Source organism: Chiloscyllium punctatum, chromosome 36 (assembly GCF_047496795.1).
Source record: "Chiloscyllium punctatum isolate Juve2018m chromosome 36, sChiPun1.3, whole genome shotgun sequence".
Lineage (NCBI taxonomy): Eukaryota > Metazoa > Chordata > Chondrichthyes > Orectolobiformes > Hemiscylliidae > Chiloscyllium > Chiloscyllium punctatum.
The window spans coordinates 32,612,650-32,755,705 of NC_092774.1; the positions used below are offsets into that span (position 1 = coordinate 32,612,650).

Consider the following 143,056-nt stretch of genomic DNA (forward strand, 5'->3'; position numbering starts at 1 on the left):
CCTGGGAGGTTTAGATGGCATCTATAATTGAAGTGAATGCAGACTTGGCAGTGGGAGTGGACAGTACTTCTACCTGAGGACTCCCATCTTTGAGATTGCTGTGCTGATCAAGACAATCTCAGACACCTTCATGCACTTTTCCAACCAACCACAGGGTGGTTAAGGATGGGTATAAATGCTGGCATTGCCAGCGATGCCCACGCCCCATGCATGAATAAATACTTTCTGTTTAAAAGTTACATTCACGTTCCAAACCCTCTAATGTATGATTACTTACATGGAAAATTCCTGTCTGCTGGAATTTCATTTTAAAACATAGGAATGTGTCAACCATGTAGAAATATAACAAGAACAACAAATGGAGAATTTAACAGGTAATGAGCAGGACCAGAATGCTGAGTCAGCCTGACCCCCATGGCTGAGAGAGTTCTCCCAGATGTTGAAGTTACACCAGTGCCTTTTACTCTTGCAGCTTCCCCAAAAGTTTGTCCCTGATGTAAGATCATTCAATGACCCGAAGTACGAACTGTTTTTAATCTCCATAACTGGTGCCAGACTTGCTGAGTAATTCCAGCGCTTCTGCTCTACCCTTTTATGGGATATGAGCTTCCCTAAGTCAGTGTAATGAAGAACTGCAGATGATGGAGATCTGAAACACAAAAATGCGTCAAATACTGGAGAAACTCAATAGGACTGGCAGCACATGTGGAGAGAGAAGCAGAGTTAGCATTTCAAGTGCTGTGACCCTTCTTCACAACTGTTCTGGACTCAAGCCAGGATATTGTCTTTGTTTCTTTCTCTCTCTCTCCACCAGTGTTGCCAGACTGGCTGAGTTTCTCCAGCAATTTCTGTTATGACACTTTCACAAGGTTGATGTTTGTTATCCATCCCTAAGTGCAAGGTGTCTTGCTTGTGCTAATTCAGAGGGCAGTTTAAGAGTCAACCACATTGCTGTGGGTCTGGAGTCACATGTAAGTCAGACCATGCAAGGATGGCAGTTTCCCTCATGAAAGGACATTGGTGAACATGGGTTTTTAGGACAATTGACGTCAGTGCCATCGATACCATACTGAGACTTACTTTGTGTTCCCCATTTATGATTTGAATTATTCACATCTTACCTCTTGCTGTGGTGGGATTTGAACTCATGTTCCCTGGATTACTCATCCTGTGACGTTATGACGACACTGTTGTTCCCCATTCTTTGCTATTTTGTGTTTGCTGTGCAAGTCTTTGTCCTCTGATGTTTGGGAAATTGAACCTGTTCAAAAGATTGCCCTAGACTCGTCCCTTTGACCAAGAATTTGGTCACCTGTCTCATCTCTGCTCCGGTCTTGTGATTTTTAAAGGAATTCTCACAATGTTCATGTGAAGCACTTTGAGATAGTTAACTGTACCACAGGTATTATTTGAATGCAGCATGTGTCCCTATCTTAATATCTGAAAGTACAGGGTCATATTTTAAATGTAGAAGACAAAACTGAGGATGATTTCTTTTCTTTCTGAGGGTTGTGTGTCTTCTTCAAAAGGCAGTGGATTCAAAATCTTAAAGGCAGAGGTAGATAGGTTCTTGATAACCAAGTGGATGAAAGATTGTCGGGGATGTGTTGGAATGTAGAGTTGAGGTTGAATTCAGTTCAGCCATGATCTTATTGAATGTTGCAGCAGGCTCGAAGTGCCCAGTGGCCTACTCCCGCACATTATATGTTTGTATCAATCAGTATGTGTCTCCCCTTTTATAGCTATGAACTGGGTAATTCCTTTCCAATATTGCCCCTTGTAGACAGTTAATTTCACACCGATGGCCCCCTATTGGGAGCAGGTACAATGTAGCAATTGCAGTACTTCTTGTGTTAATTTTGTTGCTTCTTACTCAGTGTTGCTGAGAATCTTCGAAATAAAATCTAAAACACTTCTATTATTATCGCACGAATGGAAGTGTATGTTTGGATGTAACATTGTTGAATTAGCCATTCCCATCTTTTCCAGAATTCTGTGTTAAAAGCCTTCAAGTCTGGTTTCTACCCCTGAAACAGTTCTTATCAAGGTCATATTTGACATCCTTTGTAACGGTGACAGGGATGAACATTCCTTCGTCGACCTGCAGACAGCCTTGATCAGGGTTAATGACAGAACTGACCCTCTCCAGCATCACTCTATCCTCTGGGAGGGTCTGCTTTTCGCGTCTTCCGTTCTTATTTGGTTTACCGTAGCTGCTGGTGTTAGCATCTATACTGATGATATCCAACTGTGCCTGAACACCACTTCTCTCCCGACTCCTCTATCATTCATAATTTACCAATAATTTTATCTGAATGCCTGCCCAATTTCCAGCATTGGATAACCATAAACATTCCCTTAGTTAAATATTGTGAAGTGTGAAGCCATTGTTTTAGTCCCCACCCCCCACCACCACGCAAGTAACTCTGTTGACAGCCTTCATGTCACTTTAAAACTAGGATCGATAGATTCGTGAAGAGTCGGGGGATGAACAGTTACAGGAAAAGGGCAGGATAGTGAATGTGGAGAACGCCAGATCACCCAGAATCCTACTGAATGGAGAAGCAGGCTCAAGGGGCTGAATGGCATATTCCTGTTCCTATTTCTTATGGTTCCCGAGCCCTTCCCTCTGATACAGGACACTGACTTCAGTATGTGCCATTACTGAGAGTGCTGATGTTCCCTTGTGTAATATCAACAACTTAGCAGCTGCTAAAACCTCTTGCTCCTTTGTTACCTCTGAACACAATCAGCCAATGTGTTCAGGGGAGGCGATGGCCGACTTTATTGTCACCAGACTATTCACCCAGGTAATGTTCTAGGGACTTGTGTTCAAAACCTGCCACGGCAGATGGTGGAATCTGAATTCAATATAAATCCGGAATTAAGAGTCTAATGATGACCTCGTTGTGGTTTGTTGTAAAAACCTATCTGGTTTCCTGCTGTCCGAACCTGGTCTGATCTACATGTGATTGAGATCCACTGTCAGCTGGTTGAATCTTCACTGCCCTTTCAATCAAAACCTCCACTATAACTTCCCTACTTTTATACTCCATTTAAAGGTCAATCTCCCTTTTGCCTTCCCTATTAGTCACTGTGCTCCCAGAAGCAGGATTGTGGATCAGTTTAAAGTAGGTCCTATATCTCTGATTACATCGATACACAAGGCAGTGAAGAAAGGTTTAGGCACACTAACCTTCATCAGTTCGGGAATTGAGTTTAGATATAGTTATGTTGTCGTTATACAGGACGTTGATTAGGCTGCACCTGGAATATTATGATCAGTTTTGGTCCCCTTGGTGTTCTGACTTCTGACTTCTTCAACTCTGGGTTTGTGTCGAACTTGATGAGATACTTTGTCCAAGTCAGCATGTTTAAACAGTATCGCTCAGAGGGATTCATTTGAAACTTTTCAGGAGGTGAGCTCAACAAGATTGAACAATTCAAAGTGACTTGGACTCGATTTTAAACTTACATCAGGACCAGTAGTCAGAGACACATACAACATGGAAACAGACCCTTTCGTCCAACTTGTCCATGCTGACCTGATATCCTAAACTAATCTAGTCCCATTTGACAGCACCTGACCCAAATCCTGTGGCAGCTCATTTCATATAAGTACCACCCTCTGCATGAAGAAGTTGTCCCTTTAATATATTTCGCCTCTCACCCTAAACCTATGCCCTCTAGTTCTGGACTCCCCCATCCCAGGGAAAATACCTTGTCTATTAACCTGTCCATGCCACTCATGATTTTGTAACCTCTATTAGGTCACTCCTCTGCCTCTGATGGTCCAGTGAAAACAGTCCCAGCCTATTCAGCCTCTCCCTGTAGCTCAAGTCCTCCAACCCCCAGCAACATTCCCGTAAATCATTTCTCACAGAGAAGTCAACGTTTCAATCATGAAGAAGGGTTAATACCCAAACCGCTGACTACTCCACGTCCTGGTGCTGCCTGGCTTGCTGCATTCTCCCAACCTCCTGCTTGCCTACTTCGGGTTGCAATATGTAGTGGCTCAGTGTTTTCCACTGCAGGCTTACCGTGCTAGGGACCCAGGTTTTATTCCAGCCTTGGGTGGCTGTCTGTGAGGAGTTTTCATATTCTCCCGGTGTCTGCGTGGGTTTTCTCTGGGTGGTCCTGTTTTCTTCCATCGTCCAAAGATGTTCAGGTCATGTGGATTGGCCATGCTTAACTGCCCATAGAGTTAGGTATATTCGTTAGAGAGAAATGGGTCTGGATGGGTTACTCTTCGGAGGGTCGCTGTGGACTTGTTGGGACAAATGGCCTGTTTCCACACTGTAGCTAATCTCATCTGCACTACTTTTGTCACTAACGTATTGCTGAGTAGACTCGATGGGCCGAATGGCCTAACTTCTGCTCCGATGGCCTTGCGGTCTTACGTTTCTCTGGATCATTTCATTTGGCAATGTGCAGTCCCTGGCTCAATGAGCAGCAGTTTCCAATGAAAGCAAAGCTCATATGATGGTTGAACTCCTACAGTGTGGAAACAGGTCCTTCAGCCCAACACATCTGCATAGATTCTCCGAAGAGTAACCCACTCAGATCCATTTTCCGACCCTCCATAAATTGCACACAGAGCCCCAAGGGTGGAAGTATTCCTGGGTTCCTGGTGCCATGAGGCAGCAGTGCTAACCCTGAGCCACCATGGGGTTGTAGTTGTGGGGGGTGGGGCAGGCAATTGCAGTCCAGCAGAAAACAAAAACAGCCCACCTACTCTCCCACTGCACCCACTGTCAGAACTGGCAGGAGGTTCAGTCCTGGGGGGTGACTAAAGGCAGCGTTAACGGTGGGATCTGATTGCTGGGAGCACTGGTGCCCCCGCTGGTGCTTCCGCAAGTTGCAGGAAAACATGAACCTCTTCCCACACTCGGGCCAGCTGAAGGGCCTCTCCCGGTGTGGACACACTGGTGCTTCAGCAGGGTGGAGGAATTGCTGAAGGACCTCCCGCACTCAGGGCAGCAAAAAGGCCTCCCCTCTCCACCCCCCCATCCCCCCGTGTGGATCAGCTGGTGCTTCAGCAGTGTGGAAGAGCGGGTAAAGCCCTTCTCACACTCGGGCATGAGAATGGCATCTCCCCGGTGTGGACGGACTGGTGCCTCAGTAAGACAGAGGAATTGATGAAGGCTTTCCTTCACTTAGGCAACTGAACGGCCTCTCCCCCATGTGGACCCACCAATGGGCCAGCAGGTCGGAGGAAAGTGCAAAGCCCTTCCTGCAATCGGGGCAGAAGAATGACCTCTCCTCAGTGTGGACCCACTGGTGTCTCAGCAGGTGGGAAGAACTGCTGAAGGCCATCTCGCACTTGGGGCTGGAGAACAGCCTTCCCCGGTGTGGACCAACTGGTGCGTCAGCAGGGCAGAGGAATCACTGAAGGCCTTCCCACACTCAGGGCAGCAGAAGGGCCTCTTCATCTCTGTGGACCCATTGGTGCTTCAGAACCCTTTCAAATTTCACAATATCCGTCTGATACGAGGGAGACTAGAATTGTACACAATATTCCAAAAGTGGCCTAAAAAGTGTCCTGTACAACCACAACACAACCTTCCAACTCCAATACTCAGTCAGAGGATTGGGAAATCTTTCAAAACCCACAAAAAACAAACAGGAAAGAATGGAGGGTCAAACCGAATTGTTGAGAGTCACCTTGAAAGTATCAATGAGAAATCGGCGGAGGGGGTTTATTGGGGACCCGTTCTCCTTTAATACACTATATACGTATTTCTCTTGTGCTCTTCGCAGTTTCTCTGTGCTGCAGTGTGTAGTGGCTCGTTGAAATAATCTCCTGATGCAGCTTCGTTTGTGGGTGTTGGGATGATTGCTTCTGCAGTTAAGTACTTGGTTTGCGTCTGTTGTTTTTCTGTAGATGCCAGTTTGAAGTTCCGCATTGACTGTTCGCTCCACTGTGACATCAAGGAATGGCACTTTGTTGTTGTTCTCCTCCCCGTCAAACCAGGAGCCCCCCTTAGACCATAGTCTCACTACTTGGAACACCAATATACAGACTAGTCAAAGGCCTCCACTGAAGGCTAAAACACCTCCACCGAGGACTAAAACCCCAAGTCGAAGATTCACTCCACTCCATTTACTCCATCCAAGAATTCCTGAACACCAAAGACACTGAGATAGAAGAGGATGGATTAATGTTGTCCTTTGACATAACAGCCCTGTTCACATCCATTAACATCAACGTGGCCAAAGAAAACTGAAGACACTACTCGAAGAACCAAAGACACAAACACAGCATCAACTTCATCAGCAAAGATAGCACTGTCAAGCTCGTGGAACTGTGCCTTACCATCCACTTCATATTCAATAACAAGCCCTACAAACAAATCAACGAAATACGCACGAAACCTCCAGCATCAGGATTCCTAGCAGAAGCAATAATGCAGAGACTCGAACAGACAGCCCTTCCAACGAACCAACCCAAACTTTGGGTCCGCTACAGCGATGACACTTTTCTCATCAAAAAATGAAACAAATTAGAGGAAACCTACAACACCATCAACAATCTCCTTACTGGCATAAGATTCACAAAAGAGGAGAACAACAACAAAGTGCCATTTCTTGATGTCACAGTGGAGCGAACAGTCAATGGTAAATTCAAAACAGCGTCTACAGGAAAACAATGCACGCGAACCAAGAACTTAACTACAGAAGCAATCACCCCTACACAATCAAACACATCTGAATCAGGACACTATTTCAGCGAGCCACGACACACTGCTGCACCCAGGAACGACGAAGATCAATAAATAACTGTACAGAGCATTTCCGAAGAACGGGGAGCCCCTAAACCCCCTGAAAACAGTTCCCCTGACCGGGAATCGAACCCGGGCCGCGGCGGTGAGAGCGCCGAATCCTAACCACTAGACCACCAGGGAGATACAAGCACAGCCTGTTAGCTCTACCAAACATTACTTCCCTGCCCGGAAATCGAATCCGGGCCATGGTCGGTCGAAGGCTTTCACCTGTGCATCCAACAATGTCATTTCTTGTATCCATTGCTCCTGATGCAGTCTCCTCTACATTGGGGAGACTGGAGACTCCTCGCAGAGTCAAGTCACAGCGCTTTAGGGAACATCTCCAGGACACCCGCACCAATCAACCCCATCGTCCTCTGGCCCAACATTTCAAACCCCCTCCCACTCTGCCGAGGACATGCAGGTCCTGGGCCTCCTCCATCACCGCTCCCTCCCCACCCGATGCCTGGAGGATGAACGTCTCATCTTCCGCTTGGGGTAAATTCAACCCCAGGCCATCAATGTGGATTCATCAGTTTCCTCATTTCCCCTCCCCCACCTTACCTCAATTCTAGCCTTCCAGCTCAGCGCTGTCCTCATGATCTCTCCTACCTGCCAATCTCCCTCCCCACCTATCCACTCCACCCTCCTCTCTGATCTGTCACCTCCATCCCCACCCCCATTCGCCTATTGTACTTTTTGCTACCTTCGGCCCAGCACACCTCAGCCCCAATTTATCTCTCCACCCTGGAGGGGTCCTGCCTCTATTCCTGATGAAGGGCTTTTGCCCGAAACGTCGATTTTCCTGCTCCTCGGAAGCTGTCTGACCTGCTGTGCTTTTCTAGCACCACTCTGATCTAAGCTCTGGTTTCCAGCATCTGCAGTCCTCATTTTTGCCTCCCAATAAGCCCAGTGTGCCAATTTCACATCAACAAACTGACACAAGTAGACACAACGTCTGCAGAAACCCGAGCCACATTACTTTACATTAAAGACATCTGGGAAATGATGTCCAGACAACTCAAACCCCTCAGCAGCATGGTCGCCCACAAATTTACCAACACATTTAAACAGCGGCTAATGAACCTGAAATACCCGATACAAACAACCAGAAAAGTTTGTTATTTATAAAATACCTTACAAGGAAATATATACATGAACTCTGCCACACAGGTCTCTGTGGAAAGAAATGCTGGGATGAGATAAGGAAGATTTTTTTCAGCCAAAACGAATCGGTACTGACTGCACAGCCATTTAAAATCAACGCTCTGTGTTGGGAAAGTGAAATGTGCCCGTGAGCAGTGTGTAGGGTCTTTCAGCTTCCCCTCCTCTGACAGCGCTGTGACTTGACTCTGATGTTCTCAGGGACATTTACTGATACGAGACAGTGAAAAGATTCTCATTCCTGCAGATTAGGAATTGTACCCATACGCCGGTTTCAGGACAATGAGAAAGATTAATTGGGATGTGTGAAGAAGCTGTGAGCTGCATTTGAAACAAGTAGGTGGAGTCAGATACGTCATCCATTGCCCCATGGTCCTGAGAGTACCTAACGCCACCATGCTCTGACGTTAACACGGACATGCGCAGCAATGGGTTCATTCAGAAAGTGAACAACCAAAGATAATCACCGTCACTGATTCCCTTCCACAGGCCCAACTTTGTGAAGCAGTACCTTTCACTGGCAAAGGAAACACCCATGTCTTCAGGTGCCTGCTTTATTTCGAACTCTATTTCAAGCCCCTCACTCTTCCAGTCTCATTTCCAAACACTTTGCTCATAGTCTCCAAAGAAGCTCTGAGGGTATCTGCTTGTTCCACCCGAACAGGCAGTGGGTTGCAGATTCCCACCAGTCCCAATTTGAGTGAAATATTTTTGCCCCTCCACTGATTTGAATCTTAAAGAAGAAGCGGGGGAGCAAACTCCCTTTCTTTTCGACGACATTTCTCATTTTGTACTCGGCAGGGTTCACACCTGCGTGGGGAAACCGCAATGGATTTCAAGTCCATCGCATTTACCACTCGGCACACGATTCAGAACCACACTGACAGCTTGACTTCCCAGGTCTGTCTGCCTGTGGAGCTGAGAAAGAGTGAATCATCGCAGAGTTTGTTTGATTCCAATCACTTGACAGTGATTCGAAAGGGTTAAATATCGGCACATGGTGTTTGCAGATATTTAGGTGTTTCTCCCGAAAAGATGAAATGAACTTTCAGTGAGAAATTGCAGGAGGAACTCAGCAGGGCAGGCAACATCTGTGGAAAGAGAATCAGAGGCAACATTTCAAAATTTGGTTTTCTCCGACAGGTACTGTCAAACCTGTTGATTTTCTGTTTGGGTCTCGTCTTCTCAGCATACGCAGTCCCTTAGGTTAGACATGAAGTCAATTCGAAACCCCTTTTGGAGAAGATTTCCGTTTGGGGAACATTTTCCTGACCCCATTAAAAGCGCACAGCATCGAAGCCAAAGGAAAACAGAGAACACCCCGCCCCTGGTTGGGCTCAAACCACGAACCTTTTGGTCAACAGCCGAACGCGCTGACCAATTGTGCCACAGAGACAGGCGCAGATGCGGGCGGCACCATCGCTTAGTGATTTTATAATTCAGCCTCCCCGCCTAGAATTACAATTGTCGTCTATCAGTTTAACCTTTCCATAATCAAGCCTGGGAGATGCATTCTGGAGATACCGGGGGCTGTCTGCAGACACATCCATGTCACGAGGAACGAGCTTTCTTACTCCGGGGCCGTCGCCCTTCGAGCCTTTCAGTGTTTTGCCTGTTCCCGAGTTCTCTCATTGGCTCGGAGGCGAGGTGGGGTTTGAATTCCTGATGTGCAGGAACGACAATTCTTTCAATGTCTCAGATCAGTTCGTGTGCCGAGAACATCAGAATCAACCTCCCGGCCTCTTCAACAAGGGGACGGTGTCTGGACTGTCGGACAGGTCATCTTTCATTCTCCTCCAAATCCGCTTCCCAAAGTGTTTCTAAAGGTTCACAAAGCTGGAGACTGGGATTTCTGTTTTGCTTCATGAACATTTGAACATTTTTCCATTTCCTAACTGACAATATTTTGCCAAAATCTCTTCCCAATTGTACGCCTTGTCTCATGTCCAGGGATGAGGAATTTCCATTTTGGGGAGACATTCCCAATGTTGAGAATGTTCGCTTTGGAGCAAACAAGGATAACTGGAGATTTCCTGGGGCTGTTGGTAATGATGGGAGAAGAAGCGTTGGGAATGGGCAGATTATTGATCAGAAGAACCAATTGCCACTGACCAGAGTCAGTTACCAGAGGACAGGGATTGAAGTTCTTGAATGAAAAGCAGCACTTGTGCCTAATAAACACAGAGAATACTGCAGAAAGCCAACAGGTCGAGCAGCATCTGTGGAAAGGTAAACAGAGCTGACGTTGTGAGTCTGATACGTTGTTTGTTCAGAACCCGAGTTTCCTGCATGGCAATCAATTCCCAGACATGAGAAAACGGGTCTTTATTGAGACGGGTTTTCTGAAGATTGAGCGATAATGCAACCAACAGGAAGTTATTTAAAATCGCCAGCGAAGAAAGCATAGCCAGCAGGTTAACACCCTGGGCGGGGAGCCCCAAGTGATCTCTACGCCAACACCTTAAGTGTTCGGCCACAACTACACGCCCAAAGTTGAGGTCTAAACTTTCTCATGGAATAGTTCTAACAGGAAAGGTGAGTATTGGGCTTGTCCTGTCCGCTTAATAGTCCCAACGTTTCCTGTTCCCCTGGATTTGATCAGGACAGAGGAGGCTGATGGGAGATCGAATTGAACTACACACCTTGATAAGAGATAGAGCGGCTGGGAAGGATCCATTCCCATGCGTAGAGAGATTAATAATCAGGACCGAAAATAAGGAGCCACTTCAAGAAATTTGGGGTTCATTCAGCAAAGCTAATGTAGAACTGTTCACAGAAAATTGTGATGAAAGTCTCTCGAGTTATTTTGATGAGAAGTGTTGATGATGCTAATACAATCGATAGGATGAACGTAGATTGGTCAATGTATTTGGTGACAGTTCTGTTCTAGCCCTGTGAGCGAAACGTGGATCTGAAGGAGTATAAGGGACATTGACAAGATCGATCTGAAATTGGACACGTGACAAGAAACAGAGCCATCATTAACAGTTGGCTTTTGAACTGGAGAGGGTTTCTCGTGAAATTAGCTTGAGGCTTGAGGTATGCAAGGTCAAGATAATTTAGGTAAAACATGGAAACACTATCCTCATTAGCAGACAGTGAAAGGATTACAAGACACAAATTAAACATTTTCGACAAGTGATACAGGGAACTGGGAAGATAAGTATTAGAAACTGGCAACAACAAAGTTCTGCAGCACAACACTGACATTCAAAGACCGAAAACATCCAGGTCCTGATTAATCAGATGGCATTGTGGTGCTTTTCTGCAAAACATCTACTTGCAATGTCCTACAAAAGAGTGACAAAACCCATCGCTGTCAGCCTAGGATAGAAAATCCGAAGGGATGAACGTTTGCTGATTTTCTGAAGATTCACAGAGCTTAGACGGGGTTTTGGTGATTGTTTCTTTTCCACTCCCAGGAGCCGCAGTGGTTGAGGCGTTGAGTTGGGGAGAATAAAATGTGCCCGGGAACAGCGTGTGGGGCTATTTCAGCTTCCCCTCATTTGACTGCGCTGTGAGTTGACTCAGATGTTCTCAGGGACATTTACTGACGCGAGACAGTGTAAGGATTCTCATTCCCGCAGATCGGGAATTCAAACCGTACGCCGGCTTCAGGACAATGAGAAAGATTAATTGGGGTGTGTGAAGAAGCTGTGAGCTGCATTTCAAACAGGTAGGTGGAGTTTGGTGCGCCAGTCCCTGTGCGCATCCAACACCACCATGCTGCAGAGTTCTGACGCCAACACGGACATGCGCAGCAATGGGAACATTCACAAGGTGAACAACCAAATATAATCACCGTCACTGATTCCCTTCCACAGGCCCAACTTTGTGAAGCAGTATCTTTCACTGCCAAAGGAAACGCCTTTGTCCACAGGTACCTGCTTCATTTCGATCACGATTTCAAGCCCCTCACTCTTCTAGTCTCATTTCCAAACACTTTGCTCATAGCCTCCAAAGAAGCTCATTTTGTATCTGCTTGTTCCACCCGAATAGGCAGTGGGTTGCAGATTTCCACCAGTCCCAATTTGAGTGAAATGTTTTTCCCCCTCCACTGATTTGAATCTTAAAGAAGAAGCGGGGGAGCAAACTCCCTTTCTTTTCGACGACACTTCTCATTTTGTACTCGGCAGGGTTCACACCTGCGTGGGGAAGCCGCAATGGATTTCAAGTCCATCGCATCAACCACTCGGCCCACGATTCAGTACCACACTGACAGTTTGACTTCCCAGGTCTGTCTGCCTGTGGAGCTGAGAAAGAGTGAATCATCGCAGAGTTTGTTTGACTCCAATCACTTCGCAGTGATTCGAAAGGGTTAAATATCTGCACATGGTGTTTGCAGATATTTCGGTGTTTCTCCCGAAAAGATGAAATGAACTTTCAGTGAGAAATTGCAGGAGGAACTCAGCAGGGCAGGCAACATCTGTGGAAAGAGAATCAGAGGCAACATTTCAGAATTTTGTTTGCTCCGACGGGTACTGTCAAACCTGTTGATTTTCTGTTTGGGTCTCGTCTTCTCAGCAGATGCAGTCCCTTAGGTAAGACATGAAGTCAACTCGCAACCCCCCTGTGTGGAGAAGATTTCCGTTTGGGGAACATTCTCCTGACCCCATTAAAAGCGCACAGCTTCGAAGCCAAAGGAGAGCAGCGAACACACCGCCCCTGGGTGGGCTCGAACCACCAACCTTTCGGTTAACAGCCGAACGCGCTGACCAATTGCGCCACAGAGACAGGTGCAGATGGGGGCAGCACCATCGCTTAGTGATTTTATCATTCAGCCTCCCCGCCAAGAATTACAATTGTCGTCTATCAGTTTAACTTTTCCATAATCAAGCCTGGGAGATGCATTCTGGAGATACCGGGGGCTGTCTGCAGACACATCCATGTCACGAGGAACTAGCTTTCTTACTCCGGGGCCGTCGCCCTTCGAGCCTTTCAGTGTTTTGCCTGTTCCCGAGTTCTCTCATTGGCTCGGAGGCGAGAAGGGGTTTGAATTCCTGATGTACACGAACGACAATTCTTTCAATGTCTCAGATCAGTTCGTGTGCCGAGAACATCAGAATCAACCTCCCGGCCTCTTCAACAAGGGGACGGTGTCTGGACTGTCGGACAGGTCATCTTTCATTCTCCTCCAAATCCGCTTCCCAAAGTGTTTCTAAAGGTTCACAAAGCTGGAGACTGGGATTTCTGTTTTGCTTCATGAACATTTGAACATTTTTCCATTTCCTAACTGACAATATTTTGCCAAAATCTCTTCCCAATTGTACGCCTTGTCTCATGTCCAGGGATGAGGAATTTCCATTTTGGGGAGACATTCCCAATGTTGAGAATGTTCGCTTTGGAGCAAACAAGGATAACTGGAGATTTCCTGGGGCTGTTGGTAATGATGGGAGAAGAAGCGTTGGGAATGGGCAGATTAATGATCAGAAGAACCAATTGCCACTGACCAGAGTCAGTTACCAGAGGACAGGGATTGAAGTTCTTGAATGAAAAGCAGCACTTGTGCCTAATAAACACAGAGAATACTGCAGAAAGCCAACAGGTCGAGCAGCATCTGTGGAAAGGTAAACAGAGCTGACGTTGTGAGTCTGATACGTTGTTTGTTCAGAACCCGAGTTTCCTGCATGGCAATCAATTCCCAGATATGAGAAAACGGGTCTTTATTGAGACGGGTTTTGTGAAGATTGAGCGATAATGCAACCAACAGGAAGTTATTTAAAATCGCCAGCGAAGAAAGCATAACCAGCAGGTTAACACCCTGGGCGGGGGAGCCCCAAATGATCTCTACGCCAACACCTTATGTGTTCGGCCACAACTACACGCCCAAAGTTGAGGTCTAAACTTTCTCATGGAATAGTTCTAACAGGAAAGGTGAGTATTGGGCTTGTCCTGTCCGCGCCATAGTCCCAACGTTTCCTGTTCCCCTGGATTTGATCAGGACAGAGGAGGCTGATGGGAGATCGAATTGAACTACACACATTGATGAGAGATAGAGCGGCTGGGAAGGATCCATTCCCATGCGTAGAGAGATTAATAATCAGGGCCGAAAATAAGGAGCCACTTCAAGAAATTTGGGGTTCATTCAGCAAAGCTAATGTAGAACTGTTCACAGAAAATTGTGATGAAAGTCTCTCGAGTTATTTTGATGAGAAGTGTTGATGATGCTAATACAATCGATAGGATGAACGTAGATTGGTCAATGTATTTGGTGACAGTTCTGTTCTAGCCCTGTGAGCGAAACCTGGATCTGAAGGAGTAGAAGGGACATTAACAACATCGATCTGAAATTGGACACGTGACAAGGAACAGAGCCATCATTAACAGTTGGCTTTTGAACTGGAGAGGGTTTCTCGTGAAATTAGCTTGAGGCTTGAGGTATGCAAGGTCAAGATAATTTAGGTAAAACATGGAAACACTATCCTCATTAGCAGACAGTGAAAGGATTACAAGACACAAATTAAACATTTTCGACAAGTGATACAGGGGACTGGGAAGATAAGTATTAGAAACTGGCAACAACAAAGTTCTGCAGCACAACACTGACATTCAAAGACCGAAAACATCCAGGTCCTGATTAATCAGATGGCATTGTGGTGCTATTCTGCAAAACATCTACTTGCAATGTCCTACAAAAGAGTGACAAAACCCATCGCTGTCAGCCTAGGATAGAAAATCCGAAGGGATGAACGTTTGCTGATTTTCTGAAGATTCACAGAGCTTAGAAGGGGTTTTGGTGATTGTTTCTTTTCCACTTCCAGGAGCCGCAGTGGTTGAGGCGTTGAGTTGGGGAGAATAAGATGTGCCCGTAAACAGCGTGTGGGGCTATTTCAGCTTCCCCTCATCTGACTGCGCTGTGAGTTGACTCAGATGTTCTCAGGGACATTTACTGACGCGAGACAGTGTAAGGATTCTCATTCCCGCAGATCGGGAATTCAAACCGTATGCCGGCTTCAGGACAATGAGAAAGATTAATTGGGGTGTGTGAAGAAGCTGTGAGCTGCATTTCAAACAGGTAGGTGGAGTTTGGTGCGCCAGTCCCTGTGCGCATCCAACGCCACCATGCTGCAGAGTTCTGACGCCAACACGGACATGCGCAGCAATGGGAACATTCACAAGGTGAACAACCAAATATAATCACCGTCACTGATTCCCTTCCACAGGCCCAACTTTGTGAAGCAGTATCTTTCACTGCCAAAGGAAACGCCTTTGTCCACAGGTACCTGCTTCATTTCGATCACGATTTCAAGCCCCTCACTCTTCTAGTCTCATTTCCAAACACTTTGCTCATAGCCTCCAAAGAAGCTCTGAGGGTATCTGCTTGTTCCACCCGAACAGGCAGTGGGTTGCAGATTCCCACCAGTCCCAATTTGAGTGAAATGTTTTTCCCCCTCCACTGATTTGAATCTTAAAGAAGAAGCGGGGGAGCAAACTCCCTTTGTTTTCGACGACACTTCTCATTTTGTACTCGGCAGGGTTCACACCTGCGTGGGGAAGCCGCAATGGATTTCAAGTCCATTGCATCAACCACTCGGCCCACGATTCAGTACCACACTGACAGTTTGACTTCCCAGGTCTGACTGCCTGTGGAGCTGAGAAAGAGTGAATCATCGCAGAGTTTGTTTGACTCCAATCACTTCGCAGTGATTCGAAAGGGTTAAATATCTGCACATGGTGTTTGCAGATATTTCGGTGTTTCTCCCGAAAAGATGAAATGAACTTTCAGTGAGAAATTGCAGGAGGAACTCAGCAGGGCAGGCAACATCTGTGGAAAGAGAATCAGAGGCAACATTTCAGAATTTTGTTTGCTCCGACGGGTACTGTCAAACCTGTTGATTTTCTGTTTGGGTCTCGTCTTCTCAGCAGATGCAGTCCCTTAGGTAAGACATGAAGTCAACTCGCAACCCCCCTGTGTGGAGAAGATTTCCGTTTGGGGAACATTCTCCTGACCCCATTAAAAGCGCACAGCTTCGAAGCCAAAGGAGAGCAGCGAACACACCGCCCCTGGGTGGGCTCGAACCACCAACCTTTCGGTTAACAGCCGAACGCGCTGACCAATTGCGCCACAGAGACAGGTGCAGACGTGGGCAGCACCATCGCTTAGTGATTTTATCATTCAGCCTCCCCGCCAAGAATTACAATTGTCGTCTATCAGTTTAACTTTTCCATAATCAAGCCTGGGAGATGCATTCTGGAGATACCGGGGGCTGTCTGCAGACACATCCATGTCACGAGGAACTAGCTTTCTTACTCCGGGGCCGTCGCCCTTCGAGCCTTTCAGTGTTTTGCCTGTTCCCGAGTTCTCTCATTGGCTCGGAGGCGAGAAGGGGTTTGAATTCCTGATGTACACGAACGACAATTCTTTCAATGTCTCAGATCAGTTCGTGTGCCGAGAACATCAGAATCAACCTCCCGGCCTCTTCAACAAGGGGACGGTGTCTGGACTGTCGGACAGGTCATCTTTCATTCTCCTCCAAATCCGCTTCCCAAAGTGTTTCTAAAGGTTCACAAAGCTGGAGACTGGGATTTCTGTTTTGCTTCATGAACATTTGAACATTTTTCCATTTCCTAACTGACAATATTTTGCCAAAATCTCTTCCCAATTGTACGCCTTGTCTCATGTCCAGGGATGAGGAATTTCCATTTTGGGGAGACATTCCCAATGTTGAGAATGTTCGCTTTGGAGCAAACAAGGATAACTGGAGATTTCCTGGGGCTGTTGGTAATGATGGGAGAAGAAGCGTTGGGAATGGGCAGATTAATGATCAGAAGAACCAATTGCCACTGACCAGAGTCAGTTACCAGAGGACAGGGATTGAAGTTCTTGAATGAAAAGCAGCACTTGTGCCTAATAAACACAGAGAATACTGCAGAAAGCCAACAGGTCGAGCAGCATCTGTGGAAAGGTAAACAGAGCTGACGTTGTGAGTCTGATACGTTGTTTGTTCAGAACCCGAGTTTCCTGCATGGCAATCAATTCCCAGACATGAGAAAACGGGTCTTTATTGAGACGGGTTTTGTGAAGATTGAGCGATAATGCAACCAACAGGAAGTTATTTAAAATCGCCAGCGAAGAAAGCATAGCCAGCAGGTTAACACCCTGGGCGGGGAGCCCCAAATGATCTCTACGCCAACACCTTAAGTGTTCGGCCACAACTACACGCCCAAAGTTGAGGTCTAAACTTTCTCATGGAATAGTTCTAACAGGAAAGGTGAGTATTGGGCTTGTCCTGTCCGCGCCATAGCCCCAACGTTTCCTGTTCCCCTGGATTTGATCAGGACAGAGGAGGCTGATGGGAGATCGAATTGAACTACACACATTGATGAGAGATAGAGCGGGTGGGAAGGATCCATTCCCATGCGTAGAGAGATTAATAATCAGGGCCGAAAATAAGGAGCCACTTCAAGAAATTTGGGGTTCATTCAGCAAAGCTAATGTAGAACTGTTCACAGAAAATTATGATGAAAGTCTCTCGAGTTATTTTGATGAGAAGTGTTGATGATGCTAATACAATCGATAGGATGAACGTAGATTGGTAAATGTATTTGGTGACAGTTCTGTTCTAGCCCTGTGAGCGACACCTGGATCTGAAGGAGTATAAGGGACATTAACAACATCGATCTGAAATTGGACACGTGACAAGGAACAGAGCCATCATTAACAGTTGGCTTTTGAACTGGAGAGGGTTTCTCGTGAAATTAGCTTGAGGCTTGAGGTATGCAAGGTCAAGATAATTTAGGTAAAACATGGAAACACTATCCTCATTAGCAGACAGTGAAAGGATTACAAGACACAAATTAAACATTTTCGACAAGTGATACAGGGAACTGGGAAGATAAGTATTAGAAACTGGCAACAACAAAGTTCTGCAGCACAACACTGACATTCAAAGACCGAAAACATCCAGGTCCTGATTAATCAGATGGCATTGTGGTGCTTTTCTGCAAAACATCTACTTGCAATGTCCTACAAAAGAGTGACAAAACCCATCGCTGTCAGCCTAGGATAGAAAATCCGAAGGGATGAACGTTTGCTGATTTTCTGACGATTCACAGAGCTTAGACTGGGTTTTGGTGATTGTTTCTTTTCCACTCCCAGGAGCCGCAGTGGTTGAGGCGTTGAGTTGGGGAGAATAAAATGTGCCCGTGAACAGCGTGTGGGACTATTTCAGCTTCCCCTCATCTGACTGCGCTGTGAGTTGACTCAGATGTTCTCAGGGACATTTACTGACGCGAGACAGTGTAAGGATTCTCATTCCCGCAGATCGGGAATTCAAACCGTATGCCGGCTTCAGGACAATGAGAAAGATTAATTGGGGTGTGTGAACAAGCTGTGAGCTGCATTTCAAACAGGTAGGTGGAGTTTGGTGCGCCAGTCCCTGTGCGCATCGAACGCCACCATGCTGCAGAGTTCTGACGCCAACACGGACATGCGCAGCAATGGGAACATTCACAAGGTGAACAACCAAAGATAATCACCGTCACTGATTCCCTTCCACAGGCCCAACTTTGTGAAGCAGTATCTTTCACTGGCAAAGGAAACGCCTTTGTCCACAGGTACCTGCTTCATTTCGATCACGATTTCAAGCCCCTCACTCTTCTTGTCTCATTTCCAAACACTTTGCTCATAGCCTCCAAAGAAGCTCTGAGGGTATCTGCTTGTTCCACCCGAACAGGCAGTGGGTTGCAGTTTCCCACCAGTCCCAATTTGAGTGAAATGTTTTTCCCCCTCCACTGATTTGAATCTTAAAGAAGAAGCGGGGGAGCAAACTCCCTTTCTTTTCGACGACACTTCTCATTTTGTACTCGGCAGGGTTCACACCTGCGTGGGGAAGCCGCAATGGATTTCAAGTCCATTGCATCAACCACTCGGCCCACGATTCAGTACCACACTGACAGTTTGACTTCCCAGGTCTGTCTGCCTGTGGAGCTGAGAAAGAGTGAATCATCGCAGAGTTTGTTTGACTCCAATCACTTCGCAGTGATTCGAAAGGGTTAAATATCTGCACATGGTGTTTGCAGATATTTCGGTGTTTCTCCCGAAAAGATGAAATGAACTTTCAGTGAGAAATTGCAGGAGGAACTCAGCAGGGCAGGCAACATCTGTGGAAAGAGAATCAGAGGCAACATTTCAGAATTTTGTTTGCTCCGACAGATACTGTCAATTTTCTGTTTGGGTCTCGTCTTCTCAGCATACGCAGTCCCTTAGGTAAGACATGAAGTCAACTCGCAACCCCCCTGTGTGGAGAAGATTTCTGTTTGGGGAACATTCTCCTGACCCCATTAAAAGCGCACAGCTTCGAAGCCAAAGGAGAGCAGCGAACACACCGCCCCTGGGTGGGCTCGAACCACCAACCTTTCGGTTAACAGCCGAACGTGCTGACCAATTGCGCCACAGAGACAGGCGCAGGTGTGGGCGGCACCATCGCTTAGTGATTTTATAATTCAGCCTCCCCGCCAAGAATGACAATTGTCGTCTATCAGTTTAACTTTTCCATAATCAAGCCTGGGAGATGCATTCTGGAGATACCGGGGGCTGTCTGCAGACACATCCATGTCACGAGGAACTAGCTTTCTTACTCCGGGGCCGTCGCCCTTCGAGCCTTTCAGTGTTTTGCCTGTTCCCGAGTTCTCTCATTGGCTCGGAGGCGAGAAGGGGTTTGAATTCCTGATGTGCACGAACGACAATTCTTTCAATGTCTCAGATCAGTTCGTGTGCCGAGAACATCAGAATCAACCTCCCGGCCTCTTCAACAAGGGGACGGTGTCTGGACTGTCGGACAGGTCATCTTTCATTCTCCTCCAAATCCGCTTCCCAAAGTGTTTCTAAAGGTTCACAAAGCTGGAGACTGGGATTTCTGTTTTGCTTCATGAACATTTGAACATTTTTCCATTTCCTAACTGACAATATTTTGCCAAAATCTCTTCCCAATTGTACGCCTTGTCTCATGTCCAGGGATGAGGAATTTCCATTTTGGGGAGACATTCCCAAGGTTGAGAATGTTCGCTTTGGAGCAAACAAGGATAACTGGAGATTTCCTGGGGCTGTTGGTCATGATGGGAGAAGAAGCGGTGGGAATGGGCAGATTAATGATCAGAAGAACCAATTGCCACTGACCAGAGTCAGTTACCAGAGGACAGGGATTGAAGTTCTTGAATGAAAAGCAGCACTTGTGCCTAATAAACACAGAGAATACTGCAGAAAGCCAACAGGTCGAGCAGCATCTGTGGAAAGGTAAACAGAGCTGACGTTGTGAGTCTGATACGTTGTTTGTTCAGAACCCGAGTTTCCTGCATGACAATCAATTCCCAGACATGAGAAAACGGGTCTTTATTGAGACGGGTTTTGTGAAGTTTGAGCGATAATGCATCCAACAGGAAGTTATTTAAAATCGCCAGCGAAGAAAGCGTAGCCAGCAGGTTACCACCCTGGGCGGGGAGCCCCAAATGATCTCTACGCCAACACCTTAAGTGTTCGGCCACAACTACACGCCCAAAGTTGAGGTCTAAACTTTCTCATGGAATAGTTCTAACAGGAAAGGTGAGTATTGGGCTTGTCCTGTCCGCGCCATAGCCCCAACGTTTCCTGTTCCCCTGGATTTGATCAGGACAGAGGAGGCTGATGGGAGATCGAATTGAACTACACACATTGATGAGAGATAGAGCGGGTGGGAAGGATCCATTCCCATGCGTAGAGAGATTAATAATCAGGGCCGAAAATAAGGAGCCACTTCAAGAAATTTGGGGTTCATTCAGCAAAGCTAATGTAGAACTGTTCACAGAAAATTATGATGAAAGTCTCTCGAGTTATTTTGATGAGAAGTGTTGATGATGCTAATACAATCGATAGGATGAACGTAGATTGGTAAATGTATTTGGTGACAGTTCTGTTCTAGCCCTGTGAGCGACACCTGGATCTGAAGGAGTATAAGGGACATTAACAACATCGATCTGAAATTGGACACGTGACAAGGAACAGAGCCATCATTAACAGTTGGCTTTTGAACTGGAGAGGGTTTCTCGTGAAATTAGCTTGAGGCTTGAGGTATGCAAGGTCAAGATAATTTAGGTAAAACATGGAAACACTATCCTCATTAGCAGACAGTGAAAGGATTACAAGACACAAATTAAACATTTTCGACAAGTGATACAGGGAACTGGGAAGATAAGTATTAGAAACTGGCAACAACAAAGTTCTGCAGCACAACACTGACATTCAAAGACCGAAAACATCCAGGTCCTGATTAATCAGATGGCATTGTGGTGCTTTTCTGCAAAACATCTACTTGCAATGTCCTACAAAAGAGTGACAAAACCCATCGCTGTCAGCCTAGGATAGAAAATCCGAAGGGATGAACGTTTGCTGATTTTCTGACGATTCACAGAGCTTAGACTGGGTTTTGGTGATTGTTTCTTTTCCACTCCCAGGAGCCGCAGTGGTTGAGGCGTTGAGTTGGGGAGAATAAAATGTGCCCGTGAACAGCGTGTGGGACTATTTCAGCTTCCCCTCATCTGACTGCGCTGTGAGTTGACTCAGATGTTCTCAGGGACATTTACTGACGCGAGACAGTGTAAGGATTCTCATTCCCGCAGATCGGGAATTCAAACCGTATGCCGGCTTCAGGACAATGAGAAAGATTAATTGGGGTGTGTGAACAAGCTGTGAGCTGCATTTCAAACAGGTAGGTGGAGTTTGGTGCGCCAGTCCCTGTGCGCATCGAACGCCACCATGCTGCAGAGTTCTGACGCCAACACGGACATGCGCAGCAATGGGAACATTCACAAGGTGAACAACCAAAGATAATCACCGTCACTGATTCCCTTCCACAGGCCCAACTTTGTGAAGCAGTATCTTTCACTGGCAAAGGAAACGCCTTTGTCCACAGGTACCTGCTTCATTTCGATCACGATTTCAAGCCCCTCACTCTTCTTGTCTCATTTCCAAACACTTTGCTCATAGCCTCCAAAGAAGCTCTGAGGGTATCTGCTTGTTCCACCCGAACAGGCAGTGGGTTGCAGTTTCCCACCAGTCCCAATTTGAGTGAAATGTTTTTCCCCCTCCACTGATTTGAATCTTAAAGAAGAAGCGGGGGAGCAAACTCCCTTTCTTTTCGACGACACTTCTCATTTTGTACTCGGCAGGGTTCACACCTGCGTGGGGAAGCCGCAATGGATTTCAAGTCCATTGCATCAACCACTCGGCCCACGATTCAGTACCACACTGACAGTTTGACTTCCCAGGTCTGTCTGCCTGTGGAGCTGAGAAAGAGTGAATCATCGCAGAGTTTGTTTGACTCCAATCACTTCGCAGTGATTCGAAAGGGTTAAATATCTGCACATGGTGTTTGCAGATATTTCGGTGTTTCTCCCGAAAAGATGAAATGAACTTTCAGTGAGAAATTGCAGGAGGAACTCAGCAGGGCAGGCAACATCTGTGGAAAGAGAATCAGAGGCAACATTTCAGAATTTTGTTTGCTCCGACAGATACTGTCAATTTTCTGTTTGGGTCTCGTCTTCTCAGCATACGCAGTCCCTTAGGTAAGACATGAAGTCAACTCGCAACCCCCCTGTGTGGAGAAGATTTCTGTTTGGGGAACATTCTCCTGACCCCATTAAAAGCGCACAGCTTCGAAGCCAAAGGAGAGCAGCGAACACACCGCCCCTGGGTGGGCTCGAACCACCAACCTTTCGGTTAACAGCCGAACGTGCTGACCAATTGCGCCACAGAGACAGGCGCAGGTGTGGGCGGCACCATCGCTTAGTGATTTTATAATTCAGCCTCCCCGCCAAGAATGACAATTGTCGTCTATCAGTTTAACTTTTCCATAATCAAGCCTGGGAGATGCATTCTGGAGATACCGGGGGCTGTCTGCAGACACATCCATGTCACGAGGAACTAGCTTTCTTACTCCGGGGCCGTCGCCCTTCGAGCCTTTCAGTGTTTTGCCTGTTCCCGAGTTCTCTCATTGGCTCGGAGGCGAGAAGGGGTTTGAATTCCTGATGTGCACGAACGACAATTCTTTCAATGTCTCAGATCAGTTCGTGTGCCGAGAACATCAGAATCAACCTCCCGGCCTCTTCAACAAGGGGACGGTGTCTGGACTGTCGGACAGGTCATCTTTCATTCTCCTCCAAATCCGCTTCCCAAAGTGTTTCTAAAGGTTCACAAAGCTGGAGACTGGGATTTCTGTTTTGCTTCATGAACATTTGAACATTTTTCCATTTCCTAACTGACAATATTTTGCCAAAATCTCTTCCCAATTGTACGCCTTGTCTCATGTCCAGGGATGAGGAATTTCCATTTTGGGGAGACATTCCCAAGGTTGAGAATGTTCGCTTTGGAGCAAACAAGGATAACTGGAGATTTCCTGGGGCTGTTGGTCATGATGGGAGAAGAAGCGGTGGGAATGGGCAGATTAATGATCAGAAGAACCAATTGCCACTGACCAGAGTCAGTTACCAGAGGACAGGGATTGAAGTTCTTGAATGAAAAGCAGCACTTGTGCCTAATAAACACAGAGAATACTGCAGAAAGCCAACAGGTCGAGCAGCATCTGTGGAAAGGTAAACAGAGCTGACGTTGTGAGTCTGATACGTTGTTTGTTCAGAACCCGAGTTTCCTGCATGACAATCAATTCCCAGACATGAGAAAACGGGTCTTTATTGAGACGGGTTTTGTGAAGTTTGAGCGATAATGCATCCAACAGGAAGTTATTTAAAATCGCCAGCGAAGAAAGCGTAGCCAGCAGGTTACCACCCTGGGCGGGGAGCCCCAAATGATCTCTACGCCAACACCTTAAGTGTTCGGCCACAACTACACGCCCAAAGTCGAGGTCTAAACTTTCTCATGGAATAGTTCTAACAGGAAAGGTGAGTATTGGGCTTGTCCTGTCCGCGCCATAGCCCCAACGTTTCCTGTTCCCCTGGATTTGATCAGGACAGAGGAGGCTGATGGGAGATCGAATTGAACTACACACATTGATGAGAGATAGAGCGGCTGGGAAGGATCCATTCCCATGCGGAGAGAGATTAATAATCAGGACCGAAAATAAGGAGCCACTTCAAGAAATTTGGGGTTCATTCAGTAAAGCTAATGTAGAACTGTTCACAGAAAATTGTGATGAAAGTCTCTCGAGTTATTTTGATGAGAAGTGTTGATGATGCTAATACAATCGATAGGATGAACGTAGATTGGTAAATGTATTTGGTGACAGTTCTGTTCTAGCCCTGTGAGCGACACCTGGATCTGAAGGAGTATAAGGGACATTAACAACATCGATCTGAAATTGGACACGTGACAAGGAACAGAGCCATCATTAACAGTTGGCTTTTGAACTGGAGAGGGTTTCTCGTGAAATTAGCTTGAGGCTTGAGGTATGCAAGGTCAAGATAATTTAGGTAAAACATGGAAACACTATCCTCATTAGCAGACAGTGAAAGGATTACAAGACACAAATTAAACATTTTCGACAAGTGATACAGGGAACTGGGAAGATAAGTATTAGAAACTGGCAACAACAAAGTTCTGCAGCACAACACTGACATTCAAAGACCGAAAACATCCAGGTCCTGATTAATCAGATGGCATTGTGGTGCTTTTCTGCAAAACATCTACTTGCAATGTCCTACAAAAGAGTGACAAAACCCATCGCTGTCAGCCTAGGATAGAAAATCCGAAGGGATGAACGTTTGCTGATTTTCTGACGATTCACAGAGCTTAGACTGGGTTTTGGTGATTGTTTCTTTTCCACTCCCAGGAGCCGCAGTGGTTGAGGCGTTGAGTTGGGGAGAATAAAATGTGCCCGTGAACAGCGTGTGGGACTATTTCAGCTTCCCCTCATCTGACTGCGCTGTGAGTTGACTCAGATGTTCTCAGGGACATTTACTGACGCGAGACAGTGTAAGGATTCTCATTCCCGCAGATCGGGAATTCAAACCGTATGCCGGCTTCAGGACAATGAGAAAGATTAATTGGGGTGTGTGAACAAGCTGTGAGCTGCATTTCAAACAGGTAGGTGGAGTTTGGTGCGCCAGTCCCTGTGCGCATCGAACGCCACCATGCTGCAGAGTTCTGACGCCAACACGGACATGCGCAGCAATGGGAACATTCACAAGGTGAACAACCAAAGATAATCACCGTCACTGATTCCCTTCCACAGGCCCAACTTTGTGAAGCAGTATCTTTCACTGGCAAAGGAAACGCCTTTGTCCACAGGTACCTGCTTCATTTCGATCACGATTTCAAGCCCCTCACTCTTCTTGTCTCATTTCCAAACACTTTGCTCATAGCCTCCAAAGAAGCTCTGAGGGTATCTGCTTGTTCCACCCGAACAGGCAGTGGGTTGCAGATTCCCACCAGTCCCAATTTGAGTGAAATGTTTTTCCCCCTCCACTGATTTGAATCTTAAAGAAGAAGCGGGGGAGCAAACTCCCTTTCTTTTCGACGACACTTCTCATTTTGTACTCGGCAGGGTTCACACCTGCGTGGGGAAGCCGCAATGGATTTCAAGTCCATTGCATCAACCACTCGGCCCACGATTCAGTACCACACTGACAGTTTGACTTCCCAGGTCTGTCTGCCTGTGGAGCTGAGAAAGAGTGAATCATCGCAGAGTTTGTTTGACTCCAATCACTTCGCAGTGATTCGAAAGGGTTAAATATCTGCACATGGTTTTGCAGATATTTCGGTGTTTCTCCCGAAAAGATGAAATGAACTTTCAGTGAGAAATTGCAGGAGGAACTCAGCAGGGCAGGCAACATCTGTGGAAAGAGAATCAGAGGCAACATTTCAGAATTTTGTTTGCTCCGACAGGTACTGTCAAACCTGTTGATTTTCTGTTTGGGTCTCGTCTTCTCAGCATACGCAGTCCCTTAGGTAAGACATGAAGTCAACTCGCAACCCCCCTGTGTGGAGAAGATTTCTGTTTGGGGAACATTCTCCTGACCCCATTAAAAGCGCACAGCTTCGAAGCCAAAGGAGAGCAGCGAACACACCGCCCCTGGGTGGGCTCGAACCACCAACCTTTCGGTTAACAGCCGAACGTGCTGACCAATTGCGCCACAGAGACAGGCGCAGATGTGGGCGGCACCATCGCTTAGTGATTTTATAATTCAGCCTCCCCGCCAAGAATTACAATTGTCGTCTATCAGTTTAACTTTTCCATAATCAAGCCTGGGAGATGCATTCTGGAGATACCGGGGGCTGTCTGCAGACACATCCATGTCACGAGGAACTAGCTTTCTTACTCCGGGGCCGTCGCCCTTCGAGCCTTTCAGTGTTTTGCCTGTTCCCGAGTTCTCTCATTGGCTCGGAGGCGAGAAGGGGTTTGAATTCCTGATGTGCACGAACGACAATTCTTTCAATGTCTCAGATCAGTTCGTGTGCCGAGAACATCAGAATCAACCTCCCGGCCTCTTCAACAAGGGGACGGTGTCTGGACTGTCGGACAGGTCATCTTTCATTCTCCTCCAAATCCGCTTCCCAAAGTGTTTCTAAAGGTTCACAAAGCTGGAGACTGGGATTTCTGTTTTGCTTCATGAACATTTGAACATTTTTCCATTTCCTAACTGACAATATTTTGCCAAAATCTCTTCCCAATTGTACGCCTTGTCTCATGTCCAGGGATGAGGAATTTCCATTTTGGGGAGACATTCCCAAGGTTGAGAATGTTCGCTTTGGAGCAAACAAGGATAACTGGAGATTTCCTGGGGCTGTTGGTAATGATGGGAGAAGAAGCGGTGGGAATGGGCAGATTAATGATCAGAAGAACCAATTGCCACTGACCAGAGTCAGTTACCAGAGGACAGGGATTGAAGTTCTTGAATGAAAAGCAGCACTTGTGCCTAATAAACACAGAGAATACTGCAGAAAGCCAACAGGTCGAGCAGCATCTGTGGAAAGGTAAACAGAGCTGACGTTGTGAGTCTGATACGTTGTTTGTTCAGAACCCGAGTTTCCTGCATGACAATCAATTCCCAGACATGAGAAAACGGGTCTTTATTGAGACGGGTTTTGTGAAGTTTGAGCGATAATGCAACCAACAGGAAGTTATTTAAAATCGCCAGCGAAGAAAGCGTAGCCAGCAGGTTACCACCCTGGGCGGGGAGCCCCAAATGATCTCTACGCCAACACCTTAAGTGTTCGGCCACAACTACACGCCCAAAGTAGAGGTCTAAACTTTCTCATGGAATAGTTCTAACAGGAAAGGTGAGTATTGGGCTTGTCCTGTCCGCGCCATAGCCCCAACGTTTCCTGTTCCCCTGGATTTGATCAGGACAGAGGAGGCTGATGGGAGATCGAATTGAACTACACACATTGATGAGAGATAGAGCGGCTGGGAAGGATCCATTCCCATGCGTAGAGAGATTAATAATCAGGACCGAAAATAAGGAGCCACTTCAAGAAATTTGGGGTTCATTCAGCAAAGCTAATGTAGAACTGTTCACAGAAAATTATGATGAAAGTCTCTCGAGTTATTTTGATGAGAAGTGTTGATGATGCTAATACAATCGATAGGATGAACGTAGATTGGTAAATGTATTTGGTGACAGTTCTGTTCTAGCCCTGTGAGCGACACCTGGATCTGAAGGAGTATAAGGGACATTAACAACATCGATCTGAAATTGGACACGTGACAAGGAACAGAGCCATCATTAACAGTTGGCTTTTGAACTGGAGAGGGTTTCTCGTGAAATTAGCTTGAGGCTTGAGGTATGCAAGGTCAAGATAATTTAGGTAAAACATGGAAACACTATCCTCATTAGCAGACAGTGAAAGGATTACAAGACACAAATTAAACATTTTCGACAAGTGATACAGGGAACTGGGAAGATAAGTATTAGAAACTGGCAACAACAAAGTTCTGCAGCACAACACTGACATTCAAAGACCGAAAACATCCAGGTCCTGATTAATCAGATGGCATTGTGGTGCTTTTCTGCAAAACATCTACTTGCAATGTCCTACAAAAGAGTGACAAAACCCATCGCTGTCAGCCTAGGATAGAAAATCCGAAGGGATGAACGTTTGCTGATTTTCTGACGATTCACAGAGCTTAGACTGGGTTTTGGTGATTGTTTCTTTTCCACTCCCAGGAGCCGCAGTGGTTGAGGCGTTGAGTTGGGGAGAATAAAATGTGCCCGTGAACAGCGTGTGGGACTATTTCAGCTTCCCCTCATCTGACTGCGCTGTGAGTTGACTCAGATGTTCTCAGGGACATTTACTGACGCGAGACAGTGTAAGGATTCTCATTCCCGCAGATCGGGAATTCAAACCGTATGCCGGCTTCAGGACAATGAGAAAGATTAATTGGGGTGTGTGAACAAGCTGTGAGCTGCATTTCAAACAGGTAGGTGGAGTTTGGTGCGCCAGTCCCTGTGCGCATCGAACGCCACCATGCTGCAGAGTTCTGACGCCAACACGGACATGCGCAGCAATGGGAACATTCACAAGGTGAACAACCAAAGATAATCACCGTCACTGATTCCCTTCCACAGGCCCAACTTTGTGAAGCAGTATCTTTCACTGGCAAAGGAAACGCCTTTGTCCACAGGTACCTGCTTCATATCGATCACGATTTCAAGCCCCTCACTCTTCTAGTCTCATTTCCAAATACTTTGCTCATAGCGTCCAAAGAAGCTCTGAGGGGATCTGCTTGTTCCACCCGAACAGGCAGTGGGTTGCAGATTCCCACCAGTCCCAATTTGAGTGAAATGTTTTTCCCCCTCCACTGATTTGAATCTTAAAGAAGAAGCCGGAGAGCAAACTCCCTTTCTTTTCGACGACACTTCTCATTTTGTACTCGGCAGGGTTCACACCTGCGTTGGGAAGCCGCAATGGATTTCAAGTCCATCGCATTAACCACTCAGCCCACGAATACAGAACCACACTGACTGCTTCCTTCCCCTTGTCTGTCTGCCTGTGGAGCTGAGAAAGAGTGCATCATCGCAGAGTTTGTTTGACTCCAATCACGTCACAGTGATTCGAAAGGGTTATATATCTGCATACGGCGACTCCAGTTGTTTCATCCCAAAAGATGAAATGAACTTTCAGTAAAAAACAAAACTAGAAATTGCAGGAGAAACTGAGAAGGTCAGGCAACGTCTGTGGAAAGAGAATCAGCGACAACATTTCAGAATTTTGTTTTCTCTGACAGGTACTGTCAAACCTACCGAGTTTCTCTTTTGGTCTCGGCTTCTCAGCAGACGCAGTCCCTTACGTGAGACATTCATTCAATTCAGAAACCCCTTTGTGGAGAAGATTTCCGTTTGGGGAACATTTTCCTGACCCCATTAAAAGCGCACAGCTTCAGCGTCCGGGCTTGTGTGAGCTTGTGGCGCAACGGTAGCGCGTCTGACTCGAGATCCGAAAGTTGCATGTTTGAATCTCAAATGGCTCCATAACGTCGTCTCCTTACGTTTCAAATCACGACAGGAGTCCGTTGACTCCGTGTATCGTTTGGCCAAGTCTTGCCGTTTGCGTATAATGAATCTGCCTTTTTGTGATTTACTGACCCCAACCACTCCCTTTACAAAAGCGTTCTTCGTAATGCCACTTTTGTTTCTTTTCCTCATGTCTTTTAAACTCTGCCGAATCGTTGCCGATCCTTTCAGACGTGGGAACATTTTGACGACATTACTTTCTCTGTCTAGACTTTGCATGACTTGAAAAGCTTCAATCGGGCCAGATTTCAAATTTCTGTACTCCGAAGAGAGCTCTCCCAAATTTCCAATCGACCCTCATCGCTGACATCCCTCAAACACTGCACCACTCACGTCAACCTCTTCAACGCTATCTCCAATCATTTCACTTCGCTGCTTTCTGTCCCATTGGTTCTCCAGGGAGCCCAACCTCGTTTTACGAAGGTGCTTTTTGAGGAAATTAAACAGCACTTTCGCACAAGTCATGAAACGCGGGCTCCTCCGCGATTTGAACCCTGGATCTCTCGAACGCCTGCGTCAATGAATACCCAAAGCAAAAATCACACCCCGACACCAACGAGCCACACGGTTAGCGCGCTGGCGCCCCTGCCCCCACCCTACCTCTTGAACCAGCTGAGTCTTGCTCAGAGGAAAGTCCAGTTGACATTGAACAGGCTGGGGCTGTTTTCTCTGGAACGTCGGAGGTTGAAGGGTGTCTTTATGGAGGTTTATAAAATTATGAGGGGCATGGATAGGATAAATAGGCAAAGCCTTTTCCCTGGGGTCGGGGAGTCAAGAACTAGAGGGCATAGGTTTAGGGTGAGAGGAGAAAGATATAAAAGAGATCTAAGGGGCAACTTTTTCACGCAGAGGGTGGTGCGTGTATGGAATGAGCTGCCAGAGAAAGTGGCGGAGACTGGTACAATTGCAACATTTCAGAAGCGTTTGGATGGATATATGAATAGGAAGGGTTTGGAGGTATATGGGCCGGGTGCTGGCAGCTGGGACTAGATTGGGGTGGGATATCTGGTCGGCATGGACGGGTTGGACCGAAGGGTCTGTTTCCATGCTGTACATCTCTATGACTGTATGAACAGCTGCTTCTCATTCTGTCTCTCTGCTGCCGTTTGCCCGTCCCCAGGAACCGGGCCCTCTCTACTGCCAGAAGATTAACCCGTTTTCTGTCTAAACTTTTCTCTGACACCGGAGTGACCAGTGACAAGTATTGCCCTCCTCAACATAGGGTACAGAGAACAGGAGAAGACCCCGCAGACCTCCACGGGTGTGTCATCTCAACTCTGCATACTGGGCCTTTGTATCAATATTTACGTCGAAGTTTTTTGGGAAGCAGATGATACGGCGAGGTGCACAACAGTGCGCCGTTATACGGGAAAGCTGCTAAACTCGACATTGAGTGAATAGGGAAGATGGTTTCCCTTCTGGGTTATGCTCCCATCGCGTACCGGCAGACATATCGGCGACGAACAAATATTAACTCTGTCTAAATTGCCACATTCTGTTTTTACGAACCGTGATTTCACTCAGAAGCACAATTTACCTGCTCCCTCCTGGATATCCTTCCAGGTGAAGCAGCTCATTACCTGTACATTTGCTGCTACCTCGTCGACTGCATTCGCTCGTCCTCGTGACTTTAAATCTCTGCCGAATCACTATAGATCATTTCAGGCATGGGAGCATTGTCACAGCATTATTTCCTGTTTCTCGGCCTCTACTGACTTGGAAAACTTCGGTTCTCCGAGGAGAGCTGGCCCAATATTTCAATTTACCTTTATTGCTGACATTCCGCAAACACCGCACCACTCACGTCAACCTGTTCAACGCGATCTCCAACCATTTCACTTCCCTGTTTTCTGCCTCATTCGTATTCGTGGCAGCCCAACCTCGTTTCACGAAGGTGGTTTTTGAGAAAATTAATGGGTTATTTTTGCCCAAATCAAGTTAAGTGACGCAGCCTCGTCTGGGATGTGAATCCAGGACCGCACACAAGTCTGCACTGTTAAAGACTCTACCTGGGATCATGCCCCTAGACCAACAAGCCAAACAGCGATTCATTCCTCATCCACCACACACCTCTTGAGCCAGCTGAGACTTGCTTAGTGTGAAATACATTTGACATTGTTCTAAGAATTGCAAGTGACAAAGAGTTTCCAGAACAGCTGCTTCTCATTCTGTCTCCCTGCTGCTGTTTGTCCCGTCCCCAGGAATCGGACTCCCTCCACTGTTTCGAAACTTTTCTCTGACACCAGAATAGCCAGTGACAAGCATTGCCCTCCTCAACATAGGATACAGAGAACAGGAGACCACTCAGAGGTTGTCACCTTAACTGTACACATTGGGCCAGTATATCATTGTGAAATATTTATGTCGAAGCTTTTTTGGGAAGCGGAGGCAAGGTGCAGAACAGAGCGCCATTATACGGGAAAGCTGCTAAAGACGACGTTGAATGAATAGGAGAGAATGGTCTCTCCTTTGGGTTCTGGTTCCAACACGCACGCGTTGTGCCATTCTCTTGCATTGCTCGGCAGTTTTTCCACAGAAGTATTCAGCTTTTCATCTGGCGTGTGGCAGGCACGTTTGAGAATGAGGTCAGAAGATCTTCACTGCTGTCGTGTCATATGCTGTTGTGCAGACATATCGTCGATGTGCAAAAATAAACTCAGTCTAAATACCCACATTCTGTTTTTCGAACTGTGATTTCGCTCAGAATCACTAATTTTCAAAACTCGCGATATTCAAACTTTAACAAAGTGCTCATAGAAATGATTAGTGAACACCTGGAAGAAATTCTTCCAAACTTACCTGGGGAATTTCGCTTTGAGGGGTCTTGAACTTTGTGGAAGGAAGGGAAATTTGCCTCGAGGCTGTTTAATGTGGAGATGTGTTCTCCATGTAAACTGATCGTAGTTGACCATCCCAGTGCTTCCCGATGCAGGGCTGCCTGACCCCCAGGGAGGTTTACTTGAAGCAACTGGAGAGAATCCAGAGAGGGAGCAGATTCTGCAAAGGTGCTCAAATACTTTCTATCTCTCTTTTAGGTCTTTTCCTTGTGTATTCCCTCAGTTTAGCACGTATGCAGTTTGCACCCTGGAAAATGATTGCTTTTTTCCTCATGTTCACAATTAAATGTGTAGTTTCGCTTGGAACTGATCCGCATTGACAGGATTGGCATATTGATATATATATATGTACACGTATTTAGTTTAAGATTAGATTATATTTGAATGAAGTTTTCCTCTAAACACACCTAAGCCTATCTGGCTGCATGAGGGATTTCAGGTTTCTGTGTGCTGGGTATTATGTGATCAGCAGGCATCTGGCAAACTACAAGAACTGTCACCTATGTTATGTTCGTTTAAGTATACTGACAATGACCACTTATTTTGTGACTTTTTTTTGCAGGAAGACGTGCCGAAAGAAATCTGAAAACAAATGATACATCAACTTCTGACAGAGCCGCTTGATTCATTGGGACTTGAATATCAGCAGCCATTCCAATCAAGAAGACATGGTTGCTTTTGTTTGCTTGAGAGATTTTGGACACTGGTGCGGCAGGAAGAATACTGAGACACCGAGTGAGGGAGATTCAGTGCGCTGACTGTGAAAAGTGCTTTACACCATTTACTCAGCTTGGGGGTATCAAAGTCTCATCCCTGACAGTGGGGATAGACTATGTCCCCGTTCTGATTGTAATTTCAAACCCAGACCAACACAAGGAAAGCTCCCCCAATGGGAAACTGTGGAAATGTGGGGACTGAGGGAAAGGATTCCCTTCCCCATCCGTGTTGGAAACCCACAGACGTAATCACAGCGGGGAGAGGCCATTCACCTGCTCGGTGTGCAGGAAGGGCTTCATTCGGATCAGCCAACTGGAGACGCACGAGTGGGTCCACAAGTGAGAGAAGCCATTCACGTGCCCCATGTACGGGAGGGGGTTCACTCAGTCAGCTGCACTGCTGACCCACCAGTGGGTCCACACCCACTGATACATTGAAGAAACCTGTTAAGTCTTTCATCTTTTAAAATGGGTTCCAGATTTCGGTTCATTAATCTGTAAATCCCAGAACTTCTTTTTAGTAATATTCTCCAGGTACAATAATGTTTTATAAAGGGAGGTGACACCTGAGTTCAGATAACGCATGAAAGCTGTGAGTTTAGAGTCGTTCTGTATCACAGTCTTGAGTCAGACTTTTTCTATTTCCAAACATATAATCCTGCAAATGCAATTCACCCCAAAGACTTCTATGTGTGAGTGCATTCATGAGACAGAGCGTCTGAGTGTGTCTGTGTGTGTTTGCATGCTGGGTAAAGTGTGCGTGTAATGGTGTATAATTGTGTGAGAAGGTGTGTGCATGGATGAGAGTGTGAGGGATGTATCCATGTGTGTCTGAGAGAGACCCCTGTCTATCAGAGAGGGTCTGCACGACCGTGTGAGGACTTGTGTGTGTGTGTGTGTGTGTGTGCGTGTGTGTATGAGAGAGAAGAGAGAGAGAGAGAGAGACAGATTCAGAGAGAGAGATAGGGTTTGTGTGTATTGTGGAGCTGGTTCTCCTGTAGTGAGACATGAATCCAAGGTTTCAGCTGAGGTCATTCTCGTGTGTTCCAAACTTGTTATTAGCCTCTGCTCGGCCACTAGAAATGATTAAGCAGTTAAGCAGTTTCACAACACACACTAGAGAGGGCAAGGTGAAGGGCTGATGTCTGAAACGTTGACTCCCCTGCTCCTTGGATGCTGCCTGACCTGCTGTGCTTTTTCAACACAACACTCTCGACTCTGATCTCCGGCATCTGCATTTCTCACTTTCTCCTCATGGGCGAGGTGGGACTTGTCTTTTATTCACTCATTCACTCTTACAGCCTGTCCTTGGTTGTGGCCCAACTATGCATCCTGAAGAAGGGCTTATGCCCGAAACGTCGATTCTCCTGTTGCTTGGATGCTTCCTGACCTGCTGCGCCTTTCCAGCAACACAATTTCAGCTCTGATCTCCAGTATTTGCAGTCCTCACTTTCTACTCAGAGAATAGGGCCCGTCAAAAATCAGAAAGGCGGTCTTTGTGTGGAGCCACAGAAAATGGGGGACATACTAAATGAATACTTTGCATCAGTATTTACTGTGGACAAGGATATGGAAGATATAGACTGAAGGGAAACAGATGGTGACACCTTGCAAAAAGTTCAGATTACAGAGGAAGAAGTGCTGGATGTCTTGAAACGGTTAAAGATGGATAAATCCCCAGGACCTGATCAGGTGTAACCAAGAACTCTGTGGGAAGCTAGAGAAGTGATTGCTGGGCCTCTTGCTGAGTTATTTGTATCATCAATAGTCACAGGTGAGGTGCCGGAAGACTGGAGGTTGGCAAATGTGGTGCCACTGTTTAAGAAGGGCGGTAAAGACAGTACAGGGAACCATAGACCGGTGAGCCTGACCACGGTGGTGGCCAAGTTGTTGGAGGGAATCCTGAGGGGCAGGATGTACATGTATTTGGAAAGGCAAGGACTGATTCGGGATAGTCAACATGGCTTTGTGCATTGGAATTCATGTCTCAGAAACTTGATTGAGTTTTTTGAAGAAGTAACAAAGAAGATTGATGAGGGCAGAGCAGTAGATGTGATCTATATGGACTTCAGTAAGGCGTTCGACAAGGTTCCCCATGGGAGATTGATTAGCATGGTTAGATCTCAGGGAGAACTAGCAATTTGGATACAGAACTGGCTCAAAGGTAGAAGGCAGAGGGTGGTGGTGGAGGGCTATTTTTCTGGCTGGAGGCCTGTGACAAGTGGAGTGCCACAAGGATCAGTGTTAGGCCCTCTACTTTTTGTCAATTACATAAATGATTTGGATGCGAGCATAAAAGGTACTGTTAGTAAGATTTCAGATGACACCAAAATTGGAGGTGTAGTGGACAGCAAAGAAGGTTACCTCAGATTACAACAGGATCTGTACCAGATGGGCCAAGGAGCTGAGAAGTGGCAGATGGAGTTTAATTCAGATAAATGTGAGGTGCTGCATTTTGGGAAAGCAAATCTTAGCAGGACTTATACAATTAATCGTAAGGTCCTAGGGAGTGTTGCTGAACAAAGAGACCTTGGAGTGCAGGTTCATAGCTCCTTAAAATTGGAGTCGCAGGGAGATAGGATAGTGAAGAAGGCGTTTGGTATGCTTTCCTTTATTGGTCAGTGTATTGAGTACAGCATTTGGGCGGTCATGTTGCGGCTGGACAGGACATTGGTTAGGCCATTGTTGGAATATTCCGTGCAATTCTGGTCTCCTTCCTATCGGAAAGCTGTTGTGAAACTTGAACGGGTTCAGAAAAGAGTTACAAGGATGTTGCCAGGGTTGGAGGATCTGAGCTACAGGGAGAGACTGAACAGGCTGGGGCTGTTTTCCCTGGCGCATCAGAGGCTGAGGGGTGACCTTATAGAGCTTTACAAAATTATGAGGGGCATGGATAGAATAAATAGGCAAAGGTTTTTTCTCTGGGATTGGGGAGTCCAGAACTAGAGGGCATAGGTTTAGGGCGAGAGGGGAAAGATAGAAATGAGACCGAAGGAGCAACTGAATCACGCAGAGGGTGGTACGTGTTGGAATGAGCTGCCAGAGGAAACGGTGGAGGCTGGTACAATTGCCACATTTAAGAGGCTTTTGGATGGCTATATGAATAGGAAGGGTTTGGAAGGATATGGGCTGGGTGCTGGCAGGTGGGACTAGTTTGGGTTGTGATATCTGGTCGGCATGGATGGGTTGGACCAAAGGGTCTGTTTCCATGCTGGACATCTCTGTGACTCTATGATTTTGTCTGGCAGCTCAACGTTTGTCTATCTATTCCCCAGGGTGGAGGAAGTCCCAAACTAGAGGGGTTTAGGCTGAGAGGGAAAAGGGTTAAAAGGGACCGAACGGGGGAACTTTTTCACACAGAGCGTGGCATGCGTTTGGAATAAGCTGCCAGAGGCAGTGGTCGAGGCTGGTAGAATTACAACATTTATAAGGCATCTGGATGGAGGTATGAATAGGAAGGTCTGAGAGAGATATGGGCCAAATGCTGGCAAATGGATCACTAGGTTAATTTAGGAAATTATGTTGTCGGCGTGGACCGAAAGGTTTGTTTCTGTTCTCTGCAACTCTATGACTGTATTTCTACATATTCTGAACCAATTTCATAAGACTAGGAATCGGCCATTCCAAGCTTACCAGCTGTCCTCAACTGTGGCCTAACCGCACAGATTTCAATGCAATTTTCAGAAAGATGTCTGCAGCTTTTTTAAACATTTGAATGTACTTTCAGACATTACTGATGTTTCTGAATACATTATTTTAGCTATTATCAATGTTAAAGGTCAGACATTTCTCACGCTTCCCTTCCCCACCCCCACCCAAGGTCGCCATCACCATCCATTCTCTCTGTCTATCATTAGAAGGGTTTAATACAGCGATCAAAGAGGGCTCGAGGCACGAGAAAGGACGGAGTGAGGGTACTCAGAGTGAGATTGGAGGGGGGGGGCGCGGAGACTGGGGGAAGAAAAAGAGAGAAAATGGGCAGGAGACCAGAGCATCGGGGGTAGAGAATGCATGGGGTACACAGGGTGGGAGCAGACAGAGAGAATGTGGTGAAGAGGATTGGGGAGGAGAGAGAAAATGCGGAGTTGAAGAATGTGAAGCGAAAGAAATTGGTTGCAGAGTGTGGGGAGAGAGAATGGACGGGGCAGTGGGTGGGGAGAGAATGGACGGGGCAGTGGGTGGGGAGAGAATGGACGGGGGCAGTGGGTGGGGAGAGATTGAACGGGGAGCAGTGGATCATGACAGAATGGAAACGGGGCAGTGGGTGGGGAGAGAATGGACAGGGGTCAATGGGTGGGGAGAAAATGGACGGGGATAGTGGGTGGGGAGAGAATTCATGGGGCAGTGGGTGGGGAGAGAATGGACGGGGGCAGTGGGTGGGGAGATAATTCATGGGGCAGTGGGTGGGGAGAGAACGGAGGAGGGCAGTGTGTGGGGAGAGAATTCATGGGGGCAGTGGGTGGGGAGAGATTGAACGGGGAGCAGTGGATCAGGACAGAATGGAAACGGGGCAGTGGGTGGGGAGAGAATGGACAGGGGTCAATGGGTGGGGAGATAATGGATGGGGATAGTAGGTGGGGAGAGAATTCATGGGGCAGTGGGTGGGGAGAGAATGGACGGGGCAGTGGGTGAGGAAAGAATGGAGGGGGCAGTGGGTGGTGAGAGAATTCATGGGGGCAGTGGGTGGGGAGAGATTGAACGGGGAGCAGTGGATCAGGACAGAATGGACGGGGCAGTGGGTGGGGAGATAAAGGACGGGGATAGTGGGTGGGGAGAGAATGGACGGGAGCAGTAGATAGGGAGAAAATGGACGGGCGGCAGTGGGTGGGGAGAGAATGGACGGGGCAAAGGTTGAGGTGAGAATGGTCGGGGTAGATGGTGGAGAAAGAGAGCAACAATGAATGGCGGGACAAGGTGGGGGAGAGAAGGAATGGATGGGGGCAGCGTGTGGGAGGTGAGAGAAAATGAGTGTAAGGGAAGGGACTGGATTGGGGAAGGCAGAGGGTGGAGCGATAAAGGGAATGGATGGGGACAGAGGGTGGATGAGGGACTGGACAGAGGGCAGAGAGGCAGCGATAGAATGGACGGGGTGGGGAGAGTGGCAGGTGTGGGAGAGAGAGAAGGGACTGGTAGGTTAGGGTAGAGAGAGAGAATGGACAGGGGATGCTATGGGTGGCAGTGAAGGAATGGACAGGGGACGCTGTGGGGATGATTGGATGGGGAGGTGAGAATGCATCCCACCCACTCCCAGCATCCCCTTCTCTGCACATGTGCAGTGCAGACTTTTCTGAATGACACGAGAGACGAGTCTGGAACACTGTGTGAGTGCAGTCACCCTCACATCCTGGCATCAGCAAACCACTGCCTTTCTGTTTTAAAAACTAAATAACGATGTGGGCTATATACTAAGGATGGCGAGACATGGCTGAGAAACTGAACAGAGGGTCAGCACTTTCAGGAGAGGGGAGCTGGGCAAAGGCAGGAGGATGGAAGGATGAATTTGGGTTGGAATACATTGAAAGATTTAGGAATTGAGAGACAGAGATTTCGGGTAGAAGAAAGAGAAGGCTGTTCTGTTCAAACCAAAATTCTCTCATCCTATTTTCTGCCTTGCACTGACAGCAGTGATCTGTTTTCTCAAGTTATTAGCAGAGGAGGATTTGCTTTTCAGGCATGGACAAGAAATTTAGTCAGGGCCTGAATATCAGCAGTGTTTGAATCCAGGAGGGGTAATGTTTGTCTGCAGGAAATGAATTCAAATATCAACATGCATTGAGAATCCCCGTGAATACACGCAGCCTGCGTGGGAGTACTCAAGGGTTCTAATTGCGGAGAGAACTTTAATTTTTCAGCGAAATGTGGACCAGTGTTCTCGCTATAGACGAGCCCTTCATTGGATCGTTGAATCTGCCGAGTAACAACGACCCCTGCCCCGTGGAAACTCTGTGGAAGCAAATTGAATTCCTCAAACTGATTGGAGTGTCACCAGGATTGGGGAGAAGCCAATTGATTGCCGAGAGCTGGAGAGGGGATTCCTCGCAGCGCCAGGGACCTGGGTTCAATCCCACCCTCACAGTGACTGTGTGGATTTTGCACTTTCCTACCCCTCCCCCAACCCCTGTCCGCGTCGGTTTCCTCTGGGTGCTCGGGTTTTCTCCCATGTTCCAAAGATGTGCAGGCTAGAGTGGATTGGACGTTCTAAATTCAGGGATTAGCTGTGGGGTTATCGGGTGGGTCGGGGGGGGCGGTGGGGGTATGTTCTTCGGAGGGTCAGTGTGGACTTGGTGGGCCAAACGGCCTGTTTCCACAGTGAATCCCCCAACGTGTCTGCAGCCTGGCTTCCAGCTCCATCTCTCTGTGCCGAAGGTCCTCCAGTATGTGTATTCCTTCGTTTCCAGCACCCAGAAAGTCCCACCTTCTGCAAATCGAAAAACAAGTCCCACCCTGCCCACTCCAATGTGTGTTGTGTAACTGCTTAATCATTTTTAGTGGCCCAGCAAAGGCTGATAGCCAAGTTCGGAAACCAGGAGGATGGCCTCAATCGCTACCATGGGTTCATGTCACAAGACAGGTAACCCCACTTCACTGTTACGCTCTCTCTGTCTCACTCTCACACACGCACATATTCACACGCTCGTGCAGTGCCTTTCCGACAGGCATGGTCTCTCTCAGACACACACTAATACGCCCCCCACACTCACACCCACGCATACATCTTCGCACATGATTACACTCCATCACACACACACTTTACCCAGCCTGCACGCGCACATACACACTGTCTCTCTCATTCATGCACTCACACATTTGGGGTGAATTTGCATTTGCAGGATTATATATTTGGAAATAGAACCAGTCTGACTCAAGATTGGGATACAGACAGACTCTCACCTCACAGCTTTCATGCGTTGTTTGATGTGAGGTGTTACCTCCTTTTATAAAACATCAAGTTTCCTGGAGAACGTGACTTAAAAGAAGTTCTGGAATGTACAAATTAGTGAACCGAAATCTGCAGCCCATTTTAAAAGATGAAAGATTTAACAGTAATCTCGGTTTCTTCAATATGTCACTTATGTTGCATGACAGTCTAATGTTTTTGCGATATATTCTGTGTCTTGTAATTCTACACCACAGCTACCTGAAGAAGGAGCAGCACTTCGAAACCTAGTGTTTCCAAATAAACCTGTTAGAATATACCCTGGTGTTTGTGAGATTTTAAAACTTTGTTTCCAGTGAATACAGCCCACACCTCCCACTGTTGCCAGTAAACTTTGCAATTTCAATGAAACAATGAACCAGAAGTCCTGAAAAAATATACAGTTTGGAACAATATTAGCTACTCATTCACTGGTCCTTCTGAGACATGACATTAGTGCTGGAGGCTGAAAGAAATGAGCAGCTTTAAAACAAAAACCTGTTGGACCTCACAGAGTCTAAGCCGGGCGGTAAGTTCAGGTAACCTTTACTCCGACCCTATTTTGTTACAGCTTCAGATTTCCCCAGGAAAAAGGCATACAAAAAGTAGTTTTTAAAGAAAACACCTCCAGGTCAAAGTGCACCCAGTCCCCCCACCCCACTTTCTTTGTTGGTCAGCTGAGTTGTCCGTTTGTAACTGGATCCCTGGTACAGCCCGGTAAAACATGCAGCTGGGATGACTGAGTGAACTCTTTCCCGCAACGGCAGGTTCCGTCACTAAAAAGGACATCAGTGAATCAGATGGTACTTTTTCCCCCTAAAAGTGGTTTCATCCTGAGATTCTGAAGTCCAGATGACTGACAGAACTCCAATTCTGCAATCTACCGCAGTGGGATTCGAACCTGGGACGCCCCAGTGCTGGGTTGATCGGAGCACTTGGCCATCGCTCCTTTCATGTCCTTGCGCTGGCACGTGAACTCGATGGCGCCGCCGCAGGTGGGAGGAGCAGATGAAGCCATTTTGGAACTTACAGCAGGTGAATGGCCTCTCTCCAGTGTGGACCCACTGGTGGGAGCGTAGTGCAGCTGACTGAGTGAACTCTCCCCAGCACATGGGGCACGTGAATGGCTTCTCTCTGACTGAACCCCTTCCTGCACACTGAGCAGGTGAACGTCCTCACCCCATTCTGAATCCGTCTGTGGGTTTCCAGCACTGATGGGGAAGGGAATCCTTTCCCACAGTCCCCACATTTCCACGGTTTCCCCATTGGGTGGAGCTTTCCTTGTGTTGCTCTGGGTTTGAAATTACAAACAGAGCGGGGACATTGTCTTTCCCACTGCGAGGGGTGTGATTTTAATTCCCCAATCTGAGTAAATGGTTTAAAGCACTTTTCACAGTCAGCGCACTGAATCTCCCTCACTCGGTATCTCAGTATTCTCCCTGCCACACCAGTGTCCAAAGTCTCTCAAGCAGACAAAAGCAAACATTTCTTCAGGACCATGGGGGCAATGGATGACGTATCTGACTCCACCTACTTGTTTCAACTGGACCTCACAGCTTCTTCACACATCCCAATTCAGCTTTCTCATTGTCATGAAACCGGCGTATGGGTACAATTCCTAATCTGCAGGAATGAGAATATTTTCACTGTCTCGCGTCAGTAAATGTCCCTTAGAACATCAGAGTCCCGTCACAGCGCTGTCAGAGGAGGGGAAGCTGAAAGAGACCCACATGCTGCTCATGGGCACATTTCACTTTCCCCAACTCACCGCCCCAACCACTGCGGCTCTTGGGAGTGGAAAGGGAACAAACACCAAAACCCAGTCTCAGCTTTGTAAATCTTCAGGAAATAAGAAAACTGTACATCCTTTCGGATCTTCCATCGTGGGCTGACAGCGTTGATTTTAAATGGCTGTCCAGTCAGTGTCGATTCGTTTTGGCTGAAAAAATCTTCCTTATCTCATCCCAGCATTTCTTGCCACAGAGAACTGTGCGGCAGATTTCATGTATATATTTCCTTGTATAGTATTTTGTAAATTACATTCGTTTTCTGGTTGTTTGTATCGGGTATTTCAGGTTCATGAGCCGCTGTTTAAGTTGTGTTGGTAGGTTTGTGGGCTACCATGATGCTGAGAGGATTGAGTTCTCCGGACATAATTTCCCAGATGTCTTTATTGTAAAGTAATGTGGCTAGGGTTTCTGCAGACGTTGTGTCTACTTGTGTCAGTTTGTTGATGTGAAATTGGCACACTGAGTTTATTGGGTCGGCAAAAATGAGGACTGCAGATGCTGGAAACCAGAGCTTAGATCAGAGTGGTGCTAGAAAAGCACAGCAGGTCAGAAAGCATCGGAGGAGCAGGAAAATCGACGTTCCGGGCAAAAGCCCTTCATCAGGAATAGAGGCAGGATCCCTCCAGGGTGGAGAGATAAATTGGGGCTGGGGTGTGCTGGGCCAAAGGTAGCAAAAAGTACAATAGATGAATGGGGGTGGGGATGGAGGTGACAGATCAGAGAGGAGGGTGGAGCGGATAGGTGGGGAGGGAGATTGGCAGGTAGGACAGATCATGAGGACAGCGCTGAGCTGGAAGGCTACAATTGAGATAAGGTGGGGGAGGGGAAATGAGGAAACTGATGAAGTCCACATTGATGGCCTGGGGTTGAATTTACCCCAAGCGGAAGATGAGACGTTCATCCTCCAGGCATCGAGTCGGGAGGGAGCGGCGATGGAGGAGGCCCAGGACCTGCATGTCCTCGGCAGAGTGGGAGGGGGTTTGAAATGTTGGGCCATAGGGCGATGGGGTTGATTGGTGCCGGTGTCCTGGAGATGTTCCCTCAAGCGCTGTGACTTGACTCTGCGAGGAGTCGCCAGTCTCCCCAATGTAGAGGAGACTGCATCAGGTGCAATGGATACAAGAAATGACATTGTTGGATACACAGGTGAAAGCGTTCGAACGACCACGGCCCGGATTCGATTTCCGGGCAGGGAAGTAATTTTCAGTAGAGCTATCAGGCTGCGTTTGCAATTCCCTGGTGGTCTAGTGGTTAGGATTCGGCGCTCTCACCGCCGCGGCCCGGGTTCGATTCCCGGTCAGGGAAACTATTTTCAGAGGGTTTATAGGCTCCCCGTTCTTCGTAATTGCTCTATACAGTTATTTATTGATCTTCGTAGTTCCTGGGTGCTGCAGTGTGTCGTGGCTCGTTGAAATAGTGTCCTGATTCAGATATGTTTGTATGTGTCGGGGTGATTGCTTCTGTGGTTAAGTTCTTGGTTCGCGTGCATTGTTTTCCGATAGACGCTGTTTTGAATTTACCATTGACTGTTCGCTCTCCTGTGACATCTAGAAATGGCACTTTGTTGTTGGTCTCCTCTTTTGTGAATTTTATGCCAGTAAGGATATTGTTGATGGTGTTGTAGGTTTCCTCTAATTTGTTTCAGTTTTTGATGACAAAAGTGTCATCGCTGTAGCGGACCCAAAGTTTGGGTTGGATCGTTGGAAGGGCTGTCTGTTCGAGTCTCTGCATTATTGCTTCTGCTAGGAATCCTGATGCTGGAGGTTTCGTGCGTATTTTGTTGATTTGTTTGTCGGGCTTGTTATTGAATATGAAGTGGATGGTAAGGCACAGTTCCACGAGCTTGACAGTGCTATCTTTGCTGATGAAGTTGATGCTGTGTTTTTGTCTTTGGTTCTTCGAGTAGTGTCTTCAGTTTTCTTTGGCCACGTTGATGTTAATGGATGTGAACAGGGCTGTTATGTCAAAGGACAACATTAATCCATCCTTTTCTATCTCAGTGTCTTTGGTGTTCAGGAATTCTTGGATGGAGTAAATGGAGTGGAGTGAATCTTCGACTAGGTGTTTTAGCCTTCAGTAGAAGCCTTTGACTAGTCTGTATATTGCTGTTCCAAGTCGTGAGACTATGGTCTAAGGGGGGCTCCTCGTTTGACGGGGAGGAGAACAACAACAAAGCGCCATTACTTGATGTCACAGTAGAGCGAACAGTCAATGGGGAACTTCAAACTGGCATCTACAGAAAAACAACAGACCCAAACCAAATACTGAACCACAGAAGCAATCATCCCAACACCCACAAACGAAGCTGCATCAGGACATTATTTCAACGAGCCACTACACACTGCAGCACAGAGAAACTACGAAGAGCACAAGAGAAATACGTATATAGTGTATTTAAGGAGAACGGGTCCCCAATAAACCCTCTCTGCCGATTTCTCATTGATGCTTCCAAGGTGACTCTCAAAAATTCGGTTTATCCCTCCATTCCTTCCTGTTTGTTTTATGTGGGTTTTGAAAGCTTTCCCAATCCTCTGACTGAGTATTGGAGTTGGAAGGTTGTGTTGTGGTTGTACAGGACACTTTTTAGACCACTTTTGAAATATTGTGCACAATTCTAGTCTCCCTCCGATCAGACGGATATTGTGAAATTTGAAAGGGTTCTTAAGCACCAAAGGGTCCACAGAGATGAAGAGGCCCTTCTGCTGCCCTGAGTGTGGGAAGGCCTTCAGTGATTCCTCTGCCCTGCTGACGCACCAGTTGGTCCATACCGGGGAAGGATGTTCTCCAGCCCCAAGTGCGAGATGGCCTTCAGCAGTTCTTCCCACCTGCAGAGACACCAGTGGGTCCACACTGAGGAGAAGCCGTTCTTCTGCCCCGACTGCAGGAAGGACTTTGCACTTTCCTCCGACCTGCTGCCCCATTGGTGGGTCCACATGGGGGAGAGGCCGTTCAGTTGCCTAAGTGCAGGAAGTAATTCATCAATTCCTCAGCCCTGCTGATGCACCAGTCCGTCCACACCGGGGAGATGCCATTCTCCTGCCCGAGTGTGGGAAGGGCTTTACCCGCTCCTCCACACTGCTGAAGCACCAGCTGGTCCACACGGAGCGATGGGGGGTGGAGAGGGGAGGCCTTTCTGCTGCCCTGTTTGCAGGAAATCGTTCAGCAATTCCTCCGCCCTGCTGAAGCCCCAGTGTGTCCACACGGGGGAGAGGCCCTTCAGCGGGCCCGAGTGTGGGAAGAGGTTCATGTTTTCCTGCAACTTGCGGAAGCATCAGCGGGGGCACCAGCGCTCCCAGCAATCAGATCCCACCGGTAACGCTGCCTTTAGTCACCCCCCAGGACTGAACCTCCTGCCAGTTCTGACAGTGGGTGCACTGGGAGAGTAGGTAGGCTGTTTTAGTCTTCTGCTGGACTGCAATTGCCTGCCCCACCCCCCACAACTACAACCCCATGGTGGCTCAGGGTTAGCACTGCTGCCTCATGGCACCAGGAACTCGGAATACTTCCACCCTTGGGGTCTGTGTGCAATTTATGGAGGGTAGGAAAATGGATCTGAGTGGGTTACTCTTCGGAGAATCAGTGCAGATGTGTTGGGCTGAAGGACCTGTTTCCACACTGTCAGAGTTCAACCAACATATGAGCTTTGTTTTCATTGGAAACTGCTGCTCATTGAGCCAGGGACTGCACATTGCCAAATGAAATGATCCAGAGAAACGTCAGACCGCAAGACCATCGGAGCAGAAGTTAGGCCATTCGGCCCATCGAGTCTACTCAGCAATCCGTTAGTGACAAAAGTAGCGCAGATGAGATTAGCTACAGTGTGGAAACAGGCCATTTGTCCCAACAAGTCCACATCGACCCTCCGAAGAGTAACCCATCCAGACCCATTTCCCTCTGACGAATGTACCTAACTCTATGGGCAATTAAGCATGACCAATCCACATGACCTGAACATCTTTGGACTATGGAAGAAAACAGGACCACCCAGAGAAAACCCACGCAGACACTGGGAGAATATGAAAACTCCTCACAGACAGCCACCCAAGGCTGGAATCAAACCTGGGTCCCTGGCACGGTGAGCCTGCAGTGGTAAACACTGAGCCACTACATATTGCAACCCGAAGTAGGCAAGCAGGAGGTTGGGAGAATGCAGCAAGCCAGGCAGCACCAGGATGTGGAGTAGTCAGCGGTTTGGGTATTAACCCTTCTTCATGATTGAAACGTTGATTTCTCTGTGAGAAACGATTTACGGGAATGTTGCTGGGGGTTGGAGGGTTTGAGCTACAGGGAGAGGCTGAATAGGCTGGGACTGTTTTCACTGGACCATCAGAGGCAGAGGAGTGACCTAATAGAGGTTACAAAATCATGAGGGGCATGGACAGGTTAATAGACAAGCTATTTTCCCTGGGATGGGGGAGTCCAGAACTTGAGGGCATGGGTGTAGGGTGAGATGCGAAATATATTAAAGGGACAACTTCACAGGATTTGGGTCAGGTGTTGTCAAATGGGACTAGATTACTTTAGGATATCAGGTCAGCATGGACAAGTTGGACCAAAGGGTCTGTTTCCATGCTGTATGTGTCTCTGACTACGAGTCCTGATCTAAGTTTAAAATAGAGTCCAAGTAACTTTGAACACTTCAATCTTGTTGAGCTCACCTCCTGAAAGGTTTCAGACGAATCCCTCTGAGCGATACTGTTTAAACATGCTGAGTTGGACAAAGTATCCCATCAAGTTCAACACAAACCCAGAGTTGAAGAAGTCAGAAGTCAGAACACCAACGGGACCAAAACTGATCATAATATTCCAGGTACAGCCTCATCAACGTCCTGTATAACTACAACATAACTATATCTATACTCAATTCCCGAACTGATCAAGGTTCGTGTACCTAAACCTTTCTTCATTGCATTGTGTATCGATGTAATCAGAGATATAGGACCTACTTTAAACTGAACCACAATCCTGCTTCTGGGGGCACAATGACTGACAGGGAAGGCAAAAGGGAGATTGACCTTTAAATGGAGTATAAAAGTAGGGAGGTGAAAGTGGAGGTTTTGATTGAAAGTGCAGTGAAGATTCAACCAGCTGACAGTGGATCTGAATCACATGTCGATCAGATCAGGTTCGGACGGCAGGAAACCAGATAAGTTTTTACAACAAACCACAACGAGGTCATCATTAGACTCTTAATTCCGGATTTATATTGAATTCAGATTCCACCATCTGCCGTGGCAGGTTTTGAACACAAGTCCCTAGAACATTACCTGGGTGAATAGTCTGGTGACAATAAAGTCGGCCATCGCCTCCCCTGAACACATTGGCCTATTGTGTTCAGAGGTAACAAAGGAACAAGAGGTTTTAGCAACTGTTAAGTTGTTGATGTTACACAAGGGAAAATCAGCACTCTCAGTAATGGCACATACTGAAGTCAGTGTCCTGTATCAGAGGTAAGGGCTCGGGAACCATAAGAAAAAGGAACAGGAATATGCCATTCAGCCCGTTGAGCCTGCTTCTCCATTCAGTAGGATTCTGGGTGATCTGGCATTCCCCACAGTCACTTTCCTGCCCTTTTCCTGCAACTGTTCATCCCCTGACTCTTCACGAATCTATCCATCCTAGTTTTAAAGTGACATAAAGACTGTCAACAGAGTTACTGGGGTGGGGGTGGGGGAGTGGGGGGGGGGGTGTGGGTACGGGGGCTGAGGTCGAACTTGGGGACTAAAACAATGGCTTCACACTTCACAACATTTAACTAAGGGAATGTTTATGGTTATCCAATGCTGGAAATTGGGCAGGCATTCAGGTAAAATTATTGGTAAATTATGAATGACAGAGGAGTCGGGAGAGAAGTGGTGTTCAGGTACAGTTGGATATCATTAGTATAGATGCCAACACCAGCAGCTACGGTAAAACAAATCAGAACGGAAGACGCTAAAATCATACCCTCCCAGAGGATAGAGTGATGCTAAAGAGGGTCAGTACTGTCATTAACTCTGATCAAGGCTGTCCGTAGGTCGACGAGGGAATGTTCATCCCTGTCACCGTGACAAAGGATGTCAAATATCACCTTGATAAGAACTGTTTCAGGGGTGGAAACCAGACTCCAGGGCTTTAAACACAGAATTCTGGAAAAGATGGGAATGGCTAATTCAACAATGTTACATCCAAACTAACACTTCTTTTCGTGCGATAATAATAGAAGTGTTTTGGTTTTATGTTTGAAGATTCTCAGCAACACTGAATAAGAAGCAACAAAATTAACACAAGAAATACTGCAATTGCTACAATGTGCCTGCTCCCAATAGGGGGCCATCGGTGTGAAATTAACTTTCTACAAGGGGCAATATTGGAAAGGAATGACCCAGTTCATAGCTATAAGAGGGGAGACACAGACTGCTTGATACAAACATATAATGGGCGGGAGTTGGCCACTCGGCACTTCGAGCCTGCTGCAGCATTCAATAAGATCATGGCTGATCTGAATTCAACCTCAACTCTACATTCCAACACATCCCCGACAATCTTTCACCCACTTGGTTATCAAGAACCTATCTACCTCTGCCTTAAAGATTTTGAATCCACTGCCTTTTGAAGAAGACACACAACCCTCAGAAAGAAAAGAAATCATCCTCATTTTTGTCTTCTACATTTAAAATATGACCCTGTACTTTCAGATATTAAGATAGGGACACAAGCTACATTCAAATAATACCTGTGGTACAGTTAACTATCTCAAAGTGCTTCACGTGAACATTATGAGAATTCCTTTAAAAATCACAAGACCGGAGCACAGATGAGACAGGTGACAAAATACTTGGTCAAAGGGACAAGTTTAGGGCAATCTTTTAAACAGGTTCAATTTCCCAAACATCAGAAGACAAAGACGTGAACAACAAACACAAAATAGCAACGAATGGGAAACAACAGTGTAGTCATAACGTCACAGGATGAGTAATCCAGGGAACATGAGTTCAAATCCCACCACAGCAAGAGGTGAGATGAGAATAATTCAAATCATCAATGGGGAACACAAAGTAAGTCTCAGTATGGTATCGATGGCACTGACGTCAATTGTCCTAAAAACCCATGTTCACCAATGTCCTTTCAAGAGGGAAACTGCCATCCCTGCATGGTCTGACTTACATGTGACTCCAGACCGACAGCAATGTGGTTGACTCTTAAACTGCCCTCTGAATTGGCACAAGCAAGACACCTTGCACTTAGGGATGGATAACAAATATCAACCTTGTGAAAGTGTCATAACAGAAATTGCTGGAGAAACTCAGCCAGTCTGGCAACACTGGTGGAGAGAGAGAGAAAGAAACAAAGACAATATCCGGGCTTGAGTCCAGAACAGTTGTGAAGAAGGGTCACAGCACTTGAAATGCTAACTCTGCTTCTCTCTCCACATGTGCTGCCAGTCCTATTGAGTTTCTCCAGCATTTGACGCATTTTTGTGTTTCAGATCTCCATCATCTGCAGTTCTTCATTACACTGACTTAGGGAAGCTCAAATCCCATAAAAGGGTAGAGCAGAAGCGCTGGAATTACTCAGCAAGTCTGGCACCAGTTATGGAGATAAAAACAGTTCGTACTTCGGGTCATTGAATGATCTTACATCAGGGACAAACTTTTGGGGAAGCTGCAAGAATAAAAGGCACTGGTGTAACTTCAACATCTGGGAGAACTCTCTCAGCCATGGAGGTCAGGCTGACTCAGCATTCTGTTCCTGCTCATTACCTGTTAAATTCTCCATTTGTTTTTCTTGTTATATTTCTACATGGTTGACACATTCCTATGTTTTAAAATGAAATTACAAACAGACAAGAATTTTCCATGTAAGTAATCATACATTAGAGGGTTTGGAACGTGAATGTAAACTTTTAAACTATTTATTCATGCATGGGGTGTGGGCATCGCTGGCAATGCCAGCATTTATACCCATCCTTAACCACCCTGTGGTTGGTTGGAAAAGTGCATGAAGGTGTCTGAGATTGTCTTGATCAGCACAGCAATCTCAAAGATGGGTGTGCTCAGGTACAAGTACCCTCCACTCCCACAGCCAAGTCTGCATTCACTTCAATTATAGATGCCATCTAAACCTCCCAGGACAAGGACAGCATGGGATGACAATCAGAATAAAGCTTCCTCTACTCTTGAATTTCAAGTGAAGCTACCTCAACACTGTCCCCAACAAACACTGCCAAGACAGAGACTGCATTGGGTTAGATACAGAGTAAAACTTCCTCTACACTTCCCCATTCATACAGTCCCAGGACAATGACAGCAGAGGGTTAAATAAACAGGAGAGCTTCTTCCATTCTGACTGACACTTAGTACGTCCTACACCAACCCTCAAGGAAAATTCAGAACTGAAGTATTATCTGGTACTGAATTCACACATCCTAATGGGAATGACAGCAACAGAAAATCACGTAGTGAAACACAGATAAAACACACACAATGTACAACAAAACTAGACTGTTATTTGGATCAAAGACATAGTCCCTGCAGTGATCCGAATGTGAGCTGAACAAATTTCACACTTGAACAATATTCTCTGGGAATGCAATGTCCACCTCACTGCTGTCTATTCAGTTCCTCTGCTCTCGTTCAGGGCTGAGTTGCGGCTGACCACATTGTGGCGTGGAGGTCAAGAGGTTGGACAGTGAAGGTCAACTTGGATTGAGGGCATCCTTTGTCATGCCAGTGAGGTCGAGGGTCGCTCATTTACTCAACTTATAATCGGGGACAAGGGGATGTCAGGCTGAGTTTAGAAGAAACAGATGATCCGATGGAGCTGTATAACATCTGGAGAGGACTTAATGCAAATGTAATGTCAACTCAATTCTAGCCAGAGACTAGTCTCTCATTTAAGATAGAAGAGTTTTGTTTTTCTCACAAGTGTTCTCGAGTCTTTGAAATTCACCTCTTTAGAGAGCAGCATGTGGTGGTGACACGGTGGTTAGCACTGCTGCCTCACGGCATCAGTGACCTGGATTTGATCCCACCCTCGGGCAGACTGTCTGTGTGGAGTTTGCACATTCTCCACTTGTGTCTGCGTTGGCTTCCCGTGGTGCTCTGGCCTCCTCCCACGGTCCAAAGGACATGCAGTTGATGGTAGACTGACCATGGGAGATACAGGGATAGGGTAACGAACTGGGTCTGGGTGGGACGGTCAGTCAATGTTGACTCGATGGGCTGAATGGCCTACTTGCACGCAATTGGCCTATAATAATCAATACTATGCACTTGCTTTATGGTTATCGACATCAAATTACATGAGTGGTTTTGGTTATTTCATCTCTTATTATCGTATTCAACCAACTACAGCATCTAGAAACTTGCTTAATTACAATATCCAATATCTGCCGAGTACTGTTTCTTTTTGTCACGACCATTATCTTGAACTCTGACGTGTGACCTCCTCATTGCTGTCAAAGTTCTTTATTTGTCTATACATTGTCATGTTTTTACTTTGTCGAATGTCTTCCTGGCATTTGTAGTTAAGACCCTATATTCTGCCCTCGTCAACATTTTCCCTTACAATTCTCTACTAAGGATTTCACGAAAAAACTCAGAGTGTGGTGAGACTGCAGAACTCACTACCATAGTGAATACTTGGTTTGGAAGACACGACAACTAAGGGTAAGCAACCCAATACAAATGACTGTCACTGACACCAGATTCACAACACAGTGAAATTTAAACATGCAATAACCCTCAATTTCTCAACTGTCCCAAACCAGACTTGGTGAAGAACAGATCTTGCACATCAACATTATAATTTAAACAAAAACGAACAATTATAAATACGGCAAATTTTCTAGGGCAAAGTTAAAGAAGATAATCTAATTAATAGCAATGATTTAAACCCTTTGATCAAGTCCCCCACCATCTCAGAGACAGAGACTTAAGCGCCAAATTAAGAAAAAAAAAAATTTTTAAACATACCAATTCAAGCAAACAGTTTCCAACATAGGATTGCCAAGCCTTTGTGCAATCTTTGGACTATCACTGTTTCACAGACACGTAACTGTAAATCTAATTTAAAAGTCACTGCTGAATGTGAATAGACACCCCAGTATTCAGCTGTTTCTTACAGGCTGGGACTCATTCCCAGAAAGAGACAACAATTCTTTAACAGGACAGTAGAATCTGGAGAGAACAGCTCCTGGTCTCAACGAGCAGCAGTGCCCAATGGAAGCAAAATTGCAGGGGTGGGGGAGCACGACGGCATAAAACAATAAAAACCGACCGACTCTCCCACTATAAGCACTGTCAGAATGTGCAGGGGTTCAGTCCTCTCAGTGACCCACAGCAGCTTCACCAGCAGAATCAGATTGTTGGGAGCACTGGTGTGCCCGCTGGTGCTTCTGCAAGGTGCAGAATGATGAGAACCTCCGCTTCCACTCGGGGCAGGTGAACGGCCTTTCCCCGGTATGGGCCTCACCTGTGCCTCAGCAGGTGCGAGGAATTGCTGAAGGCCTTCCCGCACTCTGGACAGGGGAAAGGCCTCTCCCCCGTATGGACCCGAAGGTGGGATGCCTGGGTAAAGCCCTTCCCACACTTGTGGCAGGAGAACGGGCTCTCCCCGGTCTGGACCCGCTGGTGCCTCAGCAGGGCAGAGGTATCCTTGAAGGCCTTCCCGCACTTGGAGCAGCTGAAGGGCTTCTCTAATATGTGGACCCGGCGGTGGGTCAGTCGGACGGAGGAATAGCTGAAGGCCTTCCCGCATTCGGGGTAGGAGAATGACCTCTCGCCTGTGTGGACCCCCTGGTGCCTCTGCAGTGCATGGGAATTGCTGAAGGTCTTCCCGCACTCAGAGCAGGAGGACAGTCTCACCCCGGTGTGACGGCGCCCATGGGTCTCCAGGTCAGATGGGAAACGGATGCCTTTCCCACAGTCGCCACATTTTCATGGTTTCTCCACGGGACGGGATTCCTTGGGTTTCTCCATGACCGAAGCTTCAGCTGCACACAAACGCATGTACAGCACCTTCCCGCCGTGAATTACTTTTCCCAAATGTATAACTTTTACTGGCTCCACAGTCAGAGTGCTGCAATAGTCGGGTCTCTCATCCAGTCTCACTGATGCTGAAAACATACTGAAAGAGGAACCAAAAAGCTTGTTTCCTTCTCACAGAATCAGAGTCGAAAATTGTTATAGTCCCGATGGATTCAGTGACTGCCAGACATTGACGTGAAATTGAGGACTGCAAATGCTGGAGAGTCAGAGTCAAAGCACAGCAGATCAGGCAGCATCTGAGGAGCAGCAGAGTCAATGTTTCAGGCAAAGCTCTTCATCTATTGATATTGAAATGTCCGTCTTCAGATCTTCAAATAATCTGTAAAAAGAGATTACAAAAGTCATCACTGTTAGTCCAGGTTAGAAATTCCAAACAAGCAATTCTACTTTCTGCAGAACATTCTTTTCTTTTTCCACAAAATTGAAAGCCCCATCGCACTCCCTTTCATCCCTCTATTCTCACTCCGCTCAAACTAATCCTCCCGACGGTACTGATTCAGGATCTTACAGAGACCGAAAAGTGAAAACATCAAGACAGACACCTCTGAATTTTGGATACCTCCACCTGAAAGTTAGTATCTTTCACGACATCTAGGAGTGAGTAAGTCTGATTTTGGGAAGCAAAAAAAAAGTGTTAATTCAGGATGAACCTTCATTGCAGCTTCTTGAGAAACAACCAGACACTAAATGGTTAACATCTGGGGAGGTGGAAGTGGGGGGATGGAGGAAATGAGATATCAAGGCATTGACACCGACACCAGACAGAAACTGAACACATAGGCAGGGCAAACATGACGGGCAAGCCAGAGTCATAGAGATACACAGCACAGAAACAGGTCCTTCAGGCCAAATCATTCGTGCCCACCACATAGCCTAAATTAATCTCGTCGCATTTACCAGCACTTGGCCTATATCCCTCTGAACTCTTCCTATTCATATACCCGTCCAGATGCCTTTCAAATGTTATAATTGGACCTACATCCACCACTTCCTCCGGCAGATCATTCCTTACACTTGCCTCCCTCACCTCAAACATATTATCCTCCTGTTCTGGACTTCTCCCATCCCAGGGAAATGACCTTGTCTATTTACCCTATCCATGCCTCTCATGATTCAATAAACGTCTGTAAGATCACCCCTCAGCCTCTGGTATACCGGGGAAAACAGCTCAAGCAATGCACTGCGTTTCCTTTTAGCTTCACACTCACAGAACCTTACTCCCGTGTAAAACATTGTTTCCCTCCCCCACACTGTCCATGGGAAAAGCCAAGGCTGCTGAGACTCTGGATTTGGGGGAATGCCACGTAGAATTCCTGCAATGTGGAAACACGCCATTCAACCCAACAAGTCCACACCGACCATCCAAAGCGTAACTCCTGTGGACACATTCCCCTATCCCATGCCACGACACTTACTGCACACTATGGGCCCATCTAGTATGGCCACTTCTCCCGAAACTGAACACCTTTAGATTTTGGGCGGAAACCAGAGCACCCGGGTGAAAACCAGCAGACACGGCAGGGAGAATGTGCAAACTCCACACAGAGAGTCGAAATCGAAAGTGGAATCGAAAGTGGATCCCTGGCGCTGTAAGGCAGCAGTGCGAACCACTGATCCATCGTGCTGCCCATGTGTGCAGAAAGAGGTGGGGGCTGGGAACTTTGTTAATGGTACGGCACAGTGCATTCTTGAGTAAGGTTAAATCTCACGGCATCCAGGGAGAGCTAACCAACTGGGCACAAAATTTAGAAGCGCGTTGTTGGAGATGCTGGAATCCTTCCTGAAAACAACAAATGCTGGAGATCACAGTGGGTCAGGCAGCGCTGTGCTACTCTATGACTGGACAGTGTGGACGTGGAGATGATGTTTCCACTAGGAGAAGGGTTGAGGATGCCAAGTCATTGAGGGCATTTAAGACAGAGATAGGTTCTTGAATAATAAGGGGTCAAGGGTTATGAGGAGAGGGCAGCAGAATGGGATAGAGAAACATATCAGCCATGATCGACTGGTAGAGCAGACTCGATGGGCCAAATGGCCTCATCCTGCTCCTGTGTATTGTGGTCTTAAAGCTCGGCAGATAACTTAAGGGGTTCTCACAAACTATTTCAGAATCCTGAAGAGGAGTTGTTGGACTCGAAACTTTAACTCTGCTTTCTCTTCACAGATGCTTCCAGTCTTGCTGAGTTTTTCCAGTGTTTTCAGTTTTTGTTTCAGATTTCCAGCATCCACAGTTCTTTGTCTTATTTATCAAATTCATTTCTTGCCCTTCCCAAGTGTCTGGAACTTCATCTCCCTGATCTACAAACTGTTCACTTACCCTAGAAATGACCAAACCTCCTTATCAAAGTAGATCCCTTTGTTGCAAAATGATTGTTCAATTCTGTGACCAAAATTATTGCATTCGTAATTACTTACACCAGGGACTCACAATATCTCAGGCCAAAACACAGCTAGATTGTTTCAGACAGTACATTTATGTGATTTGATACAATTCCCTATTCCCGACTTTACCAGCGTGTTGCAGGGAATGGCGGGTTTGAGTTAAGAAGAATCTGGGACATTTTTCCAATGGAGCCGAGGAAGTTGACAGTTAACCTTATAGAGATTTTTAAAATCAGAAGGGGTATAGATAAGGTGTCATTCCCAGGAGGCTCCGAATATTTTATTGCTCCAGAAGGTGTAAAAGGGGGTCAAAGCTTCAACAGAAATCGAGCAGAGCTGAGAACAGACAACATTTAACTCTGTGGGAACAGGGAGATTAGAGGACAGAGAAATCAGGACCTGAAATCCGAGCTGACACCAGACTACCATGCTATCAGTGCTTTGATTAGCAGTGCCCACCCTCTACCGTTACTGAGCTCCTAACTCGACTTGAATGCCACGTATCCCCTCGATATTCCGGATCCTTGTCATTCTGAAGCCATGTCTCTGGAAGGAGTCTCAGATCATAATTATTCTCTACAATGTGTGCAGTCAATTAATTCGCTTTTGTTACAATGCGGCACACATTCATATACTGAGCTTTTAGTCTTATTTTTTGTGATGGTGAGAATCCAGTTTTGATTGCTAGTACATTTATTCTCCTCGTCCCTTTCTCTCATTCTCTGGTGTTTGGTTTCCACATCACTACATTGCTCACTGGCCTTGATTTGGATTGGCTATGCTAAATTGCCCAGTGTTTAGGGATGTGCAGGTTAGGTGGGTTGGCCATGGGAAACGAAGGGTTATCGTTTCAAAGTAATAGAAGGAGTAGGCCATTTGGCCCATCGACCCTGCTCCGCCATTCATTAAAATCATGGCGGATCGATCAATCGTCTCAGCTCCTCCTAATTGCATTATCCCAACTTCCCTGAGTTCCCTTACCTCGCAAAAAACCCATCCAACAGTGTCTTAATGAAGCTGCCTCTACTGCTTCCTTGAGCACAGAATTCCATTAATTTACCATTAACCACATTGGTCCTGCCCTGAGTTGCCTCATCAAAATGCAACAGCTCATATTTGTCTAAATTAAACTCCATCCACAATCCTTGGCCCATCGGCTCATCTGATCAATTATAATTTATATTAAACTTTCTTTCCTACCTTATTCCCTAAAAGCTGAAAATCTCCATCCCAAACTCTCGCCCTCCGTTCTCACTTTGTTGAATCTAATCTCGGATGTCCTCATTCTGAAGGGTTTGGTTCATGCTGATTAACAGGCCCACATTCAAGGGGGATCTAACTGAACCGTACAGAACATTGAACGGCCTGGACAGAGTGGATATTGGGAAGATGTTTTCATTGGGAGGAGAGACTAATACCAATGGACATAGCCTAAGCATAAAGGGAGAATGGAGATTAGGAGCAATTTCTTTAGCCAGAAAGTGGTGAATCTATGGAATTCATTGTCACAGAAAACTGTGGAGGCCAGGTCACTGAGTATGTTGAACATTGAGATAGAGATGTACAGCACAGAAACAGACTGTTTGGTCCAACTTGTCCATGCCGACCAACTATCCCAACCCAATCTAGTCCCACCTGACAGCACACGGCCCCATATCCCTCCAAACCCTTCCTAATCATACACCTACCCAAATGCTTTTTAAATGTTGCAATCGTACTAGCCTTCACCACTTCCTCTGGCAGATCATTCAATAAACGTACCATCGTCTGCGTGAAACAGTTGCCCCTTAGGTCTCTTTGTATCTTTCCCCTCTAACACGAAACCCATGCCCTCTCGGTCTGGACTCACCCACCCCAGGAAAAGACTTTGTCTATTAATCCTATCCATGCCCCTCATGATTTTATACATGTACAGTTACAACGTTGAAAAGATATTTGGATAAGTACATGAATACGAAACTTTCGAAGGTTTATGGGCCAAACACTGGTAGGTGTGCCGAGTTTAGTTTGAGAATATACTCAGCACGGGCTAGTTGGATGAAGGGTCTGTTCAGTGCTGTCAGACTCTGTGAATGACCTGTACTGTTCTTAAAACCATTTTCTTACCTCCCCCGATAAGCATCCACTTCTTTGTTGTTCAAAACTCAGATGAACTTAGCCTTGAATATGTTCAATGACCCCACTTCTGAACTCAATTCCTCTTCGTAATATATCACTTGCCTCGCTCATTGCCTGCTGCATCTGCCCGACAACTGGCATTGACTGGTGTGGAGGGACTCTGAGACCCCTTAGTACATCCATACATCATTCCTGATGAAGGGCTTGTGCCCGAAACGTTCCCTGTCCTGCTCCTCAGATGCTGCCTGACCTGTTGTGCTTTTCCAGTGCCACATTTTTCGACTTTCACCTCCAGTCCTCACTTTCTCCACATTCCAATATGTCACCATTTCAACAATGCACTGCTTTTTTTTAAACAGCAAAGGCTATAACTTCACATTGCAGCACTGCACTTGCCATGGGTTTGCCAATTGAGACACAGACCTGGACCAACTTCGGGAAGAGGCAAAACACTGAGTTCTGAACAAAAAGCGTAGCACACTCAAAACGTCGGCTCTGTTTACCTTTCCACTGATGCTACTCCTCCCGTTGGCTTTCTGCAGTATTCGCTGTGTTTGTTCTACACAAATGCTGCTTTCCATTAAAGAACTGCAATCCCTGTCCTCTGGAAACTGACCCTAGTCAGTGGCAATAGGTTCTTCTGATCATTCAGGTAAAAACGATGACTGCAGATGCTGAAAACCAAATACTGGATTAGTGGTGCTGGAAGAGCACAGCGGTTCAGGCAGCATCCAACGAGCAGCGAAATCGACGTTTCGGCCAAAAGCCCTTCATCAGGAATAAAGGCAGTGAGCCTGAAGCATGGAGAGATAAGCTAGAGGAGGGTGGGGGTGGGGAGAGAGTAGCATAGAGTACAATGGGTGAGTGGGGGAGGAGATGAAGGTGACAGGTCAAGGAGGAGAGGGTGGAGTGGATAGGTGGAAAAGAAGATAGGCAGGTCGGACAAGTCAAGGAGACAGTAACTGAGCTGGAAGTTTGAAACTAGGCAAATGTGGCTCTGGTACCGAGTTTGTTTCACAACATGGTTGAAGAGCTTCAGAGCAGAGGAAATGACCTGGGAGTTGCAGTGGGAGAGGGACTCCCTGAGATTCTTGTAGAGAGAGGAGGAAAACTTCTTCAAGGCAGGCATCCTTGCAAGAGGATTCGCAGTTGGGGTAAAATCAACAAGGTAAAAACAATGACTGCAGATGCTTAAAACCAAATACTGGATTAGTGGTGCTGGAAGACCACAGCAGTTCAGGCAGCATCCAACGAGCAGCGAAAACACCACGTCTTCTCCCATCATTGACAAAAACCCCTGGAAATCTCCAGTTAACCATCTTTGCTCCAAAGAGAGCATTCCCAAACTTGGGAATGTCTCCACAAAATGGAAATTGCTCATCCCTGAACATGATGCATGTGTTACAATGGGGAAGAGGTTTTGGCAAAATATTGTCAGTTAGCAGGTGGAAAAATGTTCAGGAAGTAAAACACAAATCCCAGTCTCCAGCTTTGTGAATCTTTAGAAACTCTTTGGGAAGTGGAATTCGAGGAGAATGAAGGATGAACTGTCCGACTGAGCAGAGACAGTCCAGACACCGTCCCCTTGTTTAAGAGGCTGATTGACTCTGATATTCTCCGGAGATGAACTGACCCGAGACATTGAAAGAATTCTCTGCACATCAGGAATTCAAACCCATTCTCGGCTCGGGGCCAATGAGAAAATTCGGGAAGTGGCAAAAACTGAAAGGCTTGGAGGGCGATGGCTCCGGTGTAGGAGAGCTCGTTCCTAGTGTCATGGATGTGCCTGCAGATCGTGGGATCAGGCTGTCGCCATGTCTCCATAATGAATGTCCAAGGCTTTATTATGGAAAATTAAAACTGATAGAAGACAATGGTAATTTTGGGCGGGGCGGGTTGAATTATGAATTGAATAGTAGGTTCCTCAAAGACACTTTGCGGGCCATGCTGGGACCTGTCTCTGTGGCGCACTTGGTCAGCGCGTTCGGCTGTTAACCGAAAGGTTGGTGGTTCGAGACCACCCAGGGACGGAGTGCTTCGTGTTCTCGCTCCTACCGCTTTCTTGGCTGCGAATGTGCACGTTTTTCATGGTTTCAGGAAAATGTTTCCCAAACGGAAATCTTTTCCACTAAGGCAGCACAAAGGGGTTTCTGAATTGATTGAATTTCTAACGAAAAGGACTGCGGATGCTGAGAATCCGAGACAGAAAGAGAAACTGCTGGAAAAACTCAGCAGGTTTGGCTGTACTTGGATGAGGTAAAAAACGAGTTCTGAAATGTTGTCCCTGATTCTCTTTCCACAGATGCTGCCTGACCTGCTGAGTTGCTCCTGCAATATCTGTTTTTGACTGAACGTCCATTTCATCTTTCGGGATGAAACACTCAGACTCGCCATTTGCAGATATTTAACCCTTTCGAAACCTGTGAAGTGATTGGATTCAAACAAACTCAGCAATGATTTACTCTTTCGCAGCTCCACAGGCAGATAGACCTGGGAAATGAAGCTGTCAGTGTGGTTCTGTATTGGTGGGCCGAGTGGTGAATGCGATGGACATGAAATCCATTGCGGTTCCCACACGCAGGTGTGATCCCTGCCGACTACAGTTGAGAAACGACATCAAAAGAAAAGGGAGATTGCTCCACGGTTTTTTTTAATGCAACCAGTGGACGGGTTGAAATATTTCAATCACATTGGCACTGGTCGGGAATCTGCAACCCACTGCCTGACAGGGTGGAACAAGCAGATACCCACAGAGCTGCTATTGAGGCGATGAGCCAAGAGTTTGGAAATGAGACTAGAACAGTGAGGGGCGTGAAGTCGTGATCGAAGTTAAGCAGGCACCTGAGGATAAAGGTGTTTTATTTCCCGGTGAAAGATACTGCTTCACAAAGTTGGGACTATGGAAGGGAAGCAGTGACGGTGATTATCTTTGGCTGTTCCTCTTGTGAATGTTCCCATTGCTGCGCATGTCCGTGTTAACGTCAGAACTCTGCAGCATGGCGGCGTCAGGTCCGCACAGTGCCAGGGGCGCAATGGATGACGCATCTGACTCCACCTACCTGTTTGAAATGCAGCTCACAGCTTCTTCACACACCCCAATTAATCTTTCTCATTGTCCTGAAGCCGGCATACGGTTTGAATTCCCGATCTGCAGGAACGAGACTCTTTTCACTGTCTCGCGTCAGGAAATGTCCCTGAGAACATCAGAGTCAAGTCATAGCGCTGTCGGAGGAGGGGAAGCTGAAATAGTCCCACACGCTGCTCACGGGCACATTTCACTTTCCCCAACACACCGCCCCAACCACTGCGGCTCCTGGGAGTGGAAAGGAAACAAACACCAAAACCCAGTCTCAGCTTTGTAAATCTTCAGGAAATAAGAAAACTGTTCATCCCTTCGGATCTTCCATCCTGGGCTGACAGCCTTGATTTTAAATGGATGTCCAGTCAGTGCCGACTCGTTTTGGCTGAAAAAAATCTTCCTTATCTCATCCCAGCATTTCTTGCCAGAGAGACCTGTGTGGCAGAGTTCATGTATATATTTCTTTGTATGGTATTTTGTAAATAACATTCGTTTGCTGGTTGTTTGTATCGGGTATTTCAGGTTCATTAGCCGCTGTTTAAGTGTGTTGGTAGGTTTGTGGGCTACCATGATGCTGAGAGGTTTGATTTGTCTGGACATCATTTCCCAGATGTCTTTCATGTAAAGTAATGTGGCTCGGGTTTCTGTAGACGTTGTGTCTACTTGTGTCTATTTGTTGATGTGAAATCGGCACACTGGGTTTATTGGGTAGGCAAAAGTGAGGACTGTAGATGCTGGAAACCAGAGTTTAGATCAGAGTGGTGCTGGAAAAGCACAGCAGGTCAGACAACTTCCGAGGTGCAGGAAAATCGACGTTTCGGGCAAAAGCCCTTCATCAGGAATGGAAGCAGGACGCTTCCAGGGGTGGCGAGATAAATTGGGGGGTGCTGGGCCAAAGGTAGCAAAGAGTACAATAGGTGAATGGGGTTGGGGACGAAGGTGACAGGTCAGAGAGGAGGGTGGAGCGGATAGGTGGGAAGGGAGATTGACAGGTCCTGAGGACAGCGCTCAGATGGAAGTTTGGAACTGAGGTAAGGTGGGGGGAGTGGAAATGAGGAAACTGGTGCAGACCACATTGATGTCCTGGGGTTGAATGTATCCGAGGCAGAAGTTGGGGCGTTCTTCCTCCAGACATCGGGTGGGGAGGGAGCGGCGATGGAGGAGGCCCAGGTCCTGCATGTCCTCGGCAGAGTGGGAGGGGAGGTTGAAATGTGGGGCCACAGGGCGATGGGGTTGATTGTTGCGGGTGTCCTGGAGATGTTCCCTCAAACGCTGTGACTTGATTCTGCGACGGGGCTCCAGTCTCCCCAATGTAGAGGAGACCGCATCGGGAGCAATGGATACAAGAAACAACTTTGGTGGAAGCCTTCGAACTCCCGTGACCCGGGTTCGATTTCCGGGCAGGGAAGCAATTTTCAGTAGAGCTGTCAAACTTCGCTGCCATCTCCCTGGTGGTCTCGTGGTTAGGATTCGGTGCTTTCACCGCTGCGGCCCGGGTTCGATTCCCGGTCAGGGGAGCAATTTGCAGTGTGTTTTTTGGGCTGCCCATTCTCTGGGTGACTGCTGCACAGAACATCTACGTTCTGCCTGCAAAAAAGACCCTGAGCTTCCAGTTGCCTGCCAATTCCACACCCCACCCTGTTCCCTGGCCAACATCTCTGTCTCAGGTTTGCTGTTGTGTTCCAGCGAAGCTCAGCACCAGCAGAACGAAGAGCACCGAATATTGCACTTGGGGACCACACATCCCTCTGGTCCCAATATCCAATTCAATAATTCTAGGACCTGAACTCCATAGTATCCTCGTCCCTTCCACACACACCAAGCCTTGTTATCACATAGTCTGTCATTCCACACTACTTCGCCACGAACAGTCTCCATTAACAGTTATTCACCCTCTCACGCAGATCGTTATCAACTCTTTTTTCTGTCCAACAGTTCTTCCCTCGCTTTGGGCTCTGTCCTGATCTCCGCCTTCCTCCCACAATATCTCCTGCATATAAACCGACATTTTCCAAATCACCATCTGTTCTGTGGAAGGGTCACCGGCAACTCCTGTTTTTTGTTCCTGATATACAGCACCCGCAGTTCTTTCAGATTTTTATTGAGAGAGAGTTGGAAATTGTTTCGAGAGACAGAAGGAGAAGGGGGAGAAACAGAACAGACATGAACGTAAAATCATTGTAGTGCGATCACTTCCCTTAAGCATGAATAGAGCACATGGGCCATCTGTGAGCTTGTGGCGCAACGGTAGCGCGTCTGACTCCACTTCAGAAGGTTGTGTGTTCAAATCACGTCAGGCTCACTACAGTCAACGTCGAACATTTCCAATGAAGAAAAGAGTACGTTCACTCCGTATATCTGTTGTGTCAAAAGTTGTGGACACTTTCGATCATGCATGAATCTTTGCTGTCAGTTTGATTTGTGAACACTCTGTCAGGGAGGTGGTGTGCCCATTGTTTGGGGAAATGCTGAGCTCCCCGCAATATGACAAGTCGAACACAAACTGTTCATCACGGGATTTCAACACACAACCGCTTCGTTCAGTTGGTGACCGCGCAGTGTGAATCACATTATACCGATACTTTTACAACAGAATCCAGAGATTTCCATCCAGGTTTTAGTCACATCAAACTGCCACGGAATGATGTTATGGCCTCAGAAAACTAGAATAACGTGAAGATCGCTGGGATGATTTTCTACATCGGACTGCAATCGAAACACAGATCATTGTTTCCAGTTTTGGTGGAACAAAAGACATCGTATTGGTGGATAATTACAGTCTGTGCAAACACAGCTCGCCATCGATAAATATTAATCCTGTTCACTTCAATGGCAAAATTTCAATTCAGAAACCAAGTGCACTTGGCTGTTTGTAACAGAGACAACATGACAAAATGGCTCTTAGGAGGAGAAATGGGACATTGAGGAGAAGTGAAATGTTTGCTTTTGGTCACCTCCACAATTGTTAGAAAAACAGGTTGAAAGGATTCTTAAAAGGTGGCTGAAGGAGTGGTGAGGGATAACACTTCAGACAGCGCAAAGTGGAAGACCACTTTCTAGTGGAAGAAAAAGACATTCCTTATTTCTGAAAGAACTGGGAAACAGAAGAGGGGATGAAATCTGACTTGGGAGCTATTTCCTATTTGTTGAGGATGTTGCTTCATCACAGTCTTGGTTTAGAGCATAAGCTCTTCATCAGGAATAAAGGGTGGCCCAAGGGGGCTGAGAGATAAATGGGAAGGAAGTGGGGCTGGAGGGAAGGCAGCTGGGAGTGCAATAGGTAGATGGAGGTAGGGATTGATGGTGATAGGTCAGAGATGAGGGTGGAGCAAATAGGTGAGAAGCAAGGTGGACAGGTATGACAGGTCAAGAGGTTGGTGTCGAATTTGGAAGGTTGGATCTGGGACAAGGTGGGGGAGAGGAAATAAGGAAACTGATGAAATCTGCATTGATACCATGTAGTTGGAGGGTCCTAAAGCAGAAGTTGAGGTGTTTTTCCTACAAGTGTCGGGTCGGAAGAGGTTGGCAGTGGAGGAGGCCCAGGACTTGCATGTCCTTGGTGGAATGGAAGGGGGAGTTAAAGTGGTAAAAACAATGCTTGCAGATGCTGAAAACCAAATACTGGAATAGTGGTGCTGGAAGAGCACAGCAGTTCAGACAGCATCCAACGAGCAGCGAAATCGACGTTTCGGGCAAAAGCCCTTCATCAGGAATAAGGCAGTGAGTCTGAAACGTGGAGAGATAAGCAAGAGGAGGGTGGGATAAAGTGTTCAGCCACAGGGCGGTGTGTCGGTTAGAATTAGAGTCCAAGAGTTGTTCCCTGAAATATTCGGTTAGTTGGCATCCAGTTTCCCCAATGTGGTTGAGACCATATTGCGAGCAATGGACATGATCTTATAAATAGATTGCATAAGTCTTAGCCTGCCAGAATTATTTTCTTTTATTAAATTAAAGAAAATTTTTATTCAATTGGATGACTGCATGAAACGGTTTGTTGGTCAGATTTGAATCATCACTCCCAAATGAGACGATGCCATGAATATCAGTGAACTGCTCTTTTTGTTAAAAACCACAAGTTCTTGATTTATTTTCACAACTTACTGGTATTTACACCTGCACATTCAATGTCAAACTCTGACATCAGAAATTAAATTACAGCATTAATTTTGACTTGAAATATTCGAACAAACAAATTAATAGCACATAGTGAATCGCAAGTCTGATTAATCTGAAATTAAATTTGACCAAAAAAATATAAAATCAAGATGGGAGATAAGAAATGGGGGAAGGGCAGAAGGCGAGAAATGCAGCATCATAGAAAGTGCTCCCCCAGAGTGTGCATTTTACCAACTACCACTGCTAAATATAAACACTCTGATATGATCCTTCGGTTTTAATGTACACCATAGCCCCATACAGTAGGTACCATTTAAATGAGTTAAAAATACAAGCATTGAGCAAATCCAGCTTCCAGCCTTACCCCCGCCTCCCCACCCCCCCCCCCCCCCCCCGCCCCCTCTCGCTTCTTGGAGCTTGGACCATCCTCCAGCGCCGGGGGGTTGTTGAACTCCTGGGCTCCAGCGGCCACGCCTCCACTGAAGAAGCTTTGGGAAACAGATGCAAAGGCAAGATGCAGAACAGAGAACCTTTGTATATGAAAGCAGCTTACAGAGATATTGAGCAACAGAATCACATGATTTTTACCCATCGTCCTCTGGGTTATCGACCCAGCACACTCACGCAGCACTACTCTACTTCTGTGCTCCCAGCAGCTGGATCGTGGATCAGTTTAAAGTAGGTCCTATATCTCTGATTACATCAGTACACAAGGCAGTGAAGAAAGGTTTCAGCACACTGGCCTTCATCAGTTAGGGAATTGAGTATAGATGTTGGCAAGTTATGTTGTAGTTATACAGGACGTTGATGAGACTGCACCTGGAATATTGTGATCAGTTTTGGTCCCCTTGGTGTTCTGACTTCTGACTTCTTCAACTCTGGGTTTGTGTTGAACTTGATGGGATACTTTGTCCAACTCAGCATGTTTAAACAGTATCTCTCAGAGGGATTCATCTGAAACTTTTCAGGAGGTGAGCTCAACAAGATTGAACTATTCAAAGTTACTTGGACTCTATTTTAAACTTACATCAGGACTAGTAGTCAGAGACACGTACAGCATGGAAACAGACCCTTCGGTCCAACTTGTCCATGCTGACCTGTTATCCTATATTAATCTAGTCCCATTTGACAGCACCTGACCCATATACTCTGGCAGCTCATTTCATATATATACCACCCTCTGCATGAAGAAGTTGTCCTTTTAATTTGTTTCGCCTCTTACCCTAAACTTATGCCCTCTAGTTCTGGACTCCCCTACCCAAGGAAAGGACATTGTCTATTACACTGTCCATGCCCCTCATGATTTTATAACCGCTATTAGGTCACTTCTCTGCCTCCGATGCTCCAGTGAAAACAACCCCACGCTATTCAGCCGCTCCCTGCAGCTCAAGCCCTCCAACCCCCAGCAACATTCATGTAAATCTTTTCTCATAGATAAGTCACTCTTTCAGTCATGAAGAAGGGTTTATACCCAAAACGCTGACTACTCCACATCCTGGTGCTGCCTGGCTTGCTGTATTCTCCCAACCCCCGGCTTGCCAACTTCGGGTTGCAATATGTAGTGGCTCAGTGATTACCACTGCAGCCTCACAGTGCTGGGGACCCAGATTTGATTCCAGCCTTGGGTGGCTGTCTGTGAGGACTTTGCACTTTCCCCCAATGTCTGAGTGAGTTTTCTCTGGGTGGTCCTGTTTTCTTCCATAAACCAAAGATGTGCAGGTCATGTGGATGGGCCATGCTTAATTGCCCATAGAGTTAGGTACATTAGTCAGAGGGAAATGGGTCTGGATGGGTTACACTTCGGAGGGTCGGTGTGGACTTGTTGGGACAAATGGCCTGTTTCCACACTGTAGCTAATCTCATCCAATACTTTTGTTACTAACGAATGGCAGAGTCGGCCAAACTTCTTCTCCGATGGTCTTGCGGTCTTAGGTTTCTCTGGTTCATTTCATTAGCAATGTGCAGTCCCGGGCTCAATGAGCAACAGTGTCCACTGAAGGCAAAGCTCACAGAATCATAGAACCCCCACAATGTGGAAACAAGTCCTTCAGCCGAACACATCTGCACTGATCTTCCGAAAACTAACCCACTCAGATCCATTTTCCTACCCTCCTTAACTTGCACACAGACTCCCAAGGGTGGAATTATTCCTGGGTTCCTGGTGCCATGAGGCAGCAGTGCTAACCCTGAGCCATCATGGAGTTGTGATTGTGGGGTGTCGGGAAGGCAAAGGCAGTCCAGCAGAAGACTAAAACAGCCCACCTACTCTCCCACTGCACCCACTGTCAGAACTGGCAGGAGGTTCAGACCTGGGAGGTGACTGAAGGCATCATCACTGGTAGGATCTGATTGCTGGGAGCGCTGGTGCCCCCGCTGGTGCTTCCGCAAGTTGTAGGAAAACATGAACCTCTTCCCACACTCGGTCCAGCTGGAGGGCATCTCCCAGGTGTGGGCACATTGGTGCTTCAGTAGGGCAAAGGAATTGCTGAAGGCTTTCCCACACTTAGGGCAGCAGAATGGCCTCCCCTCCTCCGCCACTCTCCCCCCCCCCACCCCACCCCCAAACCCCCGTGTGGTCCAGCTGGAGATTCAGCAGTGTGGAGGAGCAGGTAAAGACCTTCCCACATTCGGGGCAGGAGAACGGCTTCTCCCCGGTGTGGATAGACTGGTGCCTCAGCAGGGACGAGGAATTGCTGAAGTCCTTCCTGCACATAGGCAACTGAACGACCTCTCTACCATTTGGACACACCAATGGGCCAGTACGTCGGAGGAAAGAGCAATGCCCCTCCTGCAGTTGGGGCAGAAGAACGGCCTCTCAGTGTGGACCCACTGGTGTCTCAACAGGTGGGAATAACTGCTGAAGGCCATCTCGCACTTGGGGCCGGAGAACAGCCTTCCCTGGTGTGGACCAACTGGTGCGTCAGCAGGGCAGAGGAATCACTGAAGGCCTTCCCACACTCAGGGCAGCAGAAGGGCCTCTTCCCCTCTGTGGACCCATTGGTGCTTCAGAACCCTTTCAAATTTCACAATATCCTTCTGATTGGAGGAACACCAGAATTGCACACAATATTCTAAAAGTGGTCTCACCAATGTCCTGTACAGCCACAACATAACTTCCCAACTCCAATTCAGGCAGCATTCAAGCAGCTTCGAAATCGACGTTTCAGGCAAAAGCCCTTCGTCAGGAATAAAGGCAGTGAGCCTGAAGCATGGAGACATAAGCTTATCTCTCCATGCTTCAGGCTCACTGCCTTTATTCCTGACGAAGGGCTTTTGCCTGAAACGTCGATTTCGAAGCTCCTTGGATGCTGCCTGAACTGCTGTGCTCTTCCAGCAGCACTAATCCAGCATCTGGTTTCCAGCATCTGCAGTCATTGTTTTTACCTTCCCAACTCCAATACTCAGTCAGAGGATTGGGAACGCTTTCAAAACCCACAAAAAACAAACAGGAAAGAATGGAGGGACAAACCGAATTTTTGAGAGTGAGCTTGGAAGCATCAGTGAGAAATCGGCGGAATGGGTTTATTGCGGACGCGTTCTCCTTAAATACACTATATACGTATTTCTCTTGTGGTCTTCGTAGTTTCTCTGTGCTGCAGTGTGTAGTGGCTCGTTGAAATAATGTCCTGATGCAGCTTCGTTTGTGGGTGTTGGGATGATTGCTTCTGTGTTTAAGTATTTGGTTTGTGTGTGTTGTTTTTCTGTAGATGCTAGTTTGAAGTTCGCCATTGACTGTTCGCTCTACTGTGACATCTAAGAATGCAGTTTATTGTTGTTCTCCTCTTTTTCAAACTAGGAGCCCCCCTCAGGCCATAGTCTCACTACTTGGAACACCAATATACAGACTTGTCAAAGGCCTCCACTGAGGACTAAAACACCAAGTCGAAGATTCATGCCACTCCATTTACTCCATCCAAGAATTCCCGAACACCAAAGACACGAAGATAGAAGAGGATGGAATAATGTTGTCCTTTGACATAACAGCCCTGTTCACATCCATTAACATCAACGTGGCCAAAGAAAACTAAAGACACGACTCGAAGAACTAAAGACGAAAACACAGAACCAACTTCAGCAGCAAAGATAACACTGTCAACCTCGTGGAACTATACCTTACCACCCACTTCATATTCAGTAACAAGCCCTACAAACAAATCAACGAAACGCCCATGAAACACTTCTGTCATCAAAAAATGAAACAAATTAGAGGAAACATACAACACCATCAACAATCTCCTTACTGGCATAAAATTCACAAAAGAGGACAACAACAAAGTGCCATTTCTAGATGTACAGTCCACCGAACAATCAATGATAAATTCAAAACAGCCTCTACAGGAAAACAGCACACGCGAACCAAGAACTTAGCTACAGAAGTAATCATCTCTACACATACAAACATTTCTGAACGAGGGCACTATTTCAACGAAACAAGACACAGTGCAGCACCCAGTGACTACGAAGACCAAATAGTAACTGTACAGCGCTTTTAAGAAGAATGGAGAGCCAAGCAACACACTGAAATTTGCTTCCCTGACCGGGAATTGAACCCGTGCCGCAGCGGTGAAAGCGCTGAATCCGAACCACTTGACCACCAGGGAGACACAGGCAAAGCTGGACAGCTCTCCTGAAAATTGCTTCCCTGCCCGGAAGTCGAACCCGAGTCACGAAGTTAGAAGGCTAACACCAATGTCATTTCGTGTAGCCATTGCTCCCGATGCGGTCTCTTCTACATTGGGGAGACTGGAGCCCCGCCGCAGAGTCAAGTCACAGCGTTTGAGGGAACATCTCCAGGACACCCGCAACAATCAACCCCAGCGCCCTGTGGCCCAACATTTCAACCTCCCCTTCCCACTCTGCCAGGGACATGCATGTCCTGGGCCTCCTCCATCGCCGCTCCCTCCCCACCCGATGCCTGGAGGAAGAACGTCCCAACTTCTGCCTCGGATACATTCATCCCCAGAGCAACAATGTGGTCTGCACCAGTTTCCTCATTTCCCCTCCCCCCACCTTACCTCAGTTCCAACCTTCCAGCTGAGCGCTGTCCTCATGACCTGTCCTACCTGCCAATCTCCCTCCCCACCTATCCGCACCACCCTGCTCTCTGATATGTCACCTCCATCCCCACCCCCATTCACCTATTGTACTCTTTGCTACCTTTGGCCCAGCACACCCCACCCCCAATTTATCTCTCCACCCTGGAAGGGGTCCTGCCTCTATTCCTGATGAAGGGCTTTTGCCTGAAACATCGATTTTCCTGCTCCTCGGAAGCTGTCTGACCTTCTGTGCTTTTCCAGCACCACTCTGATCTAAACTCTGGTTTCCAGCATCTGCAGTCCTCACTTTTGCCTACCCAATAAACCCAGTGTGCCGATTTCACATCAACAAACTGACACAAGCAGACACAACGTCTGCAGAAACCTTAGCCACATTACTTTACATTAAAGACATCTGGGAAATGATGTCCAGACAACTCAACCCTCTCAGCATCATGGTAGCCCACAAACCGCCCAACACACTTAAACAGCGGCTAATGAACCTGAAATACCCGATACAAACAACCAGCAAACGAATGTTATTTACAAAATACCATACAAGGAAATATATACATGAACTCTGCCGCACAGTTCTCTGTGGCAAGAAATGCTGGGATGAGATAAGGAAGATTTTTTTCAGCCAAAACGATTCGGCACTGACTGGACAGCCATTTAAAATCAACGTTGTCAGCCCAGGATGGAAGACCCGAAGGGATGAACAGTTTTCTTATTTCCTGAAGATTTACAAAGCTGAGACTGGGTTTTGGCGTTTGTTCCCTTTCCACTCCCAAGAGCCGCAGTGTTGGGGCGGTGAGTTGGGAAAAGTGAAATGTGCCCGTGAGCAGCGTGTGGGACTATTTCAGCTTCCCCTCCTCCGACAGCGCTATGACGTGATCTAATGTTCTCAGGGACACTTACTGACGCGACACAGTGAAAATAGTCTCGTTCCCGCAGATCAGGAATTCAAACCGTATGCCAGCTTCAGGACAATGAGAAAGACTAATTGGGATGTGTGCATAAGCTGTGAGCTGCATTTCAAACAGGTAGGTGGAGTCAGATGCGTCATCCATTGCGCCCCTGGCACTGTGCGGACCTGACGCCGCCATGCTGCACAGTTCTGACGTTAACACGGACATGCGCAGCAATGCGAACATTCACAATGCGAACAACCAAAAGTAATCACCACCACTGCTTCCCTTCCATAGTCCCAACTTTGTGAAGCAGTATCTTTCACTGGCAAATAAAACACCTTTGTCCTCAGGTGCCTGCTTAACTTCGATCACGACTTCACACCCCACACTGTTCTATCTCATTTCCAAACTCTTGGCTCATCGCCTCAATAGCAGCTCTGTGGGTATCTGCTTGTTCCACCCTGTCAGGCAGTGGGCTACAAATTCCCGACTAGTCCCAATGTGATTGAAATATTTCAACTCCTCCACTGATTTGCATCTTTAACAAATACCGTGGAGCAATCTCCCTTTCTTTCTGATGACAGTTCTCAACTGTAGTCGGCAGGGTTCACCCCTGCGTGTGGAAACCACAATGGATTTCATGTCCATTGCATTCGCCACTCGGCCCACCAACACAGAACCACACTGACAGCTTCATTTCCCAGGTCTCTCTGCCTGTGGAGCTGCGAAAGAGTGAATCATTGCAGAGTTTGTTTGAATCCAATCACTTCACAGGTTTTGAAAGGGGTAAATATCTGCAAATGGCGAGTCTGCGTGTTTCATCCCGAAAGATGAAATGGACGTTCAGTTAAAAACAAAAACAGAAATTGCAGGAGCAACTCAGCAGGTCAGGCAGCATCAGTGGAAAGAGAATCAGAAACAACATTTCAGAACTCGTTTTTTTTCTCATCCAGGTACAGCTAAACCTGCTGAGTTTCTCCAGCAGTTTCGGTTTCTGTCTCGGATTCTCAGCATCCGCAGTCCTTGACATTAGAATTTCAATCAATTCAGAAACCCCTTTGTGCTGCCTCAGTGGAGAAGATTTCCGTTTGGGAAACATTTTCCTGAAACCATTAAAAACGTGCACTTTCGCAGCCAAAAAAGCGATAGGAGCAGGAACAGAAAACACTGCGTCCCTGGGTGGTTTCGAACCACCAACCTTTCGGTAAACAGCCGAACGTGCTGACCAATTGCGCCACAGAGACCGGGCCAAACACCAGCCACACAGTGTCTTTGAGGAACCTACTAATCAATTCATAATTCAACCCGCCCCGCCCAAAAATTACCATTGTCCTATATCAGTTTTACTTTTCCATAATAAAGCCTTGGACATTCATTGTGGAGACATGGGGACAGCCTGATCCCACCATCTGCAGGCACATCCATGTCACGAGGAACGAGCTGTCCTACACCGGGGCCATCGCCCTCCGAGCCTTTCAGTGTTTTGCTTCTTCCCGCATTTTCTCATTGGCCCCGAGCCGAGAATGGATTTGAATTCCTGATGTGCAGAGAATTCTTTCAATGTCTCGGGTCAGTTCATGTCCCGAGAATATCACAGTCAATCCCCCGGCCTCTTAAACAAGGGGACGGTGTCTGGACTATCTCTGCTCAGTCGAACAGTTCATCCTTCATTCTCCTCTAATTCCACTTCCCAAAGAGTTTCGATAGATTCACAAAGCTGGAGACTGGGATTTCTGTTTTACTTCCAGAACATTTTTCCACCTGCTAACTGACGATATTTTGCCAAAACCGCTTTCCCATTGTAACATTTGCATCATGTCCAGGGATGAGCAATTTTCATTTTGTGGAGACATTCCCAAGTTTGGGAATGTTCTCTTTGGAGCAAAGAAGGTTAACTGGAGATTTCCAGGGGCTGTTGGCAATGATGCGAGAAGACGTGTGGGAATGGGCAGGTTAATGATCAGAAGAACCTCTTGCCACTGACTAGGGTCAGTTACCAGAGGACAGGGATTGAAGTTCTTTAATGGAAAGCAGCATTTGTGTCGAACAAACACAGCGAATACTGCAGAAAGCCAACGGGTCGAGCAGCATCTGTGGAAAGGTAAACAGAGCCGACGTTTTGAGTGTGCTACGGTTTTTGTTCAGAACTCAGTCTTTTGCCTCTTCCCGAAGTTGGTCCAGGTCTGTGTCTCAATTGGCAAACACATGGCAAGTGCAGTGCCGCAATGTGAAGTTATAGCCTTTGCTGTTTAAAAAAAAAGCAGCGCATTGTTTAAATGGTGATATATTGGAATGTGGATAAAGTGAGGACGAGAGGTGAAAGTCAAAAAATGTGGCACTGGAAAAGCAAAACAGGTCAGGGAGCATCTGAGGAGCAGGACAGGGAACGTTTCGGGCACAAGCCCTTCATCAGGAATGATGTATGGATGTACTAAGGGGTCTCAGAGTCCCTCCACCCCAGTCAATGCCAGTTGTCGGGCAGATGCAGCAGGCAATGAGCGAGGCAAGTGGTATATTACGAAGAGGAATTGAGTTCAGAAGTGGGGTCATTGAACATATTCAAGGCGAAGTTCAGCTGAGTTTTGAACAACAAAGAAGTGGATGCTTATGGGGGGAGGTAAGAAAATGGTTTTAAGACCAGTACAGGTCAGTCACAGGGTCAGACAGCACTGAACAGACCCTTCATCGAACTAGTCCATGCTGAGTATGTTCTGAAAGTAAACTCGTCCCACCTACCAGTGTTTGGCCCATAACCCTTCCAACCTTTCGTATTCATGTACTTATCCAAATGTCTTTTGAACGTCGTAACTGTACGTGTATAAAATCATGAGGGGCATGGATAGGATTAATAAAGAAAGTCTTTTCCTGGGGTGGGTGAGTGCAGAACGAGAGGACATGGGTTTCGCGTTCGAGGGAAAAGATGCAAAAGAGATCCACGGGGCCACTTTTTCACGCAGAGGATGGTACATTTATTGAATGATCTGCCAGAGGAAGTGGTGAAGGCTAGTCCGATTGCAACATTTAAAAGGCATTTGGGTAGGTGTATGAATAGGAAGGGTTTGGAGGGATATGGGGCCGTGTGCTGTCAGGTGGGACTAGATTGGGTTGGGATAGTTGGTCGGCATGGACCAGTTGGACCAAACAGTCTGTTTCTGTGCTGTACATCTCTATCTCATTGTTAAACATACTCAGTGACCTGGCCTCCACAGTTTTCTGTGACAATGAATTCCATAGATTCACCACTCTTTGGCGAAAGAAATTTCTCCTAATCTCCATTCTCCCTTTTTGCTGAGGCTATGCCCATTGGTATTAGTCTCTCCTCCCAATGAAAACATCTTCCCAATGTCCATTCTGTCCAGGCCGTTCAATGTTCTGTACGTTTCAGTTAGATCTCCGTTGAATGTGGGCCTGTTAATCAGCATGAACCAAACCCTTCAGGATGAGGACATCCGTGATTAGATTCAATAAAGTGAGAATGGAGGGTGAGAGTGTGGGATGGAGATTTTCAGCTTTTAGGGAATAAGGTTGGAAAGAAAGTTTAATATACATTATAATTGATCAGATGAGCCGATGGGCCAAGGAGTAGTGGATGGAGATTAATTTCGACAAATATGAGCTGTTGCATTTTGATGAGGCAACTCAAGGCAGGGCCTATGTGGTTAATGGTAAATTAATGGAATATTGTGCTCAAGGAAGCAGTAGAGGCAGCTTCACTTTGACACTGTTGGATGGGTTTTTTGCGTGGTAAGGGAATTAAGGGAAGTTGGGATAATGCAATTAGAAGGAGCTGAGACGATTGATCGATCCGCCATCATTTTAATGAATGGCGGAGCAAGGTCGATGGGCCAAATGGGCTACTCCTTCTATTACTTTGAAACGATAACCCTGCGTTTCACATGGCCTCCCCACCTAACCTGCACGTCCCTGGACACTGGGCAATTTAGCATGGCCAATCCAAATCAAGGCCTTTGAGCAATGTAGTGATGTGGAAACCAAACACCAGAGAATGAGAGAAAGGGACAAGGAGAATAAATGTACTAGCAATCAAAACTGGATTCTAACCATCACAATAAATAAAACTAAAAGCTCAGTATGTGAATGTATGCTGCATTGTAACAAAAAATAAAACTAAAAGCTGCATTGTAAAAAAAGCGAATTAATTGACTGCACACATTGAAGAGAATAATTATGATCTGAGACTCCTTACAGAGATATGGCTTCAGAATGACAAGGATTGGATCCAGAACTTTGAGGGGATACGTGGCATTCAAGTCGAGTGAGAGGCTCAGTAAAGGTAGAGGGTGGGCACTGCTAATCAAAGCACTGATAACATGGTAGTGTGGTGTCAGCTCGGATTTCTGGTCCTGATTTCTCTCTCCTCTGATTAAATGTTGTCTGTTCTCAGCTCTGCTCGATTTCTGTTGAAGCTTTGACCCCCTTTTACACCTTCTGGAGCAATAAAATATTCTGAGCCTCCTGGAAATGACACCTTATCTATACCCCTCCTGATTTTAAAAATCTCTACAAAGTTATCTGTCAACTTGCTCGGCTCCGTTGGAAAAAATGTACCAGCTTCTTAATTCAAACCCTCCATTCCCAGCAACACGCTGGTAAAGTAGGGAATAGGGAATTACATCAAATCACATAAATGTACTGTCTGAAACAATCTAGCTGTGTTCTGGCCTGAGATATTGAGAGTCCCTGGTGTAAGTAATTACGAATGCAATAATTTTGGTCACAGAATTGAACAATCATTTTGCAACAAAGGGGTCTACTTTGATAAGGAGGTAGTGGTCATTTCTAGGGTAAGTGAACAGTTTGTAGATCAGGGAGATGAAGTTCCAGACACTTGGGAAGGGCAAGAAATGAATTTGATAAATACGACAAAGAACTGTGGATGCTGGAAATCTGAAACAAAAACTGAGAACACTGGAAAAACTCAGCAGAACTGGAAGCATCTGTGGAGAGAAAGCAGAGTTAAAATTTCGAGTCCAGCAACTCCTCTTCAGGATTCTGAAATAGTTTGTGAGAACCCCTTAAGTCATCTGCCCAGCTTTAAGACCATAATACACAGGAGCAGAATGAGGCCATTTGGCTCATCGAGTCTGCTCCACCAGTCTATCATGGCTGATACGTTTCTCCATCCCATTCTGCTGCCTTCTCCTCATCACCCTTGACGCCTTACTAATCAAGAACCTATCTCTGTCTGAAATGCCCTCAATGACTTGTCATCCTCAACCCTTCTCCTCGTGGAAACATCATCTCCACGTCCACACTAACCAGTCATAGAGTAGCACAGCGCTGCTTGACCCACTGTGATCTCCAGCATTTGTTAATTTCAGCAAGGATTCCAGCATCTACAACAACGTGCTTCTAAATTTTGTACCCAGTTGTTTAGCTCTCCCTGGATCCCGTGAGATTTAACCTTACTCAACAATCCACTGTGCGGTACAATTAACAAAGTTCCCAGCCCCCACCTCTTTCTGCACACATACGCAGCGCGATGGATCAGTGGTTAGCACTGCTGCCTTACAGCGCCAGGGATTCGCTTTCGATTCCAGCCTTGGGGCGACTGTTTGCGTGGAGTTTGCACATTCTCCCTACCGTGTTTCCTCCGGGTGCTCTGATTTCCTCCCAAAATCTAATGATGTGCAGTTTCGGGAGAATAGGCCATACTAAATGGGCCCATAGTGTGCAGTAAGTGCCGTGGCATGGGATAGGGGAAAGTGTCTGCATGGGTTACGCTTTGGATGGTCGGTGCGGACTTGTTGGGCTGAATGGCGTGTTTCCACATTGCAGGAATTCTGCGTGGTATTCCCCCAACTCCAGAGTCTCAGCACTCTTGGCTTTTCCCATGGACAGTGTGCGGGAGGAAAACAATGTTTTACACGGGAGTAAGGATCCGTGCGTGTGAAGCTAGAAGTAAACGCAGTGAATTGCTTGAACTGTTTTCCCCCGTATACCAGAGGCTGAGGGGTAATCTTACAGACGTTTATAGAATCATGAGACGTATGGATAGGGTAAATAGACAAAGTCATTTCCCTGGGATGGGAGAAGTACAGAACAGGACGATATTATGTTTGGGATGAGGGAAGCAAGTGTGAATTATCTGTCGGAGGAAGTGGTGGATGTAGCTCCAATTATAACATTTTAAAAAGGCATCTGGATGGGTATATGAATAGGAAGAGTTCAGAGGGATATGGCCAAGTGCTGGTAAAAGAGACGAGATTAATTTAAGCTATCTGGTCGGCACGGATGAGTTGGACTGAAGGACCTGTTTCTGTGAGGTGTTATCTCCATGACTCTGGTTTGCCCGTAATGTTTGCCATGTCTGTATATTCAGTATCTATCCGTTGTCGGTGCCAATGCCTTGATATCTCATTTCCTCCATCTCCCCACTTCCACTCCCCAGATGTTAACCATTTCGTATCTGGTTGTTTCTCAAGAAGCTGCATTGAAGGTTCATCCTGAATTGACACTTTTGTTTGCTTCCCAAAATCAGACTTACTCACTCCTAGATGTCGTGAAAGTTACTAACTCTCAGGTGGAGGTATCCAAAGTTCAGAGGTGTCTGTCTTGATGATTTCACTTTTCGGTCTCTGCAAAATCCTGAATCAGTACCATCGGGAGGATTAGTTTGAGCGGAGTGAGAATAGAGGGGTGAGAGGGGGTGGGATGGTTCTTTCAATTTTGTAGAAAAAGAAAAGAATGTTCTGCAGAAAGTAGAATTGCTTGTTTGGAATTTATAACCTGGGCTTACAGTGATGACTTTTGTAATCTCTTTTTACAGATTATTTGAAGATCTGAAGACGGACATTTCAATATCAATAGATGAAGAGCTTTGCCTGAAACATTGACTCTGCTGCTCCTCAGATGCTGCCTGATCTGCTGTGCTTTGACTCTGACTCTCCAGCATTTGCAGTCCTCAATTTCACGTCAATGTCTGGCAGTCACTGAATCCATCGGGAGTGTAACATTTTTCGGCTATGATTCTGTGAGAAGGAACCAAGCTTTTTGGTTCCTCTTTCAGTACGTTTTCAGCATCAGTGAGACTGGAAGAGAGACCCGACTGTTGCAGCACTCTGATTATGGAGGCAGTAAAGGTTACACAGACTGGGAAGAGGAATTCACGGCAGAGAGGTGCTGTACACGCGTTTGTGTGCAGCTGAAGCTTCGGTCATGGAGAAACCCAAGGAATCCCGTCCCGTGGAGAAACCATGAAAATGTGGCGACTGTGGGAAAGGCTTCCGTTTCCCATCTGACCTGGAGACTCATGGGCGCAGTAACACCTGGGTGAGACTGTTCTCCTGCCCTGAGTGTGGGAAGACCTTCAGCAGTTCCTACTTTCCGCAGTGGCACCAGCGGGTCCACACAGCCGAGAGGTCATTCTCCTGCCCCGAATGCGGGAAGGCCTTCAGCTATTTCCTCCATCCTACTGACCCACCACCGGGTCCACATATTAGAGAAGTCCTTCAGCTGCTCCAAGCACGGGAAGGCCTTCAATGATACCTCTGCCCTGCTGAGGCAACAGCGGGTCCACACCGGGGAGACCCCGTTCTCCTGCCTCAAGTGCAGGAAGGGCTTTAGCCAGGCATCCCACCTTCGGGTCCAGACGGGGGAGAGGCCCTTCTCCTGCCCAGAGTGCGGGAAGGCCTTCAGCAATTCCTCCCACCTGCTGAGGCACAGGTGGGGCCATACCGGGGAGAGGCCGTTCACCTGCCCCGAGTGGAACTGGAGGTTCTCATCATTCTGCACCTTGCAGAAGCGCCAGCGGGCGCACCAGTGCTCCCAACAATCTGATTCTGCTGGTGAAGCTGCTGTGGGCCACTGAGAGGACTGAACCCCTGCCCATTCTGACAGTGCTTATAGTGGGAGAGTCGGTTGGATTTTTTTGTTTTATGCCGTCGTGCTCCCCCACCCCTGCAATTTTGCTTCCAGTGGGCGCTGCTGCTCGTTGAGACCAGGAGCTGTTCTCTTTAGATTTTTTTTGTCCAGTTAAACAATTATTGACTCTGTCTGGGAACGAGTTCCAGTCTGTAAGAAATAGCTGAATACTTCAGGGTGTCCATTCGCATTCAGCAGTGACTTAGAAATTAAATTTACGGTTATGTGCCTGTGAACAACTCATCATCGAAGGATTGCCCAACGGCTTGGCAATCCATTGTTGGAAACTGTTTGCTTGAATTGATAATTTGAAAAATTCTCTTCCTTAATTTACCCCTTAAGTTTCTGTCTCGGAGATGGTGGAGGAGTTGATCAAAGGGATTAAATCATTGCTATTAACTGGATTATCTTGTTTAACTTTGCCCTAGTAAATTTGCAGTATTCATAATTGTTTGTTTTTGTTTAAATTATAATTCTGGTGTGCAAGATCTGTTCATCAAGTGTGGTTCACTTCACGAAACTGCTGTGGGTCACTCCCAGGACTGAGCCCCTGTGTATTCTGACAGCGTGTGTGAAGTGGGAGAGTCCGTGGGCTTTTTTGATTTTGACCTTGCCCCGCCCTGCCCCGCCGCCAACTGCTTCCATTGGGCGTTGCTGCTTGTTGAGCCCAGGAGCTGTTCTCTCTAGATTCTACTGTCCAGTTAAAGAATTTTTGACTCTTTCTGGGAATGAGTCCCAGGGTGTAAAAAATGGCTGAATACTTTGGGGTGTCTATTCACATTCAGCATTGACTTTTAAATCAGATTTACAGTTACGTGTCTGTGAAACAGTCATTGTCCAAGGATTGCACAAAGTCTTGGCAATCCATTGTTGGAAAGTGTTTGCTTGAATTGGTAAGTTTAAAAAAAAATTCTTTCTTAATTTGCCGCTAAAGTTTCAGTCTCTGAGAAGGTGGGGGACTTGATAAAAGGGTCTAAATAATTGCTATTAATTAGATTATCTTCTTTAACTTTGCCCTAGAAAATTTGCCATATTTATCATTGTTGTTTTTTATTTAAATTATAATGTTGATGTGCAAGATCTGTTCTTCAAAAAGTCTGGTTCGGAACCGTTGAGAAATTGAGGGACATTGCATATTTTAATTTCACTCTGTTGTGAATCTGGTGAGAGTGACATTCATTTGTATTGGGTTGCTTACCCTTAGTTGTCGTGTCTTCCACCCCAACTATTCACTATGGTAGTGAGTTCCGCAGTCTCACCACACTCTGAGGTTTTTCATGAAATCCTGAGTAGAGAATTGTAAGGGAAAATGTTGACAAGGGCAGAATATAGGGTCTTAACTGCAAAAGCCAGGAAGACATTCGACAAAGTAAAAACATGACAATGTCGGGATAAATAAGGAACTTTGACAGCAATGAAAAGGTCACACGTCAGAGTTCAAGATAATGGTCGTGACAAAAAGAAAAAGTACTCTGCAGATATTGGATATAGTAATTAAGCAAGTTTCTAGATGCTGTAGTTGGTTGAATACGATAATAAGAGATGAAATAACCAAAACCATTCATGTAATTTGATGTCGGTAACCATAAAGCAAGTGCATACGATTGATTGATATAGACCAACTGCGTGCAAGTTGGTCATTCAGCCCATCGAGTCAACATTGACTGACCGTCCCACCCAGACACAGTTCGTTACACTATCCCTGTAACCCTGCATCTCCCATGGTCAATCCACCCTCACCTGCACATCCTTTGGACTGTGGGAGGAGGCCAGAGCACCAGAGGAAACCCACGCAGACACAAGGGGAGAATGTGCAAACTCCACACAGACGGTCGGCCCGAAGGTGGGATCAAACCCAGGTCACTGATGCCGTGAGGCAGCAGTGCTAACCACCGTGACACCACCACATGCTGCTCTCTAAAGAAGTGAATTTCAAAGACTCGAGAACACTTGTGAGAAAAACAAAACTCTCCTATCTTAAATGAGAGACTAATCTCTGGCTAAAATTGAGTTGACATTACATTTACATTAAGTCCTCTCCAGATGTTATACAGCTCCATCGGATCATCTGTTTCTTCTAAACTCAAACTGATACAAGCCCAGCCTGACATCCCCTTCTCCCCGATTATAAGTTGAGTAAATGAGCGACCCTCGACATCACTGGCATGACAAAGGATGCCCTCAATCCAAGTTGACCTTAACTGTCTAACCTCTTGACCCCCACGCCACAATGTGGTCAGCCGCAACTCAGCCCTGAACGAGAGCAGAGGAACTGACCAGACATCAGTGAGGTGGACATTGCATTCCCAGAGAATATTATTCACATGAGAATGTTGTTCAGCTCACATTCGGATCACTGCAGGGACTATGTCTCCTGTCATTTCAATGTCTTTGATCCCAATAACAGTCTAGATTTGTTGTACATTGTGTGTGTTTTATCTGTGTTTCACTACATGATTTTCTGTTGCTGTCATTCCCATTAGGATGTGTGAATTCAGTCCCAGATAATGGACTCAGTTCTGAATTTTCCTTGATGATTGGTGTAAGACGTACTAAGTGTCAGTCAGAATGGAAGAAGCTCTACTGATGATTTAACCCTCTGCTGTCATTGTCCTGGGACTGTATGAATGTGGAAGTGTAGAGGAAGTTTTACTCTGTATCTAACCCAATGCAGTCTCTGTCTTGGCAGTGTTTGTTGGGGACAGTGTTGAAGTAGCTTCACTTGAAATTTAAGAGTAGAGGAAGCTTTATTCTGATTGTCATTCCATGCTGTCTTTGTCCTGGGAGGTTTAGATGGCATCTATAATTGAAGTGAATGCAGACTTGGCTGTGGGAGTGGAGGGTACTTGTACCTGAGCACACCCATCTTTGAGATTGCTGTGCTGATCAAGACAATCTCAGACACCTTCATGCACTTTTCCAACCAACCACAGGGTGGTTAAGGATGGGTATAAATGCTGGCATTGCCAGCGATGCCCACGCCCCATGCATGAATAAATAGTTTAAAAGTTACATTCACGTTCCAAACCCTCTAATGTATGATTACTTACATGGAAAATGCCTGTCTGTTTGGAATTTCATTTTAAAACATAGGAATGTGTCAACCATGTAGAAATATAACAAGAACAACAAATGGAGAATTTAACAGGTAATGAGCAGGACCAGAATGCTGAGTCAGCCTGACCCCCATGGCTGAGAGAGTTCTCCCAGATGTTGAAGTTACACCAGTGCCTTTTACTCTTGCAGCTTCCCCAAAAGTTTGTCCCAGATGTAAGATCATTCAATGACCCGAAGTACGAACTGTTTTTATCTCCATAGCTGGTGCCAAACTTGCTGAGTAATTCCAGCCTTTCTGCGCTACCCTTTGATGGGATTTGAGCGTCCCTAAATCAGTGTAATGAAGAACTGCAGATGCTGGAGATCTGAAACCCCAAAATTCATCAAATGCTGGAGAAAGGCAATAGGACTGGCAGCACATGTGGAGAGCGAAGCAGAGTTAGCATTTCCAATGCTGTGACCCTTCTTCACAACTGTTCTGGACTCAAGCCAGAATATTGTCTCTGTTTCTTTCTCTCTCTCTCTCCACCGGTGTTGCCAGACTGGCTGAATTTCTCCAGCAGTTTCTGTTATGACACTTTCGTAAGGTTGATGTTTTTTATCCATCCCTAAGTGCAAGGTGTCTTGCTTGTGCCAATTCAGAGGGCAGTTTAAGAGTCAACCACATTGCTGTTGGTCTGGAGTCACATGTAAGTCAGACCATACATGGATGGAAGTTTCCCTCCTGAAAGGACATTGGTGAGCATGGGTTCTTATGACAATTGACGAGTGCCATCGATACCATACAGAGACTAACTTTGTGTTCCCCATTTATGATTTGAATTATTCACATCTCACCTCTTGCTGTGGTGGGATTTGAACTCATGTTCCCTGGATTACCCATCCTGTGACATTATGACTCCACTGTTGTTTCCCATTCTTTGCTATTTTGTGTTTGCTGTTCACGTCTTTGTCCTCTGATATTTGGGAAATTGAACCTGTTTAAAAGATTGCCCTAAACTTGTCCCTTTGACCAAGTCTTTGGTCACCTGTCCTAATCTGTGCTCCGCAGTTGTGATTTTTAAAGGAATTCTCATTATGTTCATGTGAAGCACTTTGACACAGTTAACTGTACCACAGGTACTATTTGAATGCAGCTTGTGTCCCTATCTTAATATCTGAAAGTACAGGGTCATATTTCAAATGTAGAAGACAAAAATGAGGATGATTTCTTTTCTCCCTGAGGGTTGTGGGTCTTCTTCAAAAGGCAGTGGATTCAAAATCTTTAAGGCAGAGGTAGATAGGTTCTTGATAACCAAGTGGATGAAAGATTGTCGGGGATGTGTTGGAATGTAGAGTTGAGGTTAAATTCAGATCAGGGATGATCTTATTGAATGTTGCAGCAAGCTCAAAGTGCCGATTGGCCTACTCCCGCCCATTATATGTTTGTATCAAGCAGTCTGTGTCTCCCCTCTTACAGCTATGAACTGGGTAATTCCTTTCCAATATTGCCCCTTGTAGACAGTTAATTTCACACCGATGGCCCCCTATTGGGAGCAGGTACATTGTAGCAATTGCAGTATTTCTTGTGTTAATTTTGTTGATTCTTACTCAGTGTTGCTGAGAATCTTCGAAATACAAACCAAAACACTTCTATTATTATCGCACTAATGGAAGTGTTGGTTTGGATGTAACATTGTTGAATTAGCCATTCCCATCTTTTCCAGAATTCTGTGTTTAAAGCCCTCGAGTCTGGTTTCCACCCCTGAAACTGTTCTTATCAAGGTCATGTTTGACATCCTTTGTAACGATGACAGGGATAAACATTCCCTCGTCGACCTGCGGACAGCCTTGATCAGGGTTAATGACAGTACTGTCCCTCTCCAGCATCACTCTATCCTCTGGGAGGGTCTGCTTTTCGCGTCTTCCATTCTGATTTGTTTAACCGTAGCTGCTGGTGTTGGCATCTATACTGATGATATCCAACTGTGCCTGAACACCACTTCTCTCCCGACTCCTCGATCATTCATAATTTATCAATAATTTCATCTGAATGTCTGCCCAATTTCCAGCATTGGATAACCATAAACATTCCCTTCGTTAAATATTGTGAAGTGTGAAGCCATTGTTTTAGTCCCCAAGTTCGACCTGAGCCCCCGCCCCCTCCCCACCCCCACCCCCACCTCAGTAACTTTGTTGACAGCCTTCATGTCACATTTAAAACTAGGATCGATAGATTCGTGAAGAGTCGGGGGATGAAAAGTTACAGGAAAAGTGCAGGAAAGTGAATGTGGGGAATGCCAGATCACCCAGAATCCTACTGAATGGAGAAGAAGGCTCAAGGGGCTGAATGGCATATTCCTGTTCCTATTTCTTATCGTTCCCGAGCCCTTACCTCTGATACAGGACACTGACTTCAGTGTGTGCCATTACTGAGAGTGCTGATGTTCCCTTGTGTAATATCAACAACTTAGCAGCTGCTGAAACCTCTTGCTCCTTTATTACCTCCAAACACAATCAGCCAATGTGTTCAGGGGAGGCGATGGCCGACTTTATTGTCACCAGACTATTTACCCAGGTAATGTTCCGGGGACTTGGATGCACAACCTGCCACGGCAGATGGTGGAATCTGAATTCAATATAAATCTGGAATTAAGAGTCTAATGATGAAATCGTTGTGGTTTGTTGTAAAAAATTATCTGGTTTCCTGCTGTCCGAACCTGACCTGATCTCCATGTGATTCAGATCCACTGTCAGCTGGTTGAATCTTCACTGCCCTTTCAATCAAAACCTCCTCTATAACCTCCCTACTTTTATACTCCATTTAAAGGTCAATCTCCCTTTTGCCTTCCCTATTAGTCACTGTGTTCCCAGAAGCAGGATTGTAGATCAGTTTAAAGTAGGTCCTATATTTCTGATTACAACGGTACACAAGGCAGTGAAGAAAGGTTTCAGCACACTGGCCTTCATCAATTAGGGAATTGAGTATTGATGTTGGCAAGTTATGTTGTAGGTATACAGGACGTTGATGAGGCTGCACCTGGAATATTGTGATCGGTATTGGCCCTCTTGGTGTTCTGACTTCTGACTTCCTCAACTCTGGGTTTGTGTTGAACTTGATGGGATACTTTGTCCAACTCAGCATGTTTAAACAGGGATTCATTTGAAACTTTTCAGGAGGTGTGCACAACAAGATTGAACTATTCAAAGTTACTTGGACTCGATTTGAAACTTACATCAGGACTAGTAGTCAGAGACACATAAAGCATGGAAACAGACCCTTTGGTCCAACTTGTCCATGATGACCTGATATCATAAACTAATCTAGTCCCATTTGACAACACCTGACCCAAATCCTGTGGCACCTCATTTCATATAAGTACCACCCACTGCGTGAAGAATTTGTCCCTTTAATATATTTCGCCTCTCACCCAAAACCTTTGACCTCTCATTCTGGACTCCCCATCCCAGGGAAAAGACCTTGTCTATTAACCTGTCCATGCCCCTCATGATTTTGTAACCTCTATTAGGTCACTCCTCTGCCTCTGATGCTCCAGTGAAAACAGTCCCAGCCTATTCAGCCTCTCCCTGTAGCTCAAACCCTCCAAACCACAGCAACATTCCCGTAAATCGTTTCTCACAGAGAAGTCAACGTTTCAGTCATGAAGAAGGGTTAATACCCAAAACGCTGACTACTCCACATCCTGGTGCTGCCTGGCTTGCTGTATTCTCGCCACCTCCTGCTTGCCTACTTCGGGTTGCAACATTTAGTGGCTCAGTGTTTACCACTGCAGGCTCACCATGCCAGGGACCCAGGTTTGATTCCAGCCTTGGGTGGCTGTCTGTGAGAAGTTTTTATATTCTCCCAGTGTCTGAGTGCGTTTTCTCTGGGTGGTCCTGCTTTCTTCCATAGTCCAAAGATGTTCAGGTCATGTCGATTGGCCATGCTTAATTGCCCATAGAGTTAGGTACATTAGTCAGAGGGAAATGGGTCTGGATGGGTTACTCTTCGGATGGTCAATGTGGACTTTTTGGGGCAAATGGCCTGTTTCCACACTGTAGCTAATCTCATCTGCACCACTTTTGTCACTAACGAATGGCTGAGTATACTTCATGGGCCGATTAGCCTAACTTCTGCTCAGATGGTTTTGCGGTCTAACGTTTCTTTGGATCATTTCATTTGGCAATGTGCAGTCCCTGGCTCAATGAGCAGCAGTATCCAATGAAAGCAAAGCTCATACGATGGTTGAACTCCTACAGTGTGGAAACAGGTCCTTTAGCACAACACATCTGCACTGATTCTCCAAAAAGTAACACACTCAGATCCATTTTCCTACCCTCCTTAAATTGCACGCAGACCCCCAAGGGTGGAAGTATTCCTGGATTCCTGGTGCCATGAGGCAGCAGTGCTAACCGTGAGCCACCATGAGGTTGTGGTTGTGGGGGGTGGGGGAGGCAATTGCAGTCCAGCAGAAAACAAAAACAGCCCACCTACTCTCCCAGTGCACCCACTGTCAGAACTGGCAGGAGGTTCAGTCCTTGGGGGTGACTAAAGGCAGCGTCACTGGTGGGATCTGATTGCTGGGAGCGCTGGTGCCCCCGCTGGTGCTTCCGCAAGTTGCAGGAAAACATGAACCTCTTCCCACACTCGGGCCAGCTGAAGGTCCTCTCCCCGGTGTGGACACACTGGTGCTTCAGCAGGGGGGAGGAATTGCTGAAGGACCTCCCGCATTCAGGGCAGCAGAAAGGCCTGCCCCCTCCGCCCCCCATCCCCCCATGTGGACCAGCAGGTGCTTCAGCAGTGTGGAGGAGTGGGTAAAGCCCTTCCCACACTCGGGCAGGAGAATGGCATCTCCCCGGTGTGGACGGACTGGTGCCTCAGCAGGGCTGAGGAATTGATGAAGGACTTCCTGCACAGGTAATGCCCCACACCTCTTGAGCGACCTGAGACATGCTCAGTATGAAATACATTTGAGATTGCTCTCAGAATTGCGAGCGGCAAAGACTTTCCCGAACAGCTGCTTCTCATCCAGTCTCCCTGCTGCTATTTCATTCCACCGCATTCGCTGCTCACAGTGTCGTTTCCCCAACGTAGCATGAAGCATAAACTGGGTGACTGCTTCGCAGAACATCCCGCTTCTGCCCGCAGAAACTAAAGGCCCTGACCTTGCGGTTGCCTGTCACTTTAACACATCACCCTGTTCCCTGGCCAACATCCCTGTCTCAGGCTTGCAGCAGTGTTCTCGCTCCAGATGAAAGAACAACATCTCATTTTCCACTTGGAGCCCTTCCAGCCCTCCGGTCTTCAATATCGAGTTCTATAACTATAGGGCCTGAACTCCCCCATGTCCTTCACCCCTACCACACAAAAGACTCCTGTTTATCACCTCGTCTGCTATGACACACGACGTATTGTTAGCCACTAACAGTCTCCATTAACAGTTATTCGCCCTCTCACGAGGATCGTTATTCACTCCTACGTCCTTCATATTGTTCTTTCTCTGAGCTGGCGGCAAACACAGCAATGAACATTGGAGACTCTGAGCCAGCTGAAACTTGCTCAGTGTGAAGTACATTCCACATTGCTGCAAGAATTGCAAGCAGCAAAGCCTTTCCAGAACATCTGCTGGTCATTCTGTCCCCGGGGGGGCTGATGTTTGTCTCATCCCCAGGAACTGGACTATCTCCACTGGCGGATAATTAAACCATTTTATTTCTACTTGCACGTTGTTCTGGGGGGAGGGGGGTGGGGGAATGTAGGGTTGGGGGAGGGTAAGAGTCCATTCGCTCTTCTGCTCTCTCTCCCTCTTTGTCTCTCTCTCTCTCTCTCTCTGAAACTCTTGGGGTGAGAGGTGTCAGTTACATTAATGCGGGGAACATGAACAACTTTGATTGTGAACTTTCTCCAAAGGTCTGTTATCGGAGAGACAGAAAGATGCTGTGCTGGCAGGACAGAGAGAAATGAACACCGAGGACTCTTCGCCCAGGTAAATCCACATTGTTTTGCAGCCTGCATGGTGTTCAGAAATCGTCTTCACGCAGCAATCTTACGGAAAGTCTATTGCAAAGTGGGCATCGCTTTCTTTGCTGCGACCGCGCAGCAGTTAACATCTGAGCCCCAAGTGTCCCAGATGAAGAGAATCCGTGTGAAACCTTCACTCACTGAGAGTCATCCCCACGGCCCTGAGCTGAGGGACTGCAGGCAGTCCAACACGGAAGGGACGGTTAAAAATGAACCATTTTTGCTCCCTCAGCAACACGTAGCATCATTCTCGCGCAGACAGAAGCCATTCAGCCCATGGATTCCACGGCGACTGTCTGTCACTTGTCTCTCTCTCTCTCTCTCTCTCTCTCTGAGGTTATTCACAATCGGTGGTATCCGTCCTAATAGTGGGGGACGATGTCTGAGTTTCAACTTTACCAGCTCATTAGCATCGTAGAGAACCGGTTTTGCGATTCAGTTCAGAGGAAACCGACCAAGAACAGAATACCACTGAGACCTCTAAAAACCCATGCCGTTTGAATGGAGTGGATCGATATGAACATCGGCAAGTAGATGCAAAGGCAGCTTGCTGAAGAAAAGCAGATCAAGGTGACAGTGAACGATAGCAGAGGATGGTTTCGATCCATCGACCTCTGGGTTATGGGCCCAGCACGCTCCCGCTGCGCCACTCTGCTGCCGCTTGGGGAGCTGGTTGCACAGAACACTTCAGGTTTTTGTCTGGCACGCGGCAGGCACCTTCGAGCCTGATGTCAAAGACCTCCACTGGTGTCGTGTGATATGCTGTTTCGCAGACGTATGGAGGCTGTGTCAATATAAACTTTTTTCTAAATTCCCACATTCTGTCGGTCGAACTGTGATTTCACACTGAATCGCAACATGTGTCACAGCGCAGACGGCGGCCATGCGGCCCACCTTCCCTCTGCTGGTTCTGCACTTAAGTAAACGTGTGTTTCTATTCGTTTCATTCTCTCGCCTTCTCAGCGTAAATCTGTACATCTGAACGTGACCACCGAATTCCCTTTTGGGTCCATTGAATCTTCCTCTTTGTCAATGTCAGACAGGGACTTACTGACCCTCACCACTCCCTGTACGAAAACGTTCTTCCTAATGTCACTTTTACTTCTTTTCCTCGTGACTTAAAATTCTGCCGAATCGTTATGGATCCTTTCAGGCGTGGGAGCATTTTCACAACATTATTTCCTGTTTCTAGGTCCCTCATGACTTGGAAAAGTTCGGTTCTCCGAGGAGAGCTGTCCCAATTTTCCAATCTACCTTGATTGCTGACATTCCTCAAACACCGCACCACTCACGTCAACCTGTTGAGCACTATGGTAAAAACAATGACTGCAGATGCTGGAAACCAGATTGTGGATTAGTGGTGCTGGAAGAGCACAGCAGTTCAGGGTGCATCCAAGTTGCTTGTTGAACACGATCTCCAACCATTTGATTTCTCTGTTTTCTGCCTCATTCGTACTCCAGGCAGCCCACGCTGGTTTCACGAAGGTGCTTTTTGAGAAAGTTAATCAGTCAGTTTTGCACAAGTCAAGTTAAAAAACGCGGGCTCGTCAGGGATTTGAAACCGGGACCTCTCGCAAATCAGCGTAGTAACAGACCCAAAGCGAGAATCATACGCCTAGACCAACGAGCCAGAAAGCACGCACGCAGGTAATGCCCCAGACCTCTTGAGCGACCTGAGACATGCTCAGTATGAAATACATTTGAGATTGCTCTCAGAATTGCAAGCGGCAAAGACTCTCCCGAACAGCTGCTTCTCATCCAGTCTCCCTGCTGCTATTTCATTCCACCGCATTCTCTGCTCACAGTGTCGTTTCCCCAACGTAGCATGAAGCATAAACTGGGTGACTGCTTCGCAGAACATCCCGCTTCTGCCCGCAGAAACTAAAGGCCCTGACCTTGCGGTTGCCTGCCACTTTAACACATCACCCTGTTCCCTGGCCAACATCCCTGTCTCAGGCTTGCAGCAGTGTTCTAGCTCCAGATGAAAGAACAACATCTCATTTTCCACTTGGAGCCCTTCCAGCCCTCCGGTCTTCAATATCGAGTTCTATAACTATAGGGCCTGAACTCCCCCATGTCCTTCACCCCTACCACACAAAAGACTCCTGTTTATCACCTCGTCTGCTATGACACACGACGTATTGTTAGCCACTAACAGTCTCCATTAACAGTTATTCGCCCTCTCACGAGGATCGTTATTCACTCCTACGTCCTTCATATTGTTCTTTCTCTGAGCTGGCGGCAAACACAGCAATGAACATTGGAGACTCTGAGCCAGCTGAAACTTGCTCAGTGTGAAGTACATTCCACATTGCTGCAAGAATTGCAAGCAGCAAAGCCTTTCCAGAACATCTGCTGGTCATTCTGTCCCCGGGGGGGCTGATGTTTGTCTCATCCCCAGGAACTGGACTATCTCCACTGGCGGATAATTAAACCATTTTATTTCTACTTGCACGTTGTTCTGGGGGGAGGGGGGTGGGGGAATGTAGGGTTGGGGGAGGGTAAGAGTCCATTCGCTCTTCTGCTCTCTCTCCCTCTTTCTCTCTCTCTCTCTGAAACTCTTGGGGTGAGAGGTGTCAGTTACATTGATGCGGGGAACATGAACAACTTTGATTGTGAACGTTCTCCAAAGGTCTGTTATCGGAGAGACAGAAAGATGCTGTGCTGGCAGGACAGAGAGAAATGAACACCGAGGACTCTTCGCTCAGGTAAATTCACATTGTTGTGCAGCCTGCATGGTGTTCAGAAATCGTCTTCACGCAGCAATCTTACGGAAAGTCTATTGCAAAGTGGGCATCGCTTTCTTTGCTGCGACCGCGCAGCAGTTAACATCTGAGCCCCAAGTGTCCCAGATGAAGAGAATTCGCGTGAAACCTTCACTCACTGAGAGTCATCCCCACGGCCCTGAGCTGAGGGACTGCAGGCAGTCCAACACGGAAGGGACGGTTAAAAATGAACCATTTTTGCTCCCTCAGCAACACGTAGCATCATTCTCGCGCAGACAGAAGCCATTCAGCCCATGGATTCCACGGCGACTGTCTGTCACTTGTCTCTCTCTCTCTCTCTCTCTGAGGTTATTCACAATCGGTGGTATCCGTCCTAATAGTGGGGGACGATGTCTGAGTTTCAACTTTACCAGCTCATTAGCATCGTAGAGAACCGGTTTTGCGATTCAGTTGAGAGGAAACCGACCAAGAACAGAATACCACTGAGACCTCTAAAAACCCATGCCGTTTGAATGGAGTGGATCGATATGAACATCGGCAAGGAGATGCAAAGGCAGCTTGCTGAAGAAAAGCAGACCAAGGTGACAGTGAACGATAGCAGAGGATGGTTTCGATCCATCGACGTCGGGGTTATGGGCCCAGCACGCTCCCGCTGCGCCACTCTGCTGCCGCTTGGGGAGCTGGTTGCACAGAACACTTCAGGTTTTTGTCTGCACGCGGCAGGCACCTTCGAGCCTGATGTCAAAGACCTCCACTGGTGTCGTGTGATATGCTGTTTCGCAGACGTATGGAGGCTGTGTCAATTTAAACTTTTTTCTAAATTCCCACATTCTGTCGGTCGAACTGTGATTTCACACTGAATCGCAACATGTGTCACAGCGCAGACGGCGGCCATGCGGCCCACCTTCCCTCTGCTGGTTCTGCACTTAAGTAAACGTGTGTTTCTATTCGTTTCATTCTCTCGCCTTCTCAGCGTAAATCTGTACGTCTGAACGTGACCACCGAATTCCCTTTTGGGTCCATTGAATCTTCCTCTTTGTCAATGTCAGACAGGGACTTACTGACCCTCACCACTCCCTGTACGAAAACGTTCTTCCTAATGTCACTTTTACTTCTTTTCCTCGTGACTTAAAATTCTGCCGAATCGTTATGGATCCTTTCAGGCGTGGGAGCATTTTCACAACATTATTTCCTGTTTCTAGGTCCCTCATGACTTGGAAAAGTTCGGTTCTACGAGGAGAGCTGTCCCAATTTTCCAATCTACCTTGATTGCTGACATTCCTCAAACACCGCACCACTCACGTCAACCTGTTGAGCACTATGGTAAAAACAATGACTGCAGATGCTGGAAATCAGATTGTGGATTAGTGGTGCTGGAAGAGCACAGCAGTTCAGGCAGCATCCAAGTAGCTTGTTGAACACGATCTCCAACCATTTCATTTCTCTGTTTTCTGCCTCATTCGTACTCCAGGCAGCCCACGCTGGTTTCACGAAGGTGCTTTTTGAGAAAGTTAATCAGGCAGTTTTGCACAAGTCAAGTTAAAAAACGCGGGCTCGTCCGGGATTTGAACCCGGGAACTCTCGCAAATCAGCGCAGTAACAGACCCAGAGCGAGAATCATACGCCTAGACCAACGAGCCAGAAAGCACGCACGCAGGTAATGCCCCAGACCTCTTGAGCGACCTGAGACATGCTCAGTATGAAATACATTTGAGATTGCTCTCAGAATTGCAAGCGGCAAAGACTCTCCCGAACAGCTGCTTCTCATCCAGTCTCCCTGCTGCTATTTCATTCCACCGCATTCTCTGCTCACAGTGTCGTTTCCCCAACGTAGCATGAAGCATAAACTGGGTGACTGCTTCGCAGAACATCCCGCTTCTGCCCGCAGAAACTAAAGGCCCTGACCTTGCGGTTGCCTGCCACTTTAACACATCACCCTGTTCCCTGGCCAACATCCCTGTCTCAGGCTTGCAGCAGTGTTCTAGCTCCAGATGAAAGAACAACATCTCATTTTCCACTTGGAGCCCTTCCAGCCCTCCGGTCTTCAATATCGAGTTCTATAACTATAGGGCCTGAACTCCCCCATGTCCTTCACCCCTACCACACAAAAGACTCCTGTTTATCACCTCGTCTGCTATGACACACGACGTATTGTTAGCCACTAACAGTCTCCATTAACAGTTATTCGCCCTCTCACGAGGATCGTTATTCACTCCTACGTCCTTCATATTGTTCTTTCTCTGAGCTGGCGGCAAACACAACAATGAACATTGGAGACTCTGAGCCAGCTGAAACTTGCTCAGTGTGAAGTACATTCCACATTGCTGCAAGAATTGCAAGCAGCAAAGCCTTTCCAGAACATCTGCTGGTCAAACATCAGCCCGGGGGGGCTGATGTTTGTCTCATCCCCAGGAACTGGACTATCTCCACTGGCGGATAATTAAACCATTTTATTTCTACTTGCACGTTGTTCTGGGGGGAGGGGGGTGGGGGAATGTAGGGTTGGGGGAGGGTAAGAGTCCATTCGCTCTTCTGCTCTCTCTCCCTCTTTCTCTCTCTCTCTCTCTCTGAAACTCTTGGGGTGAGAGGTGTCAGTTACATTAATGCGGGGAACATGAACAACTTTGATTGTGAACTTTCTCCAAAGGTCTGTTATCGGAGAGACAGAAAGATGCTGTGCTGGCAGGACAGAGAGAAATGAACACCGAGGACTCTTCGCCCAGGTAAATTCACATTGTTTTGCAGCCTGCATGGTGTTCAGAAATCGTCTTCACGCAGCAATCTTACGGAAAGTCTATTGCAAAGTGGGCATCGCTTTCTTTGCTGCGACCGCGCAGCAGTTAACATCTGAGCCCCAAGTGTCCCAGATGAAGAGAATCCGCGTGAAACCTTCACTCACTGAGAGTCATCCCCACGGCCCTGAGCTGAGGGACTGCAGGCAGTCCAACACGGAAGGGACGGTTAAAAATGAACCATTTTTGCTCCCTCAGCAACACGTAGCATCATTCTCGCGCAGACAGAAGCCATTCAGCCCATGGATTCCACGGCGACTGTCTGTCACTTGTCTCTCTCTCTCTCTCTCTCTGAGGTTATTCACAATCGGTGGTATCCGTCCTAATAGTGGGGGACGATGTCTGAGTTTCAACTTTACCAGCTCATTAGCATCGTAGAGAACCGGTTTTGCGATTCAGTTGAGAGGAAACCGACCAAGAACAGAATACCACTGAGACCTCTAAAAACCCATGCCGTTTGAATGGAGTGGATCGATATGAACATCGGCAAGGAGATGCAAAGGCAGCTTGCTGAAGAAAAGCAGACCAAGGTGACAGTGAACGATAGCAGAGGATGGTTTCGATCCATCGACGTCGGGGTTATGGGCCCAGCACGCTCCCGCTGCGCCACTCTGCTGCCGCTTGGGGAGCTGGTTGCACAGAACACTTCAGGTTTTTGTCTGCACGCGGCAGGCACCTTCGAGCCTGATGTCAAAGACCTCCACTGGTGTCGTGTGATATGCTGTTTCGCAGACGTATGGAGGCTGTGTCAATTTAAACTTTTTTCTAAATTCCCACATTCTGTCGGTCGAACTGTGATTTCACACTGAATCGCAACATGTGTCACAGCGCAGACGGCGGCCATGCGGCCCACCTTCCCTCTGCTGGTTCTGCACTTAAGTAAACGTGTGTTTCTATTCGTTTCATTCTCTCGCCTTCTCAGCGTAAATCTGTACGTCTGAACGTGACCACCGAATTCCCTTTTGGGTCCATTGAATCTTCCTCTTTGTCAATGTCAGACAGGGACTTACTGACCCTCACCACTCCCTGTACGAAAACGTTCTTCCTAATGTCACTTTTACTTCTTTTCCTCGTGACTTAAAATTCTGCCGAATCGTTATGGATCCTTTCAGGCGTGGGAGCATTTTCACAACATTATTTCCTGTTTCTAGGTCCCTCATGACTTGGAAAAGTTCGGTTCTACGAGGAGAGCTGTCCCAATTTTCCAATCTACCTTGATTGCTGACATTCCTCAAACACCGCACCACTCACGTCAACCTGTTGAGCACTATGGTAAAAACAATGACTGCAGATGCTGGAAATCAGATTGTGGATTAGTGGTGCTGGAAGAGCACAGCAGTTCAGGCAGCATCCAAGTAGCTTGTTGAACACGATCTCCAACCATTTCATTTCTCTGTTTTCTGCCTCATTCGTACTCCAGGCAGCCCACGCTGGTTTCACGAAGGTGCTTTTTGAGAAAGTTAATCAGGCAGTTTTGCACAAGTCAAGTTAAAAAACGCGGGCTCGTCCGGGATTTGAACCCGGGAACTCTCGCAAATCAGCGCAGTAACAGACCCAGAGCGAGAATCATACGCCTAGACCAACGAGCCAGAAAGCACGCACGCAGGTAATGCCCCAGACCTCTTGAGCGACCTGAGACATGCTCAGTATGAAATACATTTGAGATTGCTCTCAGAATTGCAAGCGGCAAAGACTCTCCCGAACAGCTGCTTCTCATCCAGTCTCCCTGCTGCTATTTCATTCCACCGCATTCTCTGCTCACAGTGTCGTTTCCCCAACGTAGCATGAAGCATAAACTGGGTGACTGCTTCGCAGAACATCCCGCTTCTGCCCGCAGAAACTAAAGGCCCTGACCTTGCGGTTGCCTGCCACTTTAACACATCACCCTGTTCCCTGGCCAACATCCCTGTCTCAGGCTTGCAGCAGTGTTCTAGCTCCAGATGAAAGAACAACATCTCATTTTCCACTTGGAGCCCTTCCAGCCCTCCGGTCTTCAATATCGAGTTCTATAACTATAGGGCCTGAACTCCCCCATGTCCTTCACCCCTACCACACAAAAGACTCCTGTTTATCACCTCGTCTGCTATGACACACGACGTATTGTTAGCCACTAACAGTCTCCATTAACAGTTATTCGCCCTCTCACGAGGATCGTTATTCACTCCTACGTCCTTCATATTGTTCTTTCTCTGAGCTGGCGGCAAACACAACAATGAACATTGGAGACTCTGAGCCAGCTGAAACTTGCTCAGTGTGAAGTACATTCCACATTGCTGCAAGAATTGCAAGCAGCAAAGCCTTTCCAGAACATCTGCTGGTCAAACATCAGCCCGGGGGGGCTGATGTTTGTCTCATCCCCAGGAACTGGACTATCTCCACTGGCGGATAATTAAACCATTTTATTTCTACTTGCACGTTGTTCTGGGGGGAGGGGGGTGGGGGAATGTAGGGTTGGGGGAGGGTAAGAGTCCATTCGCTCTTCTGCTCTCTCTCCCTCTTTCTCTCTCTCTCTCTCTCTGAAACTCTTGGGGTGAGAGGTGTCAGTTACATTAATGCGGGGAACATGAACAACTTTGATTGTGAACTTTCTCCAAAGGTCTGTTATCGGAGAGACAGAAAGATGCTGTGCTGGCAGGACAGAGAGAAATGAACACCGAGGACTCTTCGCCCAGGTAAATTCACATTGTTTTGCAGCCTGCATGGTGTTCAGAAATCGTCTTCACGCAGCAATCTTACGGAAAGTCTATTGCAAAGTGGGCATCGCTTTCTTTGCTGCGACCGCGCAGCAGTTAACATCTGAGCCCCAAGTGTCCCAGATGAAGAGAATCCGCGTGAAACCTTCACTCACTGAGAGTCATCCCCACGGCCCTGAGCTGAGGGACTGCAGGCAGTCCAACACGGAAGGGACGGTTAAAAATGAACCATTTTTGCTCCCTCAGCAACACGTAGCATCATTCTCGCGCAGACAGAAGCCATTCAGCCCATGGATTCCACGGCGACTGTCTGTCACTTGTCTCTCTCTGTCTCTCTCTCTGAGGTTATTCACAATCGGTGGTATCCGTCCTAATAGTGGGGGACGATGTCTGAGTTTCAACTTTACCAGCTCATTAGCATCGTAGAGAACCGGTTTTGCGATTCAGTTCAGAGGAAACCGACCAAGAACAGAACACCACTGAGACCTCTAAAAACCCATGCCGTTTGAATGGAGTGGATCGATATGAACATGGGCAAGTAGATGCAAAGGCAGCTTGCTGAAGAAAAGCAGATCAAGGTGACAGTGAACGATAGCAGAGAATGGTTTCGATCCATCGACCTCTGGGTTATGGGCCCAGCACGCTCCCGCTGCGCCACCCTGCTGCTGATGGGAACCAGGTTGCACAGAACACTTCAGGTTTTGGTCTGGCACGCGGCAGGCACCTTCGAGCCTGATGTCAAAGACCTCCACTGGTGTCGTGTGATATGCTGTTTCGCAGACGTATGGAGGCTGTGTCAATATAAACTTTTTTCTAAATTCCCACATTCTGTCGGTCGAACTGTGATTTCACAACATGTGTCACAGCGCAGACGGCGGCCATGCGGCCCACCTTCCCTCTGCTGGTTCTGCACTTAAGTAAACGTGTGTTTCTATTCGTTTCATTCTCTCGCCTTCTCAGCGTAAATCTGTACATCTGAACGTGACCACCGAATTCCCTTTTGGGTCCATTGAATCTTCCTCTTTGTCAATGTCAGACAGGGACTTACTGACCCTCACCACTCCCTGTACGAAAACGTTCTTCCTAATGTCACTTTTACTTCTTTTCCTCGTGACTTAAAATTCTGCCGAATCGTTATGGATCCTTTCAGGCGTGGGAGCATTTTCACAACATTATTTCCTGTTTCTAGGTCCCTCATGACTTGGAAAAGTTCGGTTCTCCGAGGAGAGCTGTCCCAATTTTCCAATCTACCTTGATTGCTGACATTCCTCAAACACCGCACCACTCACGTCAACCTGTTGAGCACTATGGTAAAAACAATGACTGCAGATGCTGGAAACCAGATTGTGGATTAGTGGTGCTGGAAGAGCACAGCAGTTCAGGCAGCATCCAAGTAGCTTGTTGAACACGATCTCCAACCATTTCATTTCTCTGTTTTCTGCCTCATTCGTACTCCAGGCAGCCCACGCTGGTTTCACGAAGGTGCTTTTTGAGAAAGTTAATCAGGCAGTTTTGCACATGTCAAGTTAAAAAACGCGGGCTCGTCCGGGATCTCTCGCAAATCAGCGCAGTAACAGACCCAAAGCGAGAATCATACGCCTAGACCAACGAGCCAGAAAGCACGCACGCAGGTAATGCCCCAGACCTCTTGAGCGAACTGAGACATGCTCAGTATGAAATACATTTGAGATTGCTCTCAGAATTGCAAGCAGCAAAGACTCTCCCGAACAGCTGCTTCTCATCCAGTCTCCCTGCTGCTATTTCATTCCACCGCATTCTCTGCTCACAGTGTCGTTTCCCCAACGTAGCATGAAGCATAAACTGGGTGACTGCTTCGCAGAACATCCCGCTTCTGCCCGCAGAAACTAAAGGCCCTGACCTTGCGGTTGCCTGCCACTTTAACACATCACCCTGTTCCCTGGCCAACATCCCTGTCTCAGGCTTGCAGCAGTGTTCTAGCTCCAGATGAAAGAACAACATCTCATTTTCCACTTGGAGCCCTTCCAGCCCTCCGGTCTTCAATATCGAGTTCTATAACTATAGGGCCTGAACTCCCCCATGTCCTTCACCCCTACCACACAAAAGACTCCTGTTTATCACCTCGTCTGCTATGACACACGACGTATTGTTAGCCACTAACAGTCTCCATTAAAAGTTATTCGCCCTCTCACGAGGATCGTTATTCACTCCTACTTCCTTCATATTGTTCTTTCTCTGAGCTCCCGGCAAACACAACAATGAACATTGGAGACTCTGAGCCAGCTGAAACTTGCTCAGTGTGAAGTACATTCCACATTGCTGCAAGAATTGCAAGCAGCAAAGCCTTTCCAGAACATCTGCTGGTCATTCTGTCCCCGGGGGGGCTGATGTTTGTCTCATCCCCAGGAACTGGACTATCTCCACTGGCGGATAATTAAACCATTTTATTTCTACTTGCACGTTGTTCAGCGGGGAGGGGGGTGGGGGAATGTAGGGTTGGGGGAGGGTAAGAGTCCATTCGCTCTTCTGCTCTCTCTCCCTCTTTCTCTCTCTCTCTCTCTCTGAAACTCTTGGGGTGAGAGGTGTCAGTTACATTAATGCGGGGAACATGAACAACTTTGATTGTGAACTTTCTCCAAAGGTCTGTTATCGGAGAGACAGAAAGATGCTGTGCTGGCAGGACAGAGAGAAATGAACACCGAGGACTCTTCGCCCAGGTAAATTCACATTGTTTTGCAGCCTGCATGGTGTTCAGAAATCGTCTTCACGCAGCAATCTTACGGAAAGTCTATTGCAAAGTGGGCATCGCTTTCTTTGCTGCGACCGCGCAGCAGTTAACATCTGAGCCCCAAGTGTCCCAGATGAAGAGAATCCGCGTGAAACCTTCACTCACTGAGAGTCATCCCCACGGCCCTGAGCTGAGGGACTGCAGGCAGTCCAACACGGAAGGGACGGTTAAAAATGAACCATTTTTGCTCCCTCAGCAACACGTAGCATCATTCTCGCGCAGACAGAAGCCATTCAGCCCATGGATTCCACGGCGACTGTCTGTCACTTGTCTCTCTCTCTCTCTCTCTCTGAGGTTATTCACAATCGGTGGTATCCGTCCTAATAGTGGGGGACGATGTCTGAGTTTCAACTTTACCAGCTCATTAGCATCGTAGAGAACCGGTTTTGCGATTCAGTTCAGAGGAAACCGACCAAGAGCAGAATACCACTGAGACCTCTAAAAACCCATGCCGTTTGAATGGAGTGGATCGATGTGAACATCGGCAAGTAGATGCAAAGGCAGCTTGCTGAAGAAAAGCAGATCAAGGTGACAGTGAACGATAGCAGAGGATGGTTTCGATCCATCGACCTCTGGGTTATGGGCCCAGCACGCTCCCGCTGCGCCACTCTGCTGCCGCTTGGGGAGCTGGTTGCACAGAACACTTCAGGTTTTTGTCTGGCACGCGGCAGGCACCTTCGAGCCTGATGTCAAAGACCTCCACTGGTGTCGTGTGATATGCTGTTTCGCAGACGTATGGAGGCTGTGTCAATATAAACTTTTTTCTAAATTCCCACATTCTGTCGGTTGAACTGTGATTTCACACTGAATCGCAACATGTGTCACAGCGCAGACGGCGGCCATGCGGCCCACCTTCCCTCTGCTGGTTCTGCACTTAAGTAAACGTGTGTTTCTATTCGTTTCATTCTCTCGCCTTCTCAGCGTAAATCTGTACATCTGAACGTGACCACCGAATTCCCTTTTGGGTCCATTGAATCTTCCTCTTTGTCAATGTCAGACAGGGACTTACTGACCCTCACCACTCCCTGTACGAAAACGTTCTTCCTAATGTCACTTTTACTTCTTTTCCTCGTGACTTAAAATTCTGCCGAATCGTTATGGATCCTTTCAGGCGTGGGAGCATTTTCACAACATTATTTCCTGTTTCTAGGTCCCTCATGACTTGGAAAAGTTCGGTTCTCCGAGGAGAGCTGTCCCAATTTTCCAATCTACCTTGATTGCTGACATTCCTCAAACACCGCACCACTCACGTCAACCTGTTGAGCACTATGGTAAAAACAATGACTGCAGATGCTGGAAACCAGATTGTGGATTAGTGGTGCTGGAAGAGCACAGCAGTTCAGGCAGCATGCAAGTAGCTTGTTGAACACGATCTCCAACCATTTCATTTCTCTGTTTTCTGCCTCATTCGTACTCCAGGCAGCCCACGCTGGTTTCACGAAGGTGCTTTTTGAGAAAGTTAATCAGGCAGTTTTGCACAAGTCAAGTTAAAAAACGCGGGCTCGTCCGGGATTTGAACCCGGGACCTCTCGCAAATCAGTGCAGTAACAGACCCAAAGCGAGAATCATACGCCTAGACCAACGAGCCAGAAAGCACGCACGCAGGTAATGCCCCAGACCTCTTGAGCGAACTGAGACATGCTCAGTATGAAATACATTTGAGATTGCTCTCAGAATTGCAAGCAGCAAAGACTCTCCCGAACAGCTGCTTCTCATCCAGTCTCCCTGCTGCTATTTCATTCCACCGCATTCTCTGCTCACAGTGTCGTTTCCCCAACGTAGCATGAAGCATAAACTGGGTGACTGCTTCGCAGAACATCCCGCTTCTGCCCGCAGAAACTAAAGGCCCTGACCTTGCGGTTGCCTGCCACTTTAACACATCACCCTGTTCCCTGGCCAACATCCCTGTCTCAGGCTTGCAGCAGTGTTCTAGCTCCAGATGAAAGAACAACATCTCATTTTCCACTTGGAGCCCTTCCAGCCCTCCGGTCTTCAATATCGAGTTCTATAACTATAGGGCCTGAACTCCCCCATGTCCTTCACCCCTACCACACAAAAGACTCCTGTTTATCACCTCGTCTGCTATGACACACGACGTATTGTTAGCCACTAACAGTCTCCATTAACAGTTATTCGCCCTCTCACGAGGATCGTTATTCACTCCTACGTCCTTCATATTGTTCTTTCTCTGAGCTGGCGGCAAACACAACAATGAACATTGGAGACTCTGAGCCAGCTGAAACTTGCTCAGTGTGAAGTACATTCCACATTGCTGCAAGAATTGCAAGCAGCAAAGCCTTTCCAGAACATCTGCTGGTCATTCTGTCCCCGGGGGGGCTGATGTTTGTCTCATCCCCAGGAACTGGACTATCTCCACTGGCGGATAATTAAACCATTTTATTTCTACTTGCACGTTGTTCTGGGGGGAGGGGGGTGGGGGAATGTAGGGTTGGGGGAGGGTAAGAGTCCATTCGCTCTTCTGCTCTCTCTCCCTCTTTCTCTCTCTCTCTCTCTCTGAAACTCTTGGGGTGAGAGGTGTCAGTTACATTAATGCGGGGAACATGAACAACTTTGATTGTGAACTTTCTCCAAAGGTCTGTTATCGGAGAGACAGAAAGATGCTGTGCTGGCAGGACAGAGAGAAATGAACACCGAGGACTCTTCGCCCAGGTAAATTCACATTGTTTTGCAGCCTGCATGGTGTTCAGAAATCGTCTTCACGCAGCAATCTTACGGAAAGTCTATTGCAAAGTGGGCATCGCTTTCTTTGCTGCGACCGCGCAGCAGTTAACATCTGAGCCCCAAGTGTCCCAGATGAAGAGAATCCGCGTGAAACCTTCACTCACTGAGAGTCATCCCCACGGCCCTGAGCTGAGGGACTGCAGGCAGTCCAACACGGAAGGGACGGTTAAAAATGAACCATCTTTGCTCCCTCAGCAACACGTAGCATCATTCTCGCGCAGACAGAAGCCATTCAGCCCATGGATTCCACGGCGACTGTCTGTCACTTGTCTCTCTCTCTCTCTCTCTCTCTGAGGTTATTCACAATCGGTGGTATCCGTCCTAATAGTGGGGGACGATGTCTGAGTTTCAACTTTACCAGCTCATTAGCATCGTAGAGAACCGGTTTTGCGATTCAGTTCAGAGGAAACCGACCAAGAACAGAATACCACTGAGACCTCTCAAAACCCATGCCGTTTGAATGGAGTGGATCGATATGAACATCGGCAAGTAGATGCAAAGGCAGCTTGCTGAAGAAAAGCAGATCAAGGTGACAGTGAACGATAGCAGAGGATGGTTTCGATCCATCGACCTCTGGGTTATGGGCCCAGCACGCTCCCGCTGCGCCACTCTGCTGCCGCTTGGGGAGCTGGTTGCACAGAACACTTCAGGTTTTTGTCTGGCACGCGGCAGGCACCTTCGAGCCTGATGTCAAAGACCTCCACTGGTGTCGTGTGATATGCTGTTTCGCAGACGTATGGAGGCTGTGTCAATATAAACTTTTTTCTAAATTCCCACATTCTGTCGGTCGAACTGTGATTTCACAACATGTGTCACAGCGCAGACGGCGGCCATGCGGCCCACCTTCCCTCTGCTGGTTCTGCACTTAAGTAAACGTGTGTTTCTATTCGTTTCATTCTCTCGCCTTCTCAGCGTAAATCTGTACATCTGAACGTGACCACCGAATTCCCTTTTGGGTCCATTGAATCTTCCTCTTTGTCAATGTCAGACAGGGACTTACTGACCCTCACCACTCCCTGTACGAAAACGTTCTTCCTAATGTCACTTTTACTTCTTTTCCTCGTGACTTAAAATTCTGCCGAATCGTTATGGATCCTTTCAGGCGTGGGAGCATTTTCACAACATTATTTCCTGTTTCTAGGTCCCTCATGACTTGGAAAAGTTCGGTTCTCCGAGGAGAGCTGTCCCAATTTTCCAATCTACCTTGATTGCTGACATTCCTCAAACACCGCACCACTCACGTCAACCTGTTGAGCACTATGGTAAAAACAATGACTGCAGATGCTGGAAACCAGATTGTGGATTAGTGGTGCTGGAAGAGCACAGCAGTTCAGGCAGCATCCAAGTAGCTTGTTGAACACGATCTCCAACCATTTGATTTCTCTGTTTTCTGCCTCATTCGTACTCCAGGCAGCCCACGCTGGTTTCACGAAGGTGCTTTTTGAGAAAGTTAATCAGGCAGTTTTGCACAAGTCAAGTTAAAAAACGCGGGCTCGTCCGGGATTTGAACCCGGGACCTCTCGCAAATCAGCGCAGTAACAGACCCAAAGCAAGAATCATACGCCTAGACCAACGAGCCAGAAAGCACGCACGCAGGTAATGCCCCAGACCTCTTGAGCGACCTGAGACATGCTCAGTATGAAATACATTTGAGATTGCTCTCAGAATTGCAAGCGGCAAAGACTCTCCCGAACAGCTGCTTCTCATCCAGTCTCCCTGCTGCTATTTCATTCCACCGCATTCTCTGCTCACAGTGTCGTTTCCCCAACGTAGCATGAAGCATAAACTGGGTGACTGCTTCGCAGAACATCCCGCTTCTGCCCGCAGAAACTAAAGGCCCTGACCTTGCGGTTGCCTGCCACTTTAACACATCACCCTGTTCCCTGGCCAACATCCCTGTCTCAGGCTTGCAGCAGTGTTCTAGCTCCAGATGAAAGAACAACATCTCATTTTCCACTTGGAGCCCTTCCAGCCCTCCGGTCTTCAATATCGAGTTCTATAACTATGGGGCCTGAACTCCCCCATGTCCTTCACCCCACCACACAAAAGACTCCTGTTTATCACCTCGTCTGCTATGACACACGACGTATTGTTAGCCACTAACAGTCTCCATTAACAGTTATTCGCCCTCTCACGAGGATCGTTATTCACTCCTACGTCCTTCATATTGTTCTTTCTCTGAGCTGGCGGCAAACACAACAATGAACATTGGAGACTCTGAGCCAGCTGAAACTTGCTCAGTGTGAAGTACATTCCACATTGCTGCAAGAATTGCAAGCAGCAAAGCCTTTCCAGAACATCTGCTGGTCATTCTGTCCCCGGGGGGGCTGATGTTTGTCTCATCCCCAGGAACTGGACTATCTCCACTGGCGGATAATTAAACCATTTTATTTCTACTTGCACGTTGTTCTGGGGGGAGGGGGGTGGGGGAATGTAGGGTTGGGGGAGGGTAAGAGTCCATTCGCTCTTCTGCTCTCTCTCCCTCTTTCTCTCTCTCTCTCTCTCTGAAACTCTTGGGGTGAGAGGTGTCAGTTACATTAATGCGGGGAACATGAACAACTTTGATTGTGAACTTTCTCCAAAGGTCTGTTATCGGAGAGACAGAAAGATGCTGTGCTGGCAGGACAGAGAGAAATGAACACCGAGGACTCTTCGCCCAGGTAAATTCACATTGTTTTGCAGCCTGCATGGTGTTCAGAAATCGTCTTCACGCAGCAATCTTACGGAAAGTCTATTGCAAAGTGGGCATCGCTTTCTTTGCTGCGACCGCGCAGCAGTTAACATCTGAGCCCCAAGTGTCCCAGATGAAGAGAATCCGCGTGAAACCTTCACTCACTGAGAGTCATCCCCACGGCCCTGAGCTGAGGGACTGCAGGCAGTCCAACACGGAAGGGACGGTTAAAAATGAACCATTTTTGCTCCCTCAGCAACACGTAGCATCATTCTCGCGCAGACAGAAGCCATTCAGCCCATGGATTCCACGGCGACTGTCTGTCACTTGTCTCTCTCTCTCTCTCTGAGGTTATTCACAATCGGTGGTATCCGTCCTAATAGTGGGGGACGATGTCTGAGTTTCAACTTTACCAGCTCATTAGCATCGTAGAGAACCGGTTTTGCGATTCAGTTCAGAGGAAACCGACCAAGAACAGAATACCACTGAGACCTCTAAAAACCCATGCCGTTTGAATCGATATGAACATCGGCAAGTAGATGCAAAGGCAGCTTGCTGAAGAAAAGCAGATCAAGGTGACAGTGAACGATAGCAGAGGATGGTTTCGATCCATCGACTTCTGGGTTATGGGCCCAGCACGCTCTCGCTGCGCCACTCTGCTGCCGCTTGGGGAGCTGGTTGCACAGAACACTTCAGGTTTTTGTCTGGCACGCGGCAGGCACCTTCGAGCCTGATGTGAAAGACCTCCACTGGTGTCGTGTGATATGCTGTTTCGCAGACGTATGGAGGCTGTGTCAATATAAACTTTTTTCTAAATTCCCACATTCTGTCGGTTGAACTGTGATTTCACACTGAATCGCAACATGTGTCACAGCGCAGACGGCGGCCATGCGGCCCACCTTCCCTCTGCTGGTTCTGCACTTAAGTAAACGTGTGTTTCTATTCGTTTCATTCTCTCGCCTTCTCAGCGTAAATCTGTACATCTGAACGTGACCACCGAATTCCCTTTTGGGTCCATTGAATCTTCCTCTTTGTCAATGTCAGACAGGGACTTACTGACCCTCACCACTCCCTGTACGAAAACGTTCTTCCTAATGTCACTTTTACTTCTTTTCCTCGTGACTTAAAATTCTGCCGAATCGTTATGGATCCTTTCAGGCGTGGGAGCATTTTCACAACATTATTTCCTGTTTCTAGGTCCCTCATGACTTGGAAAAGTTCGGTTCTCCGAGGAGAGCTGTCCCAATTTTCCAATCTACCTTGATTGCTGACATTCCTCAAACACCGCACCACTCACGTCAACCTGTTGAGCACTATGGTAAAAACAATGACTGCAGATGCTGGAAACCAGATTGTGGATTAGTGGTGCTGGAAGAGCACAGCAGTTCAGGCAGCATCCAAGTAGCTTGTTGAACACGATCTCCAACCATTTGATTTCTCTGTTTTCTGCCTCATTCGTACTCCAGGCAGCCCACGCTGGTTTCACGAAGGTGCTTTTTGAGAAAGTTAATCAGGCAGTTTTGCACAAGTCAAGTTAAAAAACGCGGGCTCGTCCGGGATCTCTCGCAAATCAGCGCAGTAACAGACCCAAAGCGAGAATCATACGCCTAGACCAACGAGCCAGAAAGCACGCACGCAGGTAATGCCCCAGACCTCTTGAGCGACCTGAGACATGCTCAGTATGAAATACATTTGAGATTGCTCTCAGAATTGCAAGCGGCAAAGACTCTCCCGAACAGCTGCTTCTCATCCAGTCTCCCTGCTGCTATTTCATTCCACCGCATTCTCTGCTCACAGTGTCGTTTCCCCAACGTAGCATGAAGCATAAACTGGGTGACTGCTTCGCAGAACATCCCGCTTCTGCCCGCAGAAACTAAAGGCCCTGACCTTGCGGTTGCCTGCCACTTTAACACATCACCCTGTTCCCTGGCCAACATCCCTGTCTCAGGCTTGCAGCAGTGTTCTAGCTCCAGATGAAAGAACAACATCTCATTTTCCACTTGGAGCCCTTCCAGCCCTCCGGTCTTCAATATCGAGTTCTATAACTATGGGGCCTGAACTCCCCCATGTCCTTCACCCCACCACACAAAAGACTCCTGTTTATCACCTCGTCTGCTATGACACACGACGTATTGTTAGCCACTAACAGTCTCCATTAACAGTTATTCGCCCTCTCACGAGGATCGTTATTCACTCCTACGTCCTTCATATTGTTCTTTCTCTGAGCTGGCGGCAAACACAACAATGAACATTGGAGACTCTGAGCCAGCTGAAACTTGCTCAGTGTGAAGTACATTCCACATTGCTGCAAGAATTGCAAGCAGCAAAGCCTTTCCAGAACATCTGCTGGTCATTCTGTCCCCGGGGGGGCTGATGTTTGTCTCATCCCCAGGAACTGGACTATCTCCACTGGCGGATAATTAAACCATTTTATTTCTACTTGCACGTTGTTCTGGGGGGAGGGGGGTGGGGGAATGTAGGGTTGGGGGAGGGTAAGAGTCCATTCGCTCTTCTGCTCTCTCTCCCTCTTTCTCTCTCTCTCTCTCTCTGAAACTCTTGGGGTGAGAGGTGTCAGTTACATTAATGCGGGGAACATGAACAACTTTGATTGTGAACTTTCTCCAAAGGTCTGTTATCGGAGAGACAGAAAGATGCTGTGCTGGCAGGACAGAGAGAAATGAACACCGAGGACTCTTCGCCCAGGTAAATTCACATTGTTTTGCAGCCTGCATGGTGTTCAGAAATCGTCTTCACGCAGCAATCTTACGGAAAGTCTATTGCAAAGTGGGCATCGCTTTCTTTGCTGCGACCGCGCAGCAGTTAACATCTGAGCCCCAAGTGTCCCAGATGAAGAGAATCCGCGTGAAACCTTCACTCACTGAGAGTCATCCCCACGGCCCTGAGCTGAGGGACTGCAGGCAGTCCAACACGGAAGGGACGGTTAAAAATGAACCATTTTTGCTCCCTCAGCAACACGTAGCATCATTCTCGCGCAGACAGAAGCCATTCAGCCCATGGATTCCACGGCGACTGTCTGTCACTTGTCTCTCTCTCTCTCTCTCTGAGGTTATTCACAATCGGTGGTATCCGTCCTAATAGTGGGGGACGATGTCTGAGTTTCAACTTTACCAGCTCATTAGCATCGTAGAGAACCGGTTTTGCGATTCAGTTCAGAGGAAACCGACCAAGAACAGAATACCACTGAGACCTCTAAAAACCCATGCCGTTTGAATGGAGTGGATCGATATGAACATCGGCAAGTAGATGCAAAGGCAGCTTGCTGAAGAAAAGCAGATCAAGGTGACAGTGAACGATAGCAGAGGATGGTTTCGATCCATCGACCTCTGGGTTATGGGCCCAGCACGCTCCCGCTGCGCCACTCTGCTGCCGCTTGGGGAGCTGGTTGCACAGAACACTTCAGGTTTTTGTCTGGCACGCGGCAGGCACCTTCGAGCCTGATGTCAAAGACCTCCACTGGTGTCGTGTGATATGCTGTTTCGCAGACGTATGGAGGCTGTGTCAATATAAACTTTTTTCTAAATTCCCACATTCTGTCGGTTGAACTGTGATTTCACACTGAATCGCAACATGTGTCACAGCGCAGACGGCGGCCATGCGGCCCACCTTCCCTCTGCTGGTTCTGCACTTAAGTAAACGTGTGTTTCTATTCGTTTCATTCTCTCGCCTTCTCAGCGTAAATCTGTACATCTGAACGTGACCACCGAATTCCCTTTTGGGTCCATTGAATCTTCCTCTTTGTCAATGTCAGACAGGGACTTACTGACCCTCACCACTCCCTGTACGAAAACGTTCTTCCTAATGTCACTTTTACTTCTTTTCCTCGTGACTTAAAATTCTGCCGAATCGTTATGGATCCTTTCAGGCGTGGGAGCATTTTCACAACATTATTTCCTGTTTCTAGGTCCCTCATGACTTGGAAAAGTTCGGTTCTCCGAGGAGAGCTGTCCCAATTTTCCAATCTACCTTGATTGCTGACATTCCTCAAACACCGCACCACTCACGTCAACCTGTTGAGCACTATGGTAAAAACAATGACTGCAGATGCTGGAAACCAGATTGTGGATTAGTGGTGCTGGAAGAGCACAGCAGTTCAGGCAGCATCCAAGTAGCTTGTTGAACACGATCTCCAACCATTTCATTTCTCTGTTTTCTGCCTCATTCGTACTCCAGGCAGCCCACGCTGGTTTCACGAAGGTGCTTTTTGAGAAAGTTAATCAGGCAGTTTTGCACAAGTCAAGTTAAAAAACGCGGGCTCGTCCGGGATTTGAACCCGGGACCTCTCGCAAATCAGCGCAGTAACAGACCCAAAGCGAGAATCATACGCCTAGACCAACGAGCCAGAAAGCACGCACGCAGGTAATGCCCCAGACCTCTTGAGCGAACTGAGACATGCTCAGTATGAAATACATTTGAGATTGCTCTCAGAATTGCAAGCGGCAAAGACTCTCCCGAACAGCTGCTTCTCATCCAGTCTCCCTGCTGCTATTTCATTCCACCGCATTCTCTGCTCACAGTGTCGTTTCCCCAACGTAGCATGAAGCATAAACTGGGTGACTGCTTCGCAGAACATCCCGCTTCTGCCCGCAGAAACTAAAGGCCCTGACCTTGCGGTTGCCTGCCACTTTAACACATCACCCTGTTCCCTGGCCAACATCCCTGTCTCAGGCTTGCAGCAGTGTTCTAGCTCCAGATGAAAGAACAACATCTCATTTTCCACTTGGAGCCCTTCCAGCCCTCCGGTCTTCAATATCGAGTTCTATAACTATAGGGCCTGAACTCCCCCATGTCCTTGACCCCTACCACACAAAAGACTCCTGTTTATCACCTCGTCTGCTATGACACACGACGTATTGTTAGCCACTAACAGTCTCCATTAACAGTTATTCGCCCTCTCACGAGGATCGTTATTCACTCCTACGTCCTTCATATTGTTCTTTCTCTGAGCTGGCGGCAAACACAGCAATGAACATTGGAGACTCTGAGCCAGCTGAAACTTGCTCAGTGTGAAGTACATTCCACATTGCTGCAAGAATTGCAAGCAGCAAAGCCTTTCCAGAACATCTGCTGGTCATTCTGTCCCCGGGGGGGCTGATGTTTGTCTCATCCCCAGGAACTGGACTATCTCCACTGGCGGATAATTAAACCATTTTATTTCTACTTGCACGTTGTTCTGGGGGGAGGGGGGTGGGGGAATGTAGGGTTGGGGGAGGGTAAGAGTCCATTCGCTCTTCTGCTCTCTCTCCCTCTTTCTCTCTCTCTCTCTCTCTGAAACTCTTGGGGTGAGAGGTGTCAGTTACATTAATTCGGGGAACATGAACAACTTTGATTGTGAACTTTCTCCAAAGGTCTGTTATCGGAGAGACAGAAAGATGCAGTGCTGGCAGGACAGAGAGAAATGAACACCGAGGACTCTTCGCCCAGGTAAATTCACATTGTTTTGCAGCCTGCATGGTGTTCAGAAATCGTCTTCACGCAGCAATCTTACGGAAAGTCTATTGCAAAGTGGGCATCGCTTTCTTTGCTGCGACCGCGCAGCAGTTAACATCTGAGCCCCAAGTGTCCCAGATGAAGAGAATCCGCGTGAAACCTTCACTCACTGAGAGTCATCCCCACGGCCCTGAGCTGAGGGACTGCAGGCAGTCCAACACGGAAGGGACGGTTAAAAATGAACCATTTTTGCTCCCTCAGCAACACGTAGCATCATTCTCGCGCAGACAGAAGCCATTCAGCCCATGGATTCCACGGCGACTGTCTGTCACTTGTCTCTCTCTCTCTCTCTCTCTGAGGTTATTCACAATCGGTGGTATCCGTCCTAATAGTGGGGGACGATGTCTGAGTTTCAACTTTACCAGCTCATTAGCATCGTAGAGAACCGGTTTTGCGATTCAGTTCAGAGGAAACCGACCAAGAACAGAATACCACTGAGACCTCTAAAAACCCATGCCGTTTGAATGGAGTGGATCGATATGAACATCGGCTAGTAGATGCAAAGGCAGTTTGCTGAAGAAAAGCAGATCAAGGTGACAGTGAACGATAGCAGAGGATGGTTTCGATCCATCGACCTCTGGGTTATGGGCCCAGCACGCTCCCGCTGCGCCACTCTGCTGCCGCTTGGGGAGCAGGTTGCACAGAACACTTCAGGTTTTTGTCTGGCACGCGGCAGGCACCTTCGAGCCTGATGTCAAAGACCTCCACTGGTGTCGTGTGATATGCTGTTTCGCAGACGTATGGAGGCTGTGTCAATATAAACTTTTTTCTAAATTCCCACATTCTGTCGGTCGAACTGTGATTTCACAACATGTGTCACAGCGCAGACGGCGGCCATGCGGCCCACCTTCCCTCTGCTGGTTCTGCACTTAAGTAAACGTGTGTTTCTATTCGTTTCATTCTCTCGCCTTCTCAGCGTAAATCTGTACATCTGAACGTGACCACCGAATTCCCTTTTGGGTCCATTGAATCTTCCTCTTTGTCAATGTCAGACAGGGACTTACTGACCCTCACCACTCCCTGTACGAAAACGTTCTTCCTAATGTCACTTTTACTTCTTTTCCTCGTGACTTAAAATTCTGCCGAATCGTTATGGATCCTTTCAGGCGTGGGAGCATTTTCACAACATTATTTCCTGTTTCTAGGTCCCTCATGACTTGGAAAAGTTCGGTTCTCCGAGGAGAGCTGTCCCAATTTTCCAATCTACCTTGATTGCTGACATTCCTCAAACACCGCACCACTCACGTCAACCTGTTGAGCACTATGGTAAAAACAATGACTGCAGATGCTGGAAACCAGATTGTGGATTAGTGGTGCTGGAAGAGCACAGCAGTTCAGGCAGCATCCAAGTAGCTTGTTGAACACGATCTCCAACCATTTCATTTCTCTGTTTTCTGCCTCATTCGTACTCCAGGCAGCCCACGCTGGTTTCACGAAGGTGCTTTTTGAGAAAGTTAATCAGGCAGTTTTGCACAAGTCAAGTTAAAAAACGCGGGCTCGTCCGGGATTTGAACCCGGGACCTCTCGCAAATCAGCGCAGTAACAGACCCAAAGCGAGAATCATACGCCTAGACCAACGAGCCAGAAAGCACGCACGCAGGTAATGCCCCAGACCTCTTGAGCGACCTGAGACATGCTCAGTATGAAATACATTTGAGATTGCTCTCAGAATTGCAAGCGGCAAAGACTCTCCCGAACAGCTGCTTCTCATCCAGTCTCCCTGCTGCTATTTCATTCCACCGCATTCTCTGCTCACAGTGTCGTTTCCCCAACGTAGCATGAAGCATAAACTGGGTGACTGCTTCGCAGAACATCCCGCTTCTGCCCGCAGAAACTAAAGGCCCTGACCTTGCGGTTGCCTGCCACTTTAACACATCACCCTGTTCCCTGGCCAACATCCCTGTCTCAGGCTTGCAGCAGTGTTCTAGCTCCAGATGAAAGAACAACATCTCATTTTCCACTTGGAGCCCTTCCAGCCCTCCGGTCTTCAATATCGAGTTCTATAACTATGGGGCCTGAACTCCCCCATGTCCTTGACCCCACCACACAAAAGACTCCTGTTTATCACCTCGTCTGCTATGACACACGACGTATTGTTAGCCACTAACAGTCTCCATTAACAGTTATTCGCCCTCTCACGAGGATCGTTATTCACTCCTATGTCCTTCATATTGTTCTTTCTCTGAGCTGGCGGCAAACACAACAATGAACATTGGAGACTCTGAGCCAGCTGAAACTTGCTCAGTGTGAAGTACATTCCACATTGCTGCAAGAATTGCAAGCAGCAAAGCCTTTCCAGAACATCTGCTGGTCATTCTGTCCCCGGGGGGGCTGATGTTTGTCTCATCCCCAGGAACTGGACTATCTCCACTGGCGGATAATTAAACCATTTTATTTCTACTTGCACGTTGTTCTGGGGGGAGGGGGGTGGGGGAATGTAGGGTTGGGGGAGGGTAAGAGTCCATTCGCTCTTCTGCTCTCTCTCCCTCTTTCTCTCTCTCTCTCTCTCTGAAACTCTTGGGGTGAGAGGTGTCAGTTACATTAATGCGGGGAACATGAACAACTTTGATTGTGAACTTTCTCCAAAGGTCTGTTATCGGAGAGACAGAAAGATGCTGTGCTGGCAGGACAGAGAGAAATGAACACCGAGGACTCTTCGCCCAGGTAAATTCACATTGTTTTGCAGCCTGCATGGTGTTCAGAAATCGTCTTCACGCAGCAATCTTACGGAAAGTCTATTGCAAAGTGGGCATCGCTTTCTTTGCTGCGACCGCGCAGCAGTTAACATCTGAGCCCCAAGTGTCCCAGATGAAGAGAATCCGCGTGAAACCTTCACTCACTGAGAGTCATCCCCACGGCCCTGAGCTGAGGGACTGCAGGCAGTCCAACACGGAAGGGACGGTTAAAAATGAACCATTTTTGCTCCCTCAGCAACACGTAGCATCATTCTCGCGCAGACAGAAGCCATTCAGCCCATGGATTCCACGGCGACTGTCTGTCACTTGTCTCTCTCTCTCTCTCTCTGAGGTTATTCACAATCGGTGGTATCCGTCCTAATAGTGGGGGACGATGTCTGAGTTTCAACTTTACCAGCTCATTAGCATCGTAGAGAACCGGTTTTGCGATTCAGTTCAGAGGAAACCGACCAAGAACAGAATACCACTGAGACCTCTAAAAACCCATGCCGTTTGAATGGAGTGTTTCGATATGAACATCGGCAAGTAGATGCAAAGGCAGCTTGCTGAAGAAAAGCAGATCAAGGTGACAGTGAACGATAGCAGAGGATGGTTTCGATCCATCGACCTCTGGGTTATGGGCCCAGCACGCTCCCGCTGCGCCACTCTGCTGCCGCTTGGGGAGCTGGTTGCACAGAACACTTCAGGTTTTTGTCTGGCACGCGGCAGGCACCTTCGAGCCTGATGTCAAAGACCTCCACTGGTGTCGTGTGATATGCTGTTTCGCAGACGTATGGAGGCTGTGTCAATATAAACTTTTTTCTAAATTCCCACATTCTGTCGGTTGAACTGTGATTTCACACTGAATCGCAACATGTGTCACAGCGCAGACGGCGGCCATGCGGCCCACCTTCCCTCTGCTGGTTCTGCACTTAAGTAAACGTGTGTTTCTATTCGTTTCATTCTCTCGCCTTCTCAGCGTAAATCTGTACATCTGAACGTGACCACCGAATTCCCTTTTGGGTCCATTGAATCTTCCTCTTTGTCAATGTCAGACAGGGACTTACTGACCCTCACCACTCCCTGTACGAAAACGTTCTTCCTAATGTCACTTTTACTTCTTTTCCTCGTGACTTAAAATTCTGCCGAATCGTTATGGATCCTTTCAGGCGTGGGAGCATTTTCACAACATTATTTCCTGTTTCTAGGTCCCTCATGACTTGGAAAAGTTCGGTTCTCCGAGGAGAGCTGTCCCAATTTTCCAATCTACCTTGATTGCTGACATTCCTCAAACACCGCACCACTCACGTCAACCTGTTGAGCACTATGGTAAAAACAATGACTGCAGATGCTGGAAACCAGATTGTGGATTAGTGGTGCTGGAAGAGCACAGCAGTTCAGGCAGCATCCAAGTAGCTTGTTGAACACGATCTCCAACCATTTCATTTCTCTGTTTTCTGCCTCATTCGTACTCCAGGCAGCCCACGCTGGTTTCACGAAGGTGCTTTTTGAGAAAGTTAATCAGGCAGTTTTGCACAAGTCAAGTTAAAAAACGCGGGCTCGTCCGGGATTTGAACCCGGGACCTCTCGCAAATCAGCGCAGTAACAGACCCAAAGCGAGAATCATACGCCTAGACCAACGAGCCAGAAAGCACGCACGCAGGTAATGCCCCAGACCTCTTGAGCGAACTGAGACATGCTCAGTATGAAATACATTTGAGATTGCTCTCAGAATTGCAAGCAGCAAAGACTCTCCCGAACAGCTGCTTCTCATCCAGTCTCCCTGCTGCTATTTCATTCCACCGCATTCTCTGCTCACAGTGTCGTTTCCCCAACGTAGCATGAAGCATAAACTGGGTGACTGCTTCGCAGAACATCCCGCTTCTGCCCGCAGAAACTAAAGGCCCTGACCTTGCGGTTGCCTGCCACTTTAACACATCACCCTGTTCCCTGGCCAACATCCCTGTCTCAGGCTTGCAGCAGTGTTCTAGCTCCAGATGAAAGAACAACATCTCATTTTCCACTTGGAGCCCTTCCAGCCCTCCGGTCTTCAATATCGAGTTCTATAACTATAGGGCCTGAACTCCCCCATGTCCTTGACCCCTACCACACAAAAGACTCCTGTTTATCACCTCGTCTGCTATGACACACGACGTATTGTTAGGCACTAACAGTCTCCATTAACAGTTATTCGCCCTCTCACGAGGATCGTTATTCACTCCTACGTCCTTCATATTGTTCTTTCTCTGAGCTGGCGGCAAACACAGCAATGAACATTGGAGACTCTGAGCCAGCTGAAACTTGCTCAGTGTGAAGTACATTCCACATTGCTGCAAGAATTGCAAGCAGCAAAGCCTTTCCAGAACATCTGCTGGTCATTCTGTCCCCGGGGGGGCTGATGTTTGTCTCATCCCCAGGAACTGGACTATCTCCACTGGCGGATAATTAAACCATTTTATTTCTACTTGCACGTTGTTCTGGGGGGAGGGGGGTGGGGGAATGTAGGGTTGGGGGAGGGTAAGAGTCCATTCGCTCTTCTGCTCTCTCTCCCTCTTTCTCTCTCTCTCTCTCTCTGAAACTCTTGGGGTGAGAGGTGTCAGTTACATTAATTCGGGGAACATGAACAACTTTGATTGTGAACTTTCTCCAAAGGTCTGTTATCGGAGAGACAGAAAGATGCTGTGCTGGCAGGACAGAGAGAAATGAACACCGAGGACTCTTCGCCCAGGTAAATTCACATTGTTTTGCAGCCTGCATGGTGTTCAGAAATCGTCTTCACGCAGCAATCTTACGGAAAGTCTATTGCAAAGTGGGCATCGCTTTCTTTGCTGCGACCGCGCAGCAGTTAACATCTGAGCCCCAAGTGTCCCAGATGAAGAGAATCCGCGTGAAACCTTCACTCACTGAGAGTCATCCCCACGGCCCTGAGCTGAGGGACTGCAGGCAGTCCAACACGGAAGGGACGGTTAAAAATGAACCATTTTTGCTCCCTCAGCAACACGTAGCATCATTCTCGCGCAGACAGAAGCCATTCAGCCCATGGATTCCACGGCGACTGTCTGTCACTTGTCTCTCTCTCTCTCTCTCTGAGGTTATTCACAATCGGTGGTATCCGTCCTAATAGTGGGGGACGATGTCTGAGTTTCAACTTTACCAGCTCATTAGCATCGTAGAGAACCGGTTTTGCGATTCAGTTCAGAGGAAACCGACCAAGAACAGAATACCACTGAGACCTCTAAAAACCCATGCCGTTTGAATGGAGTGGATCGATATGAACATCGGCAAGTAGATGCAAAGGCAGCTTGCTGAAGAAAAGCAGATCAAGGTGACAGTGAACGATAGCAGAGGATGGTTTCGATCCATCGACCTCTGGGTTATGGGCCCAGCACGCTCCCGCTGCGCCACTCTGCTGCCGCTTGGGGAGCTGGTTGCACAGAACACTTCAGGTTTTTGTCTGGCACGCGGCAGGCACCTTCGAGCCTGATGTCAAAGACCTCCACTGGTGTCGTGTGATATGCTGTTTCGCAGACGTATGGAGGCTGTGTCAATATAAACTTTTTTCTAAATTCCCACATTCTGTCGGTCGAACTGTGATTTCACAACATGTGTCACAGCGCAGACGGCGGCCATGCGGCCCACCTTCCCTCTGCTGGTTCTGCACTTAAGTAAACGTGTGTTTCTATTCGTTTCATTCTCTCGCCTTCTCAGCGTAAATCTGTACATCTGAACGTGACCACCGAATTCCCTTTTGGGTCCATTGAATCTTCCTCTTTGTCAATGTCAGACAGGGACTTACTGACCCTCACCACTCCCTGTACGAAAACGTTCTTCCTAATGTCACTTTTACTTCTTTTCCTCGTGAGTTAAAATTCTGCCGAATCGTTATGGATCCTTTCAGGCGTGGGAGCATTTTCACAACATTATTTCCTGTTTCTAGGTCCCTCATGACTTGGAAAAGTTCGGTTCTCCGAGGAGAGCTGTCCCAATTTTCCAATCTACCTTGATTGCTGACATTCCTCAAACACCGCACCACTCACGTCAACCTGTTGAGCACTATGGTAAAAACAATGACTGCAGATGCTGGAAACCAGATTGTGGATTAGTGGTGCTGGAAGAGCACAGCAGTTCAGGCAGCATCCAAGTAGCTTGTTGAACACGATCTCCAACCATTTCATTTCTCTGTTTTCTGCCTCATTCGTACTCCAGGCAGCCCACGCTGGTTTCACGAAGGTGCTTTTTGAGAAAGTTAATCAGGCAGTTTTGCACAAGTCAAGTTAAAAAACGCGGGCTCGTCCGGGATTTGAACCCGGGACCTCTCGCAAATCAGCGCAGTAACAGACCCAAAGCAAGAATCATACGCCTAGACCAACGAGCCAGAAAGCACGCACGCAGGTAATGCCCCAGACCTCTTGAGCGACCTGAGACATGCTCAGTATGAAATACATTTGAGATTGCTCTCAGAATTGCAAGCGGCAAAGACTCTCCCGAACAGCTGCTTCTCATCCAGTCTCCCTGCTGCTATTTCATTCCACCGCATTCTCTGCTCACAGTGTCGTTTCCCCAACGTAGCATGAAGCATAAACTGGGTGACTGCTTCGCAGAACATCCCGCTTCTGCCCGCAGAAACTAAAGGCCCTGACCTTGCGGTTGCCTGCCACTTTAACACATCACCCTGTTCCCTGGCCAACATCCCTGTCTCAGGCTTGCAGCAGTGTTCTAGCTCCAGATGAAAGAACAACATCTCATTTTCCACTTGGAGCCCTTCCAGCCCTCCGGTCTTCAATATCGAGTTCTATAACTATGGGGCCTGAACTCCCCCATGTCCTTCACCCCACCACACAAAAGACTCCTGTTTATCACCTCGTCTGCTATGACACACGACGTATTGTTAGGCACTAACAGTCTCCATTAACAGTTATTCGCCCTCTCACGAGGATCGTTATTCACTCCTACGTCCTTCATATTGTTCTTTCTCTGAGCTGGCGGCAAACACAACAATGAACATTGGAGACTCTGAGCCAGCTGAAACTTGCTCAGTGTGAAGTACATTCCACATTGCTGCAAGAATTGCAAGCAGCAAAGCCTTTCCAGAACATCTGCTGGTCATTCTGTCCCCGGGGGGGCTGATGTTTGTCTCATCCCCAGGAACTGGACTATCTCCACTGGCGGATAATTAAACCATTTTATTTCTACTTGCACGTTGTTCTGGGGGGAGGGGGGTGGGGGAATGTAGGGTTGGGGGAGGGTAAGAGTCCATTCGCTCTTCTGCTCTCTCTCCCTCTTTCTCTCTCTCTCTCTCTCTGAAACTCTTGGGGTGAGAGGTGTCAGTTACATTAATGCGGGGAACATGAACAACTTTGATTGTGAACTTTCTCCAAAGGTCTGTTATCGGAGAGACAGAAAGATGCTGTGCTGGCAGGACAGAGAGAAATGAACACCGAGGACTCTTCGCCCAGGTAAATTCACATTGTTTTGCAGCCTGCATGGTGTTCAGAAATCGTCTTCACGCAGCAATCTTACGGAAAGTCTATTGCAAAGTGGGCATCGCTTTCTTTGCTGCGACCGCGCAGCAGTTAACATCTGAGCCCCAAGTGTCCCAGATGAAGAGAATCCGCGTGAAACCTTCACTCACTGAGAGTCATCCCCACGGCCCTGAGCTGAGGGACTGCAGGCAGTCCAACACGGAAGGGACGGTTAAAAATGAACCATTTTTGCTCCCTCAGCAACACGTAGCATCATTCTCGCGCAGACAGAAGCCATTCAGCCCATGGATTCCACGGCGACTGTCTGTCACTTGTCTCTCTCTCTCTCTCTCTGAGGTTATTCACAATCGGTGGTATCCGTCCTAATAGTGGGGGACGATGTCTGAGTTTCAACTTTACCAGCTCATTAGCATCGTAGAGAACCGGTTTTGCGATTCAGTTCAGACGAAACCGACCAAGAACAGAATACCACTGAGACCTCTAAAAACCCATGCCGTTTGAATGGAGTGGATCGATATGAACATCGGCAAGTAGATGCAAAGGCAGCTTGCTGAAGAAAAGCAGATCAAGGTGACAGTGAACGATAGCAGAGGATGGTTTCGATCCATCGACCTCTGGGTTATGGGCCCAGCACGCTCCCGCTGCGCCACTCTGCTGCCGCTTGGGGAGCTGGTTGCACAGAACACTTCAGGTTTTTGTCTGGCACGCGGCAGGCACCTTCGAGCCTGATGTCAAAGACCTCCACTGGTGTCGTGTGATATGCTGTTTCGCAGACGTATGGAGGCTGTGTCAATATAAACTTTTTTCTAAATTCCCACATTCTGTCGGTCGAACTGTGATTTCACAACATGTGTCACAGCGCAGACGGCGGCCATGCGGCCCACCTTCCCTCTGCTGGTTCTGCACTTAAGTAAACGTGTGTTTCTATTCGTTTCATTCTCTCGCCTTCTCAGCGTAAATCTGTACATCTGAACGTGACCACCGAATTCCCTTTTGGGTCCATTGAATCTTCCTCTTTGTCAATGTCAGACAGGGACTTACTGACCCTCACCACTCCCTGTACGAAAACGTTCTTCCTAATGTCACTTTTACTTCTTTTCCTCGTGACTTAAAATTCTGCCGAATCGTTATGGATCCTTTCAGGCGTGGGAGCATTTTCACAACATTATTTCCTGTTTCTAGGTCCCTCATGACTTGGAAAAGTTCGGTTCTCCGAGGAGAGCTGTCCCAATTTTCCAATCTACCTTGATTGCTGACATTCCTCAAACACCGCACCACTCACGTCAACCTGTTGAGCACTATGGTAAAAACAATGACTGCAGATGCTGGAAACCAGATTGTGGATTAGTGGTGCTGGAAGAGCACAGCAGTTCAGGCAGCATCCAAGTAGCTTGTTGAACACGATCTCCAACCATTTCATTTCTCTGTTTTCTGCCTCATTCGTACTCCAGGCAGCCCACGCTGGTTTCACGAAGGTGCTTTTTGAGAAAGTTAATCAGGCAGTTTTGCACAAGTCAAGTTAAAAAACGCGGGCTCGTCCGGGATTTGAACCCGGGACCTCTCGCAAATCAGCGCAGTAACAGACCCAAAGCGAGAATCATACGCCTAGACCAACGAGCCAGAAAGCACGCACGCAGGTAATGCCCCAGACCTCTTGAGCGACCTGAGACATGCTCAGTATGAAATACATTTGAGATTGCTCTCAGAATTGCAAGCGGCAAAGACTCTCCCGAACAGCTGCTTCTCATCCAGTCTCCCTGCTGCTATTTCATTCCACCGCATTCTCTGCTCACAGTGTCGTTTCCCCAACGTAGCATGAAGCATAAACTGGGTGACTGCTTCGCAGAACATCCCGCTTCTGCCCGCAGAAACTAAAGGCCCTGACCTTGCGGTTGCCTGCCACTTTAACACATCACCCTGTTCCCTGGCCAACATCCCTGTCTCAGGCTTGCAGCAGTGTTCTAGCTCCAGATGAAAGAACAACATCTCATTTTCCACTTGGAGCCCTTCCAGCCCTCCGGTCTTCAATATCGAGTTCTATAACTATAGGGCCTGAACTCCCCCATGTCCTTCACCCCTACCACACAAAAGACTCCTGTTTATCACCTCGTCTGCTATGACACACGACGTATTGTTAGCCACTAACAGTCTCCATTAACAGTTATTCGCCCTCTCACGAGGATCGTTATTCACTCCTACGTCCTTCATATTGTTCTTTCTCTGAGCTGGCGGCAAACACAACAATGAACATTGGAGACTCTGAGCCAGCTGAAACTTGCTCAGTGTGAAGTACATTCCACATTGCTGCAAGAATTGCAAGCAGCAAAGCCTTTCCAGAACATCTGCTGGTCATTCTGTCCCCGGGGGGGCTGATGTTTGTCTCATCCCCAGGAACTGGACTATCTCCACTGGCGGATAATTAAACCATTTTATTTCTACTTGCACGTTGTTCTGGGGGGAGGGGGGTGGGGGAATGTAGGGTTGGGGGAGGGTAAGAGTCCATTCGCTCTTCTGCTCTCTCTCCCTCTTTCTCTCTCTCTCTCTCTCTGAAACTCTTGGGGTGAGAGGTGTCAGTTACATTAATGCGGGGAACATGAACAACTTTGATTGTGAACTTTCTCCAAAGGTCTGTTATCGGAGAGACAGAAAGATGCTGTGCTGGCAGGACAGAGAGAAATGAACACCGAGGACTCTTCGCCCAGGTAAATTCACATTGTTTTGCAGCCTGCATGGTGTTCAGAAATCGTCTTCACGCAGCAATCTTACGGAAAGTCTATTGCAAAGTGGGCATCGCTTTCTTTGCTGCGACCGCGCAGCAGTTAACATCTGAGCCCCAAATGTCCCAGATGAAGAGAATCCGCGTGAAACCTTCACTCACTGAGAGTCATCCCCACGGCCCTGAGCTGAGGGACTGCAGGCAGTCCAACACGGAAGGGACGGTTAAAAATGAACCATTTTTGCTCCCTCAGCAACACGTAGCATCATTCTCGCGCAGACAGAAGCCATTCAGCCCATGGATTCCACGGCGACTGTCTGTCACTTGTCTCTCTCTCTCTCTCTCTGAGGTTATTCACAATCGGTGGTATCCGTCCTAATAGTGGGGGACGATGTCTGAGTTTCAACTTTACCAGCTCATTAGCATCGTAGAGAACCGGTTTTGCGATTCAGTTCAGAGGAAACCGACCAAGAACAGAATACCACTGAGACCTCTCAAAACCCATGCCGTTTGAATGGAGTGGATCGATATGAACATCGGCAAGTAGATGCAAAGGCAGCTTGCTGAAGAAAAGCAGATCAAGGTGACAGTGAACGATAGCAGAGGATGGTTTCGATCCATCGACCTCTGGGTTATGGGCCCAGCACGCTCCCGCTGCGCCACTCTGCTGCCGCTTGGGGAGCTGGTTGCACAGAACACTTCAGGTTTTTGTCTGGCACGCGGCAGGCACCTTCGAGCCTGATGTCAAAGACCTCCACTGGTGTCGTGTGATATGCTGTTTCGCAGACGTATGGAGGCTGTGTCAATATAAACTTTTTTCTAAATTCCCACATTCTGTCGGTCGAACTGTGATTTCACAACATGTGTCACAGCGCAGACGGCGGCCATGCGGCCCACCTTCCCTCTGCTGGTTCTGCACTTAAGTAAACGTGTGTTTCTATTCGTTTCATTCTCTCGCCTTCTCAGCGTAAATCTGTACATCTGAACGTGACCACCGAATTCCCTTTTGGGTCCATTGAATCTTCCTCTTTGTCAATGTCAGACAGGGACTTACTGACCCTCACCACTCCCTGTACGAAAACGTTCTTCCTAATGTCACTTTTACTTCTTTTCCTCGTGAGTTAAAATTCTGCCGAATCGTTATGGATCCTTTCAGGCGTGGGAGCATTTTCACAACATTATTTCCTGTTTCTAGGTCCCTCATGACTTGGAAAAGTTCGGTTCTCCGAGGAGAGCTGTCCCAATTTTCCAATCTACCTTGATTGCTGACATTCCTCAAACACCGCACCACTCACGTCAACCTGTTGAGCACTATGGTAAAAACAATGACTGCAGATGCTGGAAACCAGATTGTGGATTAGTGGTGCTGGAAGAGCACAGCAGTTCAGGCAGCATCCAAGTAGCTTGTTGAACACGATCTCCAACCATTTCATTTCTCTGTTTTCTGCCTCATTCGTACTCCAGGCAGCCCACGCTGGTTTCACGAAGGTGCTTTTTGAGAAAGTTAATCAGGCAGTTTTGCACAAGTCAAGTTAAAAAACGCGGGCTCGTCCGGGATTTGAACCCGGGACCTCTCGCAAATCAGCGCAGTAACAGACCCAAAGCAAGAATCATACGCTGAGACCAACGAGCCAGAAAGCACGCACGCAGGTAATGCCCCAGACCTCTTGAGCGACCTGAGACATGCTCAGTATGAAATACATTTGAGATTGCTCTCAGAATTGCAAGCGGCAAAGACTCTCCCGAACAGCTGCTTCTCATCCAGTCTCCCTGCTGCTATTTCATTCCACCGCATTCTCTGCTCACAGTGTCGTTTCCCCAACGTAGCATGAAGCATAAACTGGGTGACTGCTTCGCAGAACATCCCGCTTCTGCCCGCAGAAACTAAAGGCCCTGACCTTGCGGTTGCCTGCCACTTTAACACATCACCCTGTTCCCTGGCCAACATCCCTGTCTCAGGCTTGCAGCAGTGTTCTAGCTCCAGATGAAAGAACAACATCTCATTTTCCACTTGGAGCCCTTCCAGCCCTCCGGTCTTCAATATCGAGTTCTATAACTATGGGGCCTGAACTCCCCCATGTCCTTCACCCCACCACACAAAAGACTCCTGTTTATCACCTCGTCTGCTATGACACACGACGTATTGTTAGGCACTAACAGTCTCCATTAACAGTTATTCGCCCTCTCACGAGGATCGTTATTCACTCCTACGTCCTTCATATTGTTCTTTCTCTGAGCTGGCGGCAAACACAACAATGAACATTGGAGACTCTGAGCCAGCTGAAACTTGCTCAGTGTGAAGTACATTCCACATTGCTGCAAGAATTGCAAGCAGCAAAGCCTTTCCAGAACATCTGCTGGTCATTCTGTCCCCGGGGGGGCTGATGTTTGTCTCATCCCCAGGAACTGGACTATCTCCACTGGCGGATAATTAAACCATTTTATTTCTACTTGCACGTTGTTCTGGGGGGAGGGGGGTGGGGGAATGTAGGGTTGGGGGAGGGTAAGAGTCCATTCGCTCTTCTGCTCTCTCTCCCTCTTTCTCTCTCTCTCTCTCTCTGAAACTCTTGGGGTGAGAGGTGTCAGTTACATTAATGCGGGGAACATGAACAACTTTGATTGTGAACTTTCTCCAAAGGTCTGTTATCGGAGAGACAGAAAGATGCTGTGCTGGCAGGACAGAGAGAAATGAACACCGAGGACTCTTCGCCCAGGTAAATTCACATTGTTTTGCAGCCTGCATGGTGTTCAGAAATCGTCTTCACGCAGCAATCTTACGGAAAGTCTATTGCAAAGTGGGCATCGCTTTCTTTGCTGCGACCGCGCAGCAGTTAACATCTGAGCCCCAAGTGTCCCAGATGAAGAGAATCCGCGTGAAACCTTCACTCACTGAGAGTCATCCCCACGGCCCTGAGCTGAGGGACTGCAGGCAGTCCAACACGGAAGGGACGGTTAAAAATGAACCATTTTTGCTCCCTCAGCAACACGTAGCATCATTCTCGCGCAGACAGAAGCCATTCAGCCCATGGATTCCACGGCGACTGTCTGTCACTTGTCTCTCTCTCTCTCTCTCTGAGGTTATTCACAATCGGTGGTATCCGTCCTAATAGTGGGGGACGATGTCTGAGTTTCAACTTTACCAGCTCATTAGCATCGTAGAGAACCGGTTTTGCGATTCAGTTCAGACGAAACCGACCAAGAACAGAATACCACTGAGACCTCTAAAAACCCATGCCGTTTGAATGGAGTGGATCGATATGAACATCGGCAAGTAGATGCAAAGGCAGCTTGCTGAAGAAAAGCAGATCAAGGTGACAGTGAACGATAGCAGAGGATGGTTTCGATCCATCGACCTCTGGGTTATGGGCCCAGCACGCTCCCGCTGCGCCACTCTGCTGCCGCTTGGGGAGCTGGTTGCACAGAACACTTCAGGTTTTTGTCTGGCACGCGGCAGGCACCTTCGAGCCTGATGTCAAAGACCTCCACTGGTGTCGTGTGATATGCTGTTTCGCAGACGTATGGAGGCTGTGTCAATATAAACTTTTTTCTAAATTCCCACATTCTGTCGGTCGAACTGTGATTTCACAACATGTGTCACAGCGCAGACGGCGGCCATGCGGCCCACCTTCCCTCTGCTGGTTCTGCACTTAAGTAAACGTGTGTTTCTATTCGTTTCATTCTCTCGCCTTCTCAGCGTAAATCTGTACATCTGAACGTGACCACCGAATTCCCTTTTGGGTCCATTGAATCTTCCTCTTTGTCAATGTCAGACAGGGACTTACTGACCCTCACCACTCCCTGTACGAAAACGTTCTTCCTAATGTCACTTTTACTTCTTTTCCTCGTGACTTAAAATTCTGCCGAATCGTTATGGATCCTTTCAGGCGTGGGAGCATTTTCACAACATTATTTCCTGTTTCTAGGTCCCTCATGACTTGGAAAAGTTCGGTTCTCCGAGGAGAGCTGTCCCAATTTTCCAATCTACCTTGATTGCTGACATTCCTCAAACACCGCACCACTCACGTCAACCTGTTGAGCACTATGGTAAAAACAATGACTGCAGATGCTGGAAACCAGATTGTGGATTAGTGGTGCTGGAAGAGCACAGCAGTTCAGGCAGCATCCAAGTAGCTTGTTGAACACGATCTCCAACCATTTCATTTCTCTGTTTTCTGCCTCATTCGTACTCCAGGCAGCCCACGCTGGTTTCACGAAGGTGCTTTTTGAGAAAGTTAATCAGGCAGTTTTGCACAAGTCAAGTTAAAAAACGCGGGCTCGTCCGGGATTTGAACCCGGGACCTCTCGCAAATCAGCGCAGTAACAGACCCAAAGCGAGAATCATACGCCTAGACCAACGAGCCAGAAAGCACGCACGCCGGTAATGCCCCAGACCTCTTGAGCGACCTGAGACATGCTCAGTATGAAATACATTTGAGATTGCTCTCAGAATTGCAAGCGGCAAAGACTCTCCCGAACAGCTGCTTCTCATCCAGTCTCCCTGCTGCTATTTCATTCCACCGCATTCTCTGCTCACAGTGTCGTTTCCCCAACGTAGCATGAAGCATAAACTGGGTGACTGCTTCGCAGAACATCCCGCTTCTGCCCGCAGAAACTAAAGGCCCTGACCTTGCGGTTGCCTGCCACTTTAACACATCACCCTGTTCCCTGGCCAACATCCCTGTCTCAGGCTTGCAGCAGTGTTCTAGCTCCAGATGAAAGAACAACATCTCATTTTCCACTTGGAGCCCTTCCAGCCCTCCGGTCTTCAATATCGAGTTCTATAACTATAGGGCCTGAACTCCCCCATGTCCTTCACCCCTACCACACAAAAGACTCCTGTTTATCACCTCGTCTGCTATGACACACGACGTATTGTTAGCCACTAACAGTCTCCATTAACAGTTATTCGCCCTCTCACGAGGATCGTTATTCACTCCTACGTCCTTCATATTGTTCTTTCTCTGAGCTGGCGGCAAACACAACAATGAACATTGGAGACTCTGAGCCAGCTGAAACTTGCTCAGTGTGAAGTACATTCCACATTGCTGCAAGAATTGCAAGCAGCAAAGCCTTTCCAGAACATCTGCTGGTCATTCTGTCCCCGGGGGGGCTGATGTTTGTCTCATCCCCAGGAACTGGACTATCTCCACTGGCGGATAATTAAACCATTTTATTTCTACTTGCACGTTGTTCTGGGGGGAGGGGGGTGGGGGAATGTAGGGTTGGGGGAGGGTAAGAGTCCATTCGCTCTTCTGCTCTCTCTCCCTCTTTCTCTCTCTCTCTCTCTCTGAAACTCTTGGGGTGAGAGGTGTCAGTTACATTAATGCGGGGAACATGAACAACTTTGATTGTGAACTTTCTCCAAAGGTCTGTTATCGGAGAGACAGAAAGATGCTGTGCTGGCAGGACAGAGAGAAATGAACACCGAGGACTCTTCGCCCAGGTAAATTCACATTGTTTTGCAGCCTGCATGGTGTTCAGAAATCGTCTTCACGCAGCAATCTTACGGAAAGTCTATTGCAAAGTGGGCATCGCTTTCTTTGCTGCGACCGCGCAGCAGTTAACATCTGAGCCCCAAATGTCCCAGATGAAGAGAATCCGCGTGAAACCTTCACTCACTGAGAGTCATCCCCACGGCCCTGAGCTGAGGGACTGCAGGCAGTCCAACACGGAAGGGACGGTTAAAAATGAACCATTTTTGCTCCCTCAGCAACACGTAGCATCATTCTCGCGCAGACAGAAGCCATTCAGCCCATGGATTCCACGGCGACTGTCTGTCACTTGTCTCTCTCTCTCTCTCTCTGAGGTTATTCACAATCGGTGTATTCCGTCCTAATAGTGGGGGACGATGTCTGAGTTTCAACTTTACCAGCTCATTAGCATCGTAGAGAACCGGTTTTGCGATTCAGTTCAGAGGAAACCGACCAAGAACAGAATACCACTGAGACCTCTAAAAACCCATGCCGTTTGAATGGAGTGGATCGATATGAACATCGGCAAGTAGATGCAAAGGCAGCTTGCTGAAGAAAAGCAGATCAAGGTGACAGTGAACGATAGCAGAGGATGGTTTCGATCCATCGACCTCTGGGTTATGGGCCCAGCACGCTCCCGCTGCGCCACTCTGCTGCCGCTTGGGGAGCTGGTTGCACAGAACACTTCAGGTTTTTGTCTGGCACGCGGCAGGCACCTTCGAGCCTGATGTCAAAGACCTCCACTGGTGTCGTGTGATATGCTGTTTCGCAGACGTATGGAGGCTGTGTCAATATAAACTTTTTTCTAAATTCCCACATTCTGTCGGTCGAACTGTGATTTCACAACATGTGTCACAGCGCAGACGGCGGCCATGCGGCCCACCTTCCCTCTGCTGGTTCTGCACTTAAGTAAACGTGTGTTTCTATTCGTTTCATTCTCTCGCCTTCTCAGCGTAAATCTGTACATCTGAACGTGACCACCGAATTCCCTTTTGGGTCCATTGAATCTTCCTCTTTGTCAATGTCAGACAGGGACTTACTGACCCTCACCACTCCCTGTACGAAAACGTTCTTCCTAATGTCACTTTTACTTCTTTTCCTCGTGACTTAAAATTCTGCCGAATCGTTATGGATCCTTTCAGGCGTGGGAGCATTTTCACAACATTATTTCCTGTTTCTAGGTCCCTCATGACTTGGAAAAGTTCGGTTCTCCGAGGAGAGCTGTCCCAATTTTCCAATCTACCTTGATTGCTGACATTCCTCAAACACCGCACCACTCACGTCAACCTGTTGAGCACTATGGTAAAAACAATGACTGCAGATGCTGGAAACCAGATTGTGGATTAGTGGTGCTGGAAGAGCACAGCAGTTCAGGCAGCATCCAAGTAGCTTGTTGAACACGATCTCCAACCATTTCATTTCTCTGTTTTCTGCCTCATTCGTACTCCAGGCAGCCCACGCTGGTTTCACGAAGGTGCTTTTTGAGAAAGTTAATCAGGCAGTTTTGCACAAGTCAAGTTAAAAAATGCGGGCTCGTCCGGGATTTGAACCCGGGACCTCTCGCAAATCAGCGCAGTAACAGACCCAAAGCGAGAATCATACGCTGAGACCAACGAGCCAGAAAGCGCGCACGCAGGTAATGCCCCAGACCTCTTGAGCGACCTGAGACATGCTCAGTATGAAATACATTTGAGATTGCTCTCAGAATTGCAAGCGGCAAAGACTCTCCCGAACAGCTGCTTCTCATCCAGTCTCCCTGCTGCTATTTCATTCCACCGCATTCTCTGCTCACAGTGTCGTTTCCCCAACGTAGCATGAAGCATAAACTGGGTGACTGCTTCGCAGAACATCCCGCTTCTGCCCGCAGAAACTAAAGGCCCTGACCTTGCGGTTGCCTGCCACTTTAACACATCACCCTGTTCCCTGGCCAACATCCCTGTCTCAGGCTTGCAGCAGTGTTCTAGCTCCAGATGAAAGAACAACATCTCATTTTCCACTTGGAGCCCTTCCAGCCCTCCGGTCTTCAATATCGAGTTCTATAACTATAGGGCCTGAACTCCCCCATGTCCTTCACCCCTACCACACAAAAGACTCCTGTTTATCACCTCGTCTGCTATGACACACGACGTATTGTTAGCCACTAACAGTCTCCATTAACAGTTATTCGCCCTCTCACGAGGATCGTTATTCACTCCTACGTCCTTCATATTGTTCTTTCTCTGAGCTGGCGGCAAACACAACAATGAACATTGGAGACTCTGAGCCAGCTGAAACTTGCTCAGTGTGAAGTACATTCCACATTGCTGCAAGAATTGCAAGCAGCAAAGCCTTTCCAGAACATCTGCTGGTCATTCTGTCCCCGGGGGGGCTGATGTTTGTCTCATCCCCAGGAACTGGACTATCTCCACTGGCGGATAATTAAACCATTTTATTTCTACTTGCACGTTGTTCTGGGGGGAGGGGGGTGGGGGAATGTAGGGTTGGGGGAGGGTAAGAGTCCATTCGCTCTTCTGCTCTCTCTCCCTCTTTCTCTCTCTCTCTCTCTCTGAAACTCTTGGGGTGAGAGGTGTCAGTTACATTAATGCGGGGAACATGAACAACTTTGATTGTGAACTTTCTCCAAAGGTCTGTTATCGGAGAGACAGAAAGATGCTGTGCTGGCAGGACAGAGAGAAATGAACACCGAGGACTCTTCGCCCAGGTAAATTCACATTGTTTTGCAGCCTGCATGGTGTTCAGAAATCGTCTTCACGCAGCAATCTTACGGAAAGTCTATTGCAAAGTGGGCATCGCTTTCTTTGCTGCGACCGCGCAGCAGTTAACATCTGAGCCCCAAGTGTCCCAGATGAAGAGAATCCGCGTGAAACCTTCACTCACTGAGAGTCATCCCCACGGCCCTGAGCTGAGGGACTGCAGGCAGTCCAACACGGAAGGGACGGTTAAAAATGAACCATTTTTGCTCCCTCAGCAACACGTAGCATCATTCTCGCGCAGACAGAAGCCATTCAGCCCATGGATTCCACGGCGACTGTCTGTCACTTGTCTCTCTCTCTCTCTCTCTGAGGTTATTCACAATCGGTGGTATCCGTCCTAATAGTGGGGGACGATGTCTGAGTTTCAACTTTACCAGCTCATTAGCATCGTAGAGAACCGGTTTTGCGATTCAGTTCAGAGGAAACCGACCAAGAACAGAATACCACTGAGACCTCTCAAAACCCATGCCGTTTGAATGGAGTGGATCGATATGAACATCGGCAAGTAGATGCAAAGGCAGCTTGCTGAAGAAAAGCAGATCAAGGTGACAGTGAACGATAGCAGAGGATGGTTTCGATCCATCGACCTCTGGGTTATGGGCCCAGCACGCTCCCGCTGCGCCACTCTGCTGCCGCTTGGGGAGCTGGTTGCACAGAACACTTCAGGTTTTTGTCTGGCACGCGGCAGGCACCTTCGAGCCTGATGTCAAAGACCTCCACTGGTGTCGTGTGATATGCTGTTTCGCAGACGTATGGAGGCTGTGTCAATATAAACTTTTTTCTAAATTCCCACATTCTGTCGGTCGAACTGTGATTTCACAACATGTGTCACAGCGCAGACGGCGGCCATGCGGCCCACCTTCCCTCTGCTGGTTCTGCACTTAAGTAAACGTGTGTTTCTATTCGTTTCATTCTCTCGCCTTCTCAGCGTAAATCTGTACATCTGAACGTGACCACCGAATTCCCTTTTGGGTCCATTGAATCTTCCTCTTTGTCAATGTCAGACAGGGACTTACTGACCCTCACCACTCCCTGTACGAAAACGTTCTTCCTAATGTCACTTTTACTTCTTTTCCTCGTGACTTAAAATTCTGCCGAATCGTTATGGATCCTTTCAGGCGTGGGAGCATTTTCACAACATTATTTCCTGTTTCTAGGTCCCTCATGACTTGGAAAAGTTCGGTTCTCCGAGGAGAGCTGTCCCAATTTTCCAATCTACCTTGATTGCTGACATTCCTCAAACACCGCACCACTCACGTCAACCTGTTGAGCACTATGGTAAAAACAATGACTGCAGATGCTGGAAACCAGATTGTGGATTAGTGGTGCTGGAAGAGCACAGGAGTTCAGGCAGCATCCAAGTAGCTTGTTGAACACGATCTCCAACCATTTCATTTCTCTGTTTTCTGCCTCATTCGTACTCCAGGCAGCCCACGCTGGTTTCACGAAGGTGCTTTTTGAGAAAGTTAATCAGGCAGTTTTGCACAAGTCAAGTTAAAAAACGCGGGCTCGTCCGGGATTTGAACCCGGGACCTCTCGCAAATCAGCGCAGTAACAAACCCAAAGCGAGAATCATACGCCTAGACCAACGAGCCAGAAAGCACGCACGCAGGTAATGCCCCAGACCTCTTGAGCGACCTGAGACATGCTCAGTATGAAATACATTTGAGATTGCTCTCAGAATTGCAAGCGGCAAAGACTCTCCCGAACAGCTGCTTCTCATCCAGTCTCCCTGCTGCTATTTCATTCCACCGCATTCTCTGCTCACAGTGTCGTTTCCCCAACGTAGCATGAAGCATAAACTGGGTGACTGCTTCGCAGAACATCCCGCTTCTGCCCGCAGAAACTAAAGGCCCTGACCTTGCGGTTGCCTGCCACTTTAACACATCACCCTGTTCCCTGGCCAACATCCCTGTCTCAGGCTTGCAGCAGTGTTCTAGCTCCAGATGAAAGAACAACATCTCATTTTCCACTTGGAGCCCTTCTAGCCCTCCGGTCTTCAATATCGAGTTCTATAACTATGGGGCCTGAACTCCCCCATGTCCTTGACCCCACCACACAAAAGACTCCTGTTTATCACCTCGTCTGCTATGACACACGACGTATTGTTAGCCACTAACAGTCTCCATTAACAGTTATTCGCCCTCTCACGAGGATCGTTATTCACTCCTATGTCCTTCATATTGTTCTTTCTCTGAGCTGGCGGCAAACACAACAATGAACATTGGAGACTCTGAGCCAGCTGAAACTTGCTCAGTGTGAAGTACATTCCACATTGCTGCAAGAATTGCAAGCAGCAAAGCCTTTCCAGAACATCTGCTGGTCATTCTGTCCCCGGGGGGGCTGATGTTTGTCTCATCCCCAGGAACTGGACTATCTCCACTGGCGGATAATTAAACCATTTTATTTCTACTTGCACGTTGTTCTGGGGGGAGGGGGGTGGGGGAATGTAGGGTTGGGGGAGGGTAAGAGTCCATTCGCTCTTCTGCTCTCTCTCCCTCTTTCTCTCTCTCTCTCTCTCTGAAACTCTTGGGGTGAGAGGTGTCAGTTACATTAATGCGGGGAACATGAACAACTTTGATTGTGAACTTTCTCCAAAGGTCTGTTATCGGAGAGACAGAAAGATGCTGTGCTGGCAGGACAGAGAGAAATGAACACCGAGGACTCTTCGCCCAGGTAAATTCACATTGTTTTGCAGCCTGCATGGTGTTCAGAAATCGTCTTCACGCAGCAATCTTACGGAAAGTCTATTGCAAAGTGGGCATCGCTTTCTTTGCTGCGACCGCGCAGCAGTTAACATCTGAGCCCCAAGTGTCCCAGATGAAGAGAATCCGCGTGAAACCTTCACTCACTGAGAGTCATCCCCACGGCCCTGAGCTGAGGGACTGCAGGCAGTCCAACACGGAAGGGACGGTTAAAAATGAACCATTTTTGCTCCCTCAGCAACACGTAGCATCATTCTCGCGCAGACAGAAGCCATTCAGCCCATGGATTCCACGGCGACTGTCTGTCACTTGTCTCTCTCTCTCTCTCTCTGAGGTTATTCACAATCGGTGGTATCCGTCCTAATAGTGGGGGACGATGTCTGAGTTTCAACTTTACCAGCTCATTAGCATCGTAGAGAACCGGTTTTGCGATTCAGTTCAGAGGAAACCGACCAAGAACAGAATACCACTGAAAACCCATGCCGTTTGAATGGAGTGCATCGATATGAACATCGGCAAGTAGATGCAAAGGCAGCTTGCTGAAGAAAAGCAGATCAAGGTGACAGTGAACGATAGCAGAGGATGGTTTCGATCCATTGACTTCTGGGTTATGGGCCCAGCACGCTCTCGCTGCGCCACTCTGCTGCCGCTTGGGGAGCTGGTTGCACAGAACACTTCAGGTTTTTGTCTGGCACGCGGCAGGCACCTTCGAGCCTGATGTCAAAGACCTCCACTGGTGTCGTGTGATATGCTGTTTCGCAGACGTATGGAGGCTGTGTCAATATAAACTTTTTTCTAAATTCCCACATTCTGTCGGTTGAACTGTGATTTCACACTGAATCGCAACATGTGTCACAGCGCAGACGGCGGCCATGCGGCCCACCTTCCCTCTGCTGGTTCTGCACTTAAGTAAACGTGTGTTTCTATTCGTTTCATTCTCTCGCCTTCTCAGCGTAAATCTGTACATCTGAACGTGACCACCGAATTCCCTTTTGGGTCCATTGAATCTTCCTCTTTGTCAATGTCAGACAGGGACTTACTGACCCTCACCACTCCCTGTACGAAAACGTTCTTCCTAATGTCACTTTTACTTCTTTTCCTCGTGACTTAAAATTCTGCCGAATCGTTATGGATCCTTTCAGGCGTGGGAGCATTTTCACAACATTATTTCCTGTTTCTAGGTCCCTCATGACTTGGAAAAGTTCGGTTCTCCGAGGAGAGCTGTCCCAATTTTCCAATCTACCTTGATTGCTGACATTCCTCAAACACCGCACCACTCACGTCAACCTGTTGAGCACTATGGTAAAAACAATGACTGCAGATGCTGGAAACCAGATTGTGGATTAGTGGTGCTGGAAGAGCACAGCAGTTCAGGCAGCATCCAAGTAGCTTGTTGAACACGATCTCCAACCATTTCATTTCTCTGTTTTCTGCCTCATTCGTACTCCAGGCAGCCCACGCTGGTTTCACGAAGGTGCTTTTTGAGAAAGTTAATCAGGCAGTTTTGCACAAGTCAAGTTAAAAAACGCGGGCTCGTCCGGGATTTGAACCCGGGACCTCTCGCAAATCAGCGCAGTAACAGACCCAAAGCGAGAATCACACGCCTAGACCAACGAGCCAGAAAGCACGCACGCAGGTAATGCCCCAGACCTCTTGAGCGAACTGAGACATGCTCAGTATGAAATACATTTGAGATTGCTCTCAGAATTGCAAGCAGCAAAGACTCTCCCAAACAGCTGCTTCTCATCCAGTCTCCCTGCTGCTATTTCATTCCACCGCATTCTCTGCTCACAGTGTCGTTTCCCCAACGTAGCATGAAGCATAAACTGGGTGACTGCTTCGCAGAACATCCCGCTTCTGCCCGCAGAAACTAAAGGCCCTGACCTTGCGGTTGCCTGCCACTTTAACACATCACCCTGTTCCCTGGCCAACATCCCTGTCTCAGGCTTGCAGCAGTGTTCTAGCTCCAGATGAAAGAACAACATCTCATTTTCCACTTGGAGCCCTTCCAGCCCTCCGGTCTTCAATATCGAGTTCTATAACTATAGGGCCTGAACTCCCCCATGTCCTTCACCCCTACCACACAAAAGACTCCTGTTTATCACCTCGTCTGCTATGACACACGACGTATTGTTAGCCACTAACAGTCTCCATTAACAGTTATTCGCCCTCTCACGAGGATCGTTATTCACTCCTACGTCCTTCATATTGTTCTTTCTCTGAGCTGGCGGCAAACACAGCAATGAACATTGGAGACTCTGAGCCAGCTGAAACTTGCTCAGTGTGAAGTACATTCCACATTGCTGCAAGAATTGCAAGCAGCAAAGCCTTTCCAGAACATCTGCTGGTCATTCTGTCCCCGGGGGGGCTGATGTTTGTCTCATCCCCAGGAACTGGACTATCTCCACTGGCGGATAATTAAACCATTTTATTTCTACTTGCACGTTGTTCTGGGGGGAGGGGGGTGGGGGAATGTAGGGTTGGGGGAGGGTAAGAGTCCATTCGCTCTTCTGCTCTCTCTCCCTCTTTCTCTCTCTCTCTCTCTCTGAAACTCTTGGGGTGAGAGGTGTCAGTTACATTAATTCGGGGAACATGAACAACTTTGATTGTGAACTTTCTCCAAAGGTCTGTTATCGGAGAGACAGAAAGATGCTGTGCTGGCAGGACAGAGAGAAATGAACACCGAGGACTCTTCGCCCAGGTAAATTCACATTGTTTTGCAGCCTGCATGGTGTTCAGAAATCGTCTTCACGCAGCAATCTTACGGAAAGTCTATTGCAAAGTGGGCATCGCTTTCTTTGCTGCGACCGCGCAGCAGTTAACATCTGAGCCCCAAGTGTCCCAGATGAAGAGAATCCGCGTGAAACCTTCACTCACTGAGAGTCATCCCCACGGCCCTGAGCTGAGGGACTGCAGGCAGTCCAACACGGAAGGGACGGTTAAAAATGAACCATTTTTGCTCCCTCAGCAACACGTAGCATCATTCTCGCGCAGACAGAAGCCATTCAGCCCATGGATTCCACGGCGACTGTCTGTCACTTGTCTCTCTCTCTCTCTCTCTCTGAGGTTATTCACAATCGGTGGTATCCGTCCTAATAGTGTGGGACGATGTCTGAGTTTCAACTTTACCAGCTCATTAGCATCGTAGAGAACCGGTTTTGCGATTCAGTTCAGAGGAAACCGACCAAGAACAGAATACCACTGAGACCTCTAAAAACCCATGCCGTTTGAATGGAGTGGATCGATATGAACATCGGCAAGTAGATGCAAAGGCAGCTTGCTGAAGAAAAGCAGATCAAGGTGACAGTGAACGATAGCAGAGGATGGTTTCGATCCATCGACCTCTGGGTTATGGGCCCAGCACGCTCCCGCTGCGCCACTCTGCTGCCGCTTGGGGAGCTGGTTGCACAGAACACTTCAGGTTTTTGTCTGGCACGCGGCAGGCACCTTCGAGCCTGATGTCAAAGACCTCCACTGGTGTCGTGTGATATGCTGTTTCGCAGACGTATGGAGGCTGTGTCAATATAAACTTTTTTCTAAATTCCCACATTCTGTCGGTCGAACTGTGATTTCACAACATGTGTCACAGCGCAGACGGCGGCCATGCGGCCCACCTTCCCTCTGCTGGTTCTGCACTTAAGTAAACGTGTGTTTCTATTCGTTTCATTCTCTCGCCTTCTCAGCGTAAATCTGTACATCTGAACGTGACCACCGAATTCCCTTTTGGGTCCATTGAATCTTCCTCTTTGTCAATGTCAGACAGGGACTTACTGACCCTCACCACTCCCTGTACGAAAACGTTCTTCCTAATGTCACTTTTACTTCTTTTCCTCGTGACTTAAAATTCTGCCGAATCGTTATGGATCCTTTCAGGCGTGGGAGCATTTTCACAACATTATTTCCTGTTTCTAGGTCCCTCATGACTTGGAAAAGTTCGGTTCTCCGAGGAGAGCTGTCCCAATTTTCCAATCTACCTTGATTGCTGACATTCCTCAAACACCGCACCACTCACGTCAACCTGTTGAGCACTATGGTAAAAACAATGACTGCAGATGCTGGAAACCAGATTGTGGATTAGTGGTGCTGGAAGAGCACAGCAGTTCAGGCAGCATCCAAGTAGCTTGTTGAACACGATCTCCAACCATTTCATTTCTCTGTTTTCTGCCTCATTCGTACTCCAGGCAGCCCACGCTGGTTTCACGAAGGTGCTTTTTGAGAAAGTTAATCAGGCAGTTTTGCACAAGTCAAGTTAAAAAACGCGGGCTCGTCCGGGATTTGAACCCGGGACCTCTCGCAAATCAGCGCAGTAACAGACCCAAAGCAAGAATCATACGCCTAGACCAACGAGCCAGAAAGCACGCACGCAGGTAATGCCCCAGACCTCTTGAGCGACCTGAGACATGCTCAGTATGAAATACATTTGAGATTGCTCTCAGAATTGCAAGCGGCAAAGACTCTCCCGAACAGCTGCTTCTCATCCAGTCTCCCTGCTGCTATTTCATTCCACCGCATTCTCTGCTCACAGTGTCGTTTCCCCAACGTAGCATGAAGCATAAACTGGGTGACTGCTTCGCAGAACATCCCGCTTCTGCCCGCAGAAACTAAAGGCCCTGACCTTGCGGTTGCCTGCCACTTTAACACATCACCCTGTTCCCTGGCCAACATCCCTGTCTCAGGCTTGCAGCAGTGTTCTAGCTCCAGATGAAAGAACAACATCTCATTTTCCACTTGGAGCCCTTCCAGCCCTCCGGTCTTCAATATCGAGTTCTATAACTATGGGGCCTGAACTCCCCCATGTCCTTCACCCCACCACACAAAAGACTCCTGTTTATCACCTCGTCTGCTATGACACACGACGTATTGTTAGCCACTAACAGTCTCCATTAACAGTTATTCGCCCTCTCACGAGGATCGTTATTCACTCCTACGTCCTTCATATTGTTCTTTCTCTGAGCTGGCGGCAAACACAACAATGAACATTGGAGACTCTGAGCCAGCTGAAACTTGCTCAGTGTGAAGTACATTCCACATTGCTGCAAGAATTGCAAGCAGCAAAGCCTTTCCAGAACATCTGCTGGTCATTCTGTCCCCGGGGGGGCTGATGTTTGTCTCATCCCCAGGAACTGGACTATCTCCACTGGCGGATAATTAAACCATTTTATTTCTACTTGCACGTTGTTCTGGGGGGAGGGGGGTGGGGGAATGTAGGGTTGGGGGAGGGTAAGAGTCCATTCGCTCTTCTGCTCTCTCTCCCTCTTTCTCTCTCTCTCTCTCTCTGAAACTCTTGGGGTGAGAGGTGTCAGTTACATTAATGCGGGGAACATGAACAACTTTGATTGTGAACTTTCTCCAAAGGTCTGTTATCGGAGAGACAGAAAGATGCTGTGCTGGCAGGACAGAGAGAAATGAACACCGAGGACTCTTCGCCCAGGTAAATTCACATTGTTTTGCAGCCTGCATGGTGTTCAGAAATCGTCTTCACGCAGCAATCTTACGGAAAGTCTATTGCAAAGTGGGCATCGCTTTCTTTGCTGCGACCGCGCAGCAGTTAACATCTGAGCCCCAAGTGTCCCAGATGAAGAGAATCCGCGTGAAACCTTCACTCACTGAGAGTCATCCCCACGGCCCTGAGCTGAGGGACTGCAGGCAGTCCAACACGGAAGGGACGGTTAAAAATGAACCATTTTTGCTCCCTCAGCAACACGTAGCATCATTCTCGCGCAGACAGAAGCCATTCAGCCCATGGATTCCACGGCGACTGTCTGTCACTTGTCTCTCTCTCTCTCTCTCTGAGGTTATTCACAATCGGTGGTATCCGTCCTAATAGTGGGGGACGATGTCTGAGTTTCAACTTTACCAGCTCATTAGCATCGTAGAGAACCGGTTTTGCGATTCAGTTCAGAGGAAACCGACCAAGAACAGAATACCACTGAGACCTCTAAAAACCCATGCCGTTTGAATGGAGTGGATCGATATGAACATCGGCAAGTAGATGCAAAGGCAGCTTGCTGAAGAAAAGCAGATCAAGGTGACAGTGAACGATAGCAGAGGATGGTTTCGATCCATCGACCTCTGGGTTATGGGCCCAGCACGCTCCCGCTGCGCCACTCTGCTGCCGCTTGGGGAGCTGGTTGCACAGAACACTTCAGGTTTTTGTCTGGCACGCGGCAGGCACCTTCGAGCCTGATGTCAAAGACCTCCACTGGTGTCGTGTGATATGCTGTTTCGCAGACGTATGGAGGCTGTGTCAATATAAACTTTTTTCTAAATTCCCACATTCTGTCGGTCGAACTGTGATTTCACAACATGTGTCACAGCGCAGACGGCGGCCATGCGGCCCACCTTCCCTCTGCTGGTTCTGCACTTAAGTAAACGTGTGTTTCTATTCGTTTCATTCTCTCGCCTTCTCAGCGTAAATCTGTACATCTGAACGTGACCACCGAATTCCCTTTTGGGTCCATTGAATCTTCCTCTTTGTCAATGTCAGACAGGGACTTACTGACCCTCACCACTCCCTGTACGAAAACGTTCTTCCTAATGTCACTTTTACTTCTTTTCCTCGTGACTTAAAATTCTGCCGAATCGTTATGGATCCTTTCAGGCGTGGGAGCATTTTCACAACATTATTTCCTGTTTCTAGGTCCCTCATGACTTGGAAAAGTTCGGTTCTCCGAGGAGAGCTGTCCCAATTTTCCAATCTACCTTGATTGCTGACATTCCTCAAACACCGCACCACTCACGTCAACCTGTTGAGCACTATGGTAAAAACAATGACTGCAGATGCTGGAAACCAGATTGTGGATTAGTGGTGCTGGAAGAGCACAGCAGTTCAGGCAGCATCCAAGTAGCTTGTTGAACACGATCTCCAACCATTTCATTTCTCTGTTTTCTGCCTCATTCGTACTCCAGGCAGCCCACGCTGGTTTCACGAAGGTGCTTTTTGAGAAAGTTAATCAGGCAGTTTTGCACAAGTCAAGTTAAAAAACGCGGGCTCGTCCGGGATTTGAACCCGGGACCTCTCGCAAATCAGCGCAGTAACAGACCCAAAGCGAGAATCATACGCCTAGACCAACGAGCCAGAAAGCACGCACGCAGGTAATGCCCCAGACCTCTTGAGCGACCTGAGACATGCTCAGTATGAAATACATTTGAGATTGCTCTCAGAATTGCAAGCGGCAAAGACTCTCCCGAACAGCTGCTTCTCATCCAGTCTCCCTGCTGCTATTTCATTCCACCGCATTCTCTGCTCACAGTGTCGTTTCCCCAACGTAGCATGAAGCATAAACTGGGTGACTGCTTCGCAGAACATCCCGCTTCTGCCCGCAGAAACTAAAGGCCCTGACCTTGCGGTTGCCTGCCACTTTAACACATCACCCTGTTCCCTGGCCAACATCCCTGTCTCAGGCTTGCAGCAGTGTTCTAGCTCCAGATGAAAGAACAACATCTCATTTTCCACTTGGAGCCCTTCCAGCCCTCCGGTCTTCAATATCGAGTTCTATAACTATAGGGCCTGAACTCCCCCATGTCCTTCACCCCTACCACACAAAAGACTCCTGTTTATCACCTCGTCTGCTATGACACACGACGTATTGTTAGCCACTAACAGTCTCCATTAACAGTTATTCGCCCTCTCACGAGGATCGTTATTCACTCCTACGTCCTTCATATTGTTCTTTCTCTGAGCTGGCGGCAAACACAACAATGAACATTGGAGACTCTGAGCCAGCTGAAACTTGCTCAGTGTGAAGTACATTCCACATTGCTGCAAGAATTGCAAGCAGCAAAGCCTTTCCAGAACATCTGCTGGTCATTCTGTCCCCGGGGGGGCTGATGTTTGTCTCATCCCCAGGAACTGGACTATCTCCACTGGCGGATAATTAAACCATTTTATTTCTACTTGCACGTTGTTCTGGGGGGAGGGGGGTGGGGGAATGTAGGGTTGGGGGAGGGTAAGAGTCCATTCGCTCTTCTGCTCTCTCTCCCTCTTTCTCTCTCTCTCTCTCTCTGAAACTCTTGGGGTGAGAGGTGTCAGTTACATTAATGCGGGGAACATGAACAACTTTGATTGTGAACTTTCTCCAAAGGTCTGTTATCGGAGAGACAGAAAGATGCTGTGCTGGCAGGACAGAGAGAAATGAACACCGAGGACTCTTCGCCCAGGTAAATTCACATTGTTTTGCAGCCTGCATGGTGTTCAGAAATCGTCTTCACGCAGCAATCTTACGGAAAGTCTATTGCAAAGTGGGCATCGCTTTCTTTGCTGCGACCGCGCAGCAGTTAACATCTGAGCCCCAAATGTCCCAGATGAAGAGAATCCGCGTGAAACCTTCACTCACTGAGAGTCATCCCCACGGCCCTGAGCTGAGGGACTGCAGGCAGTCCAACACGGAAGGGACGGTTAAAAATGAACCATTTTTGCTCCCTCAGCAACACGTAGCATCATTCTCGCGCAGACAGAAGCCATTCAGCCCATGGATTCCACGGCGACTGTCTGTCACTTGTCTCTCTCTCTCTCTCTCTGAGGTTATTCACAATCGGTGTATTCCGTCCTAATAGTGGGGGACGATGTCTGAGTTTCAACTTTACCAGCTCATTAGCATCGTAGAGAACCGGTTTTGCGATTCAGTTCAGAGGAAACCGACCAAGAACAGAATACCACTGAGACCTCTAAAAACCCATGCCGTTTGAATGGAGTGGATCGATATGAACATCGGCAAGTAGATGCAAAGGCAGCTTGCTGAAGAAAAGCAGATCAAGGTGACAGTGAACGATAGCAGAGGATGGTTTCGATCCATCGACCTCTGGGTTATGGGCCCAGCACGCTCCCGCTGCGCCACTCTGCTGCCGCTTGGGGAGCTGGTTGCACAGAACACTTCAGGTTTTTGTCTGGCACGCGGCAGGCACCTTCGAGCCTGATGTCAAAGACCTCCACTGGTGTCGTGTGATATGCTGTTTCGCAGACGTATGGAGGCTGTGTCAATATAAACTTTTTTCTAAATTCCCACATTCTGTCGGTCGAACTGTGATTTCACAACATGTGTCACAGCGCAGACGGCGGCCATGCGGCCCACCTTCCCTCTGCTGGTTCTGCACTTAAGTAAACGTGTGTTTCTATTCGTTTCATTCTCTCGCCTTCTCAGCGTAAATCTGTACATCTGAACGTGACCACCGAATTCCCTTTTGGGTCCATTGAATCTTCCTCTTTGTCAATGTCAGACAGGGACTTACTGACCCTCACCACTCCCTGTACGAAAACGTTCTTCCTAATGTCACTTTTACTTCTTTTCCTCGTGACTTAAAATTCTGCCGAATCGTTATGGATCCTTTCAGGCGTGGGAGCATTTTCACAACATTATTTCCTGTTTCTAGGTCCCTCATGACTTGGAAAAGTTCGGTTCTCCGAGGAGAGCTGTCCCAATTTTCCAATCTACCTTGATTGCTGACATTCCTCAAACACCGCACCACTCACGTCAACCTGTTGAGCACTATGGTAAAAACAATGACTGCAGATGCTGGAAACCAGATTGTGGATTAGTGGTGCTGGAAGAGCACAGCAGTTCAGGCAGCATCCAAGTAGCTTGTTGAACACGATCTCCAACCATTTCATTTCTCTGTTTTCTGCCTCATTCGTACTCCAGGCAGCCCACGCTGGTTTCACGAAGGTGCTTTTTGAGAAAGTTAATCAGGCAGTTTTGCACAAGTCAAGTTAAAAAACGCGGGCTCGTCCGGGATCTCTCGCAAATCAGCGCATTAACAGACCCAAAGCGAGAATCATACGCCGAGACCAACGAGCCAGAAAGCACGCACGCAGGTAATGCCCCAGACCTCTTGAGCGAACTGAGACATGCTCAGTATGAAATACATTTGAGATTGCTCTCAGAATTGCAAGCGGCAAAGACTCTCCCGAACAGCTGCTTCTCATCCAGTCTCCCTGCTGCTATTTCATTCCACCGCATTCTCTGCTCACAGTGTCGTTTCCCCAACGTAGCATGAAGCATAAACTGGGTGACTGCTTCGCAGAACATCCCGCTTCTGCCCGCAGAAACTAAAGGCCCTGACCTTGCGGTTGCCTGCCACTTTAACACATCACCCTGTTCCCTGGCCAACATCCCTGTCTCAGGCTTGCAGCAGTGTTCTAGCTCCAGATGAAAGAACAACATCTCATTTTCCACTTGGAGCCCTTCCAGCCCTCCGGTCTTCAATATCGAGTTCTATAACTATAGGGCCTGAACTCCCCCATGTCCTTCACCCCTACCACACAAAAGACTCCTGTTTATCACCTCGTCTGCTATGACACACGACGTATTGTTAGCCACTAACAGTCTCCATTAACAGTTATTCGCCCTCTCACGAGGATCGTTATTCACTCCTACGTCCTTCATATTGTTCTTTCTCTGAGCTGGCGGCAAACACAACAATGAACATTGGAGACTCTGAGCCAGCTGAAACTTGCTCAGTGTGAAGTACATTCCACATTGCTGCAAGAATTGCAAGCAGCAAAGCCTTTCCAGAACATCTGCTGGTCATTCTGTCCCCGGGGGGGCTGATGTTTGTCTCATCCCCAGGAACTGGACTATCTCCACTGGCGGATAATTAAACCATTTTATTTCTACTTGCACGTTGTTCTGGGGGGAGGGGGGTGGGGGAATGTAGGGTTGGGGGAGGGTAAGAGTCCATTCGCTCTTCTGCTCTCTCTCCCTCTTTCTCTCTCTCTCTCTCTCTGAAACTCTTGGGGTGAGAGGTGTCAGTTACATTAATGCGGGGAACATGAACAACTTTGATTGTGAACTTTCTCCAAAGGTCTGTTATCGGAGAGACAGAAAGATGCTGTGCTGGCAGGACAGAGAGAAATGAACACCGAGGACTCTTCGCCCAGGTAAATTCACATTGTTTTGCAGCCTGCATGGTGTTCAGAAATCGTCTTCACGCAGCAATCTTACGGAAAGTCTATTGCAAAGTGGGCATCGCTTTCTTTGCTGCGACCGCGCAGCAGTTAACATCTGAGCCCCAAGTGTCCCAGATGAAGAGAATCCGCGTGAAACCTTCACTCACTGAGAGTCATCCCCACGGCCCTGAGCTGAGGGACTGCAGGCAGTCCAACACGGAAGGGACGGTTAAAAATGAACCATTTTTGCTCCCTCAGCAACACGTAGCATCATTCTCGCGCAGACAGAAGCCATTCAGCCCATGGATTCCACGGCGACTGTCTGTCACTTGTCTCTCTCTCTCTCTCTCTGAGGTTATTCACAATCAGTGGTATCCGTCCTAATAGTGGGGGACGATGTCTGAGTTTCAACTTTACCAGCTCATTAGCATCGTAGAGAACCGGTTTTGCGATTCAGTTCAGAGGAAACCGACCAAGAACAGAATACCACTGAGACCTCTAAAAACCCATGTCGTTTGAATGGAGTGGATCGATATGAACATCGGCAAGTAGATGCAAAGGCAGCTTGCTGAAGAAAAGCAGATCAAGGTGACAGTGAACGATAGCACAGGATGGTTTCGATCCATCGACCTCTGGGTTATGGGCCCAGCACGCTCCCGCTGCGCCACTCTGCTGCCGATTGGGGAGCTGGTTGCACAGAACACTTCAGGTTTTTGTCTGGCACGCGGCAGGCACCTTCGAGCCTGATGTCAAAGACCTCCACTGGTGTCGTGTGATATGCTGTTTCGCAGACGTATGGAGGCTGTGTCAATATAAACTTTTTTCTAAATTCCCACATTCTGTCGGTCGAACTGTGATTTCACACTGAATCGCAACATGTGTCACAGCGCAGACGGCGGCCATGCGGCCCACCTTCCCTCTGCTGGTTCTGCACTTAAGTAAACGTGTGTTTCTATTCGTTTCATTCTCTCGCCTTCTCAGCGTAAATCTGTACATCTGAACGTGACCACCGAATTCCCTTTTGGGTCCATTGAATCTTCCTCTTTGTCAATGTCAGACAGGGACTTACTGACCCTCACCACTCCCTGTACGAAAACGTTCTTCCTAATGTCACTTTTACTTCTTTTCCTCGTGACTTAAAATTCTGCCGAATCGTTATGGATCCTTTCAGGCGTGGGAGCATTTTCACAACATTATTTCCTGTTTCTAGGTCCCTCATGACTTGGA

The 143,056-nt window shown here is 47.6% G+C and overlaps 24 non-coding genes across 24 annotated transcripts; 3 read left to right on the forward strand and 21 right to left on the reverse strand.

The window, feature by feature from the left end:
• Window positions 1–6,832: 6,832 nt before the first annotated feature.
• trnae-cuc (transfer RNA glutamic acid (anticodon CUC)) lies at window positions 6,833–6,905 on the reverse strand. The gene has a single exon. It is a non-coding gene; the product is annotated as a tRNA-Glu (tRNA).
• Window positions 6,906–12,588: 5,683 nt separating this feature from the next.
• trnan-guu (transfer RNA asparagine (anticodon GUU)) lies at window positions 12,589–12,662 on the reverse strand. Its single transcript has one exon. It is a non-coding gene; the product is annotated as a tRNA-Asn (tRNA).
• Window positions 12,663–15,927: 3,265 nt separating this feature from the next.
• trnan-guu (transfer RNA asparagine (anticodon GUU)) lies at window positions 15,928–16,001 on the reverse strand. Its single transcript has one exon. It is a non-coding gene; the product is annotated as a tRNA-Asn (tRNA).
• Window positions 16,002–19,256: 3,255 nt separating this feature from the next.
• On the reverse strand, window positions 19,257–19,330 carry trnan-guu (transfer RNA asparagine (anticodon GUU)). Its single transcript has one exon. It is a non-coding gene; the product is annotated as a tRNA-Asn (tRNA).
• A 3,255-nt stretch (window positions 19,331–22,585) lies between these two features.
• Window positions 22,586–22,659, reverse strand: trnan-guu (transfer RNA asparagine (anticodon GUU)). Its single transcript has one exon. It is a non-coding gene; the product is annotated as a tRNA-Asn (tRNA).
• Window positions 22,660–25,922: 3,263 nt separating this feature from the next.
• trnan-guu (transfer RNA asparagine (anticodon GUU)) lies at window positions 25,923–25,996 on the reverse strand. Its single transcript has one exon. It is a non-coding gene; the product is annotated as a tRNA-Asn (tRNA).
• A 16,865-nt stretch (window positions 25,997–42,861) lies between these two features.
• Window positions 42,862–42,933, forward strand: trnae-cuc (transfer RNA glutamic acid (anticodon CUC)). Its single transcript has one exon. It is a non-coding gene; the product is annotated as a tRNA-Glu (tRNA).
• A 16,181-nt stretch (window positions 42,934–59,114) lies between these two features.
• Window positions 59,115–59,188, forward strand: trnan-guu (transfer RNA asparagine (anticodon GUU)). The gene has a single exon. It is a non-coding gene; the product is annotated as a tRNA-Asn (tRNA).
• Window positions 59,189–62,467: 3,279 nt separating this feature from the next.
• Window positions 62,468–62,539, forward strand: trnaw-cca (transfer RNA tryptophan (anticodon CCA)). Its single transcript has one exon. It is a non-coding gene; the product is annotated as a tRNA-Trp (tRNA).
• Window positions 62,540–87,826: 25,287 nt separating this feature from the next.
• Window positions 87,827–87,898, reverse strand: trnam-cau (transfer RNA methionine (anticodon CAU)). The gene has a single exon. It is a non-coding gene; the product is annotated as a tRNA-Met (tRNA).
• Window positions 87,899–98,762: 10,864 nt separating this feature from the next.
• Window positions 98,763–98,834, reverse strand: trnam-cau (transfer RNA methionine (anticodon CAU)). Its single transcript has one exon. It is a non-coding gene; the product is annotated as a tRNA-Met (tRNA).
• Window positions 98,835–101,505: 2,671 nt separating this feature from the next.
• trnam-cau (transfer RNA methionine (anticodon CAU)) lies at window positions 101,506–101,577 on the reverse strand. The gene has a single exon. It is a non-coding gene; the product is annotated as a tRNA-Met (tRNA).
• A 5,370-nt stretch (window positions 101,578–106,947) lies between these two features.
• On the reverse strand, window positions 106,948–107,019 carry trnam-cau (transfer RNA methionine (anticodon CAU)). The gene has a single exon. It is a non-coding gene; the product is annotated as a tRNA-Met (tRNA).
• A 2,669-nt stretch (window positions 107,020–109,688) lies between these two features.
• On the reverse strand, window positions 109,689–109,760 carry trnam-cau (transfer RNA methionine (anticodon CAU)). The gene has a single exon. It is a non-coding gene; the product is annotated as a tRNA-Met (tRNA).
• A 2,656-nt stretch (window positions 109,761–112,416) lies between these two features.
• On the reverse strand, window positions 112,417–112,488 carry trnam-cau (transfer RNA methionine (anticodon CAU)). Its single transcript has one exon. It is a non-coding gene; the product is annotated as a tRNA-Met (tRNA).
• Window positions 112,489–115,155: 2,667 nt separating this feature from the next.
• Window positions 115,156–115,227, reverse strand: trnam-cau (transfer RNA methionine (anticodon CAU)). Its single transcript has one exon. It is a non-coding gene; the product is annotated as a tRNA-Met (tRNA).
• Window positions 115,228–117,883: 2,656 nt separating this feature from the next.
• trnam-cau (transfer RNA methionine (anticodon CAU)) lies at window positions 117,884–117,955 on the reverse strand. The gene has a single exon. It is a non-coding gene; the product is annotated as a tRNA-Met (tRNA).
• Window positions 117,956–120,612: 2,657 nt separating this feature from the next.
• trnam-cau (transfer RNA methionine (anticodon CAU)) lies at window positions 120,613–120,684 on the reverse strand. The gene has a single exon. It is a non-coding gene; the product is annotated as a tRNA-Met (tRNA).
• Window positions 120,685–123,340: 2,656 nt separating this feature from the next.
• trnam-cau (transfer RNA methionine (anticodon CAU)) lies at window positions 123,341–123,412 on the reverse strand. The gene has a single exon. It is a non-coding gene; the product is annotated as a tRNA-Met (tRNA).
• A 2,657-nt stretch (window positions 123,413–126,069) lies between these two features.
• Window positions 126,070–126,141, reverse strand: trnam-cau (transfer RNA methionine (anticodon CAU)). Its single transcript has one exon. It is a non-coding gene; the product is annotated as a tRNA-Met (tRNA).
• A 2,657-nt stretch (window positions 126,142–128,798) lies between these two features.
• Window positions 128,799–128,870, reverse strand: trnam-cau (transfer RNA methionine (anticodon CAU)). Its single transcript has one exon. It is a non-coding gene; the product is annotated as a tRNA-Met (tRNA).
• Window positions 128,871–134,258: 5,388 nt separating this feature from the next.
• Window positions 134,259–134,330, reverse strand: trnam-cau (transfer RNA methionine (anticodon CAU)). The gene has a single exon. It is a non-coding gene; the product is annotated as a tRNA-Met (tRNA).
• Window positions 134,331–136,986: 2,656 nt separating this feature from the next.
• Window positions 136,987–137,058, reverse strand: trnam-cau (transfer RNA methionine (anticodon CAU)). The gene has a single exon. It is a non-coding gene; the product is annotated as a tRNA-Met (tRNA).
• A 2,657-nt stretch (window positions 137,059–139,715) lies between these two features.
• On the reverse strand, window positions 139,716–139,787 carry trnam-cau (transfer RNA methionine (anticodon CAU)). The gene has a single exon. It is a non-coding gene; the product is annotated as a tRNA-Met (tRNA).
• Window positions 139,788–143,056: the final 3,269 nt, after the last annotated feature.